Source organism: Solea solea, chromosome 21, assembly GCF_958295425.1.
Source record: "Solea solea chromosome 21, fSolSol10.1, whole genome shotgun sequence".
NCBI classification, from domain to species: domain Eukaryota; kingdom Metazoa; phylum Chordata; class Actinopteri; order Pleuronectiformes; family Soleidae; genus Solea; species Solea solea.
Window position 1 is genome coordinate 7,197,884 of NC_081154.1, and position 115,891 is coordinate 7,313,774.

A 115,891-nucleotide genomic window follows, 5' to 3' on the forward strand; every position below is an offset into this window, starting at 1 on the left:
GGCCCAAGTTCTCACGCAATACAATTCGACAAATGTTGATGGCACGAGATGAAAAGTCAGGAGGACCACCAAAATAACAATTAATCCTTAATGGGAAGAATGTTTTTTACAAAATAAGATACCAAAGCATTTTAAACACTTCTCTAAAAGACGAGAATGAGGAAGATGAAAATCACTAGCCTTCAACCTCTGTGGACAATAAAGTTATGTACAAAGATGCAAATGATATTTCAGTTTGGATAATGCTATTCCTAAAGTTTTGCTAAAATACTGATTCATATTGTATATTTGAAAGGAGGAAAAAAACAAATCAATTAAAGATAAACCATGTAATTCAATTAATTAAAAAACAAAAAAAACTTTTATTTCCATGTCCAATCCAAACATCAAAACTTCCAGTAAAATGTAGCACAAAGAGGAAATAAATCAGAAATTCCCAAACAGAAAACAGACATTACAGACAGTAGCAAACACACGGCAGCAGTGAGCTGACTCACACAGATGCACACATACATACATAAAGTTGATTCAAGGACATACAACGGAAGTACTGCATTAGCAAAAATAAACAAAAAACTGTCTGCTGGTGTGAGCAACAAAGTGCTTGTTCACTTATCTATACACGATCAGTTTCAGCTTGTATTTAAGTGTAAGAGGCAAAAGTGGCACAAAAGTTATATCTATAGTTAAATCATCAGATATTATTTAGCTGATTTGGACTCTACCTTTATTTCACAGTGACTTTTCCTGAGGTTTACCGACTTCATTTCATCGTTGGTGAGTTGTGGTTACTAAAAAGAGACTAAACATTCCTTGGTTGAGACTGCCAGTGGTGCAGCGTTAAATAAAGATTACTTTGAATGGTGCGGTCTCCCAACAAAAAGGCACACATCTAGTACAGAGCCTGAGTATCTCCACACAAAAAGCTTCCGAGAAGTGCACTTACTCAAGGTTATGTGCGGAAAACTGAGCTAGAAAAAGGGGTTGAGGCAGATGATTGTACAGCTAAGGTTAATGGTTTATCTTTATATTGAAGCAGATGAAATGCTGTTCACAATATTACAGCTGAAGTGCTGATTAGTAAAACAACAAAAGTTTAAATCAGCTGATAATTATAATTCCCTTTTCATGCAAAACCATGCGAGGCAATACACATATTTGAGAGTCTTTATGCAATTAAATACAAAATTAAACCTGAATAATATTAAATTGGTGGTTGGGGAAAAACAAGCAATTCAAAGACTGACATCGCTTTGGGCTTTCTGAAACTGTAAAACAGTTGTGATGTTTACACTACAGTTTCACATTTGTGCACCAGGCAACTCATTAGAAATGACCTCCTGAATAACTTAGTTGTAGCCCTGCAGAGCTGCTGTCTGGTAAGGCACAGAAACATGTTTTAACATATCACACTAGGTAAAAACAAATTGAGTGACTGTATTGAACACAATCTGATAACAACACTTATCCGAGTGTTTCAATCAATCATAGGTGATTGACATTGTGAGATCAAAATATAGCACCTAAAACCACGCGACTGTCTTGCTGTGTTAGCAGAGAATAATGAGAACGACCGAGAGTGGCTGCAACAGAAGCTGTTCATTAAAAAGTATTACACAGAAAGCAAGCACCACCACAGCAGCAGTCACAGATTCAAATGAGATTTCAGTATCGTTTGTAAAAGCTGGACTATGTAACCTCTGAAAGGAGAAATCAAACAAAAACACGAACTTGTGAGGAACACACTTGAGTTTCGCTGCTACAGTTTCAACTTTCAACTACTATGAAGTGCATTTGCTGTCCTTTAGACTTTTTTAAAAGGACTGAACTATTGTGTAATAGAATATTTTAAAACTCTGAATAATCACAACTGATGATGCTGCTGCTGTGTCACTTAGGATAGTAGTTCAAAAACACATATGCACGCTAAATTAAACACGACTACAATGAGAGAACTTGGCATAATACTGCTTAATATTAATTATTCTCAGAAAAAGTATGATATTTGGGTGCTGGACCTTGTAGACTGAAATTATATAATTTAATCTCTATTAAAAACACGGTTTAATTATGAAGAAAAATCGTTTTAAAGCATGTGTTATTGGCAAGAATATAATGAGCTTTCCACATAATCTAAATTACGCCGTCTGAGCAAAAACTAGACAAAAGTGTAGTGACTAACCTGTGCCTTGTCGTCACTCGGCTGGGTGTCTGGTGGAGATTGTTTGATACGCACATCAATGTCTGGTGTCCACACACTGATTAACTCTGGGTGAGGTTCCCATTTCCCGGCAGGTTTTGTTTGCATAATAATAATAAAAAAAATCTAATATGGAATTGAGACAACACGGAGAAGTTGTTCATGAGAGTGTGGAGCTGTAAAATCCATGTGATCACCGCCTGATTACTCTGCCTGTGCACCTGGGCCTATATAACCCTACCTGACCACTCCATATCGCCCCGTGTGGAAACTTATAGGTAAGGCTTAAGCATACACAGACAAGGATAATCAAACTAATAGTAGTAATAACTGTTATCCATGAATGTATTTAAAAAAAACTATAGTTTTTACAACTCAGCTCTCAATATTTTTTTTTGTTTTTTATTTTACTTTGGATTATTAGCATCAAAGAAATGTGCACGAGCCAGTAAAAGTTGCAAAAGCTGTGTTTCCACTGAGTGGACAGGTTCGGTTCTCAACAGTACGGTACGTTTATTTGTGTGTCCATTAAAAAAAGTCAATGTTTTCATAACTGTCTCTTTTTTTACAGGGTGGGGTAGTTAGCCTCACGCCCCCAACTGCATTCCTCTGACTCCTCCCATAAGACCTGTCTGGTATGGTTGAACCTATCAGCCTCCCCACCAAGACAAGGTTTCAGTCTACGGCAGTGAGATGGAGAACATTTGTCTGGAGGAGTAAATATAGTACCAAAATAACCAGCCACAACTGTTCCGTTCTTTGGTTCCCTTCCCTTGGTGTACCAGAGTAAAATGGTACAGTCAGGGTGGGTCCAACTGGCAGAAAAACACTTACTCTGTTGCAATCAGTGTAAATATCCCAAACGCCCGCAGTCTGACCCAGGGCTTTACCATTCCAAACCATACCACACTGTACCAAACCGAACCGTACCATGATGTGAACACAGCATATTTCCACTAGATTTTAAGATGAGGGCAGGTTTGTGTAAAACCTCCTTTTCCCGGAGAATTAATGACAAAGAAGCAGCTCTGATGCACATATCTAAGAGACATATTTGTGGATTCCTACTAGTTTTTTTTAACCTTTAAAGTAAATGACTCAAGTTTGACAATGTATAGAACTTCTACTTCCCATCATCATCCTGTAAATACTGCTGGTGTTCACAGTGGCTAATGTTCAGCATAGGTTACATAGTCTCAATTTCAGATTTGTTTTTCTTTTTCTTTACAACTATGTGTAAAATGGCAAGAATTTGAATAGAAGCAACGTAGACATGTTTATGGTGCTAGAAGCTCATCAGGCACATATGATTGCAAAGCTTACATATAAACTAACTGTATGTCTCAGTTTTATATAAAAATCCCATTGACCCAAAACATCGCCACCTGACCACCCTGAGAAACTATGATACATTTGAGAGGACATTAAGACGACGTGCCTCTGTCAAATACCTGTAACACTGACTTTGTAAAGCAGGTTAACTATCTACAGAGAGACAGGGGGCGCTCTCACACCGGAGCTGTTTGGTCCGCTTCAAAAAGGACCAGAATTTGTCTCCAACTCTGGTGTGGACCACACAAGGCTGGTCCACCTGAAAATGTGGGCCTCTCTTACAGTGGGAAAGGCAAACGGACTATCCAGTGAACCAAAGAGAGGGAGTGTATGAAATGATTTATGACATTTATGTGATCTGAAATCTTCTAAATCCCTGCTTGGCACGTTGTTTTTGGTGCTGCTGCATTCGTCCCATGTACAGAGCAACATGATTGACAGCTCGCTGCCTCACCTGCTGCTCATACTGGGCAACTTCTGGTGCTCATTTCTGGCAAGCAGCTGTTGTAACTGTGTGAAGTTATCCATGCGGTTCGGTCCGCTTACAAAAGTTGCAGTGTGAAAGCGAACTAAACTAAACGAAGCTGTGAAAGTTTTTGAGACCCCTGAACTATCCTGGTGTGAAAGCGCCCTTAGTCGCCTCTTCATAACCACAACTGTCCAGCTCTTCTACAGGCACCTACAACTTGTGGTCAGTGGAGAATTATAAAGTGAATCTGTCAAAATGACCCAAGATACAGAACATGTGTTGCCCTGGTTGCAGTTCAGATAGTATTACAGGTGTGGGTGTTTCTGTTGGATAGGACAAAGAAGACCTGACGTTGAGTAGCAGGTTCAAGACTGCTGGCTGCTCCACTGGTTAGCCATGGGCCTGCGGAGCAGCTCCTCCACGTGGCGGGCCACGTCCATCGTGTCCTCTAGGTCAAAGTCTCCATCTGGATCTAACATGGTGTCGCTCCTGATGGGAAAAGGGCAGAGACAGACGTTTCAAGAAAGAAGTCACAAATAAACTACTGGATGTTCTAAAATGATCTTCCCAGTAGGTCCCAGTGGTCCACATGGTGGCTAGTATAAAGATGGCTTGACTAAATTCTCTGTAAATTAGAAGCTACAATATCAAGTAGTCTGGGAGTCAGATTTTAAGTCAGGCAAAAGTATACAAGGCTTATAATGAAATCTAAGAGCTAAAAAGAGTTTTAACTTCACAAATACTTCAGACAACCAGATACATTTGGTGTGTACTTACATGGGAGGGAAAACCGTGAAGTTGTTGGGGTGGCTCACAGAGGAAGACGCTGTCTGGTCCATGAATGATGGAGTTGATCCGCTGGGTTCAGGGTTTGGGGTGGTAAATCTACCAGAGACATTTAACACACATTACGGAAGCAATTTCCGTCAACATTCATCAAAAAAACTAAATAAAAACTGTAAATTCACACAGGTTTTTATACTTGCACTTTGACTGTGCATTAATGATGACTTTAAAACAGGAGTTTGGATGGCAGATTTCTGTGGATACACCATCTATAAAGGGTATCTGTATTCACAGGATGGTATCAAATGGTAAAAGAAACGCATACTACATGAGGTAAGGGTTAGGTCACCTGTGGAAGGAAAAAAAACACACAAAAAAACTTACTCTGGCACAACTTGTTTGATCTGTGGTTTCACGTATCCATCCACTGCTTTTGCTGCAAGAGACGACAGAATTTCACCAAAAAATACAGATGTTAGATGTTAGTAGGGTGACAACTACTGATTCTATTCAAAACCAATTCATCTGACGATTATTTGTTGTTTGGTAAATAAATTGTCAGAAAATATTTAAACATGTTGATCTGTTTCCAAAGCCTCAAAACAAAAAAAGGATTTTTTGTCAATTTTGTCAACAAACCACAATCATTCGGTTTTGATTATTTCTTCACTCTACACTTAGCTGGACATATTACAAACAAATTTAATCCTACTATTGTTTTCTATCTGTATTTGTTATTGTTTATAGAATTGTAGAAATAGAAATCTTGTCTTGACACATGTATTAAATTTGTTCCATTAGGTTCTGCTTTTAAAAGGCTGCAACAACATCTTTAGGTGCATGTGGATAAAGTATTCTATTCACATTTTAGCTCATAGCAATAATGTATTGATGTGAAGTGAATTAAGTTAAATACATACAGAGCGGAGGAGTGTAGTACTTGGCAAAAACCTCATCTTTGGGCCGGTCAGGGTAAAGAAACAAGAGGTGGTTCAGGTCACTGATGCGATCAGCCAGGGAGCGGATGGAGAAATCCTTGGTAGTGTAAGGCAACAGATTCCACACCAGCCTCTCCCCTTAATCAAAGACAGGAACAAACATTTATTGGTAATTTTGTGAGGTATAAACATACATGAGTGGAGTCGGGGGGGATATAAACAGGAGATTGAACAGGAATGCTGTTGCAACACATGGTGTAAAAAAAAAAGGAAGGCTTTGGCACCTGGTTTGTTGGGATTCTCAGCCACCCAGGCGATGGTGATGCCTCCAATCTCAGAGTCACTGAATCGCAGCAGGAAGGTGCCGTTGGGTTTGGACAGCAACATGTCCTGAGCCTGCTGCTTGTTTACAAAGCCCAGGATGGCCCTGGATACAGAACACAGGGTTGTAAGTGCAAGTCCAAGTGGAAAACACAGAAGAGTTAAGGAAAGCCTGATCTAAAGCCTTTACACGGTGTCCATGTCTGTATCAAGAAGTAATTCATAAATCAGTTAGGATTGAAAAGTAAATCAAATATGACAAACTATTATTGAAGGTTTTCTAGGACTCTCTATGACATTTATACTATGATCCGCCATTACTTCTTTAAGAGAGAAATTAGGTCTTTAGAGTTGCTTAAAATCATCTATTTGCTGACCGTCAGTGGATTTATAAACAACTTCCTTATTATTTGAGTATCACATATCACATTTATGTGTGATTACAAGTGTAACAAAGCTAAGTAAGAGAATTGACACACTGACCTGGAGGTGCTACCTTCTTTTACCCAAATTTGAATCTATCCAAGAACTGGGGGGGTCAAAACCCCTGTTTAACTCCAGGTTAAATCTGTTCAAATGTAGCATTCACTAACAGGTCAAATGACTCAGCAATACACTTGGGTTTTTATCAAAAGCAAGGGCAAAAAAACCCACAAAGGGCAGATCAACCACTGGTAATGGAAATGGAGTTTATCACCTTTTCTAGAGATTTTACTCCCAGGTATACCTGCTCATTTTAGCGTGAAAGAGCCTCAAGAGTCCTTACCCATCATTCCAGTGCGGCTTGAGATGCTTCTTCATGAGCTCTACAACTCCATCAAACCACTGCCAGAAAGTGAAGCTGCGTCCAGGTAAGCTCTCCTGTTTATGCACACACACACACACACACACACACACACACACAACAAAGATTATTATATTATTGATGTGTTTGAATTTCACAGTCACCTGTAGAGCTGTGGAAATGAGGCAGACTCACCCTGTTGAACTGGGCCCAGGAAATGGTCATGCTTTTGTAATCCTCTGGGTTGTTACTGCTACTTGAAAATGCCTTCTGTGCCAGGAAGACCAGGTTGTCGTCTGACAGGCCACGCCCACTGTGCATCTCTGCCTTGTACTTCATATCGAGGGCCTCACACAGCTGGGGCCACAGCACCTTGTCAGGCACAATGAATGGCACCCTGCCCTGTGGAGAAGAACAGAAAACAGCGTCTGTTAGGGAGAATTTTTACTTTTTACAATAGTTGCAGCATAGTGTGCTTCTGAGCAATCGGATATCATGCTTTCTATACACATGACGACGCTTATCCTGAAGAAGCCCATTATTCTACACAAGACCTAAAGCTGTGTGGAGTTATAAGAAACTACTGCGTAGAGTTGTTCCGATTCCGATACCAGTATCGGAAAAGCCTCCGATACTGCCAAAAATGCTGGTATCGGTATCGGCGAGTACTGGAGTCCAGGCACCGATCCGATACCATGATACTGCACTATTTAAAGATTTAAATGCCTTTTTAGTTTAGTACATAATGGCTGCACTTTAATTTGTTTTTTTATAATTATTCCTATATTTATTTAAGTTGCTGTTGCACTACTGTTTTTTATACTGTTCTATTTAAAAATAAATATAAAAATAAATGGCTTCCATTTGCTGTATTCATTCATGTTTTACAAAGGGTTTAACCTGAGCAAGGCCTTACCACAATGATAATCATATCACAGTATCACACGCAGGCATAGTATGATTTCTTTTTAACACACTGGTATCGGTATCGGTACTTGGTATCGGCCGATACCGACAGCACGAGTATCGGAATCGGTATCGGGAGGGGAAAAAATGGTATCGGAACATCTCTACTACTGCGGCAAACTTACCGGCTCAGCAAAGGCATTGTCCCACAGCACTGTAGCTGTGGCATTGTTGTCCTGACTGCCGTGGACAATCACTACGACAGGCAGTGACAGGGTCTGCAGGTTACAGATACAAAAAAAGAAATGGATCAATCGATTTTCTGAACTTATTCTCAATTACTGCCATGTATTAATTCTATATGGATTGGTATTTAAAGTCTTCAAAAGGGAGACAAACACGATATTTATTTAACCATTATTTACTTAAACAAAAGATCAAATGTTGCATCTGATTACTTTGACATGGAAGACGAGCTCGTTTCCGCCGACACTGAACTGGGATTCAAACAGAACTGTAAACTTCTCCTCCGTAACTGACTCTGCGCCACGACGGTCAGAACGCTTGATCCGTTTCAGAGACTGTAAACATACACAACAGAGGCATGAGGAAACATGAAAGGCACACTGCTTCACCGGTGCAGTGCAGACAAAAAGAGCTTGACAGTTCTTGACTGAAATTTGTGTTACTATTTAACAGGGTTTATATACAGATCATATAGAAACTGCTGCCATATTGGAAGCGTGTTTCAGAGTCCAATCAAAGAAATTTTGAATCTTAAATTACAGCGCTGCTTCCAACCACGAGTTTTAATATTATTTTTTTTTATATAGTATTTGGAGCTAGAAACTATTATTAATAAACTTCATTAGAACATGTATACTGCAATTAATAAACATATGAAACAATACCAGTCATTTTGTCACCAGCACAGACACATTACACATTATTACATCCCTTAATATAATATATCAAATGGTGTTTACCATGTTTCTGAAGTGTGCACTGAGGGTTCCAGTGGCCTGGTGATACTCCATCACACAGTTGTTGTTAAGAATTTCTCCACTGCTTTCACTGCAAAGACAGAGGGAAAGCTGTTGAAATAATTCCAAAACAACCTCCATAAATGTTGCATTTAAACAAAGGAGGATAACACGTGTAGTTGGTTAATATCATATCAAGAACAACCATTTTAATAAATCAATGAACTGCCTTTTAATTGTCTGCAATTGACTCTCCTCACCTATGTGTGCTCTCATTCTTTAGCAGAGCTTTGGCCTGCTGCTCGCTGACAATGACGGCCTTGACCATCGGTGGGTTCATGTGGACGTTGAGTTTTCCACCCACCAGAAGGCGCACAGTGGCGGCAAACTTGGTCTGCGTCTTTAACACCTGGGGAGGCTGCTTTTCAATGATGAAGGTGCTGAAGAGGAGACAAAAGCAGCACAATTTATTCCAACAGATTTGTTCTTGTCGAGCACAAGCAGCCCAGAGCCTACAGATGGAGTTACATAAATTATACCAACAAGGGTTAATGATGAAAAGTAATGGTTGGGCAGTGATAACATGATGAGTCAGCTAATTCCACACAACACAGATGAGATTACCTAGTAACCAACGCAGAGATGATATCAGTGATGTCACTGTTGAGCTTGCTCAGCAGCTCCTCCATTGGGCCCGGCAAGGGAAGCTGCTGGGTTAGATGTTCACAGCGCCGGATCTGCTGCCGATTCTGCCAGATCAGATCAGCCAGCTTCTCACACCTTGTGAAGAAGAATAAGAATGAAAGAAACCAGGGTTACGTAGAAGAAAGGGGGGGGGGGGGGGGGGGGGGCAACCAATAGCTGTTCCTCTCGGTTTGTATGTTGATGATTTTACCCTTGCTTGTGCCAAATTTTCATTATTTTATGTGTGTACCATGACTGGAGGACATCTAGTCCGCCCTCGTGAGGGCCACCGTTTCCAGCAAGCTGCTGCCTCCTCTTCCACTGGATGAGCTCCTCATCAAGGATTAGAGTCTGCTGCTTCCTCAACAAGCCCAGGGTCTTCAGGTGTTGCTCTGAAAGGTCCTGCAAACACACCGCCAGCCACATGCTGAGACACATTTGCAAATCATGCCAATCTTTAATATACTGAGCTCTGAGAATTACAGGGACATAATATACTGGTATCAGATATAAGATAGGACATGTTATATACTGGATAGACAAAACACCAATGTATAGAAAATTCTGCTTAGAGTTTTTCTATGCATGTAGGAAAACTGTTTCAAAGTGACCACTATGTGGTATATCTGTATTATAGCAGAGTGACAGTATACTGTGTGTGTGTTAGTGCAGTGTCTTCATACAAGCCTGTATTTCTGTAGTGTGCTGGCCTCTCTTGTGAGCCAGGCCTCCACAGTGGACCTCTTGTTCTGTAAGGTGGTCTCCCGCTGAGTGCGCTCAGCTGGAGGCAGTGATGACAGGCTGCTCAGCTGGGCTAACAAAACAGGAAACAGGTATTTGGAAAATACACTACAAACACCACACAACACTGATGACTTATTTTACATGCATGGCCACTGAATGATCAGTGGGATCACTGCTAAGAGATGCAAATGTATCCTCGAGTCTCGCCCTCACCCTGGATGCGCAGGTTCTCCTGGTACTGGATGATAAAGTACTCCTGGCTGTGCTGCAGCTTTCTCAGTTCATTCTCAGTCTCCTGTGTTGCCAGGCGGAGTTCCTCAAAGGCCTGGTTGATCTGCTGGTGCCGCTGTGACAGGCTGTCCATAGCCTGGCCCGCAGTCTCACAGCTGGCCTACACACACAAACAATCAAAAAGGTTTGGTACAAGTATCATTATATATTTTATTTTTGATTTATTCATTATTTTATCCTCTGACGACTATATGTAAATCTCAGTCTCGGTCAACACAATGGAGTGTACATAGATTTAAACGATTCCGATGATTATACATCATGAACAGAAACCACATCAACACTTACATTTGTGGCTTCTTGAACCAACCGCTGCTCTGAGTGCAGAATGTGTTTAATGCAGCGGACCAGCTCCAGAGGACAACGGTCATAAGTGCTCTGCAGAGACAGAAAGAGAGGGAGAGATTCAAAAGGAGTGGAACAGTCTACCAAAGTTCTACAATTCTGGATAGAGATTCACCATTACACAGGATTCGGGAGACAAAAGAAAAATATCTTCTCAAGTAGATCATATTCATGTCAAGACGAGTTGGTTTTTTTTCTTCCTTGTTTATTTTCCTTAAGAAATGCAACATCTACTTCATAGCAGTGGGAAAACAGTGAATACTTGCTGTTACCTTGAGCTGGGTGGCATAGTGGCCTAGCTTGATTTTGAGCAGAAAGCCATCTTCTCCTCCCTGAAGCTGGGCTTTCCTCTGCAGCTCTGCCACCAAATTGTCCAGCAGACGCTTGGCTTTGGCTTCCTCTGCTGGGCTATCTAAATCCACCGAATCCCTGTAAAGCACACATGCATTATTAGGCTTTAAACCAATTCCAGGCCAATTTCACATGCTTAGTGATACTTCACCATGAGTAACTGTACAAAACTGCTTTCAATGGCAACTGTATTGTATTATTATATTGGACATATAAAGACAAATAACCCACCTTAAATCATTCTATATCTAATAAAGCTTGGTACAAATTATACAAAATCCACAATCCAACTATAAACCAATCAATAAATAGAGGTTGACTGCATACCAGAGCTGGCTCTCAATCCACTGGGCCAGATAGTGTCGCACCTCAATGGGGAAGTGCTGGCCATACAGCGCCTGCATCTGGTGCAGTGCCTCCCCCTGCAGCTGCTGGGCCTGGATCCACATTGCCATGGTGCTCCTGTGCAGGCAGGATGATGGCAGGAAAAGAAGGATTGTTGCTTTAGAACAAATCCCATTGGGGAACAAGATGAATGAAGAGTGACAGAGAGTAGTAATTAATCAAATGACTCGAGGGGAGACATTTCTTTTTTCCCAGAAGAGAGGATTATGGAAAGAAGAAGAAGGTAATAAAGAGAATGAATAATTGTTAAAACCTGCCAGACTGCTGAGCCTTTCTACAAAGGTGTCAGTGTTCTCTCTGTCAGATCTCTTCAGATCATTACAGAGGAGAGCTGCACCGAAAATTGGGCCAAAAAAGGCATTTTCAGTTTTTGGGCCTAAAGACTTCTAATACTGAAACAAAACGACCGAAACAGGATGTGATGACGCATGCAAAAACTGCGGCCAGCACATGCCTGTCTATTCCCTGAGTATGTCCAAGATCAGTTTGGAACACCAATAAAAAGGTTGCAACAAGATGTGAGTATACGGTGGAATGAGGGGCATATACTGTTGTTGTCTGATATGTTCGATGAGATCCTACTAAATATTTTCATAAATTCTTAATTGATTTATTCTTTGAAGCATAAACATTAATCTATACAATTGCAATGTCTTGACTTTAGTGAGGTAAGTACACACAGTCCCAGCCATAACAACAAAATTAGATTAAAATAACAATGGTACAGAATTGGAAGAATTGATTTACGGTTTTCGGTTTCAGCCAATAATTTTTAATTTCGGTGCATCCCTACTGCAGAGTTACACTAAGGTTTGGGACAATATACAACATAATTGTGCATCATTATAAAAAAGCACCAACAATATGCTGATCATGCCACGAGTGGGAGCCTGCAAATATTAATATTTATAATACAATAATAATTAATTTTAGTTATACAGCACTTTACATATTAAATATGTATCCATAACCATGTAACTAATTTTAGAAACATTTTTTAAAAAACATTTATTGTAATGCAAGTTAAATTTGAGTGACATTAGTAACATGTTTTTGTGACATAATTACATAATTCTGTAAAATGTTACTTTAACATGACACCACTAACATTTTTTGGGAATGTCAGCAATGTTTGCAGAAACATGAGTTCACCTGTCCACTCTCCAAAATAGATAAATATGAAGGTAGATTATTAACAGAGTGCATGTTTACAGTTAAAAATCTAAAAAAAACTACATCCCAGCATATGTACTCTACACACAATTATGGCAATAATAGTGTGAATCATGATCATTTTGGGCAATAAATAATATTAATATCATCCATGCCCATAGCTACAATCCAGACCAACACAAAAAGCTTCCAGGTTTTTCCTGATAACCTTGGCAATTACATAATTCCACTTCAGATCATTCGTTCTCCTCCATTTACCACAATGTCAGCAGAAATGTCACTCAAATGTCACAACAGGTGGAAAAACACACTTTTAACCACACTTTCAAATGAATCACCACATCATGAACGGCATAGTTCCAACATAAAGATATTAGCACTCACAAATGCAATTATCGGTAAGGTTAAGGAGGCTTAACTTTCACATGTTTGACAAGAAGACAGCGAAGCACACATCAGTCTGCAGCAGAAAAGGAAGCCGCCAACAACTTTGAGAGGTTATGTAGCTTAGCGTGCTAACATTACTGTACATTGATAGTGTGCCCTGTTGTGTAAACAGAGATTGAAAGACGACACGTGTGAATAGCGACCCCTATCTTTTTGCTGAACAAGAGTGGAAATGCTGTGTGGTAAGATGGCGAATTGTGTGTTCGGTTAATCACTTTGGTGAGGTAAAGGAGTGTAGCGCAGTTAGCTAACGCAGAGCTGTTGTGCTAGCTAGCGCAGTAGAGAGAGAGCTCACTGATGCAGTGGAACTTCACTTTCGTGCTCCACAAGTAGTTGCGTGTTTCACTCACCTGTGAAGAGACTGCACCACACGTCAAAGCAACACCATGGGCAAGCCGAGGGACGCGCACACCCTCAGACACACACTCAACTATTAAACCCCACAGGTTTAGTTCGCGTATTTGTCACATCGCCAACTTTGACGCCTTCTGTTCTGGTTTCTGGTAAAGCAGCTGTTGTTGAGCACCAACAAGCCAAGAACGAGTATTGAAGACAGCTTCCGGTTTAATGTTTCAAAGCAAAGGTCAAACGAACCAGGGTGATAATGATTACACATTATTTTTTAAGTGTTTATTGGTTCTATTTAATTAGTTTTTTTTACTTAAAGTTGAACGTCCAATGTGTATTATTTATGATGGTTTATTGGCTGAAATATCATATACCACAAGTGTTTTATTGCGATAATATAACAATCATATGGACCAATGCAATGCAACATTTTACAGACTACACTAAGCCTTGTATACATACTTTGTAAGTCTCATCATTGGACTTTTTATTTTACCTGAGTCAAATTTTTGGACCAGTAATTGCACTAGTACTTGAGTAATGGTGCTTTTTCTCTTCTTCTTCTTCTTCTTCTAAATATAATAATAACAACAACAACAATGATAATAATAATAATAATAATAGCAATGATAATAATAATCATTTTCCACAGGCTGTTCTTAATCACAGTTCTAATAGTACTTTTACTTGAGAAAAATAGTTTAGTACTAGTACTTGTTTTTTTTTTTTACGATTTTGGCTTTGGTACAAAAGGTTTACTTCCACATCCGGTTGTATGTAGGCTAACTTCGGGTAACTTGGTACAGTCTTGTCAACTCTCTTATTTCCGTTATGAGCCCCACCCCCCAGCCCGCACCCAACGAAGTGACAAATACAAATCTGTTTTATCAGTGTTTATCTAATGGCTATTACCGCTAATGAGCTTGTACTTATGTATCAAAGCAACAGTTATAGATTAAGAAAAAGTTGTGTAAAAAACAAACAAAACCAAAAACCCCAATATATAACACAATAAACAGAAATTAGGAAATAAACATGGTTTGTTTAATGTTTCTATTGTTTATTATTTGACTTTGAGGTATTTTTATCACAGCATTGTATGTCATCAGCTTTGTGTTTCCTCTTCCTGTGACAAACAAACTCTTCCTTCACAGGCTTGGGAGTTTGAAGAATAAAAATGCAATTCATTCTTGTTTCCTATTGAAAGAAATACAAATTTAGAATGACGTTGTTTTTTTTTTTTTTTATGAAACATGAAGTACAATTAGCTGAAACTAAACCAGATTAATCTTAAGACTTCAAGTGAAATTCCGTTGCAAATATAAGGTGTTGTACCATTACCTTCCACTAGACAGCAGTGTAGCCAGAGTTTTTGGCCCTGGGGCCTAATAGCAGGAATTATTACTCCAAAAACATACAAACATACAGTACATATTCTTGATTGATTACTTATATCATTATCAGTATGTCTTGATATATATTCAGTAGAAAGAGCCTGTCACTCCAGCACTAAAAAAGTTGAAATTGAACCCTCAAAGTTCACAGATTATACAGATACAGACAATCTTTAGTGACATGAAATAAAAACTCCAACAACTGTGAAGCAAATATTTTTTTATTAATTCAATCATTAGTGGTTAAGAAATTAACATGAAATGTTTTTTAAAAGAGTCTGTTAATGACAAAACAAAAGTGAGGAAACGGTTACATTTGATCTACACTTTGGCTGCATGTTGTTCCTGCCTTGACAGACATGGCATTGTTAATTCACTTTTTTTTAGGACTGAGCCTGAAACCACGTCTGCACTGCAAAAAAAAAAAGCTAGAATATTTAATAGGTATATTCCTGCACTGTGGGAAATCTGTGCAAATATCAAAAATGATTTTGGCCCAAGAAGCTTTACTAAAATGCTGAAGAAGTGCTGGCAACAGAAGGCAAGAGGCTCTCTGGTAAGTAAGAATCAGTATGCATTGTGATCGGCATTGGCTGTGATTCACATTATATACAAAAAGTAACACAAATACAATTGCTCTTTTATCTGAGCTGGAAGCTAAACAAATATGGCAACATGGGACATTTATGTAAAACTATATATTCTCTCATATGCGTGAGACTGACGTGTTAGCCTTTTTTGATGGACAGCTATACAAGGTTCAGCGCAAAGAATGCATAGAAAGGCTCCAGCCTCCGCTAACCTTTAATATGCTTGAAGAAATGCAGTCAGAGCAGAACATTAATTCTCAATTTCAGTCTTGCAAAGCATTCTCAGAATAAAACACCTTTTTACATCTTGTTACATAGAAACACATGTGCACCATATTATGTGGAAATACTGAAATGACATGGTGGATGTGAGAGACAACAGTTGGTAAAAAAGTAAAATGGCTGAACACTAGGGGTCAGTGTCAGACCACAGCAACAAAACACTTTTATTCTGTGAATAGACAGGGTATTTGGATTTAGCAATGTCAGTTTTTTGTAACCACTGATGAGTGAAATGCAACAGACCTTGGCGCAGGGTATACTTTGGGAACACTGGTGGTAAAATACTACAAAAAGAGCTCTGCGTGAAAATACATGTTTTGAAAAGACAGTGATGAGGATTACATTCTGTCAGCGATGGAAAAGAGATGACATCAGCATAGTGTGAAGTGTGATTACATAGAACATTTTACACACACATTTAAACTGTGAGCTCATAAAAACCTTTGAAATGACAAAGATTTACCTCCAAATAATGGGTAAATTAAACAGAGTAAGATAACAAAGCAGGGAGTGAAAGGGTACTTGTATGTCTGGTATGTAATGTGAAGTACTTCTGGAAAATCTCAATGTATTTATGAATAATTTGGCCATTGGTGTTCTAGCAAACCGACCTTAATGTCAGCTGTTGGGAGACGAGTCATTTCCTTATACTCATTCCACCATATGTAAGTGATAAGTGTAGTGTAGTGTTGATGGAAAATGATGATGACAAATTAAACCTTCTCACAATGATGGTGTCTCCACCTGGTGATCTCTTAATTATATCAGGTCTGCTTTTTCCTCTTCTTTCAATTTTAGTGATCTTCTACATCTTCTGAACTAAATCTGGATGAAGTATTGGCTTATTCATCGCCTGTCCTTGATGAATCTGCAGCAACATTGCCATGCCTCCAGATTTTTGACAGCTATACTGGTGAATACAAATTATTATTATAACTGATAGGAATGGTGGCCAGAATAATAGAAGTAGGATCCAAGCTGTAGCGATCAGTTCTTACAGAACACTCAGGGTTGTCGCAAAGGATTTCGTTAGGCTTTTGGCAAATTCCTCATTCTATCTCTAATCACTGTCTCTGTCATCGTGCTCATGCTCGTGCTCATGCTCGTGCAGGGCATCGTGGGTGTCCTCGTCTTCGTCGTCCTCTGCCTCTTCGTCATCCCCTCCTCCATTCATCATCTCCATCTCAACCTCCTCTATTCCCTTCTCGATGGCCTCATCGATCTCGCTGAAGTGCTCAGCATCCTGGGACACTTCCACCATCTCAGTGCCTTGTACAACCTCAACGGCGCCCTCTCTGACTTTCTTGACGTGGAAGGTGAAGGGCGGCACCTTGTAGACAGCAGTCTTGGACCGGGCGTAAACAACGTGGTCTGGTGTAAAGGACTTCTTCACCTTCTCACGGGATGTCGTGATCTTTTGCTTGCGCTCCGGGTTGACAGCCATGCGTGTTCCAATCTTTGACATCTTCTTCTCTAAACTGTGACGTGTCTTCTCCAGGTTAGCCTTAGTTTTCTGCTGGGCTTTTTCTATATTCTCCTTGGTTTTTTGCTTGGTTTTTTCCAGGTTATCTCTTGTCCTCTGCCTTGTCTTCTCCAGGTTGTCCTTGGTTTTTTGTTTGGTCCTCTCCAGGTTCTCCTTGGTCTTTGCCTTGGTCTTATCCATCTTCTCCTTCGAGAAAACGGTCTTCAGGTTCTGTACGCGCTGCAGGCTGCTTCGCTTGATGCGCTCAGCGCGAGTCTCCTCAAGGATGTCCTCGATCTCCACTCCCTCCTCGTCTGATGAGAGGTCTACATGGGGTTTTTCTGCTTTCTCGCCTTCTTCTCCTTCCTCCAGTACGTGTTCTTCCACACCTTCCAGCACGCTGCCTTTTCTACTGCCTGCCGCAGACTCAGAGACCTTCATGGATTTAGAGATACTGAGCCTTGAGGGAACCTTCGTTTCATCCTGTGAAAAAAAAAACATTTGATGAGGATGAGGTAGAAAGAACAACACCTTGTTGAAAGTCAAAATTTACACATGACATGAGGGTTCAGGATGGCAAAGAAAATTCTTTTCTTGGAAGATGGACTTATAACACAACCTTCGTGACAACCCAAAGATTCCCAACCCAAGATTTCCAAGAAATTCAGGAGATAAACCCTTTTGATTGTAGCTCACACATATATTTTTTGCTAGCATCTCACAACAAGTAGTCCCACACTACCAAAAAGACATAAACTCCACCTGACCCTGGCCCGCCCTGATACAGCATTCTAAAACAACACCACTGCATTTTCCTATGTGTTCTCCATCATCTACAGTACTCTTTCATTCCCATGGCCTTTTCTTCTCCCACCCACTTTTGTTTCGCCTTTCGGCCTTTTACTTTCCAAATGAGGGAGCCTTTTTTTTCCCCTCTCTCTTTCACGTACATACTCTGACTTATTAATGAAGGGATGGGAAAAGGAGGTGGGGGCCGTCTTCCTCTTTCCATCACGGGCAAATCCTCATCCAATTGGGCTCCTGGATGTCTGCATGAGAGCCAATACTTGTGTGTATTGTCTTTTCCTCTCCCTCTTCATGCCTTTATGGTCAAAACAGGAACAAGTCAGAACAAAGGAGCACAGGGTGAAAGGAGGGGGGCCAGCTGTAAGGTGTGGAAGGGGAGATGCATTTCTGTTGTCGTATGAACTGAGTAATAGCACAAATGGGAGGATGCTTCAGAGTCTTGGAAAATCATCTGCTCAGCAGGAAGATGATAGCATCAAAGTATGGGCTGGAAGATGGTGGTGCGAGAGCTGACGGTGGGCGGGTGTGTCATGTGCCTATTGTGCTCTGCTGCTGCTCAGTGTGATGGCAGGTTTATGAAGGTATTGTGCTGCAGTATCTTGGGTATAACTTGACCTCGGATGAGGGAGCAGCTGTGTGGAAAACACACGTCCTGCTCAAGTTCATTACGTCGTGTTTTGATTTCAAGAACAATTGCAATGGGTATTGAAAATCACTTAGGGAAACCTGGCCCATGATGGGAGACTGTGACCAGTCCACTGCATTTCAGAGAGAGAGAGAGAGAGAGGGTGCTGTTCTGCACCTGCTCTGCAGTGGAAAGGTCACTATTGTCTACACTCATCTGGGCAGAGGAGTTCACGACAGAGATCCAAGATCTCAAAACTCTTTGAGGCCATTGGGTTGGGATGCACAGCACTAGTGCACTCCCCCTAAAGACATGATGTGTCATGGGATGACATGGGGTCTCATGGGAGCATGTTTCTGAATACACTGTATAACACAGACAAGAGAGAATATGACCAAATCCCCTTTTAAAATAACGTTGGACTGTTTACTCAACTTTAAGGAGCCTACATGTGCCTGGGAAAACCCAATCTGTCAGCTGTGGGTGTAGGAGGTCACGGGCTAATGTGTTTGCACATGATGGATTTAACAGGAGCTCCGGGTGCAGGAGGGAATTCTCTGCTGCGTGCATGTGTGCGTCCATAGTACATGGAAATATTGTACAAGGAAGTTGCAGGCAATCACCTTGGTGTGTGTTGACTTCCTGACCCTCCTAATTTAATAGGACATTGTTCTCCGCGAGGCTGCCGGGCCAAAGACAGGAAGGTACACTTACAGCCATGGAAAATAGATGAATGAGGTATGTAATGGTTTCGTGAGTAAGTGTGTGTGTGTGTGCATGTGTGTGTTTGTGTGTTGGGCTTTCTAAGCAATGGCAGCAACGGCAGTGAGAGGGCATTTTGCCCTTAGCTCTTACCAAACATGCACAAGCAGATCATTTCCATATTGGGTTAGCTGCAAAAAACACACTTTGTACTACAATGTGTGTTTGTGTGTGAGGCAGACAGACAGATGAAGAGAGTCTCTGTGTGTGTGTGTGTGTGTGTGTGTGTGTGTGTCCTGAAGCATTCGTCTGAGTATTTGTCTCATGATTTGCTTCATCACATTGTGCGACGTCACAATTTGCTCTTTTGTCTCCCTCCATGTCAGGTGTGTGTGTGTGTGTGTGTACATGCATGCACTTGACTGCTGCATTCCACTTTTCTAACATATAAACACTTATTTGCTACATCCCTTCATTCTTTCTTTCTTTTTCCTTTCTTTTCCATCTGTCATTAGTGGGCATATTGCTGCAGTGACTCATGGCTGGTGGAAAACTCATTCATCTTGGAGGCACTCACAGTGCTTTTACTGTGGCTCGCTCTCCCTCTAAGAACCCAACACTCACTATGTGTGTGTGTGCACGAAAGCATGAATACTAACCCTCATACTCACATTTCTTTGCCCCCTAACCTTATATTTTACATTTGTTACTGTAAAAGTGATGACGTAGACCTCTAGGACTTGTCATTACTTGACAGCTATGTTCAAATCAAACTATGCTTTAAGGCTTGAAGTATCATCATCCATAATAAACACCCCAAACATAAAAATATTGTGAACATATTGTGTCTTTTACATGGAACCTTTGTTTTGATCTCCTTGTTTTTACTCTGCTTATTTCTATTGAACTAAGCACTGAAGCCCAGTCAAGGCTGTCCACTGACAATTCCCTGCTCTCTCAACAGTGTGCATAAATCCTGAATTATAGCCGTACTCTGACAATAAAAATTTTCTTTTTTCATTCGTTGGTTTGTTTAAGAGAGACCAAATGAGAAAAAGCATGTGCTCTTGAAAAAGACCCAAAAACTAGTGATGGAGACTATTAACTCCTCAGGAAAAAATGTTTAATGACATTATAAATCAAGTGAGATGTAAGCTCATTTTCCCAACTATGAAACAGACTTATTTTTGCAACCAGCAGAGTCTGGTTTGGGCTTAGTATGTATTTATTTGTGTATGTTTGAGTTTGTGTGAGTTTCAGTGGCCGAGATCAGCAGGTGGACGTTCTGTGTTGTCAGCAAAATGCCGTGTTTCTGTCTCGTGTTGAGTGTGCATGATGCATTTGTCCCACCATGCACTCTGCTGTGAACAGCACAAGCCTGTTGTCCATGAAATCACACTGTTCATAGTAAGGGAAACAGATATTGGTTCGGGTTTACTAAATGACAAAATTACGACGTACATTTAACAGTCAGAATAAGGTAGAAATAGTTGGAATGCATTAACATGCATGTGCCTGTTTCCTGAAAGTCTATATCCAACATGACGGTGTTGTTTCATGCGGGTATATTTGGATTTGCAGAGGTAAGTCACTCAGGTTATTAACCAGTACAGGGGAACCATGGCAACAGCAACAAAGCCAGACGAGTGTGTGTACTGCATATCCTTTGTATTACATTACATCTATTGACAGATGGGCAAGGGGAGGCCCTATCATGTTACATCTAAGTCATGCCTTAATGCCCACACTCGTGATTTACTGGCATTCACACTTCAGTTGTCTGTCTGTGAAAGATAAAGGCTGTTCCTCACTGAAAAGTAATTAATAAACACGGATAAATCTGCTCTCTCTCAAAGAGAAAACTCTTAAACTAGAGTTTAAAAGTGGCTACTGCAATCTGACTCAAGAGACAAGGAGCCTTTTCCACAACATCAAGCAAATATGGTATTAACAGGCTGTAAATGTGGTTCCAACTTGTGAATAATCTGTTTGAACCACTGTCAGTTATGCCAGTATTTCAGCTAAACATGTCTCTAATCTCTGATGGCATATCAAGACCAATCTATGACTTCATACAATACATTTTGTGAGAGAATATTCTTATCTTCAGCCATCTTGAAGTTTTATTACTCACATAGTCTTATAACCAGACATGGTGTTCAATAGAAACAGCCATAACTTTCAAGGTTCCCTCCCCAGATACCAAGGCACCGGGCATCTTGACCTAATACACTAATTATATATATCATATGCATAAAGTTTGACACTGGTCAGAGAGGAATTTCTACAAAATGTCAGACTGACACAGTCCCAACCAGGACAATGACAGAAACAATAAGGAGCAGACTACAGCTGCCACGAGTGGGCACTAAATTACATAGTGACCAGTCCAGCCGGCACGTCACTGGTCTCTCTGATGACTGTCTCTTGTAATCTACAAACAAAAACCATGCCAAGCTAACCATTTGCAATTTTACTGCCTCCTTTTTTTTTTTTTTTCCAGGCCAAAACATTTAGTTGTACTTGTGTTTCCCTGGCAACAGTGGTGAACTGTAATGCTTCCAGATGAGGGGGGGAATACTTTCCACGAGAAAGCGCTTGAATCATGGGGTAGACCTACTGCTGCTGCCTGTGGAGATTGTGTGTGTGTGTGTGTGTGAGGTATGAAACACACCATGGAAGATTTCCACTCTGTGCCCACACTGCAACCACTCATCAGCCCAAAGTAGAGAGGGAGAGGAATCCCGCTGTAACACACCCCTCTCTGTTTCTGTTTTCCTGTTTAAACTCTAACCACTAAGAACTCCCCTACCGCTGTGGAAAAGTGTGTGTGTGTGTGTGTGTGTGTGTGCGTGCATGTGTGCAAACTGTATGACCTTATACGTGTGTATTCCATTATACACGCAAACATCCATTAAATCTGTGAAAATGCTCATGATACTGCTGCTGATTTCAAAGCTGAGAGTCAACTGAGGACAACATCTTTCCTTTCCCGTACAAAACCATCTTTCTTAATTTGAGAGAACATGCTCGCCACAAGGTCCATGTATTAGTTTGTTCTGCGGCCCTTTGATGAGTTGTCACGAGGAGAAAAAAAAACGCTTTATTAGAAAAAACTTCATGACTTCAAAAGCTGATGGAGCTCATGTTGATACGATATAAAAGTTTAAGGTCAGCTACCAAATGACTAACTTGTGGTGAGAATGTTTTTAGGATGAAAAAAACAAACTTTGGACCTCAGCTTAATTTAGCTCCTGCTGCAAGCTCTATAAAATTTAAAATGGAGTATTTAAATATCCTCCTGGGGTTTTTTTTTTTTCATTTAAAACATACATAAAAGTTAAAGCTGATAAAAAAAAAAAAAAAACAGAAAAACACTGGATTAAAGGCACATTGTTTCTCAGTCCTGGTCCTGGGGATCCACAGCCCTGCATGTTTTAGAAGCTTCCCTGCTCCAGCACACCTGATTCAAATGTTCAGCTCGTTAGCAGACACTGCAGCAGCCTGATAACGAGCCACTGATTTGAATCAGGTGTGCTGGACAGCAGGGAAACCCCTAAAACATGCAGGGCTGTGGATCCCCAGGACAAGGATTCTTAGGTAAGAATCTCAGATATTAATAAGAGACATGAGATCTGAGCAAATATTTGTAGAGTTTAAAAACCACAACGAGGTGTGTGAGAATATACACTTTGTGCGGCTTTTGCTTCTTGTGTAAACTAATGGATGTGATGGATATGTATGTGTGTGTGTGTGTGTGTACAGTACCATGGGAAAGACTATAACGGTCCACACAGTATAAAACTCTGGGGAGAGAACTCTCGACTCTCCCTCTGTTTCCACTTGTCCCCTTTAATCAGAGACATGAGACCAAAGAAAGAGAGAGGGAGAGAGAGAGAGATGGCTATATAAAGTTATGGCATGCCCACAGTAGGTCCTTGGAGGGGGAGAGAGAGGGATGAGTCACCAGACCCATTGTTGCGTTAAAGCATTGCAGAAGCTCTTTCTTTCTTTCTTTCTTTCTTTCCGTGGCGTCGACACAGTGTGCAGTAGCAGAGTGATCGTATCGCCTTGGATCACTGAGGAATGAGAGAGATCAGCGTTCACAGCTCCATGGCAACAGAACAAATATTCCTGTGCCAGATGTGTGCCAGGCAAATATTGCTTGTTTCTGACTCAGTTGCACTGATTCTGGTTCTTCCACAGCAGCAGGAAACAAGATAGCGTGAACAGGCGATTACGAAAAGATTGGAAAGTTTTTATTAAGGCAACTTGCAAGGAAGCTTTTTTGAACATAGTAAATTGTTCAGTTGTTGAAATATGGGGGAGAATATGATGTGTTAGCGTTCATGAGAGTGCAACAATTGTGCAAAATAATGGACTAATAATCTATTGAGAATATTTATGCTGCAAACGTGTTCCCATAAAACATAGAATAATGACATATTGATCAACTTTTCTTGACAGTGTTACAAAGTGCTTCACAGTTGTTACTGCGAGGACATGGCCCCATTAAATGAGTGAAAATGAATAAAAACAAAGTAGAACTGATGAAAATACAAGAATGACATATGATAAAGACCATGTAGCCTTGTCAGCATTGACTAGTGCAGAACAACTGAATCCTTTTGGCAAGTGGGATATTAATCAAGTTTACAAAATTGCCTCAGGAGTCTTGAGTTGTCTACTCTTATTTGTTAATATCTGATAAAAAAAAGACACACACATATATATATATATATATATATATATATATATATATATATATATAGTGTATATATACACAGTTTAGCTGTAAGCAGTGCAGGTGGTATATGACTGACTTGTGCTGATGCCAAAGAATGTAGCAGACACAGCTCAGGGGCTTGACTTTCTCTTGACTCGATGCTTGTTAGCCTGTGGATATTTCTCCTGCAGATTCACACCTGCACCTCTGGTTAAATTACACAACTTCCGCAGTGTAAATTCAATACTTCTTTGGAATTTTGGATGTGTAGGGAGGATAATCCTGCGCCACTTGATAAAAGGGAACAGTACTGGTATTGGTCCAAATCACTAGATTGGATATTGCAGTTGGTACATGATGTTTTTGAACTGGCTGGTTATGACTGCGTTATAAAGACATCCATGAAAGCCTCCTTGAAGAACTTAGGGTTTGAGCTAAAAAGCTGGGAAGCTCTAGCACTGGACCGACCTCAAGGCACAATACAATAGAATTTTGGGCCAAGATTGGTCTGTACAGTCATCTGCGTACTCTCCAAAACAGGACAATTTGAGACATGCCTCACGATGGTCCTGATACGATGGATGATAAGATAAGATGTAAAAACAACTGCCCCAGACATCAGTACTGACACATAAAGTCAAGACTGTGGTACACGAAAAAGTGCTGTCAAGCACTTGATTATTGAAGGAACGTTTTTAGCGTTTACAAATCTGGAGAAGTCTCTAATCAGTGTTTGCTGATATAAAACAACATTCCTGGTGCTGCTTGCACAGGGACTGAAGGCAACAAGTGCAGATTTGATTAGGATTTGACTGTAGCCTTATTCCATTTGGCTAGGAAAGAAGCCATGGTCTCCATGTAAACTCTGTGTATTCAAGTCATGAATATGTAAAAGTAAAAAAAAAAGAAAAAAATATGTTGTTTTTTTTAACTATTACATCACATGTTTTCCTCTCTTGGCCAGTTGCGACAACAGAATTTCCCACAGCACTTAAAGGCAGCAGCGCCCTCGCGTCTCCTTTGTGTGTCGAGGCTGTGGAACCTCAGGTCACGTCAGTTAGCGTGAACTGCTCACACATGAATGAGGCAGACATGAAGATTTCTTGCAGTGTTTCCAAGGCTGCAGACACACGTGTGTCAGGCATTGGTGTTGTTTTCATTCTCCGTTGCTTTTCACTCTCACTGCAAGACACAGCTTGCCATTGTTGACTATCGGTGGAGGGCTTTTTCTTTTTTTACGACATAATTTGGTTTGTGGGCATTCTGATCATGTACTTTCATGTAGGAGCACAAAGACGTACACACACACACACAAATGTAGTCTTTTGTAATGTGGAAACTCAGAAGCCCCATTATTAATGATTCCTCCTGTAAGTGATGACAACAATACGTCACACGGTGAGTGCATTATTCCACTGACTTATCCAATAACAACTTCATACAGATGCACAGAATGTGAAAACATTCTTGAATCACAAGTTTTATGCCGGGATCAAAGGGATCTAATTATGATTATTATGAGATAAGCAGCTGCAGCATGACAGTCTCATCCCTTCTGCTCTTTGGTTGGCTTCCAGCTTTAGCCCCCTCCATCCCCCCCCCACATTGACTAACACTGACTTGGACCGTGAGGAATGACAGTGTTTGTTCCCATGGTCACCCCATGTTAGCACTTTCCAATGACAATGGAGGAAGACAGTGTTTATGGAGCCGCAGAGGAATCAAAGTTGCTGCTGTCCTGTTTTGGTACAATCATTTTACTCTGCTGCTGTAAACTGTAACAGCTTTGTTGATTCTTCTTGATTCATCCAGGTCATAGAGTCTTATCTATGTTGTCGGGACACTGCAGCTTTCTGTCCCTCGTCCCTTGTTGCCTAAGTGAGTTTCACTGTGGCACCGTTCCACTCAGCCCGGAGACTTGAGTGTGATACTAATATTCAGGTCCTCGTTGAAACAGATATGGTAACTTTATCACAATGGTGCTCTGTTTGGAGCCAATGATTTAAGTGGGCATAAGAGAATCCAAAGCTAGAATCATGAGACGGAGCAGATCATATGAGGAAGCAAACTGATGTTTTCTGTAACCAAAGCTTTTGACTATGAGTCATCCTCCTCTGACTCATGTGGAAAAGCCTCTTCTTAGAATTAAAAAAAAAAAACTGTCTGATCTGAAAAATGATTTCTGTCAAGCGCAGATTTGTCATGCACTTTAGCACAGCTGAAAAATAAGGATTGAATTATTTTTATTTTATTTTTGAACAGCCCAGACATGACTGGTTTGAATTTGCGAGATAGAAGTAGCCGCTTTCGTAATATATTAATTCACAGTTAATTCAATTTTAAATGAACCAAACCATAAACAACAGCACTTTAAAAACACTGGGTTAAGTTGAAGACACTTCACCTCTGACCCTGAAGGCTTGTTCAGTGTTATTCGTCCGCAGAACCTTCACCGACATTTACAAGACTCTAAAAAGTTAGATTTTCGGCTTGAATTACACAACAGTATTTGACAACAGTTTCAGGATAAGCAGCATTGACTGACATAGAGCTATACACATAGCACAAATCGGATTTATATATGTTGATGAGAGTATTTTGAGACTTTTTCAGCAGTGGGTAAGACAGTTTGGGTAACTAAAGTGCAGCATCCTTAGATTTTCAACGGGAGGCTACAGGGACAGGGAAGTTAACTTGTTACCAGTAAAACTTGCACATCTACCAACTCAACAGTGCCATGTAAATAGATTGTCGCAATTAAAACAATACTGAGGCAGTACAGTTGAATAAAGGCATAGGAGCTGTGAGGATGTTATGATCAAGAAGAAAACACATGATTGATGATATGGACGTATGTCACAAACAAGCAGATGTTATGACTTTGAGTTTCAGCAGCCTCGGATCTTTAAAACTAAACAGGAACATGATCTCCGAAAGGCCCTTTCCTTCTCACAATCAAACAAGTATGCGATAGTTGCTATTTTTAGAGCAGCTCGCTCCCCTTCTCTGTCTCCATTAGCTCTCTTGTCACTCTGTCTCCTCTATCATCTCCCCCCCCCCCCCTCCCCCCGTTCTCCGTGTCCCTTCCTCCCCATGATGGCAACAAGTTCTCGTCAGAATCTTGAACAAGTTGCATGACATGAGCACTGCCGCCACGTTCTGTATCAAATACAAAACAGTCGACCGTAAAAACACCGCTCACAGCCGAAAAAAATGTTCGAAACAATCTGGCTTATAAACTGAGCTGGGAGCATTTCTGTCTCTCGTGTCCATATATGGACCTGGATGGACCTGTGTGAGAAAACAAGGTTCACACTTAGTGAACTTACAAGCAAAACATTATTGGGAGCCTGTTTGGTTTCAGACTGAAGGCAAGTACTTTTTTTTTTTTTTTTTTTTTAAATCAAATTATAACAAGTTGCCTCACAGAGTGACAGCAGATCTGGTTTCAGTCATTCCGAGGATAGAACATTCAGAGCTCACTGGTAAATGATTTGGATGAAGTTGAAACAAGAAGGCCGTTTTACAACGTGGTGTTGAGTGAAATGTAGGGAGTGTGCGTCGAGGCAACAGGTTGTTTTGCGTGGGCGATAGTGGTGGAAAAGGAAATGATGAGCAAAAGCTGTTCGTGAGATTTCTCTGTCCACTGTCCAAGATTCCGATTTTCAAAGAAGGGAGCTGCAGTAGCATCAAGAAAAAATATATAGATTTACATTTAGAAAGAAGGAATGTGAGATTTATGGCTTCGTGGAAAGGTGCCGCTGGCATTATGAGCTAACCAGCATCAGTCTCATTGTGATATTACCTGACTTTTTTTTTAAAACTTAAACACTGCTTCAGTTCAGTCCACTCATATCCATAACCATGTCACATATACAAGTCATACAACACAATCCTACATAATAGTAGCTGTTTTAACCTTTTGAAAAAGCACCACAGCAAACAATGGGGCTCTGACACATAAAAATACAATTTCCTGCTGGCTAGTTTTGTTCTCTGACCAGATAAAGGGTGCACAGAATTAGAAATGTGCATATTCAAGGGGCAGCTCAGGTTGAACGGTTTGGAAATAAAGTTAGAGAGGCAAAGTGGAATTGGTTTGAGATGAAGCTAAGGAAGACCACAGAGAAGGATCGTGGATGTTTTGAAGAAGGACGTGAGGACAGTTGGTGTGTAACAGAAGAGGACACAAGGGCTATGGCAAAATTAGCGGCAGATTCACTAAGTAGGTGCTGAAATAAGTTAAAACATACAAACAAAAAAAAGACAAGAAATAATTGCAAGCGATGAGAGGGAGGAAAGGGATGGAGTGGCTCGGGAGTTGGGACGGGGTGTGGTGTGAGGCGGGGCGGGGTGAGGAGGGCACGCTGTGGAAAAGGAGTTGGGGAAGAGGGAGGAACAGGGCTGCGACTGGCTCCACATGAAGAGGCGGAGGTAAGAGGAGGTTCGCATCGAGAGCTGGGGATGCCTGTGCCATGAATCAGCTGTCTAAATATGCTCTTCACAGCAACACACCCATCCACTCCCTGTACTACGTGGATGGACATCTCCTCCTCTTCCTCCAGTTTTCACACAGCATAAATAATGAAGAGGGGAGATTCAGGATTGATTTAAGCTGCAGTAAGTGATGTTTGGCCTCTTTAGGGGCAGAAGAGTAAGCATAGACCTTGGGTGTAGTAAGCCAACCAGAAAAGAAGAATACTGAACTCTGAAATACTGAATACTGAAAGGAATTCCCACTTGATTTATAATGTCGTTAAACCTATTTCTGTCACTCACTAAAATTGTCTCGAGGAGTTAATTGTCTTAATCGCTAGTTTCAGGTCTTCTTCAATAGCACGCGGTGTTCATTTTCCAAATTATGTTCCAATTTCATGGAAAATAAATGATAAAGTGTGGCACATATGAGTGGACACCACTGTGACCGACCAATAGGAGCCTAGTTCTAGGTGATTCCTTTTAAAAATGGGAATTCAGTTTCTTGTGGGAGACTTCGCCACCAGTTGCCACTTGGTACTAAGCAGAAATCACCAAAATACTGTTCACACAGTGAGCATGTTGAGTCTAAAGTCTCTTGTTTACACTACTATTATCTCTGGTTTGGTCTCCACCACTCCCTGGCTATTTGGCCCTTTACTCATTTCAATCAAACAGTGAGTTGTGCTGATTTAGTTTACTTCAAGTATTATTTTTTTATTTCAGTAAGCTCTGTTTTCTGACACCATGTCGACTCAGCTGTCACAGATGTAAGGGAGTAAATCTAAGGCTTACTGGACATGAAAGTAACACACACACACACACTCCCACACACCCACACACACACACACACCAGAGGAGGACAGCTGTTCTTGTTAACAGAGAGACACTGTCTTTTCCACCTGATGTGTTGACAGAGCTGCTGCTGATTAGTTTCCACTTACACATTGTACAGTACAGTAGCCTGGGCTGGTCCAACATACCAGTGCCTTAGTGGTGTATTGTTTGTGTTGTAAACCACAGGTGGTTTTGTTTTATTGGCTTATTGGCGTATTATTTTTTTGACTCATAGCGATGATTTGCCAAAAATGAAATTCCTATAATGGTTAGAAAAAAATGTCATAGGAACTCCTGCCTCACACAAGTGAGAGGCAGTCTGTAAAAATGTCTGGTAATAGTCAGGAAACATTATCTGTTGCTAGGTTACCAGTGTCACAAACCCACAAATAGAATAATATTAGGTCACATCCCCCTTGTGGATTAGAGGAAATCCCTAATAAGGGAATGATGTTAAGTTTGGCTATCAAATATCTACAATGCACTTGAGAAGATCTTGTGGGAATAAGAGTATTTGATTACTTTATAAATGTTTAACACTGGAGTTAAAGATCCAGTGTTTCATTATTATGAAAACTAATGCTGTGGCGAATCATGTCACTAAAGAAGACACCTCTTTTATTCCACTAATGTAGACTAAAATGACCTAAAACTGTTTATATTTACACACATAATAAATACACCAATATCTAAGTAATATTTAACGCTTATGTATAGTCTGGATGATATAATGAAATCTTTAGTGAGAAAACTGCTGTCTGTCTTTTTATGAAGTTCTTTAGAGCTTACACAGACGACTGCTGCCGATTCCTCAGCAGTGCAGAAAGTAGTTTCAAGTCCTACCAAAGGCCAAGTATTTAATGTGTTGACACACTGTCCTGAGCAGACAAACAGTTCACTGACTTTTCAGAGGATGTTTCTCTGTCTTCAGCAACACAGTGGCACAAGAAACATTGAGAACAGAACACATGGTGGTTTTCTTTTTTCCTTTTTTTTTTTATAATGAAGATGAATCTGACATTATGTCAGAGTTGGCAGCGATAAACAAAGCCAGTGTTCTGAGTTAGTGAGGCAGCCAGAGATAGAGATAGGCATTTCAGGGGGAGTTTCTGTTGCCAAAGGGCCCAGGCAGTTGGCTGATGCTAGCAAGTTCCAAACCCATTTGTTTTTCCCCTGTGTGTGTATTTCTGATAGATTGCATTGTGACGACTCTAATTGAAATTTTGATTCATGATCCTTTCCGAGTGACAAGCGGTTCAGTCAAGGAATTCTGACGAATGCGAGTTATTTCGCTGTGCGTTGTGCCCTGCCCATCTGCTGATCATTATATATAAATTCTTCTGCTGGTGCGCCAACATGAGGAAGCCAAATATATTGTGAAAGTATGTTAGACGAGCAGAAATGCTCAATCTTTCACAGTCAGACAGTCTGGGTTGCCCAAGATGGGGCTCTCAAAAGACATTTTGCTCCGTCGCTAGAGAGAAAGTCTGAGAGAAGCAGAGTGTGTGTGTGTGTGGGGGGGGGGGGGGGCAGTAAAAGCCATGACGACTGAGTCAAGGGTGGAAACTTTGAATGTTCTTGCACCACTGTGCAAAAAGCTGAAAGCTATTATACGTCTCTCTGCAAAGGCTAAAATAGGAAACAGGGCAGCCCTTCATAAACAAATGAATGAAAATTTGCTCTGTTTCTTCAAATGAACGTTTCTGTGCCTTGCACTCACTTGTGGTATTTTCCATCTTTGCATAAAAAAAGTGGAGTGGAGTGAATTTATTCCATATGACGGCAAGCTCGTCTCACATGTGCAGACTCGTATTCTGTACTCGGATGCATAGTCTGCTGTGTACGTGAGGAAAATATCTGGAGGCCATATGTAGTGGATCCTGTTTATTGATACAATGTACAGCGGGTGTGGGGTGGGGCACGGGTGGTGTAGAACAACATCTGGGAGTAAAACAATCGCAGACGTACAGTTCATCCGTGATCACGGCTACTGTGTGGTGTAAGAACATCATAAATTGTACAGCTGTGGGCAAACAGAACCAACACGTCTGCAGCCACATTTGTGTTTTTGGTATTTAGATACAAGACCATGAAATTGCTATAATAATAACACTGTTTCATTTATATACCTGTCATAGGGACAGGTTGGCCACTTTAGCCCTTGAATTATCTAATTACAATTCATTTATACTTAATATTGTGGCACCTTCACTCATGTCTCGTAGAAATGACTCGTACAGTTGTGTGCTAAAGTCTCAAGGCACCTCCAACTTTGATGTTTTTATGTCTCTCGAATTCTGTGATCATTGGAATGATGTGATTGAAAGTGAGTTTAACTCAACGTGAGCCAGGGTCATGTTATTCGTTCCGTGTCAGGGCGGGTCACACTACTGTTTGTTTGTTTTTCTTGAAAACTTTATTTTAAAACTGCATTCGTTCCAGTATTTTCTGGATGTGTTCCAGTAAAGCAAATGAGAAATAATTATACTGCATGGCCATTATAGCAGTGCTAAAACAACAAATCTAACTACTAAGGTAGTGCATGTACTAATTATTTCAGCCTAAAACATTTGGAAGGAAAGATCATTTCTGCCTGAACTTTGATAACAGGCAAGGTTCATCGAAAAGGAGAAAGAGTTCATAGAGGAGTGGTGGGGCGGTGGTCAGAGTGGGTGGCTGGATATCAGAAAGTCATGTTTCCGACCTGTTTTTGCTCAGTTTTATATTACAGAATACTTCCCTTAAGGGTATATGCAGGCTTTGCATTAAAGGGTACTTTTCGAAACAACTTATAAAGGCATTAAAGTTGCACTTTTACAATAAATACAGTATATTCATTAATCCTGATTTGATTAAGGAGTAGGCAAACGTAGAATGTCATCATTGTAAGTTTTGAATATCTCCTGTATACTGGGAAAGAATGACTTTGTACAGTGATGACAGACACCACAGCATGTCACTCAAACATCTGTTGAGTGACAGACACCGAAGAAGAGGACGGAGAATCTCTCACTGAAAAGAAGCATCTATGGTAAACCAACTCTTCATTGGTATCAAACCACCACTGGGTTTGTGAGATGATTTGGGTTTTTGGTTCACCCATGTGCCACACCCATTTCTAAACCAATATGGCGTCCTGTGTTTTAACTCTATCCTCTAACACACAGACTACAGTAATGCACTGACACACACACACAGATACTCTCCTACCTGATAGATCATGACTTTGAAGTTGCGTCTCTTGAGCAGCTCAGCCTCGTTGTTCTCCAGCTTCTTGATTTGGCCACCTTGCTTCTCCAGGTTGGCCCGCACCGTCTTCACATTGACGCTGACCTTGCGCACCTTCTCCATCATCTTATTGACACTGTTGGACGTGGTGCTGTGGCTCTTGGACAGTTTGGTCAACTCTCCCTGGATGCTGGTTACCGAACGCTCCATCTCTTGCTGCCTGGCCTCAAGGCCGCTCTGGGTCTGCTGGATCTGGTCCACGGCCCCGATGATCTTGTCCAGCAAAGACAGCACCATGACCCCGTTCACCTGGGTGTCCGCATTGGCTGCCTCATCCTTGTCTTCGGCAGCGTCCCCTTCCGTTTCCACGGAGGCCAGCTCTTTCTTGACCGCTGCAACTGCATCGTCTTCATCATCTGAATGTGGGAGGTTGACCTCGTCATCCGAGATCTCAGTGAGGGAATGAGGCTCCAGTTGGGCACTTGAGGATTCCAGTGCTTCCATGGCTGCCATGTTGCCGGACTTGCCGTGTACAGTTAGCTTATGAAACTTTCTTTAACCACCGGTTCTTCTAGACCCACTTTTCAATCCGGTCTCTCACACCTGCTTCTTTTTTTCCTTCCTCTGTTTTTCCCTCCGACTTCAAAACTCAGATGCACGCTGTCTCTCTGTCTGTCTGCCTGTGTCCTGTCTACGTCAAATCCCTGGAATCAGGCCAGTGTGCAGGGGCAGCCAAGCAATGCTGGATGTTACCACATGAGTGTTAGAATGCAAATGCAGCACCAGGGAGAGAAAACCCTCCAGTCAAGCTAGAGCTGGCAGAGTTTTTTCCTCTCCAGCTCCCCCTTTTTTCCACTGGACTCTCCTCCTGTCTTTGAACCCCTCCCTCATCCCTCCCTCTGTACGCACACACAGACACTTCAGAGCGACTCCACCTACGATTGAAGGTCCAGCCTCCATGGTGTTTCAGTGACACACCCCCTCGGTCTAGCCGTGTCCCATCAGCATGGTTAGAATAGTTAGAGTGGAGCTGTGCTGATCTGCTTGTATACAAGCTCAGGCACAGCAGAAGTAGGAATGTCAGGCAGGATCCGTTCCCATTTCTTTTCCCTTCTCCCTTCTATGTAGAAGAGTTTTATTAAAGGGAAGGCAGGGCCAAGTTTAAAATAGATAAGCCCTCCTCGGGTCTTGAGAAAAGGGCATAAAGAAGCTGACACTGGGAGCAAAATGATCTCTTGATGTGTAGTGTTGCTGAGAAGAAGTGTTCCATCATATTATTTACAGTAATGTAGGTGTAGTATTATGCTTCTCAAATGTAACTACCATGATCAAATCCAGATTCTGAGCAACAGAATTTGATCTCATAATCTCAGATTCTGATTCCAAAGCTTTCTACTGTGCTCTGTTAGGCTCCAAAATACTCAAAGTTGTTTTAAAAGATCAGGAAATTACCATGGCCACAAGATTGGTGTAGTGGTTGGCACTCTTGCCTTTGCAGCAAGAAGATCAGGGTTCGTATCCCGGTCGGAAAAAGGATGGCCTTTCTGCATGGAGTTTAGATGTTTTCCCCCGGTTTTCCTCCCACAGATTTGGGAATTAGCCAAATTGACCGTAGGTGTGACAGCGAATGGTTGATGGTCAGCTGGGATTGGCACAATGTCAGATCGGAAGGTCAAAGAAGGCAACAGACAGATTAAATAATATATAGTAAGTATAACTCTATCAGAGTGCGACAATATTTACCAATATTATTTAGTCTGAAATCATTGTAAATCTATGGTTGGATACCTTGTTTATTTTAATGTAGGCTACATTCATTAGTTGGAGGTGCACAGTGAAAGTCTTTAGTCAAGAGAGTCATTTTTGGATAAAGTCTTGACAAACTAATTTTCCATGGAAACCCATTTTCCAAAGTGCCTTCCATTCATTATGTTCAAAACTTTTATTCCATCATGCATCGCACTGACACTCTCTGCTCTACAGTCCTCTGCACAAGAAAAACACTCGGGGGGGTTGGTTGGGGGAAAAACAACAACAACATTTGGATGCACATGAGTTATGGAAACCACATGGCACCCCGGAATGAGGCAGAAAGCTATCTTTGAAAAGCCTGCCTCTAATTTATGTACATTAAGGGAGTTCCATGTCTCCAAAATCGCTGCCTGGCAGCCTCCCAGTGTCCTGGTTTAAACTCAGCCACCATGTGGAACTGAGAGGGCGTGAAACTCTGCTGTGGCTGTGTGCGAGAGGAAAATTTTCTACAGGATCTAGTTAGGACTGACTCAACACTTGGCCAGTTGTGGAGTGTTCCACCACATCTGGTAGACCTTAATCTGAGGATGTTTGGAGAACGGGCCTCATAGTAGCACTGAGTTTAAGGTGGTCCTCACAAGGGATTAGGTGTCGTAACTAAACAGACGCATGACAGTTCATCACAGTTATCTAACTACAGCTTAAAATAGTACAGACGGTCAAAAAAGTTAAAATAAGCAGAGGCTTACTACGCACACGAAAAATAACATATTTTCCGCTATGAAAAGTCCACCGGATAGTTCCCTGGCGTGCTCGAGTAAAGGGAAACGTGAGCGTAGAAGTCCTCTGTTTGTTATAATCTGCACTCTCACCATTAGATGTCACTAATTCTGACACACCGGATCTTTACCGCAAGAGTGTAGGATGGGATTATCTGTGATTTTTGTTGTAATACTCGACAGAGACATCGCCACAGAGGCGGTCAGGTAGTTTCAGAAGCTGCCTGGAAAAAAACAGCTCCAGGGGTGAATAAAAATTAATGAAAAAAAATATGAATGTTGGCCAAATAAAGGGTAATTAATGTACAATGTAGAAAGTGTGGGTAGAAAATGCATATGCAACTAAGTTGAACAATGGGCTTTTGAGTTGCCGGTGGTCTCCACACTCGCCTTGAGTTCAAAACTGAGACTCACCCACTCGTCCTCAGAAAGTGTAAACAGTGAACTCAGGAGGCCTGTGGCAGAAAAAGAGAGTGAATGACGTCGTGAAAAAAACAACAGCTACAGGCATGAAACTGTTCTTGAAAAATTAAAAGAGGACAGCACATCTATTATACAGTATGTTCACCAAGAGAGATCATGTTATGTTTGTGACACAACCTAAATTTAATCTACTACACAGAAGTGCCTTTGTATAATGGGAGAATAACTTTTAACACAAAAAACATATGTGGTTGTAGCCTTAGATTAAGACTTCTATAAAAACTTAAGGCATGTGCACAGACTGCATTCATTTCACATTTTAAAGCAGAAGCTTATGATACAAACAAAAGAGACATGCAGATTCTCACGCACTGGACCTAAAAATATGATGTTAATTGTGAAGCTTTCATTATTCCCATTAACAATTGTGTTGTAAATAAAACTAAAACTCTAATTTTGCACTTCTTGTGCCAAATAATACAGGTTTATGACAACAAATGTCTGACTGTGTGTTCTTATGATATATACATATATATTTATATATCTATGTACTTACCTGGTAATGACGTTGGTGTGAAGTTCCACTTCATGACGGCTCTTAATCTTTTAAATCCTGAATCAATGAGGTAAAGTTAACAGACGTTACAACACTTATCCGGTTAAGATTTTCAAAGTAAAACAACAATGACAACATTATCAGTACAACTTTGTGCAATGGGGAAAAAATACTTTTGGGCTATTAATAATATTGTAAATTTAAAATATGTTAGAATAAATGTGGCTGTCGGAGTCAAGCTACATAAGGACAAGACGTCCGTTAAGTAAATACACTAGACTTTTATTTTGAAATAATGTCCTACTCTTTATGGCTGTGTCTAACTTGACGCACCGTTCTGGATCACAGCATCCACCGTCATCTAAGGGTTAGAGAGGCGAGAGGAGGCTGAGGTGAGTAAATTCATGTTTTTTATTTTAAAATAATAATTTAATGTTATAAACGTATGACAGACACACGTGCGTGTGTGGAATTTATGAACCAGTATATAGACATCATATTTTGGCGTGTGGGATGCGAGGACGATGATGATGATGAGGATTGGGAGGATAATTTGACATTTCTCCTTATTAGATGATAATAATAATGTGTATTTTGGTCACATGAACCGTGTCGTTGTCGTATTGTAACATATTTCTACGGTCAGAACCTGTTTTTTTATGATCGTGAGAGACGCCGGATCCTTATTTTCATGTTGCGCTTGTACTGCGCGCGCAGTGTTCGTGTTTGACGAGGCCAAACATTAAAACACCGCTAATATCCGGTTACATATGATTATTTAGTAGTTAGTGGCTTCATGTCACTCTGCACTGGGTGATGTAGAGGAGGTGACAGCTGATCACAGTGAGCTGCAGGCCGGAATCAGCAGCAGCATCATGGCGTCCTTGAGCAATGAAGGACACTGATGCAGTACCAGCAGTGGAGGGAAGAGGAGGGAGGAGGAGGAGGAGGGAGGATGCTGCGACATCAGTGATGCTCAGCTCTGATTGGGGCTCTGAACACGCTTTATTCAATGCTGGCCACTGTATTAGGTACACAATTGGGATGAGCTGAAGTACAAGGGATGGCTCAAACCACTTTTTTTTTTTTTGATTGTGATATATCACAACTTTGTACTCCTACCAGTCCAAAACAGTATTTTACCTCTTCTTCCCTGACACCCCTCGGGAATGTGGCTATTACAACAAACACGCAACAAACACGCTCGAAAAAGCTCATGTATCTTCCTGTCCTGCAGCATCTGTTTGTTCTAGTTGAGGCGGAGTGTAGTCGTCATCATGGGGGAACTGTTCAGAAGTGAGGAGATGACGCTGGCACAGCTCTTTCTCCAGTCTGAGGCAGCGTACTGCTGCGTCAGCGAGCTGGGAGAACTGGGCATGGTCCAGTTCAGAGACGTAAGTGGACATCTTCTCAAGCTGTAGAGGGTTTTTTGTAAATGTAGCACCAGACACTATATTATTAATTACAACATTTTGTTTACCTTCTGGCAGCTGAATCCAGATGTAAATGTGTTCCAACGCAAGTTTGTGAATGAAGTGAGGAGGTGTGAGGAGATGGACAGAAAACTGAGTAAGTAATAAGACAGAGTGGGGAAAGACAACAATTTATTTAAAAAGATCACAATGTATAATAATTAAAATGAGGATTTCCTTTGCTGAACAGGGTTTGTGGAGAAGGAGATCAAAAAGGCCACCATCCCAACTGTGGACACAGGAGAAAATCCAGAGGTGCCTTTTCCCAGAGACATGATCGATCTAGAGGTAAACAATCATCATCAGTCACTTCAATTACACATTTTTTTTTAATGCCCATCGCAATTTTATATCCTCACGATCAAAGCGAATCCTCCTTAGTGTGTGGTGTTTTCTGTGACTGCAGGCCACCTTTGAGAAGCTGGAGAACGAACTGAAGGAGATCAACACCAACCAGGAAGCCCTGAAGAAGAACTTCCTGGAGCTGACGGAGCTTAAACACATCCTCCGCCGAACGCAGCAGTTCTTTGACGAGGTTCGCTCAGACACACACACACCACAGAGCAGAATCATGCACAGCATATGGAGTAAACAAGGGTTCTCTAATTCTCTCTTGGACAGATGGAGGATCCAAACCTGCTAGAAGAGTCATCGGCACTGATGGAGGGCAATGAGGGAGGCCGTGGCGCCCCGCTCAGACTGGGGTAAAGCCTGAGGGCTTCATTGCACTGTAGTCTTTAATAAACACAATTTGTTGGTTTAGAAAATATAAAATGACAGGAATTGTAATATGTAAAGGCAAAACTGACTTTTGGAAGTGCAGATGTTCGTCAACATGTTCTTGACTATAGAAAAAAACAGCGTTAATCACAAGATGGCTTTGACTAATCACGTGTCTGATTGTGATGACAACTCCGTGCAGGTTTGTCGCCGGCGTGATCGGCAGGGAGAGGATTCCCACCTTTGAGAGGATGCTGTGGAGGGTGTGTCGTGGTAACGTTTTCCTAAGGAAGGCGGAGATTGAGGACCCTCTGGAGGATCCCGCCACGGTCAGCGCACAAATAAATGAAACACGATAACCCTGATATAAAATATGCAAAGCAGCAGCAGACGTAAACAGAGGACATTTATTTGGACATTCTCTTTGTTTAAACAGGGAGACCAGGTCCACAAGTCAGTTTTCATCATCTTCTTCCAAGGTGACCAGCTGAAGAACAGGGTGAAGAAGATCTGTGAGGGGTGAGTGTCTCATACAGTGTGGAGCTATTTCTTCTCCTTCCCTTTTAAAAACATTTAAAAGCCCCTGGTTTGAATGAAGACTTCACGTTATCCTGTTTTTCTGTTGTGATATTTTTGATCTATGGTTTGTTTTATATTGGATATTATTGTTTTTTTATTGGTGTGAGTATAATTCGGGTCACAAGCTCTCGTATTTGCTACACTAATGTACTTGATTATGTTATATAATGCATTAAGTCAAAGAAATAAATGTGAATTATGCTTAGAGACATGTTTAATAAGAGTGAATTCAATTACTTTCTCTTACAAAACTACAGGTAATGGCACTGATTCCTGATGCTTGACTTTGTATGTCAGTGCAGGATTAGTCAGGATCATGTGTGTGGAGAGCAGACTCTGACTGTGGTTGCATTTGTCCAGGTTCCGTGCCTCTCTGTACCCGTGTCCAGAGACCCCACAGGAGAGAAAGGAGATGCTGGCCGGAGTCAACAGTCGTATTGATGACCTCCAGATGGTACGCTTACATCAATAATCAATAATAAGCATGTGTGACATAAGCTGAAATAACAACTTGAATTAAAGCCTGCTTATTGTTTAAGTCACATTGACTGCCGTTTATTTTTTATTTTTTATTGATTTAATAATTCTCTCGAGCCGTCTTTGTAGCCTTTGTTACGCTGCTGCCTATGAAACAACAAGAAATTAATTTAACTCTGCTCAACAGGATGTTTGTGTCCAGGCGCCTGCTCAGTTTTCTTTGATAAAATTATTTATTTCCAATCCGATTACAAAAGCCTTCGCAGGGTAGGTGGGGCGGGTATTTTTGTGTGTGTGGGCATTGCCTCTTATCTGTGAAAGACCTTTGTCCTGTCCTCATAATGTTTGGGTTCCCCATGTTTTGCCCTTATTAAGCCTGGAAAAATCCTTGGCTCTCCCTGCTTGAGAAGTCTCACACTGCCAACCTCATACAATGTCTTTGACGCTGTTAGACACAATAGAGCATTTTACTCAGGATTACAGAGAAAATAGAAGCATGTGCGTAAACAAGGACCGAGTCTTGGAGCCACTGCAGTGAGATCATTGAAATGACGTAGAAATAATGCGCAGACAAAGAAAGTAAACAACTGCAGCTTTCAACTCGAGGTGAGGTCAGAATACATATACAGTAAAGAAGTTAATCTACCAGCTCCAAATGACTCTCTATGTGTTTCTCAGTATAGAATAGGTTCCAAACGTTCAATGATGACTGATTCACATTCTCAAACAAACCTGCCTGTGTAGGTGCTGAACCAAACAGAAGACCACCGCCAGCGAGTGCTGCAGGCCGCCTCCAAGACCATGCGTGTTTGGTTCATCAAGGTGAGAAAGATGAAGGCCATTTACCACACGCTCAACCTCTGCAACATCGACGTCACTCAGAAGTGTCTGATCGCTGAGGTGTGGTGTCCCGTCTCGGACCTGGACTCCATCCAGTTTGCCCTGCGCAGAGGGACGGTGAGTTATCCTCTGTTTGTTTGTTTACATCTGTTTCTCTCTCTCTTATTTTGGCAGGGCTTTCTTCCAGCTGCTCTTTCCTGGCGCTGCTTCCTGTTATTGTGACATGTCATTTCGCACTCATACGTTGTGACACATTTCATGCTGCACAAAGTGTGCCGCTGATAGAACAGGAGACATCTGATGATACACAGTACACTGCACTTCACTGAAAGGATTCACAGTTATATAGAAACAGCATCTTTATATACTGAGTGGCCATTGTTTTCGACTCCGATAGGGAAAGCTGGTTAACATAGCTAAATGACCTTTGCCCTCTGTGGTCCTTTTTCAACACTTGGCTCCGGCTCACTGACAGCATTGTTCCTGTAGTTTCAAAAAGAATAATGCAAGTCAACATTGTGTCACAAATGCGGTGACAGCAACTGACAAGTCAGGAAGTGACCTCAGTGGCTCATGCAAATTTATTGTTTGACAGGAGAGGAGTGGCTCGACGGTGCCATCTATCCTCAACAGGATGCAGACCAAGCAGACTCCGCCCACCTTCAACAAGACCAACAAGTTCACGTCTGGCTTCCAGAACATCGTTGATGCCTATGGCATCGGGAACTACCGGGAGATCAATCCAGGTCATACAGGAGTTTCATTGTCATCATCAGTCACACACAACCTCTGTGTGTGATTAAATCACGATCCTTATGACACATTGTGTCGTCGGCTCCAATTTTCTCTACATGTTTGATTTCATTACAACACTTCTAGACATTTCTTTCTTTGAGGCAACAATAACTAAATCTTTAATGTATTGTTTTGAGGTTTTATTGTCGGGACAATATTGAACCTAAAATGGTAATTTGATACACATTTTGGCTTTAAGAAATAATTTTGCAGCGGGTCGTATTGCAATTTTGATAAAAATTTATGATGATAAAAGATTTAATCGCAGTCTGTACATTTAACAAAGCCACTGCTCATCCTCCAATGTTTAAGCCTTGTTGTGTAACAGCTGCGTCTTGTTGTATTGGCCATTGCAGCTCCCTACACCATCATTACTTTCCCGTTCCTGTTTGCCGTCATGTTTGGCGACATGGGTCACGGTGCGCTGATGACCTGCGCTGCCCTCTACCTGGTCATCAGAGAGAGTCGCCTCCTTGCCCAGAAGAGTGACAATGAGGTACAGTTAGACCTACACAGGTAAATATTATGATGAAATAATGATCCATTCTATTCCGCATTAAACGCGTGAATCTGTCGTGCGTCTCTGCAGATGTTTAACATGGTTTTCGCTGGCCGCTACATCATCCTTCTGATGGGGATCTTCTCCATCTACACTGGCATCATTTACAACGACTGCTTCTCCAAGTCTCTGAATATGTTTGGCTCAGGATGGAGCGTCAGACCCATGTTTGGAGCCAAAGGAGCTAACTGGACGTAAGCCAGACCACTCTTGACCTTGAACTGACACTGTCTGACACGAGTCGACCACATCCTAAGTTTTAACGATGAATGAATGAATGAATTGGATCACTGTGCGTTGTTGTCTATGACATGCTGGATCTTGAGCGAGGTAATTGATGTCTCCAGGCGAGTGGTTTTTTAATTTCGTTGCAGCTATTGACGCAGTTTTATAAACAAAAAAAAACGAGTCGAGATGTCAATGATGAAAAAGAGTAGCAGCCCATTTATTTAAAACAAACAAAAAGACTATACATCTGTTTGAAATGTTTCATTCTTTAATCTGTGAACTTAAGTTTTAAAAGAAAAATGACTGTGAAGGTGATCTAGTTTCAGAGCTCTGACTGTTGTTATGAACATCCTCTAGAATCTATGTCCAGACTTCACTTTACAGGGTTTTAGTATAAAAACAGCTTTGAAACCATTTAACCTCCTCATCTTCACTTCTGACTGACTGGTGGGAAGTTCCATGCATTTAACCTCTGAGGGTCATTGCCTATATTTAGAGTTGTGTTACACATGCAGGTCATTGACACACATCAACAGCCATTCACACCTTGACTCAGGGAATCCCAGTGACCTGAAAGAATGCAGAGTCATGTGATCGGCATGTTTAAACGACTCTATCACGACTCTCAAGATGGGTAATAAGAAGAACTGTGTGGATGGTTTAACTGTCGTTGGAGCAGAAATGTTTCACTGAGTCTGAATCATTTCAGTAACATTCCTTCTTTTCCCCCCTTCCTTATCTGTCCTAGACTTGAGACTCTTGATGGAAATGCAGTTCTTCAGTTGGACCCAGCTGTCCCAGGAGTCTTCGGCGGGCCTTATCCACTCGGAATCGACCCGGTATACCTTGGCTGGAACAGATCCTAACATCAGTGAATGTGTCCTTGTAAAGTTGTTGAATGGGTAGACTTGGGCAGCAGATGTTGAAGGGCAAATAATCCACGTGGGGTTTGACTCTGATGTTTGGTCCCTGCAGATCTGGAACGTCGCTTCCAACAAGCTGACGTTCCTCAACTCCTTCAAGATGAAGATGTCTGTGATCCTGGGCGTCATCCACATGCTGTTTGGAGTGTCTCTCAGTCTCTTCAACCACCTGTGAGTCGCTGTTGTTTCGTTAGGAGGTATTTCTGAGTGAGTATAGTGTTCAAAATGTGCCTTGGTTGTATTGTTTAATGTTCCTCTCTGCACTGCAGGTACTTCAAGAAGCCGCTGAACATCTTCCTGGGCTTCATCCCAGAGATCGTCTTCATGTTCACCCTCTTCGGCTACCTTGTCCTGCTGGTCTTCTACAAGTGGACAGCTTATGATGCCACCACCTCTAAAGATGCTCCAAGCCTGCTCATCCACTTTATCAACATGTGTCTTTTCAACTATAATGATCCCAGCAGCAAGCCCCTGTACAGGGGACAGGTGCTCCCTTACCCATCCACCCCTCTGCTTCTCCCAGCTTCCTGTCCCTCCTTCTCTGACACTAAGAGAGTAGTCATCGCTAATAAGTCTGTGTGATAGTACAGACTTATATAACTTTATTTTCTTACAAAACTCAAATATCTAGGGAATGTTTTCCACTTTTTATTGTTTCTATCAAGATTTCTTTTTCCCACGTGTGACGCAATAACGACAATTAGAGAAGAGTGAAGAGGGAAAGTCAGCCAAAGGGTGGCTTATCCCACATCGGCTCAGTCTTACATCAACATTTGCTGAAGTTAGTGGTAATGACCTGCTACTTTTGCCAGATCGACTCAAAGGTTGAAATGGGAACATTCTCACAACAACGTCTGCTCTTCTTCAGAAAGAGGTTAGAGTTCATAATTAATGAGTCGGCCTTCAATCTTTATTTATGCTGTTATTTGATTAAATGAGCAAATAACAAGTACTTTCTGAAACCTTAGCTTGTATTTTTGTAGATCAGTTCCAAAACAAAAAAAAAATCCCCTTTTGTGGTTTCTCTGTAGGGAGAGGAAGGACTGATCCAGGCCTGCTGATTTCTTCTTATCTCTGCCTCACATCGCCAAAAAACCCTTTGTTAACCTCTCTCTGTTTGCATCCTTAGATGGGGATCCAGATTTTGTTGGTGCTGATTGCCCTTGCATGTGTACCCTGTATGCTGGTTGTGAAAACTCTGGTGCTTCGGCGTCAGCACTTGTGGAAGAAGCACCTGGTATGTGGATCTGACCCCACCCATGACCTTAATGCCACCTGTTATTTTTTTGATGTGCAACATTTATAACCTTTGATATAATCTTTCCCCCCCCACAATCTTATTCTGCCATTCATTTCAATGCACATTGTACTGTGTAATGTGGTTGGTTGTGTGGTCATGAATAATGCTTAAAGCCTGCCTTGGAAACGCTGATATTTTGGTGGGAAATTGGCAAAAAAAATACATATTGAGGACACCCAACAGTGTGTGAAGTGGCATTTCAGTTGTTATGTATCCAACATTTACTTGAATTTAACCAGGGAATATAACAGCCTGTTGCTCTATGTTATTTAAAACCTCAAAGAAGTGCAGTCTCATCAGCATGGAGACGAGTTTAGCTAATTAATGGTTATGTGAATAAGAATCGTTTACTGATTATTGGCATTTATAACTTATAACTTGCCCTACATTAGTTAATATTATTTACAAAGTATATCAGATACTATCTACATCTGAGGGTTGATTTTAGTTGTCTTTCACATTATCGTAACTGTTGGATATGTAACATTACGGGAAGAAAGTCATCATTCACTGCACTGGGTGTTCCATTTTATGAGAAGAAACGGGAGCAAATTAAAAAGAAAGCGTTGAACCAAAGGCTTGCTTTAAGCTAGACACAGCTCTTGTGGCTTTTGTATCTAGTCCCAGAAGAGGGAAGAAACCCCTGCAGAGAATCTAGAGCAGTCTTTAGAGCAAACAGGCGTGTCCTCATCATGCACCGGACTCACCCAACAGGGCACGCAGAAGTTCGGAGCTGTCCGGGTGGGTAACGGGCCAACGGAGGACGAGGCTGGCATCATGGACCACGACCACCTCTCCCAGCACTCGGAGGAAGGAGAAGAGGTGAGACCGTTTAAAATCAAAAGGTTTCATTTGTAAAGTTATGTTATCTTCTGGCCCCCACTTTTATTTGCTTTTTGAAGTTTTTAGTCGTAAAACCATCATAAAGTAAGAGACAAGAAAAGACACCATGAATTTTAAACATGGGTGTGGTTTGATGCAGGATTAGACACACAAACAATAGATTCAATGTCTAATTTGCACATTTTTCCTCACTTGTAGGTTAATAGTTTAGAGGCACAGTAAAGGACCCTCATGTTTATTCCTAAATTATTGTTAAATAGTTAATTTTTTAAACCTTTTAAGTGTAAACATTCTTAAAAATGCATTGTTTTGTTGTTTCAAAACAAAGACATGCGAGGAAATATTCACATTTATTATTATCACATTTAATAAACTACTTAAACCTTTAAAAAAAGATCAAATGAAATTTGCACTAGGTACCAATTAAAAGAGTTTCATTTGACTTTACCTCATTTTGTGGCACTGCAGTCACATGTACTCGGGCTCACTGACAAACATGTCGTCTCATTCAACAGCAATCACATTAGTTTAATTAGGGTCAAAAGTTTACCTCAGTTTACAGACTAAACCGAGGTTTAAAACAACAACAAAATAATCGTAATTTCAACTTGTCTGTCTTATCCTGTTCACCAGCTCACTGTTGTTTATTGAGTGCAGTGTTTCCTGGGTATTACAGAGAGATAGAGGCGGGGGTGATGTGGGCACAAGAGGGGAAAGAAGGGAGGTAGGGCTGGTGTGAACCGGAGCTGATAAGAGATGGACTTTCCATTTCAGAAACATAAACAGAGAAATGGTTGTCATGAGAAGCAGCAAGTCGAATTTCTGAATTATGGAAAACACGATCTTTGCCTCGGAGGTTTGGCGTCTCACGGTTACGCTGAATAATAAATGTCTTGACTGTGTACGTTTGGGGGAACACATTGCATCACTGCGACTTCATTTCGTCGTCGTCAGTCAGTTCATTCAATGTGTAAAACAATTCCATTCAGACATAAATGATCAGAGAGCAGCGAGAGTGTCGTGTGATTTGCTGAAAGGTGTGATTGACGCAAATCAGTCACTGTCCATTTCTCGTTTGATGTCATGTTGGATTACGTTTGACAGTAAATGAATCCAGAGGCCAACCACCTGTTACAAGTGCAAAATAATGAACCAAAAGTAGGATGGGACATCTGGGTCTAATGCAGTACTTGTAGAATTCTGTTACTAATCTTGGGACTTTGTTTACTTTCAAGCACGCAGAGGAAGAGCCGGTAAGAGTCTCAGTTTGGTGTCGCCTCGGCATGTCTGGATGCTGTCTGTCTGTGCCTGTAGACGCCAAGAAAAGTGGTCGTCTCTCTGTCTTTGAACTCTGATCTGTCCTTATCAGAATCATAAAGAGATGGCTACACCATGCAGAACTTGTAAATGCAGGGTCACTTCAGTGTATGTTGACAAAAAGAGGACAGACGACATCTGGTCCAGACAAGCTGATATATATATATATATATATCTAAAGGGAGTATATCTATGTCCCTGCAGTGACTTTTCACATCTTACCTCTCTGACTTATCACCATCACCTTCAGATTTTGTCCATCTGAGCAAAGTATCCAACTTGTTTTGGCTGTCACCCTTATCTTTCTGATGTATAAACTTGAGGAAACCCTCCCTCTTTGTACATGATACAGTACATGTATGTTTCTGGAATATTTGGTCACAACATTCCTCAGAGTCGTCGCTCTCGCCTCCGTCCCTTTTGCCATTACAGCATAGTTAGCGAGTGTTGTTTTCATTAGCCTGAGTCAGAGACCCCTTTGAGTGGGAACAATGAGCGCCGCTTCCGTGAACTCTGTTTCACAAGTGCAAGGACAAAAGAGAAGCATGGAAAGAGGAAACCAGAGCAGCGCCAAGCCAAACCCAACAAGAGCGACGCAGAGCCAATGGAGTCCAATGTTCCAGCTCACCTCGTACAGGAAAGGCCTGTCTTGGTCTGGAGTGTGGAGAGAACGGAGAAACTCTGTTGGCTTTACAATACACAAACAAGTCCCTGTGCTGTGATCCTGCTGAGGGGGGAAAAAAGAAGAAGAAACAAACCCAAACAAGCCAGAAATCTTTGCTCTTTGTTTTCTGCCTGAGACTCAGCCAGGAATCGAGGGTCAAAGAAGTCTTTATTTAAGACAATACCATGAGTTCCATTTCAAGTCATTTCCACCGTTCATCCCATATTTACAGTAGAGTTGTTATCATTGGCTGGGCGGAGCTTTTCTTGCACAGTGCATTGTACATCGTGACAAACAGATGGTACGGGTCTGATGGATGGATGGATGGATGTTCCCTTGAGCAAGTCACTTCCTCACCAGTATCTTGACTATGGGACTGTGAAGGGCATTAAACTGCCTGCTCTTGTAATAAGATGCCTGTTCAAGCGTACAAGGTCTTAGGATTATGTTTGAAAGCCATTTCCTGCAGGAAATTTAAGTTTGTAAACCACTCACACCCCACTACCAAAGTCCATAGAGAAAATCAGCAATTTTACATCAAGACACAGGAGTTGTTCATGCACTGCTGCCTCTTTTCAGTAAATTCATCTGTTATCTTGACATTTACCTTAATGACACAAACCTGGCGCAAGAGTAGACCAACAGCTCCAGTACTCCTGTGTGCTAAAAACACAACATTTCTCTCTGGATTTTGGTGAGGGAGTAAGTGGCCATTCAGTATTGTAACATATGTGTACATATGTGTATGTATATATATATATATTTATATATATATATATATATATATATATATATATATATATATATATATATATATATATATATATAATATAATATGTATTGTACTGTATACTGTTTATATGTCATGTAGGATGACTTACACTAAAAGTGCTAGGCAAAAAAGACATGCACAAACATGTTAACTAGATTCACCGCGCTTGTTTTTCCCACCACAGTTTGATTTTGGTGATGTAGCTGTCCACCAGGCCATCCATACTATAGAATACTGCCTGGGTTGCATCTCCAACACGGCTTCCTATCTGCGCCTGTGGGCCCTCAGTCTGGCTCATGCACGTGAGTAAAATGTTATTAAGACAGTTGAAGTTGAAGACAATATTTGTTTGCTGTACAAAGTGCAGTCCATTCATGGCGTGTTATAATCTTGTGTAATTATTGTGTGTGTGTGCAGAGCTATCAGAGGTGCTATGGTCCATGGTCATGCACCTGGGCCTGTCGACCCGGAGCGGTGGCGGCTTCTTTGGCTTGACCATCATCTTCTCTGCCTTTGCCACCCTCACTGTCGCCATCCTGCTCATCATGGAGGGGCTGTCGGCGTTCCTGCATGCCCTGCGTCTTCACTGGTTAGACACACACACACACACACACACACATAATATGACAGCACACATGTAGCAGTACAGTACAGACAGTACAGTACAGTTCAGTACAGTACCGAGCATAATAAACATTAAAAATCCTCCTACACGTTGGATTCCACATTGATTGAAAACACGCTATGAGATTTTGCTCCTCACCTCTTGAACCAGGTTTCTCTGGCAGGGTTTTCTGATGCTGTTGCTCACTTTTTATCTTCACAACATAAAACATTCCTCAGCCAAAGTGGTTTACACACACACACATCACTGGCTAATCTCATCCTCACACCCAGATCCGGCGCCTCCTAGCACCACCACCGGCGCAAAGTGCTCCAACACGCAGGGAAACCAAACCAAACACATGAAGTGTAGACAAGTCATGGATCCCTCAGATAGAGCCATGCATTATTAAAGATAAATCATACTGTATTTGTTAACAGGCAGTGGGAGCTTATAGGAGATAATGACCGTCATCATCTATCAATTTAAAATATACATTTCGGTACAGGTAATCTGAGATGTACACACAGATTAGGAGGTGTAGTGACGTGGATGGATGATGAATAAGGATTAAGTCAAATAAAAAGCATGTTTGGTTACTCGCTGTATGAAATTGATATTCAGAAATGAATGTTGAACTAAAGGAATGACGTCGTTTTGGTCTCCTGTGTGTAATTTATGACGCATTCAGTGTCAGTAACCATCAATAATCTGAGGCAAATGAGATTACATGAAGTGGATTTTTGATTGACGGGCCATTTACTTTATGTACTATATGAAGTGAAACCAAGAAGTTTATTTGATTTAATCCTTCAGGCCTGGCTCCTGCTCACGCAGAGCTTCAGGTGTTTTTGTTGGGCAGAGATTCAGATTATTGCTAATGTCAGATCACCGTTGTTCTTCACTGTATATAATCCTACGTGTCTCACACGTGTACCAGCTGTTGCACACGAGCAGGTCAAACAGTGCAAAGCTTTTTAAGCAGACCAGCCTGTTATTTGTGGAAGCAGGTGGAATCAGCTTCGCTCAACCTGACTCTTCATTAGCACATTCAATATAGACCGGGGTTTGTTTGACTTCAGGCCAAACAACACATTTTTGTTTAGATATCAGCAGCTGCAAGGTTTTTTTTTGTTGTTTTTTTTAAAGTTCAGCGGCAACGATAAGAGCTCTCTCTCTTAACACGATCCCGATAGCAAACATCTGTGAAGCTGTGCAAATATCTTTGAAATGTATTTGCTGGATAAACCTGAAGAAAAGGTTACACATGGAGCACACATGCACATATTTTATTCAAAGAAAAGCCTGGTATGTACAAACAGGGCACAGGAAAGGCATGTGGGTACTCTAAAGCAAGATGTTTTACGCTTTGGTTAAGTTACATTTATATACGTGATGCGGTTTATTTTCATTTTAAGTCAGTGTTAACTCACAACCACAGCACTGATTTATATTTCTGCTGATAAGTAACAAAGTAAGTCTGGAATTCAAATGCCGTAGAGGAGGTGGCATTCTAACATGTGGCTTGAATCCAAATGTCACATGGTGTTAGGAAGTGGTTTGGACAAAAATGGAAGCTGTGATTGTAATAAGTAATTTGTCCATTTACCTTTTGAATTTTGGAACATGTTCTTTCAACGTGTTCTTACAGGATCATGGCCAAACTTCTAATAGTGTTTTTTTTTTTTTTTTTTAAATAAAAGACATCTTCTTTTTAATGGAATGTAGGTGTGGACCAAACCATTCTCACTTGGACATAATGTGGTGTATCTGTTTCCTCTGACACAAAGAGCTTCATTGTTTCCAAAAAACTATTTAAAACACTTCTGTGTGTGTGTGTGATGACTTCAGAGGACATTACATTGACTTATCTCCTGGACACTTTACTCTAACCTGAACTATCACAATTAAATGCCTAACCCTTACCTTAACCTAAACTGAATGCTAACTCTGATACTAAAACCAGGTCTTAATCCCCCAAAAAGCCCTTTAAAGATGTGAGGACCAGCCAAAATGTCCTCACCCTAGGACCAGGATTGAGGAGGAACCTTCATCAGTGACTGTGAACGTGTCCACCTCAGCTGTGAAGACACCAGCAAAGTGTCTCTACGCACTGTTGGTTTTGTTTTTTCACATAAATGTGATATTGGTGTCAGCTTCAACACCGAGTAGCACAGAAATGTGTCCACATCAGGCGGAGAAGGAACTTAAATTTGAATAATGAAGATAAAATGACATTAATAGAGAGTGACAGCGGAGGCTGTAGAGGCGGGGCTGGGACGGGATTGAGCTAAACCACACAACACCATCAAAACAATGATAATTCTATATTATATTCCTATTTGCGTTATTTTAGATTCTGATTTCAAGATGAAAACGACTAATTGGAGAATGTGTGTGATTCTGTCAGAGGTTTGGGTTACACAGGCAGCTCTGTTAGACTCCAGCGTGTGTCGCTGTGTGAATGTGAGGCACTTTATTACTAAAGCCGCTCTGCAGCACTGCGCCAAGGTTAAAAAAGAGTAGTGGGAGCATTTTTCACAGAGGTGAGTGAATGGAAATAGTCATGTTACAAGTAAACACAGTCCACAGTCCACTCTTCACACACACATGCTGATGAGTTATCTACACAAACACACACTCACACTCACACCACAGCAAGCCGAGCATAGAGTGTGTTGGGAACACGCTCGCTATGAGGCAGATGAGAGGATCTCTCATTTCTCTCCTCTTTTAAGTGTTGTCCTCTCGCACAGCTCCGGCAGGCCAAATATTTGCCACGGCCAGGAGACATTCCTGGGCACTCCCCTCTCTTCTGAGGCCAGGAACCAGCAGGAACTAAAAACCCTCCTAAATGAAGATGTCAGAGTGAGGAGGACTGTTGCAGAGAAGCCTCGGTGTTTGTCCTTCAGTCTGTTATCATAATTAGACCCACACATCATGTTGTTCAAACATCCCGTTTGAGAATTACTGTCAAAAAAACAAAACTTTAAAGAATTTAGATCAGTGGTTAGCAATTAGTGGCCCGTGGGCCAAAACTGGCCCGCCAGCATCCGTGTCTGGTCCGGCAGATGATTTAATAAACGTGATCTTAAATTATTTGCTTGTCTTCACAAAAAAATCAGAGCTTTTATTCTGAAAAAATATGAACTTACTCAAACAGATTCTGTTGTTGGAATTGACAGTTAACCTAAACTACATGTTTTGGTTGAAAAATACAAATAAAAACACTTAACAAGCGAAATGATGCACAATAAATATTACCAGTATGAGTAAGCTGGTGATTAAAGCCAACGTCCTCATTATTGTTGGTTTAAGACAGAAAACGTGGGTTTTTGTTTCAGACTGGAGACGTTTTAAGACACTTTGCCTGACGAAGAGACAACGTTTTGGCCCAAATATTCAATTGCTTACAAAAACAAATCGGCCCTCGACCACATTTACTTGCTGATCGCTGTTTTAGACGAGTGTTTTAGACACCTGATTCAATCGAGTGGGTTGTTGTTGTCAGGCTTTTTGCAGACCTTGAATTCAGACACAGCCCAAGTGAGTCAAAAAACCAGGCTGGAGGCTTCAGAGAATCACAACGAGAAATTTATGAGATTAATGGTGATTAAGAGATTAACGTTGATTAAGAGAGAGAAAGTCAGAGGTTTAATACGCCATGATGAAACGAATAGGAATGATGCCGAGTCTTGATGGGCTGATTGAAGTCAGGTGGGCAGATGAATGAGCAGGGAAGCCACGCCCAGACACACACACACAAACACAGAGGCAGGGAAAGAGGGAGAGAAGCTGCCAGGACTGTGACATTTCTTTACTCTTCCGTTTCTCAATTATTTAACCAAATGCCTGTAGGCGGTAGCTTTGTAAACTCTTCCAATGCAGGAAAACATAGTGTTTGCACACAATGCACAATTTTCTTTACTTTACGTGGTGTGCAATTCTCCTCCTGGATGACGTTTACTCAGAGAATGTGGTCTTGTAAAAAAAAAAAAAAAAGCTGCTTGTCGGGCACCCAAACACCGCTGGAGAGGGTTTACTCCATCCAAGCACGCGCTCTTGCAACTCGTCCAGTTCAGCTGCAAGTTTCCACTTTCCAGCTGTAAACATATCCTCGCACACTTGGCACGCTGGCTCGTCTTTTAACATTCATTTCTCTTTGGAAATTGCTGCAACACTGCTTTCTCAAATGATGGCTATGATAGGGACGACCTTGAATTATTGGGTCTTTCTATCGTATTATGTAATATCATGATATCATGGAGGAAAATTTGAGATTATTTCCCTATAGGGCACAGTACAGTGCTACAGTAGTAGTAGCATGGTCGGAAAAGTCTCACCAAACCTAAAAAATCTGTTGATTTCTTCAGTTTTCTCATTCATATCACATAACTATTGTGCTTTTCGCCACAAACCGCTCCAAACAATGACCACTCCGGTCACGTAAGGCCGTCTAAAATTGCAGATTTCCACCACTAGTTGTAGAAATATGTAAAATATTACACAGGTATGAAGAAGCTACCTCAGTAACAAGCAGGCTCAGAGTCTCATCTCCCAGGCAACACATGGAAACAACACTCATGTGTTTGCTGTGGTGAACCCGTGGCTCTGCGGTACATCCTGTACCAGTGTGAACCAGACAGATATGTTTCATTAAACTCTTTGTTATGCACTTCCAGGGGGTTCTTATCATCTTTATTTTTCATACACACTGGAGGAGAATCATTCCACTGTTGTGTGGGAGGATTTCACTTTGACTTACTTTAATGGAATGTGCCCTGCCTTCAGGTCATGATCACAGCTCCATGATTTTTTTTTTTTTTTTCATCCTACCATGGCATGTTCACCTTTCACCTGATGAGTGAATAAATACGTGAAATAGACACGTATTCGTTCAAAACGGTAGAAACATACATCCATTTTAAGCTGGCGTCTGCATGATCATTCATATTATCTGACAGGCATCAGGGAGCTTATCCAGGCTTGTGTCGACCCCCCCCCCCAGACATTATAGGATGCCCAGCTTTTCAGTTTGCGGACATGATGTACTTTAGTAATAGAGTAATATTCTTCAATTTACTGTGGGAAAACGTCATATTTAACGATGGATACTCAAGAATTTGATTGTTTTTGTAGTTGCTAATTAAAAATTGTGTTCCTTTTTGTCTTTGTTTCTCACAGGGTGGAGTTTCAGAACAAGTTCTACACAGGTCAGGGCTTCAAGTTTGTTCCCTTCTCCTTCGAGAGCATCCTGGAAGGACGATTCGACGAGTGAGATCTCAGACCACGAGCCTTCCTTCTCCCAGCATGAAGCTGCAGAATCTCCAACTGGGCCCTTTGTTTTGCGTGTGACTGTGTGTGTGTATATGAACCCATTTGTAGCCCTCTGACACCCTCTAGTGGTCATTTGTGAAACCTGTGTGTAAATTGCTGTGACGTCATTGTAATCCTCAAAAAGAGGCTTTTCCCCCCAAACAAAAAGAGTTATTATTCAGAAGATGCTATATCACGTGTCCTATTTTTTAAATGACCAAGGCATTTAAAACTATTAAAATAAAGATGAATTATCTATTTATTTATTTATTTACAACTCTTTATGTTTTTGGTCACAATTGTTGACAATTGTCAAAAAGTAACAGCTAAAGATCTCAGAATTGACCAAATATAATGTCCTCAAAATCTCAGTTCTTCATTTATCTACCATACAGTGTCTACAATGGCATGAAATCACATAAAAGCAGAGATGTAAAGACCAAAATGTGTTAACAAGGAATGTGATTCTCCTAAAGTTTGATGTGCATATCCAGAAAAAAAAATCAATCGCTGGTTTAACTGGATGTATTACACTCTGACCATGACGTAGTGTTGTGCTGTGACCTGTGGCCTCTCTCTGTGCACATTCAATATTGTGAAACACTTAAAGAACTGAATTGATGCATATAATGTCTGAAGGTCTAAAGTAAGTGTGATCAAAGTTGTCTCTCAAATAACTTAACATGGGCTGCCAAAATAAATAATGCAACTGATGTCGATTGGTGACATGGGTGGTAATGTGTTTGTCGTCTAAAATAAACGGATACTTGGGAGTAATTGTGTGTTCTACTATTTCTTACTTAAAAATCCAAATCATTTTGGATTTTATGTAGTTTCAAAGTGTTACTTTTTATTTTATTAATTTTCCACAAGCAATGGGGGAGTTCAAATGGGTCTACATCAGGGGTGTCAAACATACGGCCCGGGGGCCAGAACCAGCTCGCCAGAGGGTCCAATCTGGCCCACAGGATGAATTTGTTAAAATTTCACACTAATCTAAATGTAATGTCAAATGCTCCAGATACCCGTGACTAAATGTTTGTGCCTTTATAGATCCAGTGTGCTGTGTAAATAGTAAATTTAGGCATGATATTGTTAAAATTGCACTTATATTTCTCAAGAAACTTCATGTTTTGTAAAAATATCCTTCATTAAATGTAAAACAAAGGAGAAAAAACAAAGGAGTTCTTGTTGTTCATAGGTTATTATGCTATTATTTTACTATTTTTACTGGTCCGGCCCTCTTGAGATCAAATTGTGCTGTATGTGGCCCCTGAACAAAAATGAGTTTGACACCCCTGGTCTACATAGTTATGTGTTTTATTTCAAAGTAGGCCAACATGTGCCAGTGTTTTTTCAAAACAAAGCAGTAATGGAATGTCAACATTTTTCATACTGTACCTTTTAAATTTCATAAATCTAAATCTTATACTTTATTAATTCCGCTTAGAGAAATTATTTCTCTGCATTTGACCCATCCTAGAATTAGGAGCAGTGGGCTGCCACACTGAGTACCGCCCGGGGAGCATCAGTGGAAAGTGGAAAGTTCCCTTTCCACGGGCTGCCAAATAAATGTTTCCGCCCGGTTTCGAACCGGGGACCTTTCGCGTGTGAGGCGAACGTGATAACCACTACACTACGGAAACTGACGATATAACAAATTATATCTGTTATTCTATAGAGACTATATCGATTTATATTCAATTTAGCTTTAATAGGTTTTGTAGTTCCAGATTAAATTTATTTGGGTGGAGAGGGGGGGGGGGGGGGGGGGACAAAAATGGCTCTTTAAACACTGCTGGTGAGACGTCATGGCCGACAGAGGGCGCTGAGCTGCAGCTGAAACAAACCAACACAGCACGTACCAGAGACTGAGAGCTGCGTCAAGTTCACGAGAGTGTACTAAACGCACTAACAATGCAGTGCATAGTTCACAACATTTTCAAAACAAACGTGCTTCACGTAAAACACGTTCATAAAACACATATAACAAACACATTCGATAGGACATATTCACGGCAGCCATTTTGACAGGCCACAATATGAAAAACAGAATGTTGTAAAAATGGCAGTTTCAGCTTTGATTCACTGTTCCACTCTTCTGAACTACGTGAACTAAACAGAGCCAGTGTTCATTGTGTGGCCTTGGAACACCTACTTATGTCAGTCTGAGTAGAAAACACTCACCTTGTGAGTTGAGTCTCTCCTATTATTATCGATCGCCCCTGCCAGTCTTTTACTTTGAAAGAATCAACCGGATGAAGAATGTGGTTAAAATGGCTGACTTGGTTATGTGCTGCTTACAGAGGTAGTTAGTCCGATCATGTGTCGTTAAACAGAAGCAGGGGCACTGAAAGAGGAAAGTTCTCCGTGGCTGGACACACGTCCAGTGAATTTAGTCAGTGAACGCTGAATAAAATCACTTGTGTGATTCATGAGGACAGAGAAAAATCACCGAGGGTTCGGTGAATTTAAAGTCACGTCGGAACAAGAGCAAAAACAACTAGTTCAGCAGCTGTAGTGGATCCGGTGGCATTTATCATTCAACAGCGTTGAGTCATTTCCAAGTAAGCTAACTGTGTTTTCTTTGTCAATTCCCAGCGAACTTTAAGTGGTTAAAAGTTGTCAAATTAGTCTTCTGTTATTTCGTGGTACAGCATGTAAGTACACACGCTTTTCTTAATCCAAACTTAACGTGTAAATCTTTCAATTCGCACTATTCTCTTGGTAGTGCGCTTGCTTCAGCTTTTTAAAAAGAGTTTACACGTTTAATTTTAATGAAATAGTATTAATAACTGAAGTATCCGAGCTGTTCCATATTGCTAAGTGTCCTGGGTAAGATTAAATGTTGTTTTTACAACGATAACATCAGTGGTTGTAAGTGCAGTATCTGTATGTGGATTTCATTGTTTTCTGAGCCATGGTTGTAGCCAGAGGCGTTTCCAAATACTTTTGGGGGCCCAGGCAAAGTATACTGTGGGGCCCTACACTGACCTGAATCACAAAAGCAAGAGGTGTATACCTCATTTACATGTTTTCCCCAGTCATTTCAATTTCCTGATCAAAAGTCATATATATATATATATATAGATATAATTGACCAGTTCTCTCACTGGAGGTGTACTTGATTTCCGATATTTGAGTATTGCCCCAGAGGCTGTAATTACCTCGACCATAACTACAACAAAAAAATTCTACTTTTGATAATATTTACCTGTGACTTCTCTCCTGACAAACCCATTAAACCCATGAGTTACATTCCAAAAGGTACGAATAAGTGAACAATGCTAAACAGATAGTGAGATTGTTAATGTAATTCTGCATTTAAAAAAACAAACAAACACCTTTTATGTGTATATGTTTCTTTTCATGACACTTTATTTCTGTCCTAACTCCATCCATAACCAGTGTTAAAAGAGTATAAATGTGTGGCTATGACGCATAAAATATAACCAAATATCTTTGTTTTACAGCATGTAAGCAAATGTTCACTGTAATGAACTTTTTCCTTTTCTGTGCAGGACTACATGTGATGGGGTGAGGATGGGACAGTGCTGGAGTGGTGCTGGCAGCGACTGCAGCCCTGGGGGCGGATGAACCTGCTCCATTGGCCAGTCAGGATGCACATAGCATCAGTGGGTGTCAGCAAGTCATGCTTTGTGTTCTCACTTGTGTTCTGTGGCCTCTTGCTTCTGTTCATCCCTGCCCTCCAGCCCGCAGTTCGCCAGGTGGACCTACCTCAGCCCAGACGCCAAATTAGACCTACACAGGCAGTCTCATTGCACCACAACGGGGTTCCAGGAGTGCCCGACCATACAGGGGAAAATGAGGGCAAGGGGGGATCCATTGACAGTGAAATAAACAGGAGTTACAAGCAAGATGTGGACCCCAATAGAAGCCAAGAAAGAGGAGCTTTCCCTGGAAGACAGAGCGGTAAATTATCAGCTTCTACATCCCATGACCTGTTGGAGTTGAAGGACATTTTTATTGCTGTGAAGACTACCAGGAAGTACCACAAGTCCAGACTGGAGCTGCTGATTCAGACCTGGGTTTCCCAAGCAAAAGAGCAGGTGAGGAGAGCTTCAGTCATGTACTGTTGTGGATGTAAGTTTAAATGTATAGTGCTTTTTATACAACTGGCCTGTCCCTGTGTCCAAGCTTTCATGAAACAGTTAACACTGAATTAATCTGCTCTTTTATAGATTGGATTGGAAGATGATGCAGGTTGTTTAGGAAAAAAAAACAAAAAAAAAGCAGGCAAACCAGCTAAAGCCTGCTAAGATTTATAATAACGTGCGTAACAGCATTGATGAAATATTGTGCTGTTCTCAATCCAGATCCCAGTTTCCAGCCTAAATCACATTAATCATATTTATATGTAGTCCCCAGTCCAAATCACCACATGTCCAAATCCATGCTTGCGTAATTCTGTGGTAGATCAGAAATGTAACTGCTTTCCACAAGCCTTACTCAAGAGCTGAATGCTGGGATGTGGCACATGAACACTCTTCTATAACATCTTCTATAAAGATTGTTGAAGTTATGAGCGTGATCAGTCAAGCTGTCAACTGTGTACTGATACTAAGCCATAATATTCAGAGCACATGTGGCTCCACCAGTTTTTACTGCTAAAGGATTTGGCTCTTGTCTGTGTACACCCACTTTCTAATGTTGGGGTGATTTTCAGGGTGTTGTCTCGTCACTGCCAGAGATTTGCAGTCAGTTTTGTATTGGCTGAAAGTATTCGGTGGAACCATGAGCATGTTGATATGAGAATAAATCTTAATTTCATCCCTCAACCACAGTTTTCTCTGTCGGATCAAGTTGTTTGTCGAGGTTATTGTGGAATTATTCCACAGTTTCAACAGCTGCATGATGTTCTCCATCATCCTCATCAACTGTCAAAAACTTCAAATGTTTGCGAAGACCATATGTTGCAATTTAAAAGGAAAGTTTGATCAAAGCGTCTTAAGTGCCTCAAGGAGTTTTAGGAGTGTTAGCTGCCAGCGTTAACCCATCATTTACTCCCATTTTACTGCTCTCATGTCAGTAAATTCTGTCCCCCTGTGTTAATGGCTCACTGTAAAATAAAATGCTGTTCATAGTAATTTGTTTTAATGTAGATGTGTCAGTGTAGCTCTTCTACTGCAGTAGTCTAGGCGGTTTATGGAGAGGGAGCAGACAGTGTTTTTTTATGTGTAGGTCAACTGTAATGACCCCATTAGCCCAAGTGTCTCACCTCATGTGCAGGTGTGTGAGTTCCAGTCTGCCTGCAGGGCTTAGAACAGGCTGGGCATGTCTGTCTCTGCCTGCGCTACACTGACTGCACTTAAACTGAAATCTGCAAATCACTGAAGAAGATGTGATTTAGGTGTATGAGGTGTAACGGCTTTCTTTTTTTAACCTTTCAAAATAAGAGATACACTGATGATGTTTCTCACACAAGAGGAGAAGAGCTTGGTATAAATTCTCTCTCGCAGCACCAACGCAACTGTGACTAATAACATTAAATGTTAGCGTGAATGTGGTGAAGTCAAATTCAGGGAATCAGAAACATCTGTGTTATTTCCTGCAAGTGTTTTCGATGTAATTTGAGATTTCTTCAACCACCAAAGTGACAGAAAAGAAGATTTTGGATTGATTTTAGAGCAGGAAGAAGCCTGTCTTACTCTCATTAAGAATGCTGGTGTATTTTTTTCTTTGGCCTGTAGAAACACTTTACACCTACTTTTGTCAACCAAGTACAACATAAGAGGAATGAAAAGAGCCTTTACCTTTTAAATTATTGCAATCATTGTTAGCAGTTGGTATAAAGTTAGTCACTTTACACATGAGGTATGCTTTCTGATAACTGTGTCCGACTCTGTTGTGTGTTTTTAATCTTCTTCACTTGTCTGCATTTCAGACTTTCATGTTCACTGATGATGAGGACAACGAGCTTCGGATGAGAACAGGTTAGACTATGTCGTAACAAATCACAACACAATACAGATGTATTTTTACACTGGGTTTAACACTTTTGTATGAACATTCTCTGACATCTGTAAAAGTGATTCAATACACTATGATTAGTGTTTATGACTGATTTGCATCCAGTATATGAAGTATACAGCTTTATGTGCATAACATACTGCACTGTACACAGCAGCAACAGAAGTGAACTGTCCCGTCCCTTGCTTTGACAGGAGTGAACATCATTAACACTAATTGCTCGGCGGCTCACACCCGACAGGCTCTGTGCTGCAAGATGTCCGTGGAGTACGACAAATTCATCGAGTCTCAAAAGAAGTGAGTGAACCGTGGTACTGTGACCTCGCACATGCGTTTGTGGCCATTATTCAACGTGACACAGGAGGCAGTAATTCAGAATACTAATCACACTGTAACTAGAAACTTAAATCTTTTGGCAGTAAATATAAATTGTACTAACTTACTGACATTGTGTGGGTGTGTGTGTGTATTGCAGGTGGTTCTGCCATGTGGACGATGATAACTATGTGATTCTGCCCAGCTTGTTGCGATTACTCTCCACCTACCACCACAGCCAGGATGTTTACCTGGGCAGGCCCAGTCTGGATCACCCGATAGAGGCAGCGGAGCGAGTCAAGAGTGACGGATCAGTCAGTCGACTTTATAAATATAGAGTTCCCCCCTTTAGAAAAACCTGTCTGATCTTGATTGTTTACACACTTCCCCACTGGCTCACCTGACTCTTTCTGTCTTATTTCAGATGTCTGTTCAGTTCTGGTTTGCCACGGGAGGAGCAGGCTTCTGTATCAGCAGAGGACTGGCACTGAAAATGAGCCCCTGGGCCAGGTAGGTCATGGATTCACCTGCTCTTCAAGCTGCTGAGCTTTTTTGTGAAGTCGGAAGACTTGCTTGGTTTTGGAATAAACTGTTTTTGGTATGTTAGAAAACCAAGACCATGGGTTTAAACATGTTTTGGACCATTGGGTCAAATGACTCTGCATTGCACACAGGTTTTAGTGAGAGCACAAAACCCAGGTGAACATGCTGGCTTCTTCTTCTTCTGCTGCATTTATGACATACTATCAAATTCCATCCATTAGTATTGCCGTTAGCTATGAATGTATTTAGGAAGCCTTATTGTTTACAACTTTGGACATCACTCATTATTTGCTTTATTTTGAATTATTTGCGCCTTAGAAATGTTCACTAGACCACGAGCGATAGACTTAAGTCAAAGTTGCAAAAGCCGTGTTTTCTGCTGAGTGGAAGAGTTCGGTTCTTTACAGTACTTTATGTATTTGTATGCGTTTCCATTAGGAATAGCACCAAAACACCCAGCCACAACTGTTCCATTCTTACATCTTCCAAAGTAATCTGATACTGATGATGGTGGCTCCACCCTGGACAGTCTGAGCTGATTGCAATGCAAGCCTGACCCAGGGCTTTAGTATTCCGAACCGCATCAACCCGAACCGTGCCCTGATGGAAACGCAGCAAAATGTTTTTAAAAATGTCTTAAATCACCCTTAGAGGAAATTGTCCATCATTTAAAAGGAGTAAGTGCCCTGATAAAAGACAAAAATTGGTTCCTCTGCTTAACTCACCACGTTAAAACCTTGTACCACAAAAAAAGCTGAAGGAAGTACACACATTATTAGCCTCATTGGCTGAAACGCTTCGTGTTTCAGTTTAGGGAACTTCATCAGCACAGCAGAGAAGATCCGACTCCCAGACGACTGCACCATCGGCTACATCATCGAGGCGCTGCTGGAGGTCTCCCTCACGCACACGCGCCTCTTCCATTCTCATCTGGAGAACCTGCAGAAGCTGCCCACTGACACTGTGCTGGAGCAAGTGAGTGTGAATTTGTGTTTTTTTGTGTTCATTTACCATTTATCAAGCACTATTTCTTCAGTATCCTTAAAGAGCAATGGACTGTAATGTTACTTGTAATAAACGTAACACTTTGGTTCTCAAACAGGTGACTCTCAGCTACGGAGGCTTTGAGAACAGAAGGAATGTAGTCGCCATTGTTGGAGGTTTTTCACTGGCTGAAGATCCCACAAGGTGAACACATTAACATCAGCCTGATGCTTGTGACAGAGTGTGGAGCTAACTCTGTTCTCTTTCTGTCGTTCAGGTTTAAGACGGTTCACTGCCTCCTGTACCCAGATACTGACTGGTGTCCAAAGCTCAAACCTCGCCTCAAACACAGAGAGCCACTGCAGCATTGACACCCGCCGGACCTCCGCCCTCGCTCTGCCGCGTCTGAGCCTGGCTCACGCGCAGCTTGGGAATCCGTCACGTCATGTGACATTAAGCAGATGCCTTTATTCAGAGCAGCCTCAGCTCATGCTTCATTAATGCACATCTCTGGTGTGAATGAATGAATGAATGGGTAGAACTGATCTAATAGGTGCAACCAAAGAGTGACTTTACGGGGCTGACAGACCATGAAAGTGGCTGAAGCCCTCTTGTGTTTGGTGTTGCATTTTTCTCCATTTGTAAATTAGCTTTGGAAAGTAAGTGTTAAGAAAAAAAAAAACCAACAACACAACAGCCTCCTTTTCTGTTCAACCAACATGCACGATAAGGCCACTGTGTAGACATTTTGTGAGTGATGTTTTCACATCAGTGTGGTATTATGTTGCACGTCCTGTATGTGCACATTGCTTATAGAGAAGGCAAACCTGAGGTGGGAAACATTCATGTTCAAATATCTAAAGCACATGGCTCCTGCAGTCAGGAACTAACACTGCAACATCGCTGCTAAGTTGACTCCTAATGGGAAATTTAAATGGTTTGATTGAATCTGGAATCTTTACATTCTGTGTTCTATTCAATGAAGCATATTGTTTCCATTAGACTTTAGCGTCTGTAATGCACTCAGATGATTTACCATTTAGATTGATGGTCTCTTGATGTTTACTACTCGACTGGTAAAAAGTGATTGATTTTCTGGAACTTGGTGACAAAACCTTGGAGGCGACGCTGGAAAGACAAAACCCAGCTGTGATGAAATCCTTTTTATTGGGGCAGAATTTGACTCTTCTTATCTTATAGTGATTAAAGAACCACTTCATACAGAGGATACAGTTTATATGAAGGATGTTATTACCTACTCACCAACAGACCACTGACCCGGTATGGATACTGTTGAAGGCATCATTTCTCATAGTGAAAAATGTTTGAGGTACTTTAAAAACGGGACTGAGCAACATTTTACATTTTCTTTTTTTTTTAATCTGTCATGAACCACACATTTGCACTTAGTATTGGTTTAAATATGAGTGAGTATTTGTGTTCAGTGTTTTTTTACATTTAGGCTGTAGTTGTAGCTCGCTGTACACTTCTTCAAAACCGAGCGGCACTTTTTGTTGTAGTCGAGGTCAAACCTGTCCGATGAAGCGACCAAGTCTTCCCCGTGCTCTGCTCCCTGTGTGCTTGTCCGTTGTGTTTAAATACATACAATTTAAAATATCATGTGATTTCAGCCCCAAGTTCGTTTAGACAGATCTGTGTATGGAAAGACATCAATGCGGAGGGGATTCTTGTCTGACTGCAATCTTTTGACTTCAGTGGGTGGAGCCTAACAAATGTCTCAACAACATTTTTCGTGACAATTGGTGTGAAGGGTCATTAAAGGGTAGTTTCTAAAAATACGCTTGATCCCTGAACCTTTTGTGTAGCGCCAACGTGAGGTCAAATTGTTCTGCTTAGCAACACTTAAGAAAACTGTTCTTCCTTTTTAGAATACTGGTTTGTCTTTGATGATCTGGGTCTTTGGCTCCACTTGCTCACACAACCAGTGTTAATTTTTCTGCTAAACAGCTATGCTTCTCCAAATTGCAGAGGTGGCGTCTCACTGCAGGTCAGTGAGTGAGCCTGAGGGAGAGAAGTGCTTCTGTAAACTCTTTACCGCTCATGTATTATGTTGATTTTTTTTTTTAAGAATAAAACCCTCTTCTCCGTCCTCTGCGTTTTTGACTGTTTTGCACGTGGAGCTGCTGCTGAACTGCGGCCGTGATTGTATTAATGTATTTGTGTGTCCTTAAAGTGTCTCCTTCCTGTGTTTGTGTACATGTATTTTCAAAGAAACTATTGGTATGATGACAGAATTGTGGTGGCTCTGCTGGATAGGACTTGGTTAAGTAATATTTAAGAGGGGTTAGTGTTGTTAGGGTGCAGGAGGTGCATTGTCGTGTAGTTGCTACCTCTTAAGGACCTTTTCAAGCATAAACACTGACCTAATGAGGCAGAACCACATTTCTGTGGAACTGGTTAAGTTCAGGGATAATATTTGACTTGTGGTAAGTGTTCGGTTTAACGGCTTATGGTTGAAGTTAGAGATAACGCCTTGTTTTATGTAGCCCAAATGGGATAATACATTGTATTTAGAAGCGTTTTTCGACACTCAAGGACACAAAAAGATGGAAGTGTGTTTGTGTATCTGTCTGCTGCAAGTTGATACCAACAGATTGCAGATAATATGGAAGAGAACTCAACAGATGATTTGAAATATAATAGATTTGAAATACAATATTGTTACTTATACTTTTCAAAACTTTAATTTGTTTAGTTTTAATTATTATTTAATTAAGCACACCTAAGCACACCACCTATCATTTGTATTTTCTGACCTGAGGCCTTGTTAAAACCTTTCATTTTTGAAGCCTAATTTCTACCAGCAGCACCCTGGTGCTACAGGGTGATTTGACTGTGGCATGTTGATATATCATTTAGTTCTGTAAATGCTGTATTATATTGTATATTTTCGTCAGTATTTTTGTTAAGTGGTCAGACCCTGAAGTGTCTGAGAGAATAGAAATAGAGAATTTAAGTGCACCACTGCTGTTTATGTGAACTCTACTCTAACATAGATTTCCACTGTGGTTTCTGCGTGTTCACTGTGACTGTGCAGCACTGACCTGGAAGACAAACATGTGTCCATTAACCATGTGGAAGTTTAATCTTTGAGCTCACAGCCCCGAGTCTCCTGCAGCTCCTCACTGAATCACTGCTGCTGCTGCTGCTGTTGGTGAGTTCCTCCAGCTCCTCTACCAACACCTAACCAAACATAAGTAAGTGTTTGCCTCCTTGTATTTAGGTTAAATGTTGCTTTTTAACATTTGGGGGTTGTCAAAAAACATAAAGGAGTCCCGTGAGCCGTGTCGTGTGCTTTCAGCGTGCAGCTGAATATTTCTTTCCTGTTCCAGGTTGATCCACAGCTGATTTCTGCGCTCACACACACACGGAGCCGAACATGCAGATCTCTTTTGAGGGCAAACGAGCTCTGGTCACCGGAGCAGGGAAAGGTAAATATAAGAAAACACACACAAACAAAGAGACTGAGAGAGAGAGAGGAAGTTTTCAAAGTGTATAGTGACACCCTCAGGCTGCTGTGGGAACTGCTGGTGGGCCTCCTGCGCCACAATATCTCCAAACACCAGTGTTGTAATGTAACAAAGTACAATTACTTCGTTACTGTACTTAAGTATACATTTCACATATCTGTACTTTACTTTGTTATTTATATTTCGAGCAACTTTTACTTTTACTCCACTACATTTCCTCTCACCGTCTTTGTTACTCGTTACTACCAAATTAAAACAGAAGAAGAAGAGTCTGTATTTATATATAGCTTTTCTAGACTTGATGAACTGCTTTACACTATATTTTTGTCATTCACCCAGCTTTCATACCCATTTACATGCTTTAACATGATGAGATTAAATGTCTTGTCCAAGGACACATAGACTAGCAGAGCCAGGAATTGCAGCAATTGAACCCACAACTTTCCAGTTGAAAGACAACTCGCCCTACCACTGAGCTACCATGTCTCAATCCTAGCTCCTCACTTTTTTGTATTACTTTTACTTCTAAAACGTAAGTACTTTCTGATACATTTTATATCAGAAAATTACTTTTGATACTTAAGTACAGTAAATGTTATATACTTTAAGATTTTTACTTAGGTAATATTATAAAAAAGTGACTTCCAATACCACAAATAAGACCATAAGTATTCTTCAATAAATGTTTATTTTACGTAGCATTGTTTATTCCTATATCTGATCAGAATCAGCCAAGTGTATCAGTCCCCCAGAAAATCAGCATCATATATCAGACACTGAATGTCAGTGTTGTGAAAAAGAAAGCTAAATGAGGATTTAGTTGTCTTCTGTTTTAGAATCTCTTACCTGCAATGAAAGAAGGATGGATGTATAGATACATAGTTAGTTTATGCGTCCATTCAGTATGTCGTAGGGTCTACACAACTGCCGTAATGATATTAAATGTGTTTAAACTTTGGTAGAATTGATTAACGGTCCCTCAAAGAGTCTGGTCGCTTCACACAGTGAGAACATTGAGTAAAAAAAAAACCTTTGTTCAGTTCAGTTCAGTTTGGCATGGACTGAGACAAGTGTGGAATGTGTGTCAGCTCTGCTGTCACACACACAGATCCACTCTGTAATAAGTCTTTGTGTTTATGGATGTTTTGTGTCTCAGGGATTGGCAGGGCCACGGCTCTGGCTCTGGCACGCTGTGGGGCAGAGGTCACGGCGGTCACACGCACACAGGCTGACCTGGACAGTCTAACGCAGGAGGTATCCCGCCATCACCGTCACCGTCACAAAAAACACACACACGCACACTCGCATAGCGTGCCATAGGGGCCTCAATCCCTGACCTCTGACTCCTACACACACCCCTTTCTTTTATCTGTCACACTGAACCCCTCATTCCATCTCTCCAGCCATTATCATTTAAGGTGTTCACATCACTTTCCTCTCCACCACACATCTCTATTGATCTTCATCTATTGTCTCTCCTCATCCCCCCCTCTTCATTTTTCATCAACAATCAACATTTTACGGTTCTCACACATAGATTATGTTGTATGATATGTCAGATTTGTCAGACTGGATTTAGACTTAGATGTTAACATTAAAAAAACTGGCATTTTAAAGCTGCACTGTGTCATTTCGTAATATGAACGAATGTCCACACTATTCATCAAATGCACAACAGCTGCTGCAAACAGTAGAATACATACACACATTGTTGACTGTTGTTCCTCTTACAGTGTTCCTCCATCACTCCGGTGTGTGTGGACCTGGCAGACTGGGAGGCCACGGAGGCAGCGCTGCAGGATGTCGGCCCAATCCATCTGCTGGTGAACAACGCTGCCTATGCTCACCTGCAGCCGTTTCTGGAGGTCACACCTGACCAGTTTGACCAGTGAGACAAATATGAAACTCCTCTATGTTCCTCAGCCACACAAGACCAGGCATAGAAATGTGTGAGAATCATTACTGTCATATTTATATGGTGTCTTTTTATTTCCAGGTCGTTCAGTGTGAATGTTAAAGCTGTGCTGCATGTGTCTCAGGTAAGCCAAAAACCCCATATCACTACATTACATATTTTTTGTCCACATTTTGAAGTTCATTCTTTCTTCTGTTTGGTGATATCTGTTCATTATATTTTCAACAATCTAAATAAGATTTAAAGAAGTCAAAATGTAAAGGTTTTTTCACAGGTGATTTATTTTCACCCATAATTACTAATAATGCTGGAGTAAGCAGGAGCTTCCTAGAGGTGTGCCTCAAGGTTCTATCCTGGGGCCCCATTTTTTCAGTTGTGCACATACTATCTGCAAATATGAAAAATGCTCCACTTGAAGCGTCTACCCAACTGCTTCTGCTTAATCTAAACATTCATCTCTGTGTGCAGATTGTGGCTCGTGGTATGAAGGCCAGAGGGTCGGGAGGCTCCATTGTGAACGTGTCCAGCCAGGCATCACAGTGTGCCCTCAGAGATCATACTGTTTACTGTGAGTTAGAGAGGAGCAATCATGTGCCAAAGGTTCAAGTACAGTTGACAGGAAGCAAAACCTTTAAATCAATTAATTTAAATCACAGTAAGTAGAAAGTGATTTCTGATGTTTGCTCTATTCAGGTGCCACTAAAGGAGCTCTGGACATGTTGACTAAAGTGATGGCTCTGGAGCTGGGACCCCACCAGGTACATTCACTCTTAAGTCCCCTTTTTCAAACAGTGACCCATGAATGTGTTTGGACTCGTTAGGACTGAAGTGCCAGTGTTTTGTTCTGTGTTGTGATCAGATCCGTGTGAACAGTGTGAACCCCACAGTTGTGATGACTGAGATGGGGCGTCTGGGCTGGAGCGACCCTGAAAAAGCCAAGGTTATGATGGATCGCATTCCCCTGGGTCGCTTTGCAGGTCAGTCAGAGCAGAATATATGTAACCTCAGTATAGTATGGTACAGGGGTCTGCCACCTGTGGCTCTTTGGCCCCTTTGCAGTGGCTGCTTATAGCTTTGAAGAAGCTGTTTTTCAAACTTTCTTGTAGAGACTAAGGCGTAAATAAAAGTGTTTAGATATATTATACGTCACATCCAGTGTCCACGTCAAATGCGATATTGAAAAACGACACTTAAATTCAGTGATGTGTACAGGAAGAAGTAAACATTTGTCAATTTTTAAACCCATGTACTTATGCTAGGCAGGTTTTGTCAGGCATAAATTATTCATAAAATGGTTTTATTTTATTTCAGTAATTTTTTTTCTCCACTTTATAAGAGGTTGGGTATAAACAGCAATGAAATGTCAACAGTTTTCTTTTTGTAGTCCTTAAATTTCATGAATACGACAAACATTTATGTTGCTTTTTTAAATATAGTATATTATGTGTGTATAAAACAACTTTATATGTGATATTATCTTCATTTTATGAGGTCAAATAGGGGTTTTTTTGCAGCTTCAGATTTTTGGTATAGTAGGACGATGACCTCAGTCCTTATCGCTTGTTTCTACTGCCACACAGTGGGGGAAAAAGTACAGCCCACACTCTTAAAATAAAATCAAGTTTGTGTTTCCCATGATGCTGAATTGACATTAAAAGAGATGTGTGTGTTCATAAAAGAGTGCTGAGAAGGAGCCTGTAGGTCGATTCAGATTCAGGAATGTGGATTCCACTCTGGAAGTGGAACAATGGCGCAGCTGTGTCTGTCCATGTGTCAGTCAGTGTGGGTTCTTGTGGATGTGGAAAGTGCTTATAGTGTCCTCTTATAGCTTGATTGAGAGTCTGGAAAGTTTGTGGTCTGTGCCGGACTCTGCCAAGTCTATTTTTCTGGTGGCAAATAGAGAAATCAAATAGAAAACTAAAATGATAAAACCGGGGCGTTGTGTGTTTGTGTTTGCAGAGGTAGAGGACGTGGTGAACAGTATTCTGTTCCTTCTGAGCGATAAGAGCAACATGACTAATGGAGTCACTCTGCCAGTGGATGGAGGCTTTCTGACATGTTGACCAATCGTAGCTTCACTTCACCGTGTCGCCCCCGTGCTCACAAGAACAAACAACAATCAGTCTCGTCGTGTTTCGTCATCAGGTCTGTTTTACTAAAATAAAAAATGCATCTATTGCACCAACAACTGATTCCCTGTGTTAATAAGTCTAATGTGAGCATTTATTCCTATGAGTCTGAGTATTATAGAGGATGAAGATTGTATCTTCATCCTCGGGTACTATGTCCTGTTTTTTCCAGATGTTGTTTTTAGCATTGGTAAAACAAAGCGAATCATTCTTTTATTTTAAATGACATCATCCAATATGGTTTAATATAATCCAAGTTTGACTCAATTACTGAGGCTCCTGACCAGTGATGGGGCAATATGAGATATTATCGCTCATCTATATCGATTGGTTATTGTATTGCACGAGGAAGGACGACGATATGTCACCTAATCGATATTTTGCCACACGGGGGAGACAGCCACACCGCAGGCCTGCGACCATACTGATTTCCACTGTGGTTTCTGCGTGTTCACTTTGACTGTGCAGCACTGACCTGGAAGACAAACGTGTTGTGTCCATTAATCGTGTGGAAGTTTAATCTTTGAGCTCACAGCCCCGAGTTTATTGCAGCTCCTCACTGAATCCCTGCTGCTGCTGCTTTATCAACAACTAACCAAACATGAGTAAGTGTTTGCCTCCCTCCATTTAGGGAAATGCCGCTTTTTGACATTTGGGGAAATGATCTGTCAGAGGAGGAGTCCCATGACCCCGTATCCTGCATATTTCCTCCAGGCTCCAAGTTGATCCACAGCTGATTTCTGAGCTCACACACAGAGCTGAAGATGCAGATCTCTTTTGAGGGCAAACGAGCACTGGTCACCGGAGCAGGAAAAGGTAAAAAAACACACTCAAACGCACACACACACTAAGAGAGCGAGCGAGCGAGAGAGACAGGAAGTTTTCAAAGTGTACACTAAAGTGAAACCCTTAGGCTGCTGAGCTTCTCACGCCACAACATCTCTAAACACCAGTGTTGTAATGTAACACAGTACAAATACTTTGTCACTGTACTTAAGTACAAAATTCACATATCTGTACTTTACTTTGTTATCGTGGTGGAAATAACGACTCGGATGCTCTCAGAAGAGCTTTGAAATAATAAAGAATACTGGTCAAAGTCCAACTGCGTTCGAGTTTTTTATTGTCAGGAGTTATACAAACACATAGGGTGCCTGCAGAGAGAACAGCATTGTAACACAGATACGGAGTAGTAATGGGTTTGTCAGCGGAGGAGGCATTACATGGATTCTTAAGAGTTCGTGCTCCCGCTGCTCCAACCACTGAAGTGCCAAAGGAGCGTCTTACACGATGAGCTTCATCTGTTGGCGACTGATGCGGAGAGGGAGTGGTTTGGATCACTGACGTTGAGGCAGAAGTCGAATTGTAGGCAGGTGGAGCAGCCGGGGACAGGAGCCATATCAGAGGTAGAACCACTGTGCACGACACCAACGTCAGACAGCACAGTGTTCCATGCAATGACATAACAGGGCGTCTGAACGGGGCCGTTCCATGGTGGAGGGTGGTAGCTTGGCATGCTACGTGTAGCAGTGGGACGCTTTTCGCTCCTCACTGATCTTGCTCGGGATCGGTGCAGTAACTGGGAACAGTGTTACTGCGTACACCCTTGTTCAGGTGCCTGAGATGCTTAGCACTCCCGAAGTTAGTTTACTGTTCAGTTACTGGTACGGTCCTTGTCTCTAGCGGTTCAGCTGGAGCAGGGACTTTCCTGCAATGGGACGTGTGGATCCATGTAGACCGCTCAGCAACCTTCGCGGCCGTCTGAGTGACCAGCAGGACCTGGAATGGACCGTCCCACCGAGGATGGTTCCACCGCTTTCGCCTGAAGCTTTTCACCACGATGTAGTCACCTGGTTGCAGAGTGTGGAGTTGGCCTTCTGCAGGTCTGGGAAGGGCCGTTGACACCTGAGATCGAATGTCTGCAAGATGTTTTGTGAGGTTGGAACAGTAGGTTAGAACATCACTTTCACATAATGACGTGACAGGGGATGGAGCCTTAGGTGGTGGCACTCCAACATTGGGCGGAGCTGCAAACAGGATTTCATAAGGACTAAGGTTTGTGCGACCGCGCTTGCACATTCTCATGTACATCAACACTATAGGAAGTGCTTTTGTCCATGGGAGACCTGTTTCACTACAACACTTAGCCAGTTTGGTTTTCAGCGTCCCATTCTCTCGCTCCACTGCACCCCCACTGGCTGGATGGTAAGAATAATGTTTTCTGAGATCAATACCAAGATGTACAGAAATTTGGGAAAGGGCTTCGTTTGCGAAATGTGTGCCATTGTCACTGGACAGACGACTGGGAATGCCCCACCGTGGAATGATGTCGTTCAGCAGGGCTTTTGCCACTGCCGATGCATCAGCTTTTGCCGTGGGAAATGCTTCAACCCACTTAGACCACATGTCTACCATTACGAGGCAATATTTTTTCCCTCCGGATGGGGATAGCTCAATGAAATCCATCATGACATGTTCAAATGGGCCAGGTGGTGGGGGGTGTGCCGCCTGGTGTGTGATAGGAATTTGCCTTCCAGGATTATGAGATGCACAAATCATACATGCTTGGCAGTATTTCTGGGCATAGGTGGTAAAATTTTTTGTGAACCAATTTTCTGCCATAGCCTCCATCATCCCTCCTTTTGACACATTGTCTAACACATGAGTCAATTTAGCATAGTGAGGGAACAATGCGGAAGGAAGACATGGTTTTCCATTAGGTCCCAGCCAACCTTCGTTAGAGTAGGTTGCACCAGCGGCCTTCCACAGACGCTTATCGTCCGCGGAGGCGAGGGATTGCATTGCAGAGAGAGAGGATGGGACAGGACTTGAGACCGCACAGGAGACCGGTGTCGGCGGTGGCAAAAGAGATGCTACTTTAGCTGCAGCATCCGCGGCAGCATTACCTGTAGAAACAGAATCAGATTGGTAAGTGTGAGCTGCGCATTTGCAAACTGCCACAGTGGATGGGAGCAAAATGGCAGTCAACAATTCAGCAATCAGATGGTGATGAAGAATCGGTTTACCGTCCGATTTCAGAAACCCACGGTGTTTCCATAACGCACCAAAATCATGGACTACCCCAAATGCGTACCTAGAGTCTGTGTATATCGTGACACTCTGTCCAGAGGCAATATGACAGGCCCTTGTGAGTGCCACTAGCTCAGCGGCCTGTGCGGAGTAGTGTGATGGCAGTGAGTCAGATTCTATCACTGCATGGTGGGAACAAACAGCATGTCCAGCGCAACAATGACCCGTATCTGGATTACGAGAGGCAGATCCATCCACGAACAACTCCAAGTCCGTGTTCTGCAATGGAACGTCAGACAAGTCAGGGCGGGGAGAACACGACACAGACAGCTCAGCCACACAATCATGAGGTTCTCAGGTGTGGGCAACAGAGTAGCTGGATTTAGAATTGCACAACGTTTTACCGTCACATTCGGCAGATCCAAAAGGCAGGTGTGATACCTCAAAAACCTAGACATAGTAAAATGTGAGGTCTTTTGATCTGACAAAATGTGATGAACCTCATGTGGAACGAGGAGAGTCACAGGGGAATAACCCACGATGTCCCTGGACGCCACCAGGGCCTTTTCTGCCGCTGCAAGCACCGAGGAAGTCCGGCTGCGACTGGATCAAGTTTACAGGAGAAGTACGCCACCGGGCGTAGCTGAGAGCCATGTTCCTGTAACAACACAGAAGTCATACGCGCATTTCGTTCATCAACAGTCTGCGTATATGGTTTGGTCGGATCTAGCAAACCCAGAGTGGGAGGAGATTGCAGTGCAAGCTCCAAAGCGGAGAATGCTGCTTCCGCCTCCGACGTCCACTCCAGGCGATCACTCATCCTTCTCCCTTTGGTCAACGCCCCGAATGGTTTGGACATATCGGAGAAATTGGGAACAAAGGAACGACAGTATGGACTGAGTTTCTTTTTCTCCCAGGAAAGGGCTCTCCCACCACAGACCTGACCATCACCCTCGACAACTCTGTAACGCCTTCTCATACCGCAAGGAACCTGCGTGTGACACTTGATGACCATCTCTCCCTCACTGCCAACATTGCTGCAACAGCTTGATCTTGCAGATACATGTTGCACAACATCAGAAGGATATGGCCTCTTCTAACCCAGAAGGCGGCACAGGTTCTGGTCCAGGCTCTTGTCATCTCACGCTTGGATTACTGCAACTCCCTCCTGGCTGCAACTCATCCAGAATGCAGCAGCTCGACTGGTCTTCAACTTACCAACTTACCCCAGACTACACCGCTCCTCCGCTCCCTTCACTGGCTTCCTGTAGCTGCTCGCATCCGCTTCAAGACTCAAGTGCTTGCGTTCCATGCTACAAACGGATCCGGTCCAGCCTACATCCAGGATATGATCAAAACCTACACCCCAGCCCGCCCACTCCGCTCTGCATCAGCAAACCGGCTCGCTGCCCCCTCACTGAGAGGATCGCAGAGGCATTCACAGAACTCGAGACTGTTCACTGTCCTAGCTCCCAAATGGTGGAACGAGCGCCCCATCGACATCCGGACAGCGGAAAGCCTCCACATCTTCCGCCGCCGACTAAAAACACATTTCTTCCGACTGTACCTTGACTAAGACGACGACGGGAAAAAAAAAAAAAAAAACTATGACTAGCACTTCATAGTTTGGCTTACTTCTAGCTCTTATTTGTACCCAAATGTTTAAATGCACTTATTGTAAGTCGCTTTGGATAAAAGCGTCTGCTAAATGACATGTAATAATGTAATGTAATGTAATTTGTTCATGTCTTCTACATGATATGCCTCTTTTGTACTCATACTACGTTTACTGAACAACTTCACTTTTTCTTTCTCTAAACATTCACGTAATTTTGACAACTGAGTCTTACTCATCGAACCTCCTTCAGGAAATCCATATCTCGTACACCACACATTTAAGTATTTTACACTGTCAGGATCATATTTTTGTTTCATGTCAGTCATTATTGGCGAGTCAGGTTTTGAACATGTTTGCTCTTTCAAGCCCGTTGTACCCATTTTAAGTCCGGTCTTGCAGTCCAACTGCTCACACGACTTCTTTTATACAAACTCACGGATTTTAACCGGTCTTGTTTCTTTTACAAACTCACGGATTTTAACCGGTCTTGTTTTCTTGTGTGCGAGTGGGACGACACCGCTCCACTTTATCACTTTTCACACCTCACAGGACTTTAACCTGTTCTCGGAGTATACGCCTCACAGGACTTTAACCTGTTCTTGGAGTTACTAAAACCTCACAGGACTTTAACCTGTTCTTGGAGTTTCTTATGTGCGAGTCGGACGCCGCCGCTCCACTTCAGTGTTTTTTTTTTTTTGTTTGTTTTTTTATATCGGGCGAAAGATCAAACAGTCATTTGTATCGAAAGCAGTGGTTCATATGATATCAAATGTTTTCATTATTAATCGGTACAAGTTTTAGCGATTCATTTCGTTACTAAAATGAGTTTTGAATTAGTACTTCTCACCGAATTTTAGTCGTATTCTAGTTCGTGGATCCCATCGACGTTACACGAACCCATGGACCGAGTCCTCGTCTCTCCGATGTTTGGTTGAGGTTTGAGGATGGATGTCGTATCCAGGTGATCAGCCCTCTGGTCCGGTACTCGACGAACGAGCGCGGGATCCCACTTCTGATTATTTATAATTCTAGCAACTTTTACTTTTACCTTCACTACATTTCCTCTAACTTATCTTTGTTACTCGTTACTACCAAATAGAGAAGAGTTGGTAATGGTCTGTATTTATGTGGAGCTTATCTAGTCTTTACAGTTTTCACACGCTTCAACACGGGGTTAAGTGTCTTGCTCAAGGACATGTTGGCGCATTTCCACTGGCTCTACTCCCCTAGACTAGCAGAGCCAGGAATTTAACCCACAACCTTCCAGTTGAAAGAAACCTCGCCCTACCACTGATCCCCCATGGCTCAATCCTAACTCCTCACTTTTTTTAAATACTTTTCCTTCTAAAACTTAAGTACATTTTATATCAGAAAATTACTTTTGATACTTGTGAAGTAAGTGAAATTCACCTCAGCTTCAAACACCTTGACCCCCGCCTCATCTTCCTGCCTGACATGGCTGCATCCCGGTTAAGTGCAGAGATGAGACGAACGATTCTCCATCCATCCATTCATCTTACACTGCTTTATCCTCCACACTACGGGTCACGGGAGGCACTGGTGCCAATCCCAGCTGACATATGACGAAAGGGCACGGTGCAACCTGGACAGGTCATTAGTCCATCACAGGGCCACATAAAGACAAACAGCCATCCACTCTCACACACACAGATCCACTCTGTAATAAGTCTTTGTGTTTATGGATGTTTTGTGTCTCAGGGATTGGCAGGGCCACGGCTCTGGCTCTGGCACGCTGTGGGGCAGAGGTCACGGCGGTCACACGCACACAGGCTGACCTGGACAGTCTAACACAGGAGGTATCCCAGCATCACTGTCACAAAAAACACGCGTGCACACACGCACACTCATCCCTGACCTCTGACTCCTACACATACCCCTCTCTCTTTTATCTGTCACACTGAACCCCTCATTCCATCTCTCCAGCCATTATCATCTGAGGTGTTCACATCACTTTCCTCTCCACCACACATCTCTACTGATCTTCATCTATTGTCTCTCCTCATCCCCCCTCTTCATTTTTCATCAACAATCAACTTTTTACAGTTCTTGCACTTTTATTTCGTGCCACATATAAATTATGATGTATGATATGTCAGATTTGTCAGACTGGATTCAGCTAAGACTAAAAAAACTGGCATTTTAAAGCTGTAGTGTGTCATTTCTTGATATAAACAAATGTCCACACTAAGGACCAATGAAAAGTTTCAGAAGTGGATTTGGCATGCGTACTTATGTCGCCTTATGTCAGCTGAAATTGGCACAGCACCCTCCTGTAGGGTATAAAATGGTAGAAGATGGATGGATGGATATCGTAAAGCAGCTAAATAGAGCTTTTGCGCCCATATACTTGTCATTACGGTAGCCCTCAGGACTGCCACGGCCAACCAAGACAAAAGTGGAAACAACTTTGTCCCATTTTGCTCTTCTGGCCTATACAGTCAAAATATAACAGCATATTTATATAGAGGTTTACATAGGGCATGTACTTCAATAGAAACATTGTTGCCTGTTGTTCCTCTTACAGTGTTCCTCCATCACTCCGGTGTGTGTGGACCTGGCAGACTGGAAGGCCACGGAGACAGCGCTGCAGAACGTTGGCCCAATCCATCTGCTGGTGAACAACGCTGCCCGTGTTAACCTGCAGCCATTTCTGGAGGTCACACCTGACCAGTTTGACCAGTGAGACAAATATGAAACACTTCTATGTTCCTCAGCTACAAGAAACTACACAAGACAAGTTGTAGAATAGTGTTATATTTATATGGTGTCTTTTTTATTTCCAGGTCATTCAATGTGAATGTTAAAGCTGTGCTTCATGTGTCTCAGGTAAATTAATGACATTACACATATTTTTGTTTTTGTCCACATCTTGTAATTCCTTCTTTTTTCTTTTTGGTGATATCTGTTCAGTATATTTCCACAAGCTAGAGTTTCCTAGGTGTGCCTCTAGGTTCTATCCTTGGGCCTTTTTTTTTCTTCATTTTTGCACATACTGTCTGCAAATATGTAAATGCTCCACTTCTCCATTTTTCACGTCTTCACATGTCACATTTAACAAATCTGATTTGGTGACACAACAATGCCATTTGTTGAAGCGTCTACCTGACTGCTCCTACTTAATCAATCTAAACCTTCATCTCTGTGTGCAGATTGTGGCTCGTGGTATGAAGGCCAGAGGGTCGGGAGGCTCCGTTGTGAACGTGTCCAGCCAGGCATCACAGTGTGCCCTCAGAAATCATGCTGTATACTGTGAGTTCTCCTCAAATATAGTTTATGTTTTAAAGATTAATTTAAATCACAGTAAGTAGAAAGTGATTTCTGATGTTTCCTCTATTCAGGTGCCACTAAAGGAGCTCTGGACATGTTGACTAAAGTGATGGCTCTGGAGCTGGGACCCCACCAGGTACATTCACTCTTAAGTCCCCTTTTTCAACCAGTGACCCATGAATGTGTTTGGACTTGTTAGGACTGAAGTGTCACTGTTTTGTTCTGTGTTGTGATCAGATCCGTGTGAACAGTGTGAACCCCACAGTTGTGATGTCTGAGAGGGGGCGTCTGACCTGGAGCGACCCCGAAAAAGCCAAGGTTATGATGGATCGCATTCCCCTGGGTCGCTTTGCAGGTCAGTCAAAGCAGAATATATGTAACCTCAGTATAGTATAGTACAGAGGTCTGCAACCTGTGGCTCTAGAGCCTCCCGAAAGCTATTCCCGACACTTAAATTCAGTGATGTGTACATGAAGAAGTACACATTTGGAGTCCTGTCCATTTTTAGATCCATGTACTTAAGCCAGGCAGGTTTTCTCAGGCATAAACTATACATAAAATCGTTTTTTTATTTATTTTGACACTTATAAGAGGTTGGCTATAAGCGGCAATTTCTTTTTGTAGTGCTTAAATTTCATAAATCCTTTCAGGGGTCTCCAACAAGTAGCTCCCGGTCCCTTTGCAAGTAGCTCGCCAAAGGTTTCAAGAATCAAACATAAACCTGCTTACATTTTTTTGCAATCCCCCTTCAACCACATTCAGTTTGTTGGGGTTGAAATGAGCTATGAGAATAATGTTAAAAAACTTAAGTAGCTCTCGGCCATTTTCATTTTGTCAAAGTAGCTCTCAGAAGAAAAGAGGTGTATATGTATATATAAAAAACATATACAGTACATTTTATTATCTCAATTTTTAAGGGTCAAATTGTTTGTTTTATTTGCAGCTCCAGATTCATTTTATTTGGGTGGAGAAGGGACAAAAACGTCTCTTTTCATTCTAAAGGTTGCAGACCTCTGGTATAGTAGGATGGTAACCTCAGTGCTTATCGCCTGTTTCTACTGCCACACAGTGGGGGAAAAAATACAGCGCACACTCTTAAAATAAAATCATGTTTGTGTTTCCCATGATGCTGAATTGACTTTAGTTGCATAATTTTAAAAAGTGACCTGGAGGGTGTGTGTGTTCATAAAAGAGTGCTGAGAAGGAGCCTGTAGGTCGATTCAGATTCAGGAATGTGGATTCCACTCTGGAAGTGGAACAATGGCGCAGCTGTGTCTGTCCATGTGTCAGTCAGTGTGGGTTCTTGTGGATGTGGAAAGTGCTTATAGTGTCCTCTTATAGCTTGATTGAGAGTCTGGAAAGTTCTTGGTCTGTGCTGGACTCTGCCAAGTCTTTTTTTTTTTGGTGGATTTCACAGTCAGGGTCTTGTGGTACAGCAAATAGAGAAATCAAATAGAAAACTAAAATGATAAAACCGGGGCGTTGTGTGTTTGTGTTTGCAGAGGTAGAGGACGTGGTGAACAGTATTCTGTTCCTCCTGAGCGATAAGAGCAACATGACTAACGGAGTCACTCTGCCAGTGGATGGAGGCTTTCTGACATGTTGACCAATCGTAGCTTCACTTCACCGTGTTGCCCCTGTGCTCACAAGAACAAACAACAATCAGTCTCGTCGGGTTTCGTCATCAGGTCTGTTTTACTAAAATAAAAAATGCATCTATTGCACCAACAACTGATTCCCTGTGTTGATAAGTCTAAGATTTATTTTTAGATTTACATATTTGAATGATAATGAGATGAGCTGAATTACAATCAGCCTCGGGTACTATGTCCTGCTTTTGCCAGATGTTGTTTTTAGCATTGGTAAAACAAAGCGAGTCATTCTTTTATTTTAAATTAAATAATTCAATATGGTTTAATATAATATAATATAATAATATAAGTTTGACTCAATAACTGAGTCTCCTGACTAGTGACGGGGCAAAATAAGATATTATCACTCATCGTGTACAATTTCTGTTATTGTGATGATCACGAATGGAAAAAGAACATTAATATGTATCTAACTCACCAACATACAGTCCTTGTGATTTATTTTTTAATGAATCTCTCCTCATGACTTATTATGATCTGATTAAATTAATTCTATCACAAAAAAGTAAGATTCTTTCCATTTCTGACCGTTTTTGAGCAGCGCCACCATGAGGAGACATGAAGTAACGACGCCCGGTGAGTGAAACTGGCAGGAAATGTTTACTTTAGAGCACCTTCATTTGTTAAATAATACATTTAGCTTTGTATTACTAGAATAGAGGGTAGTATTTTTGAAAAATTGTGCTTCCCAACCTCAGTTTCCCGAGTTGAGAAATATCTTCATTCTTTTTTAAAGTATTGATATTTGCCCTGGTGTATCAATTATCGCTTTGCACGAGGAAGGACCGCGCTATATCACCAAAGCGATATTTTGACCCAGCCCTAAGCCATAGATTTAGAAAATGTAGAGAGTGAATCACGACACGGCACAGGTGCTTTTACATAGACATTTGTATTTAGTATACAAAAATTGAAATATTTCACCACACAAACGTGAAGTAATAAAAAATAAGACAAACAGTTAAAACAAGTGTACAAGTCGCCTTACATTACATACGTACATGGCCAATGCATTTCATCGTACAACCTCTCCTACGAATTACAGTGGGTCAAATAACCAGAGAACTTCCATGCAATAGTAGATTAGAATCTTTTGTCTATTTTCTTTTCTTCTTCTTTTTTTTTTTTTAATGCTGCACTTCTCAGCTACACTTCAACACCTTAGCTCAGCAGGACCACATGACATGATTCGACTTCACAGTTTGCTATGCCCACCAACGACAGCGTGACAGAGTGGACTGCAGTGCTGCGCCTCGCCACACGGGGGAGACAGCCACACCGCAGGCCTGCAACCATACAGAAATGCATGTAATAAAGGCGCAATCTGCGGCGTTTGCCACGGCGACAAACGCCACAAAGATCAGACCCTTTATTGTACACTGTTAGCAACACTTCTAACTTCAACATGAGCAACTATAATCCCTTTAGTTGGAACTTTAAGAGCTAAATATTTAGGTACATGTAGATAGATATTCATAACGCATTCCTCTTCTAAGGATTATTCTGTACATCACAAGATGTTGTTGATACCCATTTTTTTTTCTTTCTCTATGTCCACAGACTGTTGAAAAGTATTGTGTATTCCTACAATACAATATGAAATAGTACCAAAAACTGGACACTAAAAACTTGGCTTAAAACAATACTGGTCTTTTATGCACTATCCCAAACTGTCGAACAACACTGTCTCACTGATGCCAACACGTGTTTGTCCACTCACTCACGCACGCACACACACACACACACACACACACACACAGAAGAACAGGGTGAAGATTCTAACGATGGGATAAATTAAGACAGAATATTTTAAGACCCATGCAAGCTTCTCCGCCCCCCCCCCCCCCCTCCCACCCCATAGGCAGAACTCAGGCAGCAAGGTTGTACAGCCCCACATTTGGCATGCTCGTCTGTCACATGTTCACAGTTAGATGAAGTTACCCAAAGACACTGATTAAGATCAGATTTTTATCAGCAAGCGAGAACTGTGCTGTGTTGAAAAAAAAAAAAAAGGAATCGTGCGGACTCAAATTTCAACAGTGAAACATTGAAAAAAAAAAGGGAAATAAGTAAGTAAATAACTGACCCAAAGGTTTTATTTGCAAGATAAGGACCCCTATGTGTTAGAAGGCTTGCTTCTGTTACTTTAACATATCGGAACTGCACTATCAATATTTTGGAGTCATGTTCAGTATGGGTTTTCTCCACGTGCTACGGTTTCCTCCCACCGTCTACACATCTGTTGGAGTAATGCTCCTGTCAGTGGCCTCTGACCAAGGCACTGATGTTTAATCTGGAATTGGTCCCAAGGTGCTGCTTACTACCTACTACCCACTACTCCTAGGAAGGTCTAGGAAGGTTCCTAATAAAGGATGAATAAAATGCAGAGGAATGGAAGGGATTAATGACTTCGCTGTGACTTTTCATAAACACGGGTAGAAGCATTTTGTCTCCAAACGCTGATCTTTGATGAGAAGCTTCGGGTAACTTCCGACCTAAAGGCCTTTTCATAGTTCACGTTCTATCTAGTCGAAAACTGCACAAATTCAAGCAAGCATGGCTGAGAAAGAAGAGATGTTACAGTATGGAGACGAGTAACAGAAACCTGCCAGCCCTCATGGCAACTTGATGTGGCTCTATGAATATAAAGTAGGTGGACAGTCAATGTCTTTCAGAACCTAAGTACTACAGTATTTAGTAATGGTAAAAAAAAATAAAAATAATAATAATATTGGCCTTTTTCCCCCAATATCGCTTTGAAAAAACATCAATATAAAGAAACCTATCTCAGCAGTGCACAATCACTCTCACTAGATTTCTCTCTTATCCTCTCGGAGAAGTAGTGGTTGTTGTTCATGGTGATGTGGTGTAGTGTTATGGTGGCGCTTCTTCTTCAGAACACAGTGCACCTTTTCCCCCTCTTCTTCACTGGTGGAGGGCAGAGCACGGCTCGGATGGCCTCGTCGAATACTGTCTTCAGGCCTCGCTGGGTCAGTGCAGAGCACTCAAGGTACTTCACGGCCCCTGAGGACAAGACAGAGGGCATTATGGGAAACGTAGCCATCACAGTGACACAACCTTTTCGGCAACAGCACCTGGTGCAGTTGGGTTGGTTCATTTTTGGCTATCAGCTCAAAATTCAAACATGTTTAATTGATCTAATTGGTCTTTTACCCTCACGTTTGTGAATCGTGGGTAAAATCAGGCATAAAATCTTGTAGTGTGTCCCCAGCTTTAGACTTGACACTCGTGACTTCAGACTCAAATTACTTGTGTAATATTTACACTTTCTCAAATATTAAGGGGGTTGCTTATACTACATTTTACTACGTGAAATTCCATTTGACACTTCAAATCCCACAAAGGAAGGTAAGACCGGAAGTGTATTTTAAGCAAACGCTAGTTAACGTCTTGGTGGGTCAAAAGCTGATTATGATTAGTGTGAAAAACTTCACTTTAGCCTAATAAATGACATTAATTTCCATGGTTTAATGTAGGCCTAATGTCAGCATTCTTTACATTTTAGGCTCTATAGTTTATTTACTTATTTTCATTTTATTAATGTTAAACAATTCAGTTGTATGGGACCATGAAGCAGTCCTTATATTGCAAGAGTAATACACTATTTATGTTACTTTTTTTTAGCATATATAAATGTGGAATATCTGCGAAATCATCTTCATCTTCTATATTCATACGAACTCGACTTGTCTTGCTTGGTTCTTGCAAGAATGACTTCACACTTGCTTGAGAGCAGTAGCCTTATAAATCTTGTATGCGGTTGTGCACGTGCCACCCACTGCCTTACCAATCTCTCTTGCCATGGCCAGACCCTGTGGGTAGGTGATGGGTGAAAGCTTCTTGTCTCGCAGCCTCTCAATGGTGTCCTTGTCATCTCGCAAATCCAGCTTAGTGCCCACCAAGATGATGGGTGTGTTGGGGCAATGGTGTCTCACCTCAGGGTACCACTGAGGCACCGCGCACATACATACGCGCACACATGCGCACATGCGTACATATGCATAAACAAAGGTCAATGAGAGAGGAAAAAGACAAGTGTTAGCTGGATACGGACGCAGAGCGACGTGTGCCTTTCCATGATGACATGCAACAGACTCTGCGAGTTGTGGAAATAAGAGAAATTAGTTTTTAATTCCCCAGTCTAAAAGGAAGCATAGTTATATGGCGATAACACATCCTCCAGTCACATATCACACATCACATGATGAGAGAATCATACAGACTCTACAGAGGGAGGCTGGACCATAAGAAACGTGTGATTTCATATGAGAGCGTCTCATGACACTCAGCAGACTAAACCACAGCCGGCCCATCACACTCTCCCTCTGCAGAGTGTTCGGACTTGTTCAGACCTCGTCTTACAATGCATCTCTGTGCCACATCCCCAAGGGAATGAGCTCAAATCTGGACCGTTCTAAGCCGAGGTCTGGACAGTTAGAGGGGGGGGCGACACTGTGATAAACCAGGGGGAGCCATAGATGTGCCTCCTAGTGGTCAGACTCGGCATGGAGGGGGCGGAGAGGGACGGGGTTGCCAGTCAGCGTACTGACCTTAGCTCGGACGTTCTCAAAGGAGGCCGGACTGACCAGGGAGAAGCATATCAAGAACACATCCTGGGAGAGAACCAAAGAGATGGCTAGTTGAGAGAGAGATCTGTGTGTGTGTGTGGGTGTGTGCGTGCGTGTGTGTGCATGTGTTTGTGTGTGTGTGTGTGTGTGTGTGTGCGTGTGATACCGTCTGTGGATAGGACAGTGGTCTGAGCCTATCGTAGTCCTCCTGTCCTGCTGTATCCCAAAGGCCCAGATTCACTGGTTTCCCATCCACCATAACATTGGCAGAGTAGTTGTCAAAGCTACAGGAAGGAAAGGAGTGAACCGTGGCTCATTTCAGGAAAAGACAGAACATTGTGGATTTTGTAGCATTTTCCAGTTAAGAGCTAAGTCAGTAGTAATGAAGAGAAGTGTAATAAGAAATTCTAGGTTCTTTTCCAGGATTTAGAAAATGTCTGTTACTCTTAAGTGTTAACACATAAGACATTTCAAAACAGATTCTGTCACAAATTGGGGATTTTTACTAATAATTGTTTGCAATGACTTGGTAAAATTTAACTTGATGATGTGAATGAAATAATTGTACTTTAAAAACCGTAGTTCTCTTTTGTTGGGCAACTAGACTGATATCAGTCTAATTTCTGCACTGTCAATATCAGTTAGCTTAGCACAAAGACGACAAATAGACCTGGTATTAAAATAAATATTACACATATTTTTACACATGAACATGTTAAAAGTTAAATGTGAAAGAAATTGTGTGGTTGTTTGCTATGGTTTAAAATCTAGTGTTACTTTCAGTCATAGCCTAGCTCATTTAGCCTTTGCTAAGCTAACCTGTTTGTATCAGTGTTGTCATGTAACTAGGGTGGATAGTAAACAGGAAACACTTCCATGGAAATATCACACACAGATGCAGTACACTGCTGTGTGTAGATATTATAGTTAATTATATAATTAACATGTTTAATGACTCCACTTAACAACTTTTCCAGACACGTCAGCCTCTGGGATTTTACTAAGGTGTCGTCATGTGACCTGTACATGTGGCTCCTTTGGGTCATTTACATTATACATGACACAATCACATGATTCACACTTAGTTCTGCACTTTTGGGCTGATTAACATCCATATTTCTAAAAATATACTATAAAACAATACCACTTTTTTGTGTATACCGGTATCACAAACTCGAGTGTCTACTGATACCGATATCAGTCTGATACAGTCCTTTTAGACCATTTATGAACTAAGAAGTCATTTCAAAATGTCACCGACATATGTACATATCATAGCACCATATATATATATATATATATATATATATATATATATATATATACATATACATATATATATATATATATATACATATACATATACATATATATATATATATATATATATATATATATATATATATACTGTATATACTCCATATTGTCAGAGCACTTCCTACATCAAGGTATGATCCTATATCACACAAAAAACACAGCGTAGGACACAATATTGGTTTACTCACACAGTGGGGATGTATTCACCGGGGAAGGCATTGGTGGTGTAGCTAATCAGCAGACAGGTCTTACCCACAGCCCTGAGAGGGAGGTACCGGAGAGAATCAGGGTTATTATAGTTAACGAAAACTAAAGAAATAACGAAAATTATTATTTCAGTTAACTGAAAATATTGTGTGTTTATAAAACTAACTAAAATTGTAGTGAAAACTTGCTTAGTTTTCGTCTTTGTAAATGTGTTTCATACATCAGCCTTTTGGGTTCATATGAAAGGTTATTTATTATTATTTGTGTTATGTTCATGTGTGTCTTTAGCCGTTTTGATTTTTACCGTTCACACTAACTGCATCCAACCTCAGCACTATGATGCACATTTTGCACGTCAGGCTAATTTCTTGTATACTTTTATATGTGATTCAGGTACGGTTGTTCATCTGTCCTCATACATTTCAAGTATTGTCATAATAACAATAGTTTTTGCATCTTGCACCTGGCAAATTCTCCATATTTAAAAAAAAAAGTCAAAACTATTGTAAAATCCAAAACTATTATTATAACCTTGGAGAGAATACATACATTTTTAACACATGGCAACACTCATACTGCACAAACTAGACTGTATGGAGGAGTGGAATGAATGTGTACATTGTATGTGCATGTAAAAGCAGCACACACACACACACACACACACACACACCGGCCTACATTCTCATAGCCTGAGGGACTCTGTTGTTCCCCATGAATTAGAGAATGAGTAAAAGGGACATAGTAAAAAACAACTGATACTGACCGCTTCAATTCATCTCTAATACAATTCAGGTATTACACAGTGATAGAGCATATAGTGTACACAGAACATTTGATTATACGGAGGGACAGATTATTATAACAACTAAGTCAATCAATACAGCAGAGGTCGGCAATATCCCAACTTCCAGTCCCCTAACTGTGTCCTACACTTTCCATTATGCAACTGCACAGGATGTATTATCTTAAGAATCAGACTGAACATGCATTTGGCCACAGATATGACCGTCATTTTTGGAGAAACCATGTTTTTCGTGACACTTGGCTCCGCATACAAAAACATACAATACCCATGAGCCTCGGTTGCCGTTGCTAGGGAGAACGGGTGAATTGGGTGCAAATCAGAGCTAGCTGCTACAAAAATGACTTTGTAGTTGCAGATGGGACCAAAGAGAAAATGCACGATCAAGGCGGCGATGTTCATTTCAAAAATCACACAAAATCCACACGACAATGTTCAACTCCCTCATTTGAGGCGTCTTACTGACAACACAGCTTTAAAGTTGAGATGTCTTCACTTGACGGAAACAGTAAAGAAGAGGAGGCAGTAAATGAAGTGTACATTAGCAGTAAACGATGTCAAGAAACTCAATAATGCATCTTCTGTAGGAATGAATCGGCAACTTATCATCCCCAAAATCCAAATTACATCCGACTATTAGGAGAGAAAACTCAATTTCCTATTTACTGATGATCTTAAATGGGTGAAAAAGCTTCTGGATTTAATTGTATTTGTCAGTCATTTCTGGTCAGACCATGGCGGGCGTGTTGTTCTACTAAATAGCGATTGGTTTAAATTGCTTTTAAAACTTACTGATGATATCAAATAATTTGGCATGTCTGGCTGCCTGTAGCAGCTGTTTTACTTGCACTGGGTGTGGTTTCTGTGCTGTAGATACACGAGAGCTTTGTTTGGGTTTGTACAAAAATTGTTAAGAGCAACAATACAATAGGTTTCTGAAGTACCATTAACCCTTTAGTAGAGTTAAGATGAAATGATTGTGCCTTTAGAAAGACGTGACAGGTACAGGACGAGTAAACTGAACTAGATATTTGATATACGTGCGTTACAACATGAGAGATTTTGCACAGTTTTAAGAATAATGTCACAATTCTGAGGGAAAACAATGAAGAAAAGCAGAATTGTAGCATTTTATTTTAAGTAAAAATCATTTAGCTGCATGTATCAGGGGCTCATTCTAGTTTTCCCAAGAACTGACATGACTGTAAAAGCATATTATTATTATTGTACAGCGAACAATAATATGAAGATATTTAAAGGAGCAATGTGAAGAATGTTTATTTACACACAAATGACTTTTGTCTCTTTTGCAGGAGACATGCATGTGTCTCTGAGGTCTTCTTGTTTTGTCTAAGAACATTCATGTAAAGAGCATTATGCAATGATATGAAGATTTTTTTTAAAGGAGTAATACGCAGAATGCTGCCACAACATTGTTCATTTGAGGCCTCATTCTAGTTTCTAAAAATTGATATTATTTTAAGAGCATTTTTTTTCCTGGCCTCAACCTGCAACTAGCAATGATAATCACATTTTTTAAAGGAGCAATGCTGAGAATACTGAACCCAAATGTCAGTGGATGTATGTGGACGGTCTGTGGGTGCAGTAGAGGGGGAGAGAAAAAAAAAGGAGGCACAGACTGTGTGAGTGACTGTGGGCAGAACTGGGACAGCAGGGCCTGTTTGTCACTGACAGGGCCACAAATTCCTTAGCGTGTATCAGCACTTCAGCTTTACTGCTGCTGCTGCTGCTGCCGCCGCCGCCTCCAGTGGCCTGCGAGCAGTGCGAGGTGTTCCCGCATAGCATCTCGAGGCACTCCGCTCCCACCAGTGCAGCGACCCGGAGGAAGAGCACGGTGCTGCGCAGACACGATGTAAGCACAAAGCACGTAAATCTGTCGAACATGAGGGAGGGGACTCCGGGAAAAAACTGAGGGCGTACAGACACATCCGTGCGCCCCAGCTCCCTTTTTTTTTTCCTACATAGCATCCTCCCATCATCCATCCATCCGTGGACACCACTGAATCACACACGAGAAATGCTGTGGACGCGTGTTCGCGCTCTTACCCGTCGCCGACCACCACACACTTGATCGCCTGCATTTGTGCTGGAGCTGAAGGCTTTCACGCAGCCGCCGATAGTTGCTTCGATGGAACCCGAAGTCTGCGCTGAGGACTCGGATGAGAACAGCGGGCCAGTTCGCTCGGCGATGGTGGGAGCCGCAGTGAAAGGGGACGAGAACGAGCAGCGCCGAGCGCAGTCCGGAAACTACCGAGTGCGTTTAAAAAAAAAAAACAAGTCCAAGCTGAGGAAGAGATGATTCGCTCCGTTTGACTTCCGGTTTCGCTTATTCACTAAACTGAGCACAACACCAGCGCTATATCAGCTACGTTACTGCCGTTCAGGTTCGGTGAGGTCTTCTGGACTTTAGAGTAGAGAAAGTGAATTAATATCCCTCAAGAAGAACCACTAAACAGCATAGTATCTTTCGACCGGTTAAGATAAATTTAAACATTTGTTCTGTTCAACCATTTTCGTAAGCGGGGCTGTTTTTGAGTCGTACTCCATCGCTAGTCTTTTTTAATATAATTCGCACCGTTTTTGAATAGGGTTACAAATTAACATGGGAAGAGAAAAACAGATAAAATTGTAAGAAACGCACAAAACTAAGGCCAACGAGGTAGCATGTCAAAATGGAGGCTACAGAAGGGCAGACAAAGCTGCGATGGGATTTGAATTATCTTGGAGAACAAAGATCTTTGGCTGTAGACTCAAGACCCAGTGACCTCATACATCCCCACCCCAGTCTACACTCAATACTGTAATGTCACCTGTTATTGTGATGCCACCCCTGAAAAAAATCACACATGAACAAAAATCACGTGACTTATTTTTGCGTACAAACATTTTATTGATGTAAAAACGCCTGTAATCAACAACAAAGCACAACTGTACAACAAATATCCATTAAAATCCTGAAAAAATATAAATATATGCTAAAAATGTTCCTGCCAGTCTGCTGTTTGGTCAATAATTTATTTTCAGACCTTCAGACTTGAAAACCGTGATATCCTCTAGAGCAAACCGGTTGTGGGTTTTGGCTTTGGAGAGAACACAGAAAAAGCACCATCTCTAAGTCAAACATCCCATCCCCTTAATTTATTGGTTGTTGCTGCACATTTTGGTGTTTTCCTAGTAGTCACATTAACCAGCACCAGTTATCTCCAGAAGTCTTCAGAATCTCCTGTCCTGAGCAGAACCTGAGCCAACACCTCACAGCAAAGGTGCTGAGGCCTCTGGGTCATTTCTTTGGGCTGCTGTAGTTTCCCAGGGGTGAGCCCTGAACGTAGGTGAGGAAGGCACTCTGCAGGTAACTGGCTCTGGCAGCTTCATCCTCCCTCATCCTCTGGATCTCTGCCTCCTTCAGGCGCAATTTCTCCAGCATGGAGGACATCTGGCTCTCTTTGTCAAGTAGTGCCTCTCTGTGGTTGCTGCTCAGTACTGCGGGACAGAGCAACCCACAGAGGGGAAAAAAAGGTTTAACACATGGCAATAAAAACACAGAAGGAAAGGAAACTTCTTAACAAGAATGCACCTTTAATCTCTCTCTCCAGAGCATGGATCTTCTCTCTCAGTCCTTCCTGTGCTGTTCTTTCAGCCTCTAAGTGTCCAATCTGCTCCTGCAGCTCCACCCTGACCCGGCTCACCTCCGCCACTTTCTCCTGCTCTTTCCCCGAAAGCTCCTGCAAACAACACATCAACAGTTATCTGTCAAGAGTTCCAGCAAAAAAAACATTTTCAAAGCTTTCTCTGCAAATACCAGACACAATCGAAGCTCATGTTGATCAGAAAGTGATTCACCATAATCTAATGCATTTCACAAGCTACTGTATCTCTGCATCCTATAGGACATTAACTAAATGTTTATCTATGGCATGAACAACACAGGAGTCACATTGAGACTATAATGATACACATTTAGAGCCTAGAACATTCTGTGTGTAACAGGCGTGTGTGTGTGTGTGTGTGGTGGCTTCTGACCAGCTGGAGCTCATCTATCCTGCGCCGCAGTCCGTCCATCTCGATGCTCTGCTGGCTGTTCTTGGCCTGCAGCTCGGTGACGCTCTGCTTCTGCTGGGAGTAGTGGAGCTGGACCTCCTGCAGGGAGGTGCGCGCCAAGCGAAGCTTCTCCTCCAACACCGACACGTGTTCCTGCTGCTCAGAGGACACAGAGTCGGAGAGAAGATGATGGAGAGGAACTGAGGGAGGAGGTATGTGTTGTACGTGGAAGACAAACCGCACTTGTGTTATAGATACATCTGAAATATCTACGCATTCATTTTGCCAAATCACAAATAACATTTAGTGCGTCTTAGTCAATGGTTAGCACTCTTGCATTGCCTTTCTGCATGGAGTTTGCAAGTTCTCACCGTGTGCGTGGGTTTTCTACATGTTCAGTTTCCTCCCACAGTCCAACAACATGCAGATTTGGGAATTAGGCAAATTGGACACTCTAAACTGACCGTAGGTGTGGGTGTGAGAGTGGATGATCGTTTGTCTCTATGTGGGCCTGCAACCCTCATGTGGAGGATAAAGCAGAAGATGGATGGCGTCTTAGTCAAACACTCAGTGCCCCTTGACGCAGAGCCACCATGGTAAGTGAAAAAGTAAGAAGAGAAAATCTTGACCTGATCATATCTTTGGTCTGATAGAAGAGGCCCACGACATAATCATTTTGATGAGAGATTGTGAGATATAATTAATAACCGATCAAACATTTATAACCCACCTCTTCCAGACGAACGTGTGCTCGCACTCTTCCCAGTTCCTCCTCTGCCTGGGCTCTTTCTGTGACACACGCTGCTTTAGCTTTACTCAGCTCCTACAGCAGGCACACATTATAAATGTATGTGACATGACATTAAAAGAATATTTATTAAAGTCTGCCTCTTCACTGACAGCAAAGCCACAACTAAAATTCAACACTCCAACAGTAAGGTCAACTGATAATACAATTTAAACTTGAATTATATTGAACTCTGGATATGGGAGATTTGGATAAATGTATTATTACTATTTTAGCACTGACAAGTGATATTAGCAGCTACCTTTTCTTCCAGTCTTTCAATGATTGTGTTTCTGACTTTTACTTCCTTGGGTTTACATTTTGCCTTTTCTCAAACCAGAACAATTTTAATGACGCTGCCTGGGCGTCAACAACGAACATGGCTGCTCTGAGTTCTGACCTCCTCCAGTTGTATTCGCTGTCCCTCCAGTTTGAAGATTCGTTCCTGCAGAGTCTTCTCGCTCTCTTCTAGATGGCTTTTCATGTGCTCCACCTGTATACAAGTTTTAATTTAATTTAAGAAGATTAAAGCTGCTGGAAAGTTTCCATTGTAGTTAAAAAGAGGTAGCTCAGATAGAGGAGAGGAGAGGGAAGAGAACCTCTTTGTGTCGCAGACTGTCCATGTCCCCCAGGGCTAGTTTGGAGCGTCGTTTGTCTGCTTCCAGGCGGTCTGTCAAAGGGTGACATGGCATTTCGGCTGATTGCTGTTTGTTTGTTCTTGTATTTATTACCTATTTAGGACTTTTTCTGGCATAAACACTGACCTTGTCAGGACCAGTGGTTCTCATGGAAACCAAAATGTGGTCCTAATGAAGCAGAACCTAATTTCTGAGGAACTGCTTAAGTTAAGAGTGTGTGTTTGTGTGTGTGTGTGTGTATATTACCTTCTGCTTGTGTGAGTCGCATTTTGAGCTCAGCTGTTCTGTTGGTCAGTTCTTGTTTTAGCTCAAAGATCTGGTTTTGTTGAGACTTACACCTTCGCTCCATCTCCTCAACCTAACACACACACACACTGATTTAGTTTCCATGGATAAATTCACCCTGTTGTCAGCAGACAGTACTCTTACTTTATTTGTGAGTTGGACGTTGGTTTCTTTCAGGTTTTGGATCTCTCTGAGGAGTTTTCCTTCTCTCAGCACATTGTCCTGCAGGACGGAAAACAACAGGATGCTGAGCACACATTTGAAACAGTCATTTTATGAGTGTAAATAGTTTTGATATGGGATGTGTCAGCCTGTAACAGTGTGTCATTGTTTTGAGGAATTTCATTGTTCTGGTTATTGACTGAGAGCAGACAATTGCTGGAAAATGGAAACATGAGTTTTTCCATCACACTTAAAATGTCTTTGCCATGATAGGTTGTATACAGTTAGCAGGAGGATGTTGCCATTGACACTGTACTGTTGATTTCCAGAATCTCTCTTAACCTCCTGGATAACTAATCACGTGGAACTGGTCACCTAAGTGGCCCTGGTCAATTAATGCAATGCATCTTAATCAGTAAACAGTGAACACTAACAGTGGTGAATGATCTTATAACACTGAACCTTATGACAATTGAGTTCTCTGTGTTGTCGATATCATCAGGAGCACTCTTAGACAAAAAAGCCTTTAAGATGCACAGTATGTGACAGTGTCAGTGTGACATTGACTGAGCGGGTTGTAAAAATCTATGTTTCTATGTCTCCTCCCGTCTTACCTCCTGCTCTTTCTTCCTGTCTTTACTCTGACGCTCGCTCTGTTCTTCTTTCTCTCCTTTCATTTGAGTCAGCAGTTCTCCCAGGCTGTGATTTTTCTGCTCAGAGAGGGCGAGGGCCGCCTCTGTCATCTGCAGTCTGTGCATCAAATCATCAACAAATACGTTTAAAAATTGCAGTTTGTCAAAGTAAGAAGTTGATGGTTTTCATGACCATGTGTGATAATGAATTTAATGTGCTACAGACTTTTACATAACATTTAAGTAAATCACCTTAGAAAGGGCATTTTTTAAAACTCTTTTTGGACATATTATAAAAGAATGTAAAGATTATAGCCATTATATCACACAAAATACTGTTCTTTATACCATGAAACGTGAAACGAAGGAAGATAACACTTACTTGGCAGTGAGAGAGTTCACGACCGACTTCCTCTCATTCAGAGCTTCCTGGAGTTGGCCTATCTGAATGGAAGTGGACCTAATGAGGCAGAAATCACAGATGAAAGAATGACTTACTTTCAAAAAAGTGTTTTATAATCTTAATATTGTCATAAGCCTTTTATATGACTGATACAACAGTAAAAATGTTACACATTTATTTCCTTTCCAGTGCAAAGACAAAGTGTTGATGTGGAGGTTGCTGCATCTCAGTTTTACAACATTGAAAAAATGTAATTACCACATTCCCTCACCTGTTGGAGCGTCCAATCTCTTCCTGTTGTCTGTCTATGGTTCCCATCAGGCTCAAAAACTAAAAGAGATAGGGTAAGTTTAACCTTTTATCTATGATAATTAATGAAAGTAGGGCCATCGTCTTAATTCAGTTGACATGGGCGAGTAAATCAGCCCAGTGTTCAAACCTGATAACACATTCTTAGATAAACTTTTTTTTATTGCTTCTTTAAATTTGGATGTGTTTTGAATAAAAACTGTTTTATCATCTGCCAGGTGGCATAACTTACCATGGGATTGACATATTTTAATATTGTATGCCACAATTTGCATAACAAAGAGAAGCAGAAATGATTCCACTATAATGAATAATTTACTCATCTGTTTTTGTTTTGTTTTTAAATCCACTCTAATTTTGCAAACGGAAATTAAGACATGACTTGGTTTATTTTTCTCTGTATTAGGGAAAATAATATTTTCTTGTACATTAATAAAAATAAAGTGACCACTACCTACAGCTATCATCTATTACTGATGAGTTACTCCAAGATCGCTAACCCTGTCTTATTCTTAGGTGTCCTAAACATTATGGATTGTATGGTGATGGAGGGTTACAGCCACAAAACTGGGACAACTATGGGTGCAAAGGTTACCTGGTGGTTCTTCGTGTCCTTCAGTGTCTGGATCTCTTTGGTAAGGACCTGGGTTTTCCTGTGGCTGACTCTCATGGTGGACTGTCTGTCTGAGTTGTGGCTTATAGCCTGCTCTGAAAGGGTTAACAACAACAAGAACATCATGGTCATGAAAGAAGGTAAAGAAACACGAGGCCAGAAGAGACAGCATCTAAGACAGTAAGTATCATTGTACCTCATTCAAATCAAAACACATGATAATGTTATCATTATTTATTGTCAGTAAGATCAATTACATTCACAGATGTGAGTGTAATTACTCCACAATCTGAAATGATATACTTACCAATTGCTTTGAGAGTGTCACTGGGAATATTGTTTCCTGCCAGCTCCAGTTGCATGATGCTCTTGTTTTTCTGCAAAGCCTCTACCAGGTTCCTGCCACCCATTAGACCAATGTTGTTCCACCTCAGGTCTGTGAACAGAGGATGAGAGTCATTGATACAAACTAAATTGGACTGTCATACAGTCAATAAAATACATCTTCTACTCCAGAAAAAAAAACTATAGAACTATTCAAATAACTTAAATGTCCGGAGTGTAACATTTAGGAGGGTTTATAGGCAGAAATTGAACACATGACCCCAAAAGTATGTTTATATAAGCATATGATTGCTGTAAAACAAATATATTTTTGTTTTTGTAGCCTTAACATAAGACTTTTTCTATGTACTTTGACAAGGGCATTGGTTTTTATGATTCTGCAGCACTCCAAAACAGCCACGTGTTGCTTTCAAAAAAAATTGAAAGGAAGGGGTGAGCAAGGAGTCCACCATTTGCTACAATCTCACAATAGTTTAATTAAAAAAGGAACAACCAGGAACATCATTTGGCTACATGTCAATATGTGTTGAAGGAAAGGCCAAAGGGGGCATTTTTGATTCCATTGTGAATCATCACACCTAGCACTTCCAGTGTGGTGTTGTGTTTGAGTGCCATAGCGAGCTCGGACGCCCCACGGTGACTGATCTGATTGTTGCGCAGGTCCAGCTGCCTCAGTGCGTTGTTGGAGGCCAAACCATCACAGAGGAGCGAGAAGGCCTCATCCCACACGCCCAACGCATTCCACTCCAAAACCAGCCTGCAAACATGAGAAGATAAAAAGTGTTGACATTAAATTCGTTATAATTTCATAAAAGAAAAATGTCTGTCTCACCTGTGTAGAGTCTTGTTGCGTGCCAACAAATTTCCCAATGCCTCAGCCCCGGCAGATCTCAGATTATTTCCCTGTGAAAAAATTCTTATCAATGATCTGCTTAGATTAAATACATCAGTGTCTGAGAGGTTAAAATATCACATTTTGCAGGTGGTACCTTCAGATCCAGGGTTTTCACAGTTGTGCTCTCAAACAGGCCGGTCAGAAGGATTTTGGCACCTGATAGTCACACAAAGCAGAGCAAAATGACACTGAATGTACTTTTTAATTCAAATAGGTTAAGATTTTACACCAAATTGTTCATGACAGACATACACATTGTGACAATACAAAGACGTTACAGACACAAAACAAATAAGTGGAGTGTCAAAAGTGTAAAATCATTTTTGACTGTGTCTCTATTTGACACACACTTTACAAACGTGCGCACCTTCCTCGCTGAGCATACAGTCACTGAGCGTCACCTCTGTGATGAGGATATCATTTTGGAAGGCCCTGGCCAGCATCGAGCAGGTGTCCAGAGACAGGCTCTGTCCACTCAGGTCCAGTTTGGAGCTGTGGGCAGCTCTGCTTTCCTGGAGCTGAGCTATAACACTCTCCTGGGGCTCCACACCTCCCTCCTTACACAGACGCAGGTACATTCGCCTGAAATCCTCCATCCTGGGCCTTTCCTTTTCATCTGAGATGCAACTGCAATCCTTGCTTTTTCTTTCTTTCTTCTCGTGACTTCACCGGTTGACAAACTAGTGCAAATGAATCAGAAATTAGTATTGTTATTATTGTATATATTATTATAACTACTCGTTACAGCAGTGGTTTGCGGACCACTGAGGACTTTAAAAAGACCACCTTCAAATGTGATCTTATTTTTGGTGATGTCAGTTGGAGTGTTAATACATTTTGAAATTAAATAAAGGCTGTCTGATGGGTGATATTTATGCCGAATAAGACTATGGTTTATACCGATTCAAAAACAGTTGTGCAATTTATAAAATATGTAGCTAGATGAATTGGTATATAAATATGTAATTGACTAACTCTAAAAGAGAATGTCGTTCATTGTTATGTTTGCAGCCTCTCCACGGGCTTAAGCCTGACTATAACGGTTAAAACACAACTGCAGTGTTTGAATAAGTGTCATTTAACGATAATAATGGTGATTTCAGAGAAGAAAACACTGACCTCGCTTTCTGCAGCTCAAGTGAAGCCCAGGCAGTTGTTGTTTCGGTTAACTCAGCTGACAGAAGCCAAACGGAAATGTAACCAGGAAGTGCATGTTCACGCAAAGGATCATGGTCGAAGTAGTTTAAAAAACAACGCCAGTAATCTGTGTGTCCTGTGCGAGAATATCTGCAAAAAAACAAAAAAATAACGTCACATTAAACGTTGGAAACTACTAGGTGAGCTTGATGGTATTTCCATACATTTTATAAATAAATGTGGGGTTATTTTTGCTTGTTTTGGGTCATAGGTGCCATTTACTAGTTATGTCGCTAGATGGCAGTGGCGCAACACTGCTTCTCTAAACCACCGTCGAAGAAGAAGTCTGAAACGAGCATGGCCGGCAGCGCTGCACCGATAACCTCTTCTCTGGCTAAACTCCAGTCTTTGAATGGATTGTTTGCTATTTATAAAAAACAGGGACCGACATCTGCGGACGTGTTGAATACACTCAAAGAGACTTTGCTCAAAGGTAGCAGCAGCTGACAGTAACAACGAAGAAGTCCCTCGTCAACCGAAGAAAAGGCTGACAGTGACATGTTTGTGTTCTGTGTTTATTATCTTTCAGAGGCTGGTGTTAAAAACGCAAACCCGCGGAAGAGAAAGAAACAGAGTCTAAAACTGGGACATGGAGGGACTCTAGACAGTGCTGCCAGTGGGGTATTGGGTGAGTGGACTGTACCATGTTCCCCGAGGTGACTGGCTTAATAGTGGAAATCACAGGGTTTCTTTACGATACGATTCATGTTCCACTACACCAGGGGTTTGCAACCTGCGGCTCGAGAGCCTCATGTGGTTCTTCTGCCCCTCTACACTGGCTCCCTAGAGCTTAGAAAACAATCTCAGCTGACATAGGGCAGTAGGCAGGGTACACCCTGGACAGTTCGCCAGTCAACCAAAAACATGTTTATTTTTTATTTTATATAATTTTTTCTTTCAATTTGCCTATTATTGATCAATCTGTGAATTTTCTTCTGTTCCATAAAATGGTAAAACATGTCAGTGGCTGTCCTGAACTGTCATAGAAGTGCACAGAAACAAGAGATAGTCTGCCTGCTTGGAATAAGACCTTTGTTCGTATGATTGGCAAGGGCCTTGCTTTATCAAGCCGCGGTTTTGCACTGCCATGATTCTAAAGCAGCCTGAAGTTACAAATCAGCCAGAGCATGCTTTGCAAGTGTAAGAGAGGAGGGAGAAGACAGCCATATTGCAACATTATGCAGACGAAAACTGCTGTGAAAAGAAAAGGAAAACATGTACTGTACTGTAACTCTTAACAGGTTTCAAAGATGGCAAAGATCTCCGCTATGTTGACCAATTATGTCTTTTGGTGTAACATGTAGAAATGTTCCTTCAGGACTCTAACTTACACTGTTTTTGTTCCTCTCAGTTGTTGGTGTTGGAACAGGCACAAAAACACTCAGTACCATGTTAGCCGGTTCAAAGGTAAGATTTTTTGCAGTTGTTTAAAGTGCACTGTTTAAATGGGCCATAATAACACATCTCTTCACATATCTTTGCGCCCGTACCCTTTCCCTTCCATGGCACTGCACACACTGGTGCCCCTTAGTCAGTCACCTGCCAGGTTTGAAGCCTGTCAAGTCAGCCGTTTGACAGATATGTAATGAACAGAAGGAGAGACATCCTTTGCAAAGTCGAAATTGACACTGCACACACTTGGTGTGTCCTTTTAACAAAGAACATTCACGTGTACATACAGATCAAAGGAAGGTAGAGGGCGACGTCCGTCATCAGTCATTTCTCCATGTGGGATGGGTGGTGGTGGCTCGTTTAGCTGGTGCCTTTTAATAAGTCGCCTGCCATGTTTGGACAGTTATGCAATTAACAGTCAGACAGACATTCATTTAATTAATTAATTAATGGATACATGCATTTAATGTTGTTCTGTCTTTTATATATATATATATATATGTGTCATAATCTGACTTCATTATTAATGTGTACTGATCTCAGCTGGTGGAGAGAAAGTCAAAGATTAGGTTAAGGTCGGTCTTTGTTAACTATCTAAACTTTTTCAGACCTGACATTTCTCCTTATGAATCAGCTGACATACAGTATACACTGATACTACTAATTATGGTATATTGGCTATTATTATCGCTCCAGCCAGATAGACAAGGGTCATCACTTTTTTCTTTTTTTCCAGAAATATGTTGCTGTGGGTGAACTGGGCAAAGCAACAGACACACTTGATGCTACTGGCAAAGTGACTCTGGAGAAAGACTTCGGTAATACAGTGACCACAAATCACGTCTTGTCCCAGTTTCATATCGCCGTCTGTCTAAAATGTATTCACCCAAGATACAATGTCTGCTGGAACGTAAACTCTATGTTTGTAATGTTTCTTTTTAACAACAGATCACATCACCAGGGTGGACATGGAGGAGAAGCTGAAGTCCTTCACTGGTGACATCATGCAAGTTCCTCCACTGTGAGTATCAATCAGAAAAAGTACCCCCTACACAAGTAACTTGTGTATGTGAAAGTTAACAAGGTCTAGTGTTTCTCTTATAGAGAATAAATTAATACATTTTATGTAAAAGAGCCTTTTGTTTTTGTTATTTTTCCAGTTGCTACTAAGAAACTGTAACCATTTCACATCAGTAAAAATGAGTCTAAACTGTGAAGGTGTTTACTGTGGTGTAGTGAACTTTACAACCTGTAGATGTCACTAGCTCTTAGACTTTTCTTGGTGCAGTTTCCTCTTCATTGTGGCGTGATTTATTGTTTTGTGTCACTGCAGCTACTCGGCTCTGAAGAAGGACGGCCAGCGTCTGTCTGTCCTGCTGAAGCAAGGTCACAAGGTCGAGGCCAAACCTGCCAGACCAGTGACTGTGTACAACCTGACCCTGCAGGAGTTCAAGCCTCCTCTGTTCACTCTGGGTAAGCACACACACACACACACACACACCCACACCCACACATATGTTGCATAATAAAGTATTTCTTTTTCCTCTTCTCCCTTCAATGCCGACGTCTTTGAACGACATTGTGGTTGTGATGTTCTGCTTTTTCTGTGTTCTTTTTTTTATGCTAAATGAAAAGCAAATCACATAAGTTGTGTTTCCTTGATAGATATTGAGTGTGGTGGTGGATTTTACGTCAGAAGCTTGGTGGATGACCTGGGAAAGGGTGAGTATCATCATATTGCACACGCACACACTGTTACACAGCAGTGATTGAACAAGGCACACACAGAAGCAAAGTATTATATCCTTTACAATCCCCCAAAATACACCTTCCTTCAGAAGAAAGGAATAAAAAAAGGGGGCAAAATCCAGGAAAAAAATATATACACACATATTCTTATATGTATAACACAGACTTACTCTAAATCAGGGGTGTCAAATTCAAATGAGTGTTTGGTCAGTAGGGGGCCGGTGAAGTGAAATAAAGTCAAACAGACATCAAAATAATATTTCTGATGATACTTCACATAATTTCAAAATAAAAGTGTTTGTTTTGATGTGTAACGACTAAATAGTTCTTAATATAAAGGTATTCATGATGTAAAATGAAAACCATGCGGAAATAACTCATAAGTTGATATTAATGGGCGGACAGCAAGTTTGTCTGCTTTAATTTAACTTTTCCTATTCCTCAAAAACATCGTCCTTAAATTCATATTTGCACTATTCTCTAGTGTAACTGCAACAATACATTTAGATATTCTTTTTCTGCCCTATTTGGTATGAGTCTCTGAAATCATATAAACCAAATGATCAAATTATTGTTATTTTTAAACAATGGATTTTGTGTTGCACATTTTTTATGGCTCTTCTCTGTAGTTAACTATTGGCTTTAGGGTTGTTTTTAATGTTGATCCTCATAATTCCAAAAGTATGATTAAATATCAGTATGTATCAGTACAGTAAATGTATGTAAAGCCTTGTTCTTTTGTTGTCAATACACTAAAGCAGCAGATCTTCTTCCAAACACCGCCTAATTAGTGTCTCTGTGCTGCAGCTCTGTCGTCCTGTGCTCACGTGAAGACGCTGGTGCGGACCAAGCAGGGTCAGTTTACCCTGGAGGAGCATGCTTTGCCTGAGGAGAAGTGGACACTGGAACATATTGTGTGCTCTATGCAGCCCTGCTCTGTATCAGAGCAGAGCACAAAACCATCAGACCAACCAGCAGAGAAAACATCAGACCAACCAGCAGAGAAACCATCAGACCAACCAGCAGAGAAAATATCAGACCAACCAGCAGAGAAAATGTCAGACCAACCAGTAGAGGAACTATCAGAGGAACCATCAGAGAAAAACAGTGTGAACCACGTTGAAAACAAGACATGATACTCGCTTGACTTGTTTCCAATACCTTTTTTTTTTCCTTTTGAGTTTCACTGACATTTTTTGAATCCACATTTTGAGGATTCTGTTTTTTTATTTGCTTGGGTAAATATTCAGTTTTAGAAACTGGCAACCACACGCCAACCTCAGCCTCCGTGTCCATGAGCTCATAGTATAGATAATGGAGAGACGTTCAAACAGTCTGAAATTGACAAACGAATCATTGAGAAAAACTTCAAACGCCATTGGATTCTTGTGTTATTTTTGTGCTGTGAAGATGCAGAATCTTCAGTTATACTCTAGTACAATGGTATATCACTGTTAACAGATGTGAGAACACCTGTATAGCTTGGCCTCCATTTAAATGGTCTCAGTACACACACAAAAGCTTTTTCATTTTGTGAAAAGGTTGAAAGAAAAAAATTCTCATATCCAAAGGGACGTTATCTGTTCTTCCAATACAGTGTTGTTGTTTTCTTTTCAAATGCACCACATCTGAAAGTTGTTCCATGTAGAGCATGACTAATGTCATCTGTTCTTTGTTTTCAGATTAAATAAATGTCTAAGTGAAACTAACAAGTCTTCTTTTGTTATTTACTCTGCTTGTACTGTCATTTCTTCATTTCCTTAAAGCAAAAGCTAGGAATAATTTGTATTCAGTACAGCCCAGGAGTAATAAATAAAATCTGCTCTTTTTGAGACACTTGAGAATAAATGTTGATTGTTATTTTTTTTTAATTAAACGTGTGCCTTTTTTCTGCCGTGACAGGTCCGAATGTAAAGTAAATCCTCTTTGGGTGTTGGAATTCACAAGATGGCATCAAAACCAGTGAGTCATGATCAAATGAACATTTTACTTCATGTTGTTGCCAATCAAGTGTAGTTTTATTCTCTATATTACACACACTTATATTACCATATAATACTATTTATGACTATGCAGAGTATTTTCTACAAACCACTGTGTGGCATGTGTTAGGTGACCAGAGCCAATCTTGCTTAGGACAACAAAATGTCTACGTACACATGCAGTGTGCGTGTGTTTAAGCCAGGGGCGTCCAAACTACGGCCCAGGGGCCACCTGCGGCACGTGGTGAAGTGAACACATGAAGCTCCGCTTGACACTTTGTGTTTTGTTGTTTTTTTGTTTTTTTTGTTAAACTTGTGCCTTTTTCCTGCCATGACAGGTCCGAATGTCAAGTAAACCCTCTTTGGTGCTGGAATTAACCCGATGGCACCAAACCCAGTGAGTTAAAATCAAATAAAGAACATTTTCACTTCCCATTGCTGCCAATCAAGTGTACTGAAATGATCAAGCTCTGGTGTGAAAACATGATAACTTTGTCAATACGTGTTAACCACTGTGGTGATCATTTGTTTGCTATATTGTTTTTAAATGGCTGTGTGAATCAGTGTGAGGACATTCTGGGAAAGTGGGGATTTGCCTTTAAATAGCTTTTTATGAGTTAAGACTTGATTTTTGGGTTAGGATTAGAATTAGGGTTAGGCATTTAGTTGTGATTGTTAAGGTTAGGGACACTTTCACTGGTCCTCACATTCTGTCATCCCTTAAAGGGCTTTTTGAGGGTTAAGACCTGGTTTTATGGTTACGGCCCATGAACATGAAGCTCAGCTTGACTAATGTTACATGTGCTCCAAATGAGAGCCACAGGGCTGCTAACGATGCTGAGCTGTTCAACATATTGCACGTAAAAGCATGATTCACTTAAATATGTGAATTGTGGTTTAAGATGTTACTTTTTTACAGTGCAGTTGTAACTTGGGTTTCGCATTACAAATGCACTGCAAGTGATCACACGGTGAGACAGAGACTTTTCAAAAGACTGATTGTACGTGCATCAATAATCGTTTTATAATTGAATCGTGGCCCCTGAATCGTAATTGTGAGGCACCTAAAGATTCCCACCCCTACACCACAGTGGCCATAGGTCCGGCCCTGCAGGGGGACAGCCTGTGTTCGGGCCTGTATCTCCTCGGGCTTGTTCCTGGACAGATATATGGCGCCAGCTGCCGCGGAGCTGCAGCACCAACACTTATCAATCGTTCCTGGACAGCAGTCTGACGCCACGGGACGCGTAGGCTGGATCAATGAGCAGTAATCATTGTCTCGGTCCAAATATTAGCCTTTTTGGTGACTTCTTTCATGTCTTCAAGGCTGATCACGTCCGTGTTTGCTCTCTGAGTCCACTTTATCTAAATTGCGGCCGTTAGAAAGTTGGCAGTCAGTGGCGCGCGCTTTAAAGGCGCGTCAGAAAAATCGAACCAATATCGGCTTCTATTTGTGCGCACGTTTATCAGCGGGAGGCGATGATGAGGTCTCCGCCCTAAGCTGAGGTTAATTCACCTGCATGGCAGAAAAGAAAGGGGTGATCGTGCACGCGCAGCAGCGCTGGAAGCGCGCACGCTTATCAGTGATTGTTTAAACCAGGGCTCTGCAACCTGTGGCTCTTTTGTGTTCATGTTTTTCCACACTTTTTCTTGCAGATATAAAGGCATAAATTAAAGTGTTTTGATATGTTGCACGTCACAACTGTAAATGTGTCCTTCTTCAGAAGGACACATTTGGAGTCTTGGACACTTTTTTTTTAGATTCATGTACTTATGCCAGGTAGGTTTTTTCACGCATAAACTACATAGAAATAGTTTTATTTAAATTTTTTTCTACACTTTCAATAGTTTTCTTAAATGAATGCGACTAACTGTAGTTTAAATATATGTATAGAAAAATCTTTATACATGATATTATCTTCATTTTAAGGGTCAAATAGGTTTTTTTTGCGGCTCCAGATAACGGCCATGAACCATTTCCATTCTAAAGGTTGTAGACCCCTGGTTTAAATGCTTTACGGAAACGTGTGTGTGTGCGCGTGTGCTATTAAAACTCCATTTGCATTTGTAGCCACTATCATAAATGTATCACCTCAGCCAGGAAAACTCCAAACATTCAAATCGTGAGTTAATCACTCGCTGTTCAGCTGCGCCGTTAAAGCCTGTGGATTGCAGTTAAACGGTATTTAACACGTGTGAGATAACACCGAACTGTTTGATTGGTCAAAGGCCCTTTTCATTTCAGGAATGGATATTTGGTTTCCACGGTCAAACCGTTGTGATTGTTTCACTTTTACGCATGGATTCAGGTGCTGTTTTCTTTACAGTATGAGGACAAATTAGATCACAAAACACAGTATCATGTGCACCAAACCCATACTGGAATAGTGTTGAATTTAACTCTTTTGGTGTTAAAATAACACTTTTCTACTATGTATTTCACTCTGAACGATTAGAACCCCTTTAAACGTCAAAACGCTGCATAATAATGGTAAAATCATACTATTGCATCAGGAATAGGCATGGGAATCAGATCGGTCCAAAAATTACAGGATGTGATTTTGCACAGAAAATCCAAAAATCATAATAAACAAAACATGAACTGCGCGTAATGTGAAATCCCTTTTCAAATATATAGATATTATAGGAATTTGAATGGCATGCTCCTATTTTTGGAAACGGAATCCATCAGCATTGGTCCGATAATAGTCAAAATGACTAGATTGGATATCAGATGGATAAAGATATGCACACACTGTAAAATGTCAATAATTTTGGGAGAGCAATATTTGTTGGAGAATTATGTCATTGAAATGACTCAGCACAAATGTGTTGTTTACAGCTTCATAGGTTCATAATAATTGTCTAAAATGACTGTATTGGACTAATATCGGCATCGAGTTTGTGATATCAGTATCGCTGTATCATCCCATCTAGAGTTACAGTTTGATCACCAGTGAGTTGTCATCTACTTTTTCTCGCTATGTCTGCTTTTTGTCCTTATGTCGTGTGTGTGTGTGTGTGTGTGTGTGTGTGTGCGTGTGTGCGTGCGTGTGTGTTTCTAGGTCTAGTATCTGAGAGGAACAGACCAACTCAATACAAATACAGGACAGGAGATAAGAAGCAGCAGATACGTCCTCCCTCTGATATTAACACATGGCAATAGAGACACACGATAAAACACATAATGAGTGATCACTTCACAATCACCACATTATCACATTGTAATATGTGGAGTCCCCCTTTTTTAGTATAGTTCAGTAGTTTCCTGTAGTATTCCACATATATACAGTATAAATTGTCACATAATGGGAGCATTATATAGAGAGACGAGAAACATTCAAATGTTGTTTACAAAAATATGCATCGTGAAGAATAATCCAGTTGCAATATTACATGATCATAGTCCACATCTGTGGTTAACACTCGGGTAAGATTTTACCTGAAGCAATTTTGTTCATAATTATATTTGCAATATAATTGAACATAAGAAGAAATAAATCGTATTAGTTACTGATTTTAAAAGCTGTTATTTATTAAAATGTGGATTTGAAACTTTTTATTCATGTTCCCTCTTAATTATAGTCTAATTGTATTATCATTTTGTGGCAAAATCATCTTATATGCTGATATATGACTGGTGTATGTGCGTCCTTAAAACAATCAATTCTGTGATTCCTTTTTTTTGTGTAGCTTTCACCTCACTCCGGTCGCTTGAAGCTGCTGTTTCTCCTCAAATGCTCTGATCATCTGCTTCGTCTTTTGTCATCTGATTACTGGGGCTCGACTGGAGCAGAGAGTCGGCCAATCAGGAATGGCCGCTGGCCACCTGCAGGAAGTTGGCCGTGCACTTATCTCCTCCCTCCTGCGCCTGCTGCCAGATAACAGTCCCAACAGTTGGATCAAGTGCCAGCTCGTTCACCAGCGCAATTTGATGACCAAAAACACTATAACGGTCTCTTTTCTCCACGAGCCAGTGTGTGCGCACGCTCTGAAGTTTCAGCTGAGAGTAAGAGTAGATGGTTGATGGTATGTAAAAACTTTTTTTCTGAGACATTGTCGCTGAAGAGAAAAGCTGTTTGGAGACGAGGCAGCGACGCAGTTCATCCAGTCTGAAACGGCAAACGGCACCATGAGCGTCCCGCTTTACGCACCGACTCCCATCCAAGCCGCACATCCGACTCCCTTCTACATCGAGGACATTCTGGGCAGAAGTGCGTCCTCCACCTTCTCACCCTCCTCTTCTTCGTCTTCCTCATCCGTCTCTTCGTCGTCCTCCTCCACGACGCCGGTCATCCCCACACCGACCCTCGCGTCGCCCAACTCCTCCTTCACGAGTCTCATCTCGCCGTACCGGACGCCGATTTATGAACCCACGCCGATCCACCCGGCACTGACGCACCACGCCGCGACGTTAGCGACGACCTACGCCTCAGCCGGTGCTTTCGCTGGCCCCATCTACCCGTTCCACCACCAGCACCACCACCGCTCCATGGGCGAGTACGCACAGGCGCTGCTCAGGCGCGACCCTCTCGGTGAGTTGTTGTTTTTTTTTTTTTGCGTAAAAGTCATGGATTATTATTATTATAGAATAAATATTCATTTGTGTTCAATTTGTTTTCTGTGAGTCTATACTGTTGTCCTCATGACTCTGTCGGTCTGTTGTTCACGTGGAGTCAACTCTGTTCCACTTTTCATGTTTTCATTTCCATCATGTTGCTGTTTTTTTCTCTGCGATGAATCTAAATTCGGCGCAAAAGAAAACAGTAAAGACGATTTTTACACTTGACGTTTCAGAGTCAACGAAACCATTTTGCATAAGTATTATCACGCTTGGTCGTCCACGCGTGTCAGGACAGTCCACACAGGCTCTGCATGACTTTTTGTTTTGTTGCCTCAAGTCTGACCATGAACATCTGAGTCACTCTGTCAGTGTTAGAGACAGATTTAGGGCAAAAGTGACAGCGAGTTTATTCACTGCACTCAGTCTGCTGCTGCTGCTGCTGGTGGTGGTGGTGCTGGTGTGAGAGGGGGTGCATGGTTGGTAACCTTGACTCGTTTTTCCTGATTCCCATTGTTCTGGAAACATCAGAGGAACAATAAACATATCTGGACTCTAAATCACTTGCTATAATCTCTCCCTCAGATCGCACCCACAGCAAAAATCACAACCACAATCAATCAAAACTAAATAAATAAATAGAAAGCATAGAGTAGAGAGACATAAAAAAAACCAAGACATTACACAGAGCGAGCAGAACAAATAAAAAGATTAAAGAGATAAGGGGACACATTTAAAGTCTGTAGAATCAGATCAGTGCCATGTTTCAAATGCTTTAAATAAAAGCAACACATCTGATTTAGATCTACTCTGATTCATTATTATGACTATTCTTATTATTTGGGTGAAACTTGTTTGCACGCTGCACTCTCTGGTGCTCAGTGTTGCCTGACTTTTGTGTGTGTGTGTGTGTGTGTGTGTGTGTGTGTTGCGCTCAACGAGTGGGCCCTTTCCGTTAATAGCGGAAGCCGTGAGCCTGTCGATAGGAGTAAATCTGGTTTCAGAAGCTGTTAAATGTTTTCCTGGCTCACCCCGGCCAGCCGCTTCCTCGGGAGCCCGCTGCACGCTGCTGATTATTTTATCGACATCCTCAATACAGACATATTCAGGAAACACTCGGCCTCTGATAGCCCGGGATCCGTTTTTCACATATTGTTACACTTCCTCTGGCTGGCCCAGCGAGGATGTGGCTGACTTTCTTTATGGTTGGCGGCGAAAAAGAAAATAAAGCCAAAACAGAGAGAGCTGCACTAGAGTCACGACTAATGGGATCTCAGAGAGAAGAAAAAAAAGAAGATAAAGTCTCATTTACAGGAGCCCAAAAGAGCCGTGGGCGACGATAATAAGAGAGGAAGGGCTGCAGAGTGACGCAAAAGCAGCGTCATTTATGATAAGACAATAATAATGTGTCAGAACATCACACACACTTATTTAAAAACTATCTTTGTAAAGATGAGTCAGTGGCGTGCACAGATATTTTGGAAGGGCAGGGGCCACAATTAAAAAGGCACCTATGCGCACAACAAAAGTAATAATAATGATAGAGCTGAAACAATTACTCATTTAATCGATTATGAATCGATTACTAAATTAATCATCAACTATTCTTGATTGAAACCAGATTTCTGATTGTTTCAGGGTCTTAAATGTGAACATATTCTTGTTTCTTTGCTCCGCATAACAAAGACGTCATTAAAACAGAATCATTTTGGTTTGCGGAGAAAACAAGACATTTCGAGAACATCATCATTTCCAGGTTTGACAAACACTGATCAACATTTTTTTTAACATTTTCTGATATTTTATGGACCAAACGATTTCTCGAAAATAATAAACAGATTAATCGATTATGAAAATAATTGCTGTTTGCAGTCCTAAATAATAATACTACGTTTTTTTTATTTGTAAGCGCCTTTCTAACACTCAAGGTCACTCACACATAAGTTAAAACAGACAAATTAAAAAGTTAAAGGTTAAAACTTAAGATGAAAAAAAATTAAGACCTTTTTTTTCACATGGAGGTTTAAAAAAAAAACTTGTTTAGGCGAATCTGAATAAGTAAGTTTAAATCGGGATTTGAAGGTAGACAGTGACGTTACTGTTGGGATGTGTTGTGGCAGAACGGCTAAATGACCTTAATTATGGAGTTATTGTTTGTTTGTAGTTTTGCATTGCAGCTTTCATACAAACAGGAGAGTGTTTTTCAAAGACTGAACAGGGGTGACCTGAAACAAAAAAAAATGTGAATAAAAGTCACTCCAGCCCACATACAGGGACGTCCTTTACAGCACAGCATCACTTTCTATCGCCAAGACTGGCATTTTCTATACAGCATTGAATATCATTTCCTCTTAGGACACATTTAAGGACACTGGCATGTAGGAAACAAAGTTGCAAGAGCATCTTATAGGACACTGCAAAAAAATTCCTCCAACTGAATTTTATTCCGACAAAATTAAAAGTCCAGTGTGCAGGATCATTTCTGATTTTGCTGTCTCCTTCACTTTTCCCTCAAGCACGTATAGGAGAATTAAAACTCTAAAACATAGTGGTGCACTTGTTCCATGCTCCTGATATGAATATAAACTGTACAACTCATATTCAGGTGATTGTGCTCTCAATAAACAAATAACATTAGTATAAGTATACACACTCAAAGAAAAGCATTAGACAAAGTATAAATAAAGGCAAGAACAACCAATAACCTATAAATAAATACGGCGCTGCTGATAAGATCCCAACAAAATTAAGAAAATGCCATATTTATATAAACTAAATCAGAAAACAATTAGTAAAAAAACCAAATTGTGACACATCCTGTTTCTTCATCAGAGTTCAAACATAGTTTATCAAACATTTGATCTTGTTCAATGTTCAGTATTGTGATTGTTCCATAATAATACTTTGACTCCTGGACTCTGATCCTGGGATGTTTGTACTATTTTATACACCTCATATTATTTTGATTGGGTAAGCCAAACATTTCCAGGAGATATATGCGATATGAGAAAATGATTTATTGTTTTAATTATGAAGAACATGAATGAACATGTATATCTTTTCATGACTTATTTACATGGGGCAAAAACATTCAAGTGCATACAAAGATAAATCTACAAACACAATGAGTCCACTCTCTTCTTTATTCTATTTAAGTCCAGACATTTGATATGATTATTCCTTTGAAGTATACATTTTCCTTTTCTCCTCTTTTTTGTATAACTTTAAGATCATTTTTACAAGGGCCACATGTTAAAAAAAATGAAAGAAATAAAAACAATAAGGAAGAAAAGGAAAGGAAATCAAATAATTCTGAGACTGAAGTCAGAAAAAAATCGATTAAAGTCACAATTCTGAGATTAGAGTCAGAAAACAGTCAAATTCTGTGATTAAAGTCAGAATTCTGACAATGTTTTACTATACTCTCACGTAGAAATCCCTCTCATATTCAGGGGGGAAATCATCGTCATCATCAGGTACAGTGCGAATGTGTTCTTCGTGTTGTTGTTGTTTTTCTTGTTAATGTTACAAAGTCTTTGTTTTGAGAAACAAATCACATGGGCCTGCATGGATTAGCTAACTTCCTTTGGAGCAGCAGAAGGTGCAGCAGTATAAAGTGTTCAACAGCAGTTTCGACTGCGGCACAGTTGCATTGTGTCAGTGAGAGCGCGCGGAGGACGTGGGTGTCTGTTGGTGGATGCCATCGCCTATAATCACACCGCAGAGCAGGAAGCACATGCAGCGGATATTTGGCCATAGTTTTCACTCCGTCACGACCTTCCTCAAAAGGACAGCCGCATGCAGACAGGCACAGGCCGGGGGGGTGGAGGGTTGGAGGGTGGAGGTGGAGGTGCAGCCTTTCCCGGTAATTTAACAGCAGAGGAAACCAACACTGATTACACTGCCGCGTCCTTTCTCTCTCTAATCCTGCTGCACACGCGTGTCACACAACACGCATGGAGACTTTTACTGTTTGTCCTCGTTTATCTGAATCACTTCTCCTCACAGGGTTCTCATAAAAAGATTATCAGTAAGGCACTAATCTGATTTACACAATAGTCTGTCTATAACATTTTTTTAAAGATTCCCAAAAACATGGGGATAATGTCTCTTGGAAATCTACTCGGTCTATTTCGTAAAAAAAAAAGCCAACAGTAACTGCAGAAGACAAGATTTTTCATTTCAAACATTTACTAAAACATTTTCTCTCTCTCACCCACACACACATACACACAACACTTTAAATCCTCAGAACAGCAATAATAATAATCCTATATTAATAATTATTAAAAAAAAGTTTAGATTATCCAGCCAATCAGAAGCTGGGACTGTCTCTATATAATCAAAACAATTAAGAATTGAGCCTCAGCAACTCCAATCGGATCAAAATACACTCACAAGTGGCTCCAACAGGCTGATTTATCGGTTTAAAATGGGCAGAAATGTTAAAAAGTCGAAATTATTATTATTTTTTTTAAGTTTGAGAACAAATGTCTTACAAATCTTGCTCAGCATAGTAGGGGGACATTATGCATATAATCCGATTATGTCGACGGGGAAATCTATTGAATAGTCCATTAGAAGCTCGAGTCAACATCCTAATTAAAATAATTTCTTCTTCATCACAATTTGGTTGAATTCAATTTTAGTTCATTTAGTTAAGTTTAGTAGAATGCACATTACTGCTTCTCTTCATGTGGTCCACAATAAATATATACTGTATGTATAAAACTATAAAATAAATCCACTATATTAGTAAATATTCGGATATTCATCTTTATTCAGTTTAAATGATGTCATGATCGAAATGTCTGGCTTTTATTTAATTTTCTGTTCTGTTCACTTTCTTTAAATTCGTTCCATTTCGAACTGAATCTTTTATTTGTTTTCAATCTCCTCTCATGTTTCACCTCAGAAGCTGAACTTTGTTCTACCTTATGAGATTTTAATAACTGAAAAGTTAATGAGAACACTTTAGACGCCAGGAACTCACCTCCCTCTTCTCTCCTCTAACAGGGAAACCTCTGCTGTGGACTCCCTTCATCCAGCGGCCCTTACACAAGAGAAAAGGCGGACAGGTGCGCTTCTCTAACGACCAGACCATCGAGCTGGAGAAGAAGTTTGAGACTCAGAAGTATCTGTCTCCTCCAGAGAGGAAGCGACTGGCCAAGATGCTGCAGCTCAGCGAGAGACAGGTGAGAGCAGACACTCTTTAAATGTATTGTTTTATTTTTATGCATTGCACCTTTCATACAGGAGAGTGTTGTTCAACAAAGATGAGCTTTAGAAACAATGAAAGGGGACAAACATGCGACAAACATAATACTACTACTAATGATGATAATAATAATAATAATTATAATAATAATTATAATAATAATAATAATAATAATAATGCATTGGTTATTAAATAGGTAAAAATCACTCAAAACTCCTTGTAAATAGCAATACAAGCGCCAGTTCATTATTATTAATATTAATATTAGTGAAGAACTGTATAAACATCTGTTTAATAACAATGATCCATGCTCTAAACTTTAATCGTCGCAGAAAAAAAACACTATAACTATAACATCTAATTCTATTAGTATTATAATAATGAATAGACTATATGTTGTCTGTAGTACATAAAATATGTTATGCAATGTGTTAAAAGTGGTATTTATTATAACAATGAAATGTATTCTGGGCTAAATTACTGCCGGAAAAATAGAATGTGTGTAACTCAGTGTGAGCTGAGTGGAGCATTAAATGATTTGTTCTGTAGATGTGAAGTTTAAAAACCTACTTCTAGTGGCCTTAAAATGTTATTCTATATGGGGAAAGTACCTGTCTTGTAAAATAAATGTAAATAAAAAGCACAAAAGCAGAATAATAATTATTATTTTCTGTTTTTAATTTATTTCTTTAGGTTAAAACCTGGTTCCAAAATCGACGCGCTAAATGGCGACGACTGAAACAGGTGAGCACACAAACAAAATCACATTATAAAAAAAGAAATAGTCCTTTTTACGCACTAAAATGTCCTCATCCATGAAACCACCTGTGTCCATTTCGATCAGGAGAATCCTCAGGGCGGAAAGAGGGACCTGGAGGAGGACAGTCCCGCCGGTATGAGGACTCACAAAGGGACAGAGGGGACAGAGGCGAGCGGGATCCAGCAGAGCCCGGAGCACAGACACACAGGCGCGGCCTGCGATCAGGCGCAGGTGGGCCGCTGTGCGCACTCCGTGTCCCCGCAGCAGCAGCAGCAGCTCCACGCAGAACTGGACTCTGACGTGTCCGACGACACAGACCAGGAGCTGGACATAGAAGACGACGACGATGACTTCTCACGGAACCCGCAGTTCTGAAAAGCGCGTGCATCATCCACACAGTGACACAGAATGATGATGATGATGACGAAGAAGATGAAGGCTCGCGGACTAATATTATGCTGGAGCCTCTTCACTCACTGTCACTGAGACAGACAGACAGACAGACAGAGTAGTTCCTGCTGTAATGAAGTTTACACCGTCTTGTCATGATGTTGTGTATAAAACATAATGTGTTCGTGTTGTTGTTTGTTGTATTTTTGTTGTTGTTGTTGTTGTTTTTCGCTACTGTATGTCGTTTTTGATTAATAAACGCTCTTAGGTCTTATAATAAGACAATCAATTATAGACCAAATTATGATTTGGTATATATAACATTATATAATAATAATAATAATAATAATAATAAAGAAAAAAACATTTTGTGCTGAGAATAAATTTGAGAAATGAGCTGGGATTGTATTGTTCTGTTTTGTAAAATTACAAAAAAAAGGAAATTTACATATATAGTTATAGACCATTTAAACTTGGACAATAATCAATATTGGATTTACCATAAGTTGCACAGAATGTGACCAGTTCTTGATCATCTTAAATATATTACATTTAATTCTATTGTTGCCCATTAGATTTAAATGGGTCTTTTTTACACAGTGAAGCCAGTGAAGCTAACTATATGTGTTAATGTCTAACTTGTGATGAGTTAAAGACTTGTACAATAATAACAAATCACTTTGACCATTTGCTTGAATTCATTAAAAGTTTTTTGTTATAGGTTGAGCCATTTTGTACACTTTTAACTTTCCACAAGAAACTAATTTTAAATTAGATTCTTCATAAAGCATCAGTAAATCGTCATCTCTAAAACCTAATTTAAAAAACAATACAATATTACAATCTGTCATCATCATCTGGAGAATTATAGCCCTATCATCAGAGGTGGAAAGAGTACTGAAATATTCTACTCAAGTAAAAGTACCACTATTTTTAAGTAAAAGTAGCTTGTTTAATATGTACTCAGAGCACATTTACTTAGTAGTTTTTTAACAAGGTTGTGGCTCTTTCTTGTTTCTTCTTAAAGGCAAACCTTTATGAATTAAAGTGCTGACAAAATCAAATATGTAAACACATGATGTATAAGTCAAAATGGGTCAAAGGTCACAAAATTAGCACCAATTCACCTGTCAAAGTTTCCGGAATTTTTAAAAATGAAAATTCAGGCCAACTTTTCTTTACTCAGTAACCGATGAAAAACAAGTAAAATCACACATTTTTAAAATGACTTTAGAAATTACAAGTACACACAGTAACACAGTAACACGAGTAAATGTAATTCACTACTTTCCCACTCTGCCTTATCATGATATTGAATTAGCTTCATATTACTGTTATATCAATACTTCAATCTGTTAAGTTAACTGACATTTTTAAACTGAAATCACTACCACTGATACACAGAGCATGGATAACAACGGATGTTCCATCTTTAATTTAATCCAAGTTGACCCACAGACTACCACACAGCTCTCTATAATCTGAAACTCCTCTCATCGCTGATCAAAACATTCCACTGTAAAACCCACTATTACTGATGATGTAAAAAGCTCATTAGTGTTGCTGTTTATTCTGATATGACGGACAACCCCACCTGACCCTCAGATAACAAGACCCCCCCCCCCCCCCCCCCAGTAAAAGCAGTAGGAAATGAATGAATGAACGCATTAATGCAAACACAATCACTGCTCTTCATGCTGTCGTTTTTTCGGGGGCCTCCTGATTTCTAGACGAATCAAAGGCAGCCCTCAGATTAGCAAACAGTTTAGTCCATGTCAATCGTTGTCCCATCACCACCTTCATCTTCAAACAGCTTATCACCAAGCTCTCATGCACACACACACACACACACACTGTTAGCGGGAGTTTTTCAGTAAGTAGATTAGGTTAATGATTGAGTGAACCTTCAGAACAGCAGGGACAGCAGACTGATAGCAGGCCACTGATTGATCGCCATACAATATGCTCACAGTACTTTTTAATAAAAGGCATAATCACAGTCGTTGGGACAATTAAACGCAGAATGTGGCCAATTTAGGGGACTCATTTTTACCTCCGCGTGGTGTTTTGCTATTTAAAAGACTACAACGCCTACCTTGCCCTCATAACCTGTTTGAGTTGCATTACAGAGGTTCAATGGCCTCACACATACACGACTATTCCAAAACCAACAGTATGCACATTGATCTCGGCCTCTGTATTGTGTAATGGTTCACAAATTGTGCCGCGTAAAGTCAACACCGGGGAGGAATAGAGCACACAGTTGGTGGGTAAAATGTCCAGCAGATAGCCGACTGGTCCCAGAGTGGCTTGTCTGATGTGGTCAATTCACACACACACACACACACACACACACACACACACACTTACTGTAGGTTTTATTTTTTTCATGCGCTCTGTTTTGCAAATTTGAAGGCATTTTACTGTGGAAGCCTGTAACCCTGCATCCAATCCAATCCAACTTTATCTATAAAGTACTTTAACCCTTTATCGGGCAGTCATCAAAATACTTTTTATATATTCAATTTTCTCGTAGAAAATCAAGATCAATGTTGAGTTACCATATATGGTTCCTTGTCCAGCTTGGGTGAATTATTTGCTAAAAGATGTATATCTTTTAGCAGGTGGGGCACTTATTGTAAGTCGCTTTGGATAAAAGCGTCTGCTAAATGACATGTAATGTAATGTAATGTATATGTATATAAAAAGTATAAGAAAAACACATATAAACTTGAAGGAACATTCATTTTTTAATGTTAACTCTAACTCTAACTCTAAACCTATTGGTTCAAACGGGGTTAAATCACTATCTGTGAGCCTAAAACCTTCCCTGATTGGCTGAGAGAAGTCACGTGATTTTCCAACCTCACTGGGCCACATAGCAATGCCATTTTTTTGATAAATAAATAAATACATTTTTTTTCCTTAAAGTAAAAACATTGAAAGGCTATCATCTCAAACTGATCGCAACTCATTCCACAGTTTCAGAACTGCGACGGTCACCTCTGAGTTTCCTCTTATAGTCTTAGGGATGACTAATAGTGACTGATGTGCCGTCCCGAGAGAGCGGGAGGGAGTGTATGGCGGACAGATACTGTGAGGCAAGACCAAGAAGACATTCAAGCGTTAAAAAAAAATCAGTTGTGTGATGTGTAAAAATGACCTTTAATTCTGTATATTTACGGTCATATCCGGTCATGATGTTAAAGCATTAGTGAGTAACATCACATGAACTCAACTCAACCTAACTTTCTGTGAAATACAATCACTTTTACAAATTTTTGCTCCATTGACACGTTAATTGTTTTATCATTCACATTTTTTTTGGAAATATGGTGATTTCTGCTTTGTAAAAAAAAAAAAGAAGCAAATATTTGTTTCAATCCATCATCAGTTTCCCTCACTGTGACTTAACCGTGCAGTAGCACAGCATAAGCCTGGTTGTAAGAATGTATTTTAGTGCTGTCCTAGGTTTAGTGTTAGGAAAAGACTGCATGAAATATTCTGTGGCTCATAAAACTGTTTCAAAATGACCCTGGACAGAATGATCATAACTCCCTTACAACCAGGAGCAACTCATTCCCAAAACATCTCTAAAACATCAGGCAGGAAACGACTGTTATCTGCATTCTGATATTCAGCTGATTTTGTGATCAGGGATCAGTGTATTACCTCTTTAATATGGATGAAACCCTCGTTGACAGGACAGTGTTACGACAATCGATTGGATGTGTGCGGGTTGGCATGTGTGTGCACTGTGCACGCAGGTACTCCTGTGGTATTGGCGCACACAAGTTAATGTGTGGTTATATTTGAACGACTGAGGAATGTGTTGACTGTTGACCTTGGCCAAATGGAAGCCATTATCTCCTCCCCCCCGGCTGAGGCCTCCCTCCTCCGCTAAGCTGATAAATTAATGAGAGAAAACATCGCTTACATCGATACTAGTGTCGCCAGCAGCCGCACAGACACAGAGGAGCAGGAGGAGGAGGAGGAGGAGGGGGAGAAAGGTGAGGAGGAAGCAAAGGGAGTGACATGGATAAAAGCAAATATCAGCAGGAAATATAACTGGGGACACATTTACAAGT

General features: G+C 41.1%; 10 protein-coding genes and 1 non-coding gene across 17 annotated transcripts; 6 read left to right on the forward strand and 5 right to left on the reverse strand.

The window, feature by feature from the left end:
• Nucleotides 1-3,423: 3,423 nt before the first annotated feature.
• Nucleotides 3,424-13,686, reverse strand: LOC131448429 (signal transducer and activator of transcription 5B-like). Of its 2 annotated transcripts, none has more exons than XM_058620879.1 (19): nucleotides 13,510-13,686; nucleotides 11,462-11,596; nucleotides 11,056-11,212; nucleotides 10,727-10,816; nucleotides 10,361-10,538; nucleotides 10,087-10,217; nucleotides 9,654-9,805; nucleotides 9,344-9,499; nucleotides 8,980-9,159; nucleotides 8,723-8,810; nucleotides 8,195-8,317; nucleotides 7,922-8,014; nucleotides 7,026-7,232; nucleotides 6,813-6,907; nucleotides 6,010-6,152; nucleotides 5,708-5,863; nucleotides 5,172-5,223; nucleotides 4,779-4,886; nucleotides 3,424-4,490 (listed from the first exon to the last, which is right to left on the reverse strand). In XM_058620879.1, the coding sequence occupies exons 2-19, from the start codon at nucleotides 11,587-11,589 to the stop codon at nucleotides 4,367-4,369; spliced, it is 2,361 nt and encodes a 786-aa protein (XP_058476862.1). In that variant the 5' UTR covers nucleotides 11,590-11,596; nucleotides 13,510-13,686; the 3' UTR covers nucleotides 3,424-4,366. The 2 variants fall into 2 exon arrangements, with proteins under 2 accessions (XP_058476862.1, XP_058476863.1); XM_058620880.1 differs by having other exon boundaries at nucleotides 11,462-11,636.
• A 1,418-nt stretch (nucleotides 13,687-15,104) lies between these two features.
• Nucleotides 15,105-33,456, reverse strand: cavin1b (caveolae associated protein 1b). Its single transcript, XM_058621482.1, has 2 exons — nucleotides 32,619-33,456; nucleotides 15,105-17,718 (listed from the first exon to the last, which is right to left on the reverse strand). The coding sequence occupies exons 1-2, from the start codon at nucleotides 33,147-33,149 to the stop codon at nucleotides 16,834-16,836; spliced, it is 1,416 nt and encodes a 471-aa protein (XP_058477465.1). The 5' UTR covers nucleotides 33,150-33,456; the 3' UTR covers nucleotides 15,105-16,833.
• A 3,003-nt stretch (nucleotides 33,457-36,459) lies between these two features.
• On the forward strand, nucleotides 36,460-54,332 carry atp6v0a1b (ATPase H+ transporting V0 subunit a1b). 4 transcript variants are annotated; one of them, XM_058621253.1, is made up of 22 exons: nucleotides 36,460-36,538; nucleotides 37,384-37,540; nucleotides 37,637-37,715; nucleotides 37,809-37,906; nucleotides 38,025-38,153; nucleotides 38,240-38,322; nucleotides 38,541-38,667; nucleotides 38,775-38,857; nucleotides 39,278-39,371; nucleotides 40,139-40,351; nucleotides 40,830-40,980; nucleotides 41,386-41,525; nucleotides 41,619-41,782; nucleotides 42,565-42,655; nucleotides 42,792-42,910; nucleotides 43,009-43,225; nucleotides 43,869-43,976; nucleotides 44,661-44,861; nucleotides 46,118-46,135; nucleotides 47,820-47,937; nucleotides 48,053-48,224; nucleotides 53,424-54,332. In XM_058621253.1, exons 2-22 carry the CDS (start codon nucleotides 37,424-37,426, stop codon nucleotides 53,515-53,517), a joined length of 2,616 nt encoding a protein of 871 aa, XP_058477236.1. In that variant the 5' UTR covers nucleotides 36,460-36,538; nucleotides 37,384-37,423; the 3' UTR covers nucleotides 53,518-54,332. The 4 variants fall into 4 exon arrangements, with proteins under 4 accessions (XP_058477236.1, XP_058477238.1, XP_058477237.1 ...); XM_058621255.1 differs by having other exon boundaries at nucleotides 44,754-44,861; XM_058621254.1 differs by lacking the exon at nucleotides 46,118-46,135.
• A 796-nt stretch (nucleotides 54,333-55,128) lies between these two features.
• On the reverse strand, nucleotides 55,129-55,201 carry trnav-cac (transfer RNA valine (anticodon CAC)). The gene has a single exon. It is a non-coding gene; the product is annotated as a tRNA-Val (tRNA).
• A 675-nt stretch (nucleotides 55,202-55,876) lies between these two features.
• On the forward strand, nucleotides 55,877-63,498 carry rfng (RFNG O-fucosylpeptide 3-beta-N-acetylglucosaminyltransferase). Its single transcript, XM_058621313.1, has 9 exons — nucleotides 55,877-56,122; nucleotides 57,077-57,625; nucleotides 59,461-59,509; nucleotides 59,741-59,843; nucleotides 60,022-60,175; nucleotides 60,286-60,371; nucleotides 61,214-61,379; nucleotides 61,507-61,592; nucleotides 61,666-63,498. Exons 2-9 carry the CDS (start codon nucleotides 57,149-57,151, stop codon nucleotides 61,757-61,759), a joined length of 1,215 nt encoding a protein of 404 aa, XP_058477296.1. The 5' UTR covers nucleotides 55,877-56,122; nucleotides 57,077-57,148; the 3' UTR covers nucleotides 61,760-63,498.
• A 956-nt stretch (nucleotides 63,499-64,454) lies between these two features.
• Nucleotides 64,455-68,986, forward strand: LOC131448668 (L-xylulose reductase-like). Of its 3 annotated transcripts, none has more exons than XM_058621315.1 (9): nucleotides 64,455-64,563; nucleotides 64,742-64,840; nucleotides 66,036-66,133; nucleotides 66,613-66,767; nucleotides 66,876-66,918; nucleotides 67,263-67,362; nucleotides 67,488-67,552; nucleotides 67,630-67,771; nucleotides 68,754-68,986. In XM_058621315.1, exons 2-9 carry the CDS (start codon nucleotides 64,789-64,791, stop codon nucleotides 68,855-68,857), a joined length of 759 nt encoding a protein of 252 aa, XP_058477298.1. In that variant the 5' UTR covers nucleotides 64,455-64,563; nucleotides 64,742-64,788; the 3' UTR covers nucleotides 68,858-68,986. The 3 variants fall into 3 exon arrangements, with proteins under 3 accessions (XP_058477298.1, XP_058477297.1, XP_058477299.1); XM_058621314.1 differs by having other exon boundaries at nucleotides 64,456-64,606; XM_058621316.1 differs by having other exon boundaries at nucleotides 64,465-64,606; nucleotides 67,654-67,771.
• Nucleotides 68,987-69,087: 101 nt separating this feature from the next.
• Nucleotides 69,088-78,590, forward strand: LOC131448669 (L-xylulose reductase-like). The gene is made up of 9 exons (XM_058621318.1): nucleotides 69,088-69,528; nucleotides 69,638-69,739; nucleotides 75,291-75,388; nucleotides 76,117-76,271; nucleotides 76,376-76,418; nucleotides 76,742-76,841; nucleotides 76,931-76,995; nucleotides 77,097-77,214; nucleotides 78,362-78,590. Exons 2-9 carry the CDS (start codon nucleotides 69,688-69,690, stop codon nucleotides 78,463-78,465), a joined length of 735 nt encoding a protein of 244 aa, XP_058477301.1. The 5' UTR covers nucleotides 69,088-69,528; nucleotides 69,638-69,687; the 3' UTR covers nucleotides 78,466-78,590.
• Nucleotides 78,591-79,611: 1,021 nt separating this feature from the next.
• Nucleotides 79,612-87,686, reverse strand: rac3b (Rac family small GTPase 3b). The gene is made up of 6 exons (XM_058620760.1): nucleotides 87,494-87,686; nucleotides 84,606-84,677; nucleotides 83,267-83,384; nucleotides 83,083-83,145; nucleotides 82,320-82,479; nucleotides 79,612-81,535 (listed from the first exon to the last, which is right to left on the reverse strand). Exons 1-6 carry the CDS (start codon nucleotides 87,526-87,528, stop codon nucleotides 81,405-81,407), a joined length of 579 nt encoding a protein of 192 aa, XP_058476743.1. The 5' UTR covers nucleotides 87,529-87,686; the 3' UTR covers nucleotides 79,612-81,404.
• Nucleotides 87,687-88,313: 627 nt separating this feature from the next.
• Nucleotides 88,314-95,173, reverse strand: lrrc45 (leucine rich repeat containing 45). Its single transcript, XM_058620761.1, has 17 exons — nucleotides 94,922-95,173; nucleotides 94,649-94,710; nucleotides 94,492-94,562; nucleotides 94,238-94,416; nucleotides 93,622-93,750; nucleotides 93,297-93,409; nucleotides 92,664-92,722; nucleotides 92,372-92,449; nucleotides 91,972-92,107; nucleotides 91,340-91,417; nucleotides 91,157-91,268; nucleotides 90,872-90,942; nucleotides 90,673-90,765; nucleotides 90,216-90,308; nucleotides 89,468-89,641; nucleotides 89,022-89,169; nucleotides 88,314-88,927 (listed from the first exon to the last, which is right to left on the reverse strand). The coding sequence occupies exons 1-17, from the start codon at nucleotides 95,148-95,150 to the stop codon at nucleotides 88,728-88,730; spliced, it is 2,025 nt and encodes a 674-aa protein (XP_058476744.1). The 5' UTR covers nucleotides 95,151-95,173; the 3' UTR covers nucleotides 88,314-88,727.
• An 800-nt stretch (nucleotides 95,174-95,973) lies between these two features.
• Nucleotides 95,974-100,078, forward strand: trub1 (TruB pseudouridine (psi) synthase family member 1). The gene is made up of 8 exons (XM_058621189.1): nucleotides 95,974-96,184; nucleotides 96,281-96,379; nucleotides 97,103-97,158; nucleotides 97,880-97,961; nucleotides 98,092-98,164; nucleotides 98,477-98,616; nucleotides 98,809-98,865; nucleotides 99,700-100,078. The coding sequence occupies exons 1-8, from the start codon at nucleotides 95,989-95,991 to the stop codon at nucleotides 100,026-100,028; spliced, it is 1,032 nt and encodes a 343-aa protein (XP_058477172.1). The 5' UTR covers nucleotides 95,974-95,988; the 3' UTR covers nucleotides 100,029-100,078.
• A 4,694-nt stretch (nucleotides 100,079-104,772) lies between these two features.
• Nucleotides 104,773-112,523, forward strand: hhex (hematopoietically expressed homeobox). The gene is made up of 4 exons (XM_058621194.1): nucleotides 104,773-105,409; nucleotides 110,452-110,630; nucleotides 111,347-111,397; nucleotides 111,498-112,523. Exons 1-4 carry the CDS (start codon nucleotides 105,007-105,009, stop codon nucleotides 111,786-111,788), a joined length of 924 nt encoding a protein of 307 aa, XP_058477177.1. The 5' UTR covers nucleotides 104,773-105,006; the 3' UTR covers nucleotides 111,789-112,523.
• The last annotated feature ends 3,368 nt before the right edge of the window (nucleotides 112,524-115,891 follow it).

What these genes read in the sequence shown, in the direction of transcription:
- LOC131448429 (XM_058620879.1), bottom strand. Translation starts at nt 11,589, where the DNA reads ATGGCAATGTGGATCCAGGCCCAGCAGCTGCAGGGGGAGGCACTGCAC. An exon ending in GGAGAACCTGCGCATCCAGG is followed by an intron (nt 10,218 to 10,360) that starts GTGAGGGCGAGA and finishes CTGTTTTGTTAG; the next exon opens with CCCAGCTGAGCAGCCTGTCA. An exon ending in CCTGGGCCCAGTTCAACAGG is followed by an intron (nt 6,908 to 7,025) that starts GTGAGTCTGCCT and finishes GTGCATAAACAG; the next exon opens with GAGAGCTTACCTGGACGCAG.
- cavin1b (XM_058621482.1), bottom strand. Translation starts at nt 33,149, where the DNA reads ATGGCAGCCATGGAAGCACTGGAATCCTCAAGTGCCCAACTGGAGCCT. An exon ending in TCAAAGTCATGATCTATCAG is followed by an intron (nt 17,719 to 32,618) that starts GTAGGAGAGTAT and finishes TTTTTTTCACAG; the next exon opens with GATGAAACGAAGGTTCCCTC.
- atp6v0a1b (XM_058621253.1), top strand. Translation starts at nt 37,424, where the DNA reads ATGGGGGAACTGTTCAGAAGTGAGGAGATGACGCTGGCACAGCTCTTT. An exon ending in CGCAGCAGTTCTTTGACGAG is followed by an intron (nt 38,154 to 38,239) that starts GTTCGCTCAGAC and finishes TCTCTTGGACAG; the next exon opens with ATGGAGGATCCAAACCTGCT. An exon ending in GCCAAAGGAGCTAACTGGAC is followed by an intron (nt 41,783 to 42,564) that starts GTAAGCCAGACC and finishes TATCTGTCCTAG; the next exon opens with ACTTGAGACTCTTGATGGAA.
- rfng (XM_058621313.1), top strand. Translation starts at nt 57,149, where the DNA reads ATGAACCTGCTCCATTGGCCAGTCAGGATGCACATAGCATCAGTGGGT. An exon ending in CGAGCTTCGGATGAGAACAG is followed by an intron (nt 59,510 to 59,740) that starts GTTAGACTATGT and finishes TTGCTTTGACAG; the next exon opens with GAGTGAACATCATTAACACT. An exon ending in TTCATCGAGTCTCAAAAGAA is followed by an intron (nt 59,844 to 60,021) that starts GTGAGTGAACCG and finishes TGTGTATTGCAG; the next exon opens with GTGGTTCTGCCATGTGGACG.
- LOC131448668 (XM_058621315.1), top strand. Translation starts at nt 64,789, where the DNA reads ATGCAGATCTCTTTTGAGGGCAAACGAGCTCTGGTCACCGGAGCAGGG. An exon ending in CTGTGCTGCATGTGTCTCAG is followed by an intron (nt 66,919 to 67,262) that starts GTAAGCCAAAAA and finishes CTCTGTGTGCAG; the next exon opens with ATTGTGGCTCGTGGTATGAA. An exon ending in TCCCCTGGGTCGCTTTGCAG is followed by an intron (nt 67,772 to 68,753) that starts GTCAGTCAGAGC and finishes TTGTGTTTGCAG; the next exon opens with AGGTAGAGGACGTGGTGAAC.
- LOC131448669 (XM_058621318.1), top strand. Translation starts at nt 69,688, where the DNA reads ATGCAGATCTCTTTTGAGGGCAAACGAGCACTGGTCACCGGAGCAGGA. An exon ending in CTGTGCTTCATGTGTCTCAG is followed by an intron (nt 76,419 to 76,741) that starts GTAAATTAATGA and finishes CTCTGTGTGCAG; the next exon opens with ATTGTGGCTCGTGGTATGAA. An exon ending in TCCCCTGGGTCGCTTTGCAG is followed by an intron (nt 77,215 to 78,361) that starts GTCAGTCAAAGC and finishes TTGTGTTTGCAG; the next exon opens with AGGTAGAGGACGTGGTGAAC.
- rac3b (XM_058620760.1), bottom strand. Translation starts at nt 87,528, where the DNA reads ATGCAGGCGATCAAGTGTGTGGTGGTCGGCGACGG. An exon ending in GGTGAATACATCCCCACTGT is followed by an intron (nt 83,385 to 84,605) that starts GTGAGTAAACCA and finishes TCCTTCCTGTAG; the next exon opens with CTTTGACAACTACTCTGCCA. An exon ending in TTGAGAACGTCCGAGCTAAG is followed by an intron (nt 82,480 to 83,082) that starts GTCAGTACGCTG and finishes GCGGTGCCTCAG; the next exon opens with TGGTACCCTGAGGTGAGACA.
- lrrc45 (XM_058620761.1), bottom strand. Translation starts at nt 95,150, where the DNA reads ATGGAGGATTTCAGGCGAATGTACCTGCGTCTGTGTAAGGAGGGAGGT. An exon ending in GAGATTGGACGCTCCAACAG is followed by an intron (nt 92,450 to 92,663) that starts GTGAGGGAATGT and finishes CTGCCTCATTAG; the next exon opens with GTCCACTTCCATTCAGATAG. An exon ending in ACAGTCTGCGACACAAAGAG is followed by an intron (nt 90,766 to 90,871) that starts GTTCTCTTCCCT and finishes ACTTGTATACAG; the next exon opens with GTGGAGCACATGAAAAGCCA.
- trub1 (XM_058621189.1), top strand. Translation starts at nt 95,989, where the DNA reads ATGGCAGTGGCGCAACACTGCTTCTCTAAACCACCGTCGAAGAAGAAG. An exon ending in TGCTGCCAGTGGGGTATTGG is followed by an intron (nt 96,380 to 97,102) that starts GTGAGTGGACTG and finishes TGTTCCTCTCAG; the next exon opens with TTGTTGGTGTTGGAACAGGC. An exon ending in CCATGTTAGCCGGTTCAAAG is followed by an intron (nt 97,159 to 97,879) that starts GTAAGATTTTTT and finishes CTTTTTTTCCAG; the next exon opens with AAATATGTTGCTGTGGGTGA.
- hhex (XM_058621194.1), top strand. Translation starts at nt 105,007, where the DNA reads ATGAGCGTCCCGCTTTACGCACCGACTCCCATCCAAGCCGCACATCCG. An exon ending in TGCAGCTCAGCGAGAGACAG is followed by an intron (nt 110,631 to 111,346) that starts GTGAGAGCAGAC and finishes TTATTTCTTTAG; the next exon opens with GTTAAAACCTGGTTCCAAAA. An exon ending in AATGGCGACGACTGAAACAG is followed by an intron (nt 111,398 to 111,497) that starts GTGAGCACACAA and finishes CATTTCGATCAG; the next exon opens with GAGAATCCTCAGGGCGGAAA.